Raw genomic sequence first — 144,179 nt, 5'->3', positions numbered from 1 at the left:
TTCTGGAGTTTTTTGAGGATATAACTATGAAAATGGACAAGGGAGAGCCAGTGGATGTAGTGTACCTGGACTTCCAGAAAGCTTTTGATAAAGTCCCACATAGGAGATTAGTGGGCAAAATTAGGGCACATGGTATTGGGAGCAGAGTATTGACATGGATTGAAAATTGGCTGGCTGACAGGAAACAAAGAGTAGCGATTAACGGGTACCTTTTGGAATGGCAGGCTGTGACCAGTGGGGTACTGCAAGGTTCGGTGCTGGGACTGCAGCTGTTTACAATATACATTAATGATTTAGATGAAGGGATTAAAAGTAACATTAGCAAATTTGCCGATGACACAAAGCTGGGTGGCAGTGTGAAGTGTCAGGAGGATGTTATGAGAATGCAGGGTGACTTGGACAGGTTGGGTGAGTGGGAAAATGTATGGCAGATGCAGTTTAATGTGGATAAATGTGAGGTTACCCACTTTGGTGGCAAGAACAAGAAGGCAGATTACTATCTAAATGGAGTCAAGTTAGGAAAAGGAGAAGCACAATGAGATCTAGGTGTCCTTGTACATCAGTCAATGAAAGCAAACATGTAGGTACAGCAGGCAGTGAAGAAAGCTAATGGCATGCTGGCCTTTATAACAAGAGGAATTGAGTATAGGAGTAAAGAGGTCCTTCTGCAGCTGTACAGGGCCCTGGTGAGACCCCACCTGGAGTATTGTATGCAGTTTTGGTCTCCAAATTTGAGGAAGGACATTCTTGCTATTGAGGGAGTGCAGCATAGGTTCACAAGGTTAATTCTCGGAATGACAGGACTGTCATATGTTGAAAGATTGGAGCGAATGGGTTTGTATACACTGGAATTCAGAAGGATGAGAGGGGATCTGATTGAAACATATAAGGTTATTAAGGGATTGGACATGCTGGAGGCAGGAAGCATGTTCCCGCTGATGGGTGAGTCCAGAACTAGAGGCCACAGTTTAAGAACAAGGGGTAGGCCATTTAGAACAGAGATGCTGAAAAACTTTTTCACCCGGAGAGTGGTGGATATGTGGAATGCTCTGCCCCAGAAGGCAGTGGAGGCCAAGTCTCTGGATGCATTCAAGAGAGAGTTAGATAGAGCTCTTATAGATAGCGGGGTCAAGAGATATGGGGAGAGAGCAGGAACGGGGTACTGATTGTGTATGATTAGCCATGATCACAGTGAATGGTGGTGCTGGCTAGAAGGGCCAAATGGCCTACTCCTGCACCTATTGTCTATAGACAATAGACAATAGATGCAGAAGTAGACCATTCGGCCCCTCGAGTCTGCACCGCCATTCTGAGATCATGGCTGATCATTAACTATCAATACCTAGTCCCTGCCTTGTCCCCATATCCCGTGATTCCCCTATCCATCAGATACCTATCTAGCTCCTTCTTGAAAGCATCCAGAGAATTGGCCTCCACCTCTATTGTCTCCAGTGACTGTGATACCATCGCCTGTGAATGAAGAAAGCAAGCTAATAACAAAAAGAAATTACATTTCCTTCTGAAAACAGCAGGGCATGGTTACAGCTCTATTCTGGTTTTGCACAAGACAAGGAGAAACATGCTCAGAGATTCTATTTCAGAATATAGTTTATTTTAATATCAGCTAGCAACCAAAATTTGCCTTTGATGTATTCTTGATGTCATCATGCACCCAGTGTGCTTTCTTCTTATTATAATGGGGAATAAAATAGGCTGATAGTGGCAATATGTGGATAATTTCGTAGTTTTCATCCTGCATTCTAGATTGAACGCTAACTCAAAGGCAAAAGTCAAAGTATATAAGCCATATCCTACCTCGTGATTCACTTACTTACAGACAGTGACAAGAAAGGAAAAAACTCAGAATATGTAACTTAGAGAACAATTTACATTCCTCTGAAAGCTAGTTATTAACTGCCTAAATTTAAAGCAAATGTAATGATTTCCCTTCACTTTATATTGGAATTGCAAGACAAGTGCAAATAAAAAAGTACTCAAAATGATTTTTTTATTAAGAGAGAAATTGATTTATAATTACCTTCAATTTAACTTTATTTTTCTTCTCCAAGAAGGGGAAAGGATTGCAAATACTTAAGTATTGGTCAATTATGCATTTGCTGTGATAGAATTTCATTGGAAAACTAATTACTAAATATGATTGAGGTTTTAACCTGTTAATCCAGAAATTCATGAGCGAGTTTATGTGTCCACTATTAACACAATGAATCAACACATGGCCGCACAACAACATGCAGCACACTTCTTCAGAATTCATTTGCACCTGCATGGCAAAAGGTGATTATGGGTACTTCAAGTTGAAATTGGCTGTCAACAATAAAAGGTCTGCTTAAACAAAATGGGAAGGGAGCCTGCAACATATAGAACCTAGCATTGGCAATCATCTGCAGGTTGGCATCTTGTAGGTGAAAAAACATTTCCCCTATAGAGGTTGTTCCTGCGAGCATTCTAAAACCCTCCCATCCTCCCAACCAGCACAAGTGCATCATTGCCACCCACAGTATCACAACTCAAATCCAAATAAGCTTTTAACCTGATCCATCTCTGTTCCTCCTTCACTTGGCCCCAGTACCAGAAGCATACACCCTTACCAATCCCAGCTTTTTCTTTACCATGCCACCACTGCCGACCACCATAAATAACCATCTTTCAACCACCCGGCTCCCCAATTCCTGACTTGCATTGTCAGACCTTTTGTTTGTTGAATTGAAGAACAAGCAGAAGAAAGGCCTTTGCATATATCAAGACCTTCTAGCATATTGTATGTACAAAACAAATTCATGGCATTCTGCAACACCAAACCTTGGCATAAAGCATGCGTTGGTTCACGATACCTCTCATATTTAATGCATATTTATTGGCACTAAACAATTGTTGGGCCCCAACAGTGTGTGATGAACATATAACTTATAATAAGTCATAACTGTCTTTACTTTTTATATTTCAATATCCTGAAATGTAAGATTTTGAAACTACTATTTTCTTGCATTTAAAATATTACTTTCTTTGATATGAAGTGAAGAGTACTTTATCATATTGCGATACCAACTTTAAGAGATAACTGGTATTAACAGGGTAGTTTACAGATTTCTTGTGTCCAGACACTCAACTTTTAAGATTCCATTGAGAAAGATGAGGGATGGACAATAAAATCTGGACACACAGGGAGCTGCAGATCATCTAATAACTCAAAGTATTTTATACTCAATAACACAACTGGGAAAAGGTAAGATTATATTAGATATTCTCCTTATAGAACTTTGGATGAAGAATTTAAATAAATGCATGATCAAAGTAGATTAAACTATAAAATCTAAATGAGACATACATTAAAATTATTCCAAATTAGTTCTATGTAACTTGAACATTAGCTCTTCTCTTTGTTATGTCTATTCTGTATTGTGATAGCTCCAAGAACATTCCATTAAAAAATTATGTCATTAAATGAGCAAAACAACAGTAGGCATTACATTTTAAAAATGCAAACAAGGAAAGTTACTACTTTAAATAATTTATTTTTTTCAAGCCAGTGAATTAAATGTATTTTATTCTAAAATGCTTTAATTTAGATGTTCATCACCTGCTATTGATACACATTTCAATGAAGTGATCCATCACAGAAACTGAATTAGAGTTACTTGGATACAATTCACTTGGCAAGGTTTTTCTGTTGATGAGAGCCGAGAAATTTTTCATCCCACTAAATTGACAGATTGAAACTGGGATCTCAAGTTTGAAAGAGCAATATTTCTGATTTCCGGGCACAGTAAAACTGGAGCAAGTCACACAAAATGCTGGAGGAACTCAGCAGGTCAGGCAACATCTGTGGAAATGAATAAACAGTTGATGTTTCGGGCCAAGACTCTTCATCTGGACTGGAAAGGAAGGGAGTATATGCCAGAATATATTTATTCATTTCCATAGATGCTTCCTGATCTGTTGAGTTCCACCAGCACTTTGCTCTGGGAGGTCCAGAATTTCATGTTCACAGTAAGACTGGAAATGGATTACCAAGCACAGTAAAATCAGAAATATATTGTATACCCCCAATGTTTGATGTTATTGGAATCAGTCCTGCGATTTTGTAGAAAATACATTTCATGGATCAAATGATGAAAATAGTGGGATTCGGATTCAATGGAGTGTAGAGTTCACTCTTCTCACCAAGCAAGTGGGGAAGCAAATAGTTAAATTTTGTTTTGGAAGCACTTGAGTATGATGTCTCACTGTATGTCTCACCACTTTCACATGCTTCATCAACAGCTTCCCTTTTTTTATTAGGTGAGAAGTGGAGATATTTGTAAACTGCTCAAAAAATGAAGCAACTTAAGAAAGCATGCAGTAAAAGATGGACAAAACACAGACTTGGGTAATGAGTATCACGTTATGTTCACGATTTACAAGTATGAGACAATAATCTCTACCAGCATGAAGAAGATAACCACTATCCTCTGAACAATGAATGGCTTTCATTAATAATGCATTTCAACACACTGTCAAACCTAGCATAATCATTTAAGGAAAACTGTAACACATTATACTTGACCTGGCATATATGTGTACAGATTTGACCAGATTTGTTTCACCATCATGCTTTGGGAATTTAAAATCCTCCAAGCACAGAGACTGAAGAACAACTAGATGCAAGCTTCACACAAGATAATTCCTAAGCTGATTAACAGCAGATCTCTGTGTATTGCTATTAAAATACTGAATTGAACAGAAAACATTTCTCATGACTCTGGAAAAAGTATTTATATTGCAATTGTAATTATATATTTAGGAAAATTACACTAATACTTGGGATCTAGGATCATCATCAAGCTGACTGAAAGATAGGTTTGCACATTTTAAGAAATATATTCTAAAGAACATCAAGAAATCTGATTAAGGTTAGTTTGTTGATAATTTTCTTCCAAAAATCCTGCATAATATTATGAATAATATTACTTAAAAGTGGACTGATTTGATAACCTATCCACTACCTGACACATTAGTATCATTGAGACAAGATCAGAAAAGCAAAGATGTCTAAACTGGCTTAAAAGATCATTAAGGACATTGAAAATGTATGTGCAGTTTTAAGAAGTAAGGTGACATTGAAATGGATTGACAGATTAGGATGAAAAAGAATCAATAGTTAATAACAAATTAAAAATTCATGTACTTCCATGTCTGAGAATATATGTTAAGCTACATTGTTCTGTGGGCTACAACATCTCAAATATGTTGTAAAATTGTGAATTACTACTGCACTTTTAAATTTCAAAAATGTTTCACTTTTACCCCACCAGTGTAATATTTCAAAATATGGTCTCACCAAATTAAAAGAGCCCAAATAAATGTAACCAGGTGACCATTGAATACCATTTTTTATTGTTAAAGTGCACTTATGTATTCACCTGGTATTGCTAGCTACCTGTGCCTTTAAGAGAAAGCGATGACATCATTATACACGTGTGGAGTAGATGAGTTATCATGTTCTAGAAAGAACTTTGAGTACTGATTGTATGGTGAGGAAAGATTTTCATCAGCAAGGTATTGGCGCTGGATAGCATGGTTGTGCAAAATTCCTTAACAGCCTTGTAACATGAGCAAAGAGAACTCATTTCAAGGTCTAGCCAATATGTGTTTGGAAGTTAAGAATGTTTGTGCCAAAAATTGCCTCTACCGTATTGGTTTTGTATATTTTGTTTTATTTATTTTCATATTGTATCCAATAGATGTACAGACTGTTTTCTAAACAGGGAGAAAATCCAAAAATCTGAGATGCAAAGGGTCTTGGGAGTCCTTATGCAGAAAACCCTAAGGTTAACTTGCAGGCAGAGTCAGTGGTGAGGAAGCCAAATGCAATGCTAGCATTCATTTCAAGATGTCTGGAATACAAGAGCATGGATGTGATGCTGAGGCTTTATAAGGCACTGGTGAGGCCTCACCTTGAGTACTGTGAACAGTTTTGAGATCCTCATTTAAGAAAAGATGTGCCGGCATTGGAGAAGGTTCAGAGGAGGTTTGTAAGAATGATTCAGAAAATGAAAGAGTTATCATATGAGGAACATTTGATAGCTCTGCGTCTGTACTCCCTTGAATTTAGAAGGATGAGGAGGGACCTCATTGAAATCTTTTGAACATTGAAAGGTCTAGTCAGAGTAGAAGTGAAAAGGCTGGTGGGGAAGTTTAGAACAAGAGGGCACAGCCCCAGGATAGAGGGGCATCCATTTAAACCAGGGATATGGAGAAATTTCTTTAGTTAGAGGGTGGTGAATTTGTGTTATTTATTACCACAGGCAGCTGTGGAAGCCAAGGTCACTTGGTGTATTTAAGGCAAGGCTTGATAGGCTCTTGATTGGACATGGCATCATAGGTTACAGGAGAGGACTGGGGAATGTTGCTGAGGAGGGGGTAAAGGATCAGGCATGATTGAATGGTGGAGCAGATGCAATGGGCTAAATGGCCTAATTCTGCTCCTAAGTCTTATGGTCTCATGGTCTACTGCATTCGTAACTAGTTGATACACAAGTATGTGGACCGAAAGTAAGCTGAGATTGTAACAGCAGGAACTGCATTTTTAAACATTCATTTTGTTGTTTTTATTTTGATACTCTCTTTCTGCCTTAAAACATCTAAAACACATAAAGGAATTAAAGACTCAAAAAAGTATTTGTTGTCTTGAGTGTGTACTTTTGCCAGGCTACATAAAGGTTCAGTAAAAAAGTGTTTCTGAACTGTCTCAGTCCACTAAGTTCAAATAACTTGTACAAATTCCGCCAAGTGAGGAAAGGTGTCTCCACTCAGACTGTGTACATTTATCATCAAATCACTATTCGCACAATCCATCCAATTGAGATGTCAATGAATCTAGAAGTATATGTATTAGCCTCATCAATTCACTTTTCAAGTGAGAATCATTGAGATAATTTAACCATATGCCACCATTTATTTGACTTGCGTTATTAATGGATTGTTCGTTTGTTCATGGAGTGTAGAAGTTAATAGAAGCAAGTAACTTGACCTATCCTTGCCTCTGCTATGGCAGTAAATCGGCCTTCCTTCTTAATGGAGTGATAAATTCAAAAATAAACCCACTGGAATTTCAGTAAAGGTGGATATTACTGCTGTAGATCAGCAGGCCCTGCCCTAGAAGGTGGCAAATTGATTCTAGTTCATGAAGACCGGATGAATAATTAACAGTAGGACCGGAACAAACAAATTGATCAGATATTCTGTCTGCTTTTAAGGAGAGCACTGTCCCTGAATGGGCCTTTGATAGATACAATGAGCTTCCAAGTGAAAGAAATCATTCTGAAGGTTGGCCCTGTGCTGTTTTTCCAATAAAGGGGTCAGAATTTAATAAGGTATCAGTTCCCTAATTTATTCATACTTACAAACTGAACAAGGTTAATCACATCAATACAGTTGCTATAAGAGACTGATGGACTCACCTCTAAATGCCCAAAGACTATAATTACAATACACAAGCCAGGAGGGTGATGGAATTGTTTCCTCTGCTGGGCTGAGCATATTCCCAGTAAAACTCAGGAAGCTCAAATGACAACCAATTGCTTTGTCAACTCATTTGCTACCATAAACAATAACTTCTTTATTGTGGCCATAAAATCCATCATCTATGAAATGCTTTTCAACTATTCACCAAGGTTTCTGCAAATCATCTCCCAAATCCACTTTTAGAAGGACAAAGAAAGTGGGGAATTGAAATAGTTCATCATTGCTTTAAATATAACATCTATATCACTCACTTCAGATTTTCACTCATTAGCCAATTCTATCAAGTGTACAGTATCACATCTATGGGACTGTTCCATGATCTTGTTCCCTTGCATGAAGCAAATAGAAACTTCCATCTTTTCCAGCAGCTACGTCCTTCAAGAACTTGCAATCCCATTTGAAAGCCTTATACTGTGGCTATTATATCCCTGGACTGTCTAAGGCAGGCATTCTGAAGCCGAATGGCTCTGAAATATATACAGTATAGAGCTATGCTCTCTTGCCTATTGCACTCACATCACTGTGCTTTGTGGCAGTTTTCACAGTTGGACTGCACCCAGTCAGTGAATGGGATTCATTAGAAAGGGCAAATAAAAATAGGCTGCAGCAAGAGGAGCTGAGTAGACCAGTACTAGCTCATTAGCCTTGGGCAAAGTAAATATCAGGAATAATCTCTTCTTCTTTACTCTTCATTCCTCGTCTGCTAGGGCAGAGTTAATACAACAAGAATGCCTCCAGGGGCTGTGCTTGGTTCTGTGTGTGAGAAGTAGGAATTCTGGGAGACCCCAAGCCTCTCGGATAACCACATCTGCACTAGCTGCACCGAGCTGCAGCTCCTCTGAGAATGTGTTAAGGAACTGGAGCTGCAGCTCGATGACATTTGGCTCATACGGGCGACTGAGAAAGTGATAGATAGGAGCTACAGGGAGGTTATTGCCCCTAGGGTACAGGAAGCAGACAACTGGATGACTGTCAGGAGAAGGAAGTGAGAAGGAAATGGGCAGCCAGTTCACAGTACCCCTGTGGCTGTACCCTTCAATATTAAGCATACCACTTTGGATTCTTTTGAGGGGGATGACGTACTGGGGTAGCCACAGTTGCTGGGTCTCTGGCATTGAGTCTGGTGCTGTAGCTCAGAAGCAAAATGAAGAGAAGAGGTGATAGGAGATTCCATAGTTAGAGGACTAGAGTCAAGATCCTGTGGATGCTACAGAGACACCTGGATGATATAATGCTTCCCAGATGCCAGGGTCAGGAATGTCTTGGATTGTGTCCACAGCATTCTAAAGCGAGAGTGTGAGTGTCCAGAAGTCTTGGTACGTATTGGCAGGAAAGCAATTCTGTGTTGGGAAATGGACTGCCACGCACTTTGGTAGAAGAAATAAAAGCATAGACTATTTTCTAAGTAGAGAGAAATTTTAAAAATTGGAGGTGCAAAGGGACTTGGGAGCCCTTGTGCAGGATTCTCTAAAGGTTAATGTGCAGGTTGATTCAGTGGTGAGGAAGGCAAATGTGATGTCAGCATTCCTTTCAAGAGGACTAGATTAAAACACCCTCACCAGGCTCATATAGAAACATGGCTCATTAACAGGCTTTGCTAACAGCCACTGGACTCAGCGATGAGAAGGCCATCTTTCTTAAACAATATATGTCTAGAGTGGTATGATTTGGGTCCAACCAAACAGGAAAGTTGTGATGTTTCAATAAACAGAAACCAATTTGAGTGAATACTGTGTAAATACTACCCATACACAATTACCTGTTGGCAAGAAATAACAGATCATACACCACATACAATTATAAACAAGTGTATTTACTAATTTCTGCTTTATCAACCAGTTATTAAGAGAAAAAGTAAAATAAAACAATAAAAGTATCTATTACAATTAAACCCGTCTCTATGTGCAGATTGTGGAGCTTCTACCTTCCAAAAGCTAGGTATGATCATTATTCTTATCACGAACCACCAGTAGAACTTTCCATTTTGGATTCCTTCAAATTGCAAAGCACTCCTTGCAATTGCGTCTTCTCGTCAGATCAAACCCTACAGCCAACTCTCCCAGTTTTCTCTTCTCTCTATCTCCCGCTAAAAAGGCCACGGACCCCACCAGTGTCCATCACAAATCTCTCTCCGCCCAGCTCTCTCTAGAACCTTCTCCCAATTCTACCATCCTGATTGGCTTACACAATATTCCTAACTTAAACATCACAGCCCCTTATCTTTAACCAAAACCGAAACACTATCAGCACTTTGCTTCTACAGAAAGCTGCTAAGTGAAATACCCTATAGTATGAACAGTAAAAATCTTAACCAGGGTATTACAAGAATACAAACCCAAGAAAGCAATGTTGATGCTTTATAAACCACTGGTGAGGCCTCACTTGGAGTATTGTGAGTAGATTTGGACCATTATTTAAGAAAGGATGTGTTGACGTTGGAGAGGGTTCAAAGGAAGCTCATGGAAATGATTCTGGGATTATCATATGAAGACCATTTGATGGCTCTGAGCATGTATTCAGTGGAATTCAAAAGAATGAAGTGAGGGATCTCATTAAAACCTATTGGATGTTGAAAGACCTCATTAGAGTGGAGGTGGAGAGGATGTTTTTCTGTGGTGGATGAGCCTAAGACCAGAGAACATAGCTTCAGAATACAGGAATGTTCATTTAGAATGGAGAAGAGGAGGAATTCCTTTAGCCAGAGAGTGGTGAATCTGTGAATTCTTTGCCACAGGTGGCTGGGGAGGCCAAGTCATTGGGTACATTTAAGGCAGAGGTTGATAGATTCTTGAGTAGTCAGGGCAAAAAAAGATACAGGGAGAAGGCAGGATATTGATACAGAGAGCGAAATGGATCAGACATAATGAAATGGTGGAACAGACAACAGGGTACACCATGTCCCCCACCCTATTTATTATCAGCAGCAGAAGATGTAATCTCTTGCCCGACACTGGATGCTGCCAGCCAGCTTGCCGAGGGTTCATGGACAATATCTCTATAACAACTGTGTCTCCATCCAAGCAAGATGGGTATTGGAAACCCTGGACATTGTAGCCACTTGGGCAAGGATGTCCTTTAAGGCAAGAAGTCCAGGCAAAGTAACTAGTAAGTTTAGCCTCCAAGTTCAGGAGGAGGTCATCCCTTCCATCGAAGATAACCCCATAAAATGCTTGGGGAAGTGGTTTAATGCGTCACTGACAGGTGGGGCCAATGTCACCAATGCTGTGAAGCAGACAGAGGAATGGCTGAAGAAGATCGAGAAATCTGGACTTCCCAGTAAATTCAGGACCTGGCTGTACCAATATGGCCTTCTTCCCAGGCTTCCCTGGCTCTGCACACTTTATGAGTTCCCCATGACTGCCGTAGAGGGCATCGAGAGGAAAACCAACAAGCACCTGTGGAAATGGTTAGGAGTTCCCCCAAGCTTCTCTTAGTGGGATTCTATATTCAATCCTGGCAACTGCAGCTTCCTCTGTCCTCTGTTGTGGAGGAATTCAAGGTGGCTAAATGCAGAGCCTTATTAAGCTTGAGAGATTCCAATGATGACCTGGTAAAGCAAGCGGGCGTTGCACCCAGATCTAGGTGCAAGTGGGCAGCCAACACAGCAGTAGAGCAGGCAGTGTGTTCTCTGAAGCTGTGAGGTATCATCAGCAACCACTGTGCCGGGCGGCAAGGCTCAGTTCACTTCCAGCAACGGGCAAACACAAGCATAAGGAACAGGCGTGACATGGTGCAGGCAGAAGTACGGATCCATGAGGAAGAGAAGCAGATGTCAAAGGCAGTGGAAGAAGTGTCCCAGGGCGACTGGACAAAATGGGATCTGCCCAAGCGCAAGATCTCATAGGCAGAGTTTCGGAGACTGGAGCCCTTCCGTATTTCCTTCCTCTTGTGATCCGTGTATGACATCCTCCCTTCGCCATTACATCTGTACACATGGGGGATGAGAGAGGACCCGAACTGTAAGCTCTGAGGGACACCAGCTCATACACTGTCTGGGTGTAAAACAGCTTTAATTCATGGGCAGTATAGGTGGCGCCATGATAAGGTGCTGCTGGCTCTTGCTGACACACTGGAGCGAGAGAGATGCAAGAAGAGGACGGCTGGCACAGATTTGAGGAAGGCCATCACCTTCATCAAAGAGGGAGCGAGGCCTATCGTAACCAAACAACCAAAGCCAAATCTGCTGCTAACGGCCAGGTCCTGGGAGATGAGGGTCAATGTGGGAAGGAGGCTGCAGTTTCTGGAGGTGGTGCCCAGACATTGTATGAACTGAAGATCAGAAAATAATTCTGGTTGAGCTGATGGTGCCGTGGGATGAGGGGTGGGAAGAGGCCCATGAGAGAAAGGCCTTGAAGTACCAGCCCTTAGTGCAGGAGCGCAAAGACAAGGGATAGCAGGCATGGTTGTTCCCTGTGGAGAGGTTTCCCAGCCAAATCAGCATGGCGGTTGTTGTCAGCTCTGGGCCTGGATGAAAGGAGCTAAAAAACAAGCAGCTCATAGGATGGTGGAAGAGGCTGAATGAGCCTCTTGTTGGATTTGGAGCAGGTGAGAGGAGGGAAGCTGGAAGCCAGAAGCAGATGGGAGTGATTTGGCCACTGGAGAGTGTCGTGGTTAAAGATCGAAACACTCTATTAAGGTTGGGAACCACCTGATGCCATCTGCTCCTGGCTGAGGTATATGGTTACCTCATAAGGTATCTGGAGAATGCACCCTAATGAGTTAATTCAGTTCCGGTATCATATGGGTTACTGGATTCCCGAGTATCTGTATAAACAAATCAGAAGATGGTGACCACTGTCATTACCAGTTCTGTGGGCTTATTCCAAAGGTGCATATTGGAATTATATCTTGAATGAAACAGTTTCACATTTTTAATTACAATCTCCACATATGCATATATTCTGCATTTGCCCTCAAACATTAAATATGGCACAACAAGTAGATTCACCTTAAATTCTTTAGTAGCTTTCTTACATACCACAATGCCAGAACTATAAAGATATGGAATCTTTTTACCAATGTCTTTAGTCCATTCAGGTACTCACCGCCTTTAAAGGGAGCAGTGGAATCAGAGTACTGTTGAGTTTACAGGAAGCGCAAGAAACAAAGTCTCAGTGAGTTTGAAGGGAGGGCTGGAAATGTGGCCATCAGGATGCCAAGCCATCAGGATTTCAGAACAATGACAGAGTCGATTTTCAGAATTTTGCTGTAGTAAATTTGTATTCCCATCTCAGCACAATATTATTTACTCCATTTATTTGAAGAGTTTTAAAATCTTTTTACAATTCCCTTTATGCTGCTTGCGATGTAACAGTAAATTGCAGGCATGCTTTTCTGAAGTCAGTTCTGCTAAATGTATTCTGAGAGTTACAGTTCCAAGGATTTTCATATGATTCGAATGTCATGTAAATCTGCAGAACTTCGTTCTACATATTTCTGCTTGTATCTGAAGAATCTACTTTTTTTGGATGAGAAATTGATTCTTTTAATCAAAAAAGGCTAGTTTGGAAACAAATCACCAAGCACAGCTGGAGAGCCCCGTGGGTATGTGACAAGCAAAAATGAGAAAAGCTGTAGGTAATCTAGCTTCCTGCTGTTCTGTGAATCAGCCTACACCTTAATCTTTGTTCTGTTCCAATAGAAAATGTGTAGCCAATGACATCTTCCCTCTTATGGAAGCCTTCCCACCTGGCTAGACTGTTCACCACCTGCTCGCCCAAACTGTCACAAGGGCGAAGTGGCCTTTACCACCAAATCTCATGCTGGACTGCAACCTAACCTTCTGGCACATTCTCCTCCTAAGTGGGATGCAGGGATACACAGAGTCTAGGGGACTTGCGCATACATTTTTGAAACTTGCAGGATAAGGGGAGTAATTAACAATAGAACAACAGGACTGAATAACTGGATGTGTAGAGAATATTCTGCAGCATACACACTTCAAAACATTCAGTGTAAAGTGGTAAGATGAAGAGCCAGATCCAGCTTCCATGATCAGAAAATGTCAGACTTACAGTGCAAATAACTCTGTAAATGCCTTGCTCAACCCATTCAGCAGCAAATACCCTAACTTTTCACTCACCTTTTACCTCTTCTCCACATCACATGTTCAGGGAATATTCATTTTACCCTTTGAGATTAGCACAGAGTATTTTAGATCTTACTGACCAGAGTATTGTACATGAATAAGCTATTATATAGTGTTTCCATTAGACTAGTCCTGGGGTACCGTACTTTGCTTTTTCATGAGATTGCTATTACACAAGGAATGGATGTGAAGTGTGGAGGAATATTTTCTCCTGGTTAAAAAATAAACAGGTTAACTTGTTAACAGTTATAAAACTGTTAGAGGATAATTATATCCACTGGCTGAACCAATAAACACCTTCTCAGGAAAGGCTGTTCGCTATTTATGACTGGGAAGAAAAAATCCTTCACTCAAAATTCCGGATTCTCTATCATTTTTCTAAATGGCAGTGTTTTTTTTACTTGTTTCATTTTTTAAAAATACCCTTACTAATGTATTTTAAAGTAAAAATGTTTTTGCTTTCTCTTTGTATCATCACATGATTATAAGACTTGAAGGACATTTTTTAAACTTCCAGCACTATAAAAAATTCATCTTGCAGAATACAGATTATTGTTTTTGATCTTTCTGTATGATAACAATAACACACCTTAATTTATTTCCATTCCTCAGTACCTTCAATTTGACAGTATGGTGACACTCTATTTCACAGTCTATTTAGGCATTCAAACAGCATCACTCAAATTTAAGCTGGAAGTTCAAGTGGATCATAACTACTAACTGATTCACTGAGGTTAAATTACATTGCAAAGTCTCTTGCAAAAATACCTACCTATTACACCAACTGTTATTTGCAGGTGTATGCAAGTTGCTATTTGTTTTTTCTCTGCCTTATTGTGAAAAATTAATAACTTACATTAAATTCTTCATAAAGAAGATACCAAAACAGACTCAACTTTCTATCAATGCTTATATCATGCCATCCTCATGTATTTTCTTCCTTTTATCATTAGATAAATATGATTTTTTAAAGATCTATTTTAGTCTTTTTGATTGAATAGCATCTTGAAACAGACTTGCTAATGCTTGTTGACTTCTATGAAACTTTATTAACTGCTTGAACCCTCATTAATGCACAGTTTTGACTAAAATGGCAAAGGTTATTAATTAATAATAGAGTCTGGATTTTCTAAAATTACTCCCATTTTGTTTTTAAAATTCTTCGGCTCAATGTTCTAACACTGAATAAAAGCAACACACACAAAATGCCGGGGGAACCCTGCAGGTCAGGCAGCATCTGTGGAAGTGAACAAACAGTTGACCCCTTGGGCCGAGACCCTTCTTCAGGACTGAGAGGGAAGGGGAAGATGCCAGAATTAAAAGGAGGGAAGAGGGGAAAGAAGTGAGCTGGAAGGTGAAAAGTGAAGTCAGGGGGGTGGGAAAATGTCGAGGGTGGGAAAAAAAAGGAACCTGATAGCAAAGGAGAGTGGACCATATGAGAAATGGAAGGAGGAGAGGACCCAGGGGGAAGTAATAGACAGGTGAGAAGAGGTAAAGGTCAAAGTGAGGAAAGAGGAAGGGGGGGGGTGGGAAATTAGTTTACCAGAAGGAGAAATTGATATTCATGCCATCAGCTTGGAGACTACCCAGATGGAGTGTAAGGTGTTGCTCCTTCAACCTGAGGGTCGCCTCATCTTGGCAGAGGATGCCAAGGACTGACACTGTATGTTGGAAAGGGAATGGGAATTGGAATTAAAATATTTGGCCACTAGAAAGTTCTGCTTGTGGCGGATAGAGCAGAGCTGCTTGATGAAGCAGTCCCTCAATTTACGATGGGGCTCACCAAAGTAGAGGAGGCTGCATCAGGAGCATCAGACATAATAGGTGACTTCAGCAGATTTGCAGGTGGAGGATTGACTCACCTGGATGTTCTGTTTGGGGCCCTGATTGGAGCTGAGGGAGGAGGTGTGCGGGCAGGTTTAGCACAGGCCGCTTTCAAAGGTAAGTGCCTGGAGGGAGATTAGTGGGGAAGGAGGAACGGGCAAAGAAATCGCAGAAAGTGGGAAGCAGGGAGGGGGTGTAGTTAAAGACATGCTGAGTGATGGGATCCCTTTGGAGATGGCGGGAGTTGATGAGGATAATGTGTTTGATGTAGAGGCTGACGGGGTGGTAGGCAAGGATATGAGGAATTCTGTCACAGTTATGGTGGCAGGGAGATGGGATGAATGCAGCTGCTCGGGAAACAAAGGAGATGCGGGTGAGGGCAGCGTCAATAGTGGAAGGAGGAAAACTCGTTCTTTGAAAAAAAGAGAACATCTGTGATCACCTGGAACTGAATAAAAGTACTGAGCAGTGGTAGTTCATCTGGAGTTATATTCACCATTGCATCGTAATCCTGTTCTTTTTTTACCCAATCGATTCCTTAAAGTTTAATAACAAAGTGATTTCCAGAAAATAAATGACTAAATGTAATCTCAAGTGCCAAACAGACTATAGTCTTAAAATGTCTACAAGAATGCTTCAAAGAACAAAGTAAACTCCCTTAAGCAACTCTGCCTTTGACCCTTTCTTTGTTTGTTGGTTTGACGTAAATTTAACAAAATAATATAAATCATTAATTCTGGAAAATAGCCCACTTGCCTTCTTCCTAGTCATGAGATTACACACTGATGCTACAATGACAGCTTTTATCATTTAGTATTGTGACTGACTTCACTCTGAGCAAGAATTATGCACATTGAACACACTTGTTTCCTTAACATTAATATGACATCACAAAGCAGGTGACCAACTCAGTCAAATAATCCAGCCAGTCTTTAATGTCTAGAAACTGAATGCAAAGACAAAGACATTTCTTTGAAAAGTACATAAGAATGTTCTTCCCAAGGTTTTATGAAACAAAACAAAATTATTGTTTTAATTTACAATCTTATATGGTAACACTTAACTAAGTTTTAAAACTGCTCAATCACTAACAGCTTACTCTGACCAGCAATTAATATATATCAGTCATAGAAAAGTACAGCACAGAAATGGGCTCTTCAGCCCAACTAGTCCATACAGAAACCATTTAAATTGCCTACTCTCAACAATCTGTACTGGGTCCATAACCCTCCATACACTACCATCCATGTATCTTTCCAAACTACTTAAATGTTGAAATCCCACTCGCATGCACTAAGTAGCTAAGTAGCTACCATGTCGGTAGCTTATTCCACACTCTCACAACCCTGAGTGAAGAAGTTTCTCCTCATGTTCCCTTAAATTTTTCACCTTTCCCCCTTAACTCATGACCTCTAGTTGTAGTCCCACCCCCCAGTGGAAAAAGCCTACTTGTATTTACCCTATATACCTCCATCAAAACTCCTCTCAGTTGTCTATGTTTCAAGGAATAAAGTCCAAACCTATTCAATCTTTTCTTATACCTCATGTCCTTCAGACCCAGCAACATCCTTGTAATTTTTTTCTGTACTCTTTCAACCTTATTTACATCTTTCCGTAGGTTGGTGACCAAAACTGCACACAGTACTCCAGATTAGCCTCACCAATGTCTTTTACAACTTCAACATGACATCCCATCTTCTGTATTCAGTACTTTGAGTTATTGAGACCAATGTGCCAAAAGCTTTCTTTACGACCCTATCTACATGTGATGCAGTATTTAATGAATTATGAATGTATCTGAGAATGTATTCTCAGATCCCTTTGTTCTACCACACTCTACAGCGCCCTACCATTCATTGTGTATGCAAGACCTTCACTGATGGGTCTTACTGAAGCGCAACACCTCACACTTGCCTGCATTAAATTCCATCTGCCCATTTTTCTAGCTAGTCTAGATCCCATCACTTGTCATGATAGTCTTCCTCAGTGCCCACTACACCCCAGGTCTAGGTGTCATCCACAAATTTTCTAATCCAGTTAACCACATGATCATCCAGAACATTGATATAGATGACAAACAACAATGGACCAAACACCGACCCTGCGGAACTCCACTAGTCACAGTCCTCCAGTCGGAGAGGCAACCGTTCACCACCTCTCTCGGGCTTCTCCCACAAAGTCAACGTCTAATCCAATTTACTACCTAAGCTTGAATGCTGAGCAACTGAATCTTCTTCACTAGCCTCCCATTCGGGACCTTGTGAAATGTCTTGCTAAAGTCCACGTAGACAACATCCACAGCCTTGCTTCATCCACTTTCTTGGTAACTTCCTCAAAAACTCAATGACCTACCATGCATGAAGCCATGCTGACTATCTTTTCAAGTATACCCAAATACTTTTTTATCCAGTCCCTTAGAAAACCTTCCAATAACTTTCCCACTACTGATATCAGACTCACCAGCTCATAATTTCCTGGTTTCTGTTTAGAGCCTTTCTTAAACAGCAGAACAATGCTGGCTATCCTCCAGTCCTCTTATTCCTCATCTGTCACTAAGAATGATTTAAATATCTCTGCTAGGGCCCCAGCAGTTTTTGCTCTTGTTTCCTGAAGTGTCTGAAGGAACACCCTGGGAATTTATCCATCTTAATTTGTCTCAGGACAGCAACACCTCCTCCTCTGTAATCTTTACAGGGTCCATGTCCATTACAATGTCACTTTGCCTCACTTCTATAGACCCTGTGTCCATCTCCTGAGTAAATAAGGATGCAAAGCAATTCATTTAAGATCTCCCACATCTTTGTTGACTCCACACATGGATTATCATTCTGAACTTCCAGTGGATCAGTTTTGTTCCTTTCAATCCTTTTGCTCTTAATGTAGATTTCCATCCTCTGCAGATTTTGTCTTGTTTATCTTGTACTCTGTCTTGTATTCTGACAGGCATATACAAGTTATGTACTCCTTCATCTTGTCTGTTAGGATAACTTCATCCCTTCTTTTATCCCTCCTGATTTCATTCTTAAGTGTTCAATTTCTTCCTTAAGTGATGTAATTCTGTAGATTTGCCTTCAGACTTTTTACAGTGAGAATGGAAACATGTTAAAACTGTATAAAAGACTGGAGTGGAGTGAGTGACAATTCCATGTAATAATATAATCAGAATGTATGAATGCATGCATTTTCTTTGGAATTATTTCATTACAATTATCTGAATGATAAAATTAACATATAGATATTGCTTTTTATCTGCAGTATGTAAAATTATACTGGCCATAGGTTGTCATAATTGAGAACATTTTTTATGAAGGTTTCAAGGTGAAAACTTCTTCTTTGCTATTTTAGAGTCATGCAGCATGGAAGCAGGCCTTTTTAACCTAACTGGGCCACACTAACAAAGGTTCCTATCTAAGCTAGTAACATTTGCCCACATTTGGCCCATATCCTTCTCAATATTTCCTATCCCTGTATCTGTACAAGTAGTCTTTAAATTTTGTTATGGTGTCTGTCTCAACCATTTCCTCGGGCATCTCATTTCATATATTTACCAATCTCTGGGTGAAAATGTTCTCCCTCGGATTCCTATTAATTCTCTTTCTTCCCACTTAAAATCTATGCTCTCTAGTTCTTGATTTCCCAACCCCGAGAAAAAGAAAACTTCTCCCACCTCTTTATTCTGGCATCTCCCACCCTTCCTTTCCAATCTTGAAGAAGGGGCTCAACCTGAAACATCAACAGTTTATTCATTGCCATAGATGCTGTCTGACCTGATGAGTTCCTCCAGCATTTTATGCATATCTGCCCTAATAAATTTATACACCTTAATCTGTTCATTCCCTCATTCTCCTGTGGTCCAATTTAAAAAAAAAGACTGGTTTAAAGGCATAGTTTCTACAAAAAGTGACCAAACATCAAAGTTCAAAGTTCAAAATGAATTTTATTATCAGTGTACATATACGCCATCACAAACAACCCTGAGATTCTTTTTCTGCAGGCCTACTTAGCAAATCTATGGAATGGTATATGTAAACTGTAAACATCAGGAACTGTTAACTGTAAACAAACTGTGCAAATGCAGATAAAAAGAAATAAACAGCAATAAATAGTGAGCATGAAATAACAATATAACAGAATCCTTAAATGAGTCCTTATATGAGTGTAGCTATCCACTTTTGTTCCAGAGCCTGATGGTTGAGGGGAAGTAACTGTTCTTGAACCTGGTGGTTTGAGTCCTGAGGTACATGTACCTTCTACTCAATGGCAGCAGTGAGAAAAGAGCATGGCCTGGGTGATGAGGATCTTTGATGACGGAGGCTACTTTTCTACAGCAATGTTCAATGTAGATGAGCTCAATGGTTGGGAGGGTTTTATCCATGATCTCCAGGGCTGAATCCACTACCTTTTGGAGGATTTTCCGCTCAAAAGCATTGGTGTTCCCATACCAGGCCGTAATGCAGCCAGTCAGCACACTTTCCACCACATATCTATAAAGGTTTGCCAAGGTTTTCATTGCTAGGCCAAACCTCCACAAACTCCTGAGGAGGAAAAGGCACTGCCGGGCATTCTTCACAATAATAGTTATATGACAGGATAGGTCCTCTGAGATAGTGACACCAGGAATTTAAAGTTACTGACCACCTCCACCACTGATCCTCCGATGAAAACTGGCTCATGGATCTCTGGTTTCCCTCTCCTGAAGTCTACAATCAGTTTCTTGGTCTTATTGGCATTGAGTGAGTGGTTGTTGTTATTGTATCACTTAGCCAAGTTTCCAATGTCCCTCCTATATACTAATTCATCACCCCCTTTGTTACAGTCAGCAATCTTGTGTATGGTGTCGGAGCTGTACTTAGCCACAAGGTAATTGGTGTAAAAGAAGTAGAGCAGAAGGCTATGTAAACTTTCCTGTGGTGCTCCTGTGCTGAAGATTGTTGAGGAGATGTTTTTCCAATCCAAACCAATTGGAGTCTCCATGCGAGGAATTCCAGGATCCAATTGCACAAGGGAGTATTGAGGCCCAGGTCTTGGAGTTTACTGATTAGTTTAGAGTTTAAGCATGAACACAATATTCCAAATGCAGACTCACCAATGTCCTGTATAACTACAACATCCCAACTTTTATATTCATAAATGCCTTGACCAATGAAGCTGAGCATGCCAAAAGCTTTCTTCACCACCTCATCTACCCGTGACACATCTGTTCTTAAGAGTTCCATATCTATTGACCCAAGGACTACTGATGACAACATTTCTCCATTCCAGTACCGATGATGGATCTTGGCCTGAAACATCAATTGCTTACTTTTTTCCATTCATGCCGCTTGGCCCACTGAGTTCCTCCAGCATTTTGTGTGTGCGTTGCTTTGGATTTCCAACATCTGCAGTTTTTCTCTTGTTTCTTCATTCTTCATCAGTGGTCAGTTATGCCCTGCCATTACAATGAGACTCAAGAACCCAGAATACTGTTTCACATTGCCTACATGATGTGCCACACTCCTACATCAAATGCATAGAAGATAGGTCCTCTAATTTACAATAAAGCAGCTGCTCTACCTCTGGTGAAGGAATAAAATTTCATTCTAAGTTCACACCCTACTGGAATAATGGAATACTGGAATAATAACAGTAACTATATTCTGTATGACAAATGACACCACTGCTATTTGTCCATCATGGTACATGTCCATCACAATACATGGATACAAGTGTCATAAAGAATGTGGTCACAATACAATTTACCAATGATTGTATTTTGCTTCGCACAAGTGGTGTGGCTAACTTCAGCAAATGGATTTCAGATAAAATCTTATTACTTAGTCCAACAGAAGACTTGAGCCATGCAATAGAATTTTTATGCAGCAGCTACCAAGAGAGTTAGCATTAGAGGAAAATAATACTATGTTGATCAAAAACACAAGAGATTCTACAGATGCCAGAAATCCGGAGAGCAAACACAAAATACTGGAGGAAATCAGCAGGTCAGGCAGCATTGAGAGAAAGGGAGAAAACAGTTGACGTTTTCACACTCTTCATCCAGAGTTTATCTCCCTTTCCACAAATGAAGCTCTTTAATATTAATGAAAAGAATGCTGAGAAAAAGGGAAGCCAAGTATATGTTTTTATAGCAAGGATAAACAATGTGGAGATGAATTGAAAAAATGTACTGTACGTCAAGGCATAATGCGTCCTGAAACAAGTCATTAAACCGAGGTGTGGACCCAAAAGCTAGAGTGTTGGATCGCAAGGTTAAGAAGGAAAAAGAGTGTAAACCATAAATTAATGATGAGATTATGCCATAGTCAGATTGTTTAAACTTTGAGATGGGATAGAGTTCAACATCACCTATTTCTTGTAGTTATGGCCCATAGTTCCTACTTGGCCTCAGTAACTTTGAGAAGTCCGAGGCCGGGGTGGAATGGAAGGTAAAAAGTGAAAGTGGATCTAACTGGCCCTCTGTGGCATTAAGTCAGGGCTGGAGATTTAGTTGTTTGCCTGATCTCAGGCCCTACACTAGCATTCTCCTGCGAGCTCTGAAAACTTCCTGCTTTATAACTGTTTGATTTTAATAACCTTCAAATCGCTATTTTCAAATAGCAACATGAAATAGAAGCAAAAGTTACTGTAACTCAGGGCAGCTGTAACAGCAAGTCAGTGCTCTGAAACTTCACCTCGGTTGTCCTGATGCTGTTTGACTTTTCTAGCACTGTATTTCTGATTTCTCAGATCCATAGTAGATCATGGCTGCAAAATGCTTTTTTGTGTATCTTGTTCAGATACATTGAATTCTTGAATAAGTGGCCTCTAGGGAAAATTAAAGGCTTTCAAGTGAAAAGGAACATCATAGGAACAATCAGTCAATCAACTAGCACAGAGAGATGACGTTAATGTTTTCTTACAAAGAAAAATGATCAGTTTGGCACACAGAAAATCCGAAATTAAGATTAAGTACCTTAAATCACTCAATTCATAAGCATGTGAATTTACACAACCAAATGCACGCCTCTTAAGTTTCTATGACCCTCCATGAACAGTCAAAGAATAAAAACGATAATACCAGGGAAAGGACTCTATGCTGGCCAGCTGTTCTTTGTGCTTTGATCTAATCTGCACATCTGTGAGGTTGGTCTCCAAACAGTTGTTGCAGCCTTGCATTCAAAGTTCTTTCCTTTTAGACACTTACCTGGTCAAATGTTGCATTTCCATCTCATTGGCTCGAAGTCATCTGATCAACCTGGCTCAACTTCTTAATGGCTGGTCCAGGGCTACAACCAGTGCTGTCTTATGGCCTTAGTGCCTTTTGCTCAAACCAGGTGACCCAGACACTGAGCCTAGGGAGATTACAGATTACTCCTCCTGCAAGGTTACCACTTTACATAATACATGGCTACTTGTCTGAGAATGGTCTTAGATTTAGCAGGTCATTGGCTGAACCTCCTCACATCCACATTCAATTTCGCTGATTAAGTTATCCTAGAGCAAGAATCAGTTCATCAAAGAGCTCACAAAATGGCGACTGCAAGGACAGACCCACAAAATGGCCGCATTCATTCCCAGTCACTAATTGTCCTTCTCTCTGGCCAGCAGTTACAAATGAAAGATCCTGGAATGAATGAGTGCTTGGGGAAGTGAGTTCAAGGAGTGAGCCTGGTGAAGTGCAAGCCGACCTATTATGAAGGAATGATTTTAGATGAAACTAAATATTTATGAACATAATTTTCACGGGAGGTCACTTGACGATAACTTGTAAAAGGCACTGCTAAACAATTCAAAGGCACAATCATTTCTTCATTAAAATGATCACCATTCACTTAGTTTCTACGAATGTTTGTATTTAAAGCATTGGTGTGCACGTGTGTTAAGATTGGTGTGATTGTTTTTACCTAGGTCAGATGGTTAACCATTGCAACATTGTATGTACCATGGTTCAGGAAGTTGAGTATTGCAATGAGCAAACATGTTTCCTCCATAGTTCTCATTGAAGTTAGATTGCAGCAGTCCACAGTACAAGAAGAACCCAATACACTACAGAAACCTAAACATTAGTTTTCAATTCTGCTTCAGGCACTTCTCTTTCCAAACCTAGGTCCTGTCTCTCGGTGACATGGAAATACAAACACCCATGGGTGTAATTGAAAGGGATATATATCATTACAATTACAACCTTCTCCAAGGAAGCAATAAAACAATGCTGAACTATTGAGTGGAAAGTACACAATTCAATTTACTGTTCCATTTGGTTTAAAAAAAAAATGAATTTCCTTAAGGGGGTAAAACTACAATTCTCTCTCAGTGATCTTAGAAACTGTAATTTCAACCATACAGAGCTGATTCCCTACAAATGAGACACATCGAGACCAGTACATTTCAGCCCAATTAGCTGAAGTTTCATCAAAATAGTTGAAAAGGCATTAAAAAAAACAACTCAGTAACAAATTAAGTTTTTACATGAAAAACAGAAGAAATTATGACACTACCCATAATTCCAGTGGTCCGTCATAACCAAAGACAGCAGGAAACCTGGGTAGGAGAGTTTTTAAAGTGGAAAAACATCACACTAGGGCTGTTGCACTCTCGACCTCAAAAGCATGGATCCAGTGGCACCAGTAGACGTCATAGCTGTGATCCTCCCCGGTTGCAGTTGGAGATCATAACAACTTCTGTGACTTGCTATGCCCTTCTTTCTCCATGTAGCATTGCAGAACCAACTGCTTTCCTAGCTGTTGGATCTCATTGTAGATCTCATCCACCCCATCCACTGGAGCTGGGTGCCTATCCCTATCTGATCAGGGAATGAGACCCGCTGGCTACCTCACCCCATTTAGCCCGCTTGTCAAAGCAGTGTGCCGGGATGTGGCTGCCGTCATGTGTGAACACCTACTTGGAGCCACAGGTGAGAGCTGAGTGCCCAGTAAGGATCAAAGGTAATATTCAAGTCGATTATTGATACCTTCAAATTATTTGTATTACCTAACTTGAAGTAATGAAATCATTTCATTTTCACTCCCTGCTGTTTCTGTCGTTTCCAAGTCTAAAAGCTTGAAACCAGAGTGAGCAAACAGTTCTAAATTGTCTTACTGCTTACTTCTTGCCAACTATCAGGGTCAAAGATCACTGATTTTTAAACAGAAACACAAGCAACTGATGCCATTTTAAGAACTATTTGCTCCAAGCACGGTGCAGTGGCTCGTGGCCATACATGTGCACATGACAGACGCTACTTCAAAATTGTTCAGCAACAGTTTCCTGTCCCAACTAACTGACATAGTGTCCCAAATAAATGAAAGGAGTCTCTGCTATTTTCTTAATTGTTTTTGTGCATTGAGCGTTGTCCCAAATAAACAGCTGTCCTGATTAACCGACGGTCCCGTTAACTGGAATTCACTGGAGTATAAGTCACAATCGCAAGAATTTTCACATATTCATCTACATGAATAAAATGTGCACAGTGTCAATATGAGACAGAAGATATGTCAACAGTATGTTTCATGGTACTATACTATTGTCATTGTGGGTTGTGGATGTAGACGTATTAAAACATTTTATTTTAAATTTCAGTAATATGTGAGGTAGTAAAAGTGCTGATGGTGGGGAGCCAGGAGATTCTAAAGATTTTCTGTGTGAATCACCAGTATGAGAACCTTTGAACTTCTGGGGCACCTCTGATATCACAGAGTACAGGGAGTTAATTAGCAATAATACATGCACACTCCTCAATTATTTCAAATCCTCCTCCCCCTTCTTAAAGTTTTCATTTAAAGACCAGTGAAGGAGAGACTTACAAAAGGAATTCCAGATCTTACATGAAATGCATCATACATAGAAAATACAATGGATATTTTTATATTTCTGAGAAGTTTGCTCCTATTCAGTACACTCCCCAATAATGCACCAATCCCAAATTTCATGAATGTAATTTTCTTTGGAAGAACAGTGAGGCTGCAGTGAATAATAAGAACCAGTTTATCTAGCAGTTACACACTCACCTGATGCCAAGGCCATTCAGGAGGAGACAGGTCATTTATGGCTGTAATGGCAGAAGGCTACTGAAGAGACTCACTGATCTGCCGGAGAGTCAGCCCATTTGGAAGGTGGTGCCTGGGTCATGCTGGAACAAACTCTATGCTGCCAAAGGCCAATAAACCTGCGTGGCACACTCTCATTTGAAATCCTGCCTCATTCCTTCTTTAAAAGGGCCTTTCCTGCCTGAAGTAACGCAAGTTGTTTGTCCATAGCTTCAATGAATTCCAAAGATCAGCTCTTTAATGATGTGGAGCCAAAATTAATGACTCAGTCAATCTTAATCCATCTGTTCCTGGTTGCTAAAGTTCCACCTACAAGGTTCCTAATCAAGCAATATAACATTTCTACAAGGGTTCCTGCAGATGCTGGAAATCCATAACATTCTGGAGGGACTCAGCAGGTCAGGTAGCATCTATGCAAAGAAATAAACAGTCTATGTTTCGGGCCAGGACGACCGCTGTTTATTCTTTCCATGGTTGCTGCCTGACCTGCTGAGATCCTCCAGCAGTTTTGAACATATTGCTTTGGATTTCCAGCATCTGTGTGCATGTATATATATCCATATTAATGTTCTGACAGAAGAAGTGATCATTGTAGATATAATTCTCAGTTTCCAGGCCATGTGTGTTATAATTTAATGGAGTGCAGTCTCTGTTTACACAACTACACCTGTGATTTCAGAACTGTTCACTAAAATATTCAATAGAAGTAGTTCAAAAGCTGATTTTTTGATTACATAATTTGTTCTATAACTATATGTTTCATAAACAAGGCTATTGGCTCCTAATTAAAAGTTCTTCAGTTTCCAGAAAGCCGGCATCTATGGAAAAAAAACTGAAGCTCGACTCTTATAATTAAATTTATTCTCCATAAATCTTAATCCATATGACTTGCATTACAAAAGTATGATGGGAATTGGATGGCGTAATACATCAGCAGCATAACATATATAAACTATGTCATAAATATTTGTTCTGCTTTATTAACTAACAAAGCCTGAGTGGTTAATTAACATGTTGATACTTTATCAGTTTTAGTCTTGGTTATTGAATTTCTTAGTTTGAGTAGAGAACAAGAATATGTATATCTTTTTCTAACTATTAAGACTTGTTTTTTTTACCATCATAAACCTTACAACCAGTTATCTGTTAATTAGGATGAAAAGACTCGTGTGATGACAGTGAGGGGAATACTTAGAAAGAAAAATATCGTAATTTCTTTGCTAACGAATTGATAAAAGTTTTAATTTGGATTTGATAGTTATGTGGGTGAATCCACAAGGAGCTGAATGATGTGATCAAGCACATACGAAAGAACGATAATTGCTCCAGTTTCCATCAAACAACAGAAAGGATTGAGTGAAGCAGATTTTTTCCGGCTTATCTCTTCGGGGAATGTAAGAGAAAATTGTAGAACTCTGTCGAGCAGTATTTAAAAAAGCTCAAGTTGCAGGATTTTAAAAGATTGAGGAATATTACTGATCTAATTTTTTCAATTTTTCATAATTTTTTATGTACATCCATTCAAATTTTAGAAGGTAAAACTTATTTCTGAGCAGAAAATACTGATCGTAAGTATAAAGTGCAAGCATTTGAAAACAAAGCATTGATAGTTTTGTGCTGATAATAAAATGCTCATCTCACTTCTGTTTAAATATTTTGAGCAACTTTACCATAAGATATGCAAGCAGAATTGGGCCATTCCATCATGACCAATTTATTATTCCTCTCAAACCCACTCCTCTGCCTTCTCTCCATAACGAAGCACCTCGTGAGATGGGCAAAATGGTAGGCATTGTAAAGTTAGTCCATTTAAAAAAAAGAAACAGCACCCGCAGATCACACACAGAAAAGAATGTTATTTTGTGTAGGGCTTAAAGTTATATTCAGTGTGGCGTCTGCTACAACACAGCTTCCTTTGTAAATTCAGGTCATGGTTTTCAAGAAAGAAAATTGAATATCATGATATGACTTGTTTTTGTCATGAAGACAGCCTGACACTAACTCAGTTAATTTACTTTTTTGTTGTTACTAGACACAATTTAAAGGAATAGATTGCATTTTTTGGTCATTGTTAGTGCTGGAGAATACAATTTGACATAATTAAGCTTGAACATTTGAACAAGTGGCTGCTTACATATTACTTAATTTTAAACAGCTGAAACATTAGAAATAAATCATGCTGAAAATGCTTTAATATTTTCCATATTGCAGATGCAAACTCCTCTGAAAATGTAACCTATTGCATATACTGTTACCATGGTAAACATATTTCAATACAAGGAAACACATTTGCTTTTGTAAGCACCAGTTTATGAGAGTGAATGACATTTGGTTACTTAAAATCAGAGAACTTGCACGTTAACATTTCCTTGGGAACTTTTAAGAAAGGAATGCAGAATAAATTCAAACACAATATTACTTCACTCATTGCATATAAAAAACATTTCACTCAGATTAGCTGCAGGGGACATCTGTTCTCCTGATTTACTGCCAACTCTACAGGATGTCCTTGATATTCGGAAAAAGGTTATGGGGCTTTTTTTTAATCATGAGTAAGGTGCATTTCTACTTTGAAGAGCTTCAGTGTTTAATTCGTCTTTTTTTCGCAGAACGGTCAGAAAGTGTTTTGAGTAAGAGTGGCAATATTCTGTTCCGGACTACATACTGGCTACACTGCAGCGGAGCTGTGAACATGGGGGCTACAAGCAATTCAGAATTAAATCGAACCTCATCATTCTATTATTAAATATGAAGAAAGTAAGATGAGAAATTGTTTACATGTGTTAAAAGACAATTAAATTTTCCATATATATTTGTATGGCATTTCAATAAACATTTGCAAATATTTCATTGATAATTTTGATGTGTAAACTCATTGCAGAACTATTCTTGCCTATTGTCACTGGACAGCACGGTAGTGCAGTGGTTAGCACAATGTTTTACAGTACAGGCAATCCAGGTTCAATGCCCGCCACTGCCTCTAAGGAGTTTAAAAGATCCCCCCCATGACCTCATGGGTTTCCTCTGGTAGATGTCCCAGTTAATAAGTTAATTGGTCATTGTCGATTGTCCAGTGATTAGGCTAGTGTGTAAACAGGTGGGTTTTGCTGGGTGGCAACATCATACCTCTAAATTAATAAATAATTTAAATAAAATATACTTCCACGTGTACAGTCAGATTCACTTTTGACCTTGTGCAAACTAGATAGCTCACATCAGCAACTCATGCATGACCAACATGCCATACCCACCACAACTCACTGTAAAACGTATGAATGTATTGCTATTCACATTTGAATCTACAACAGGATATCAACTGATTGAACGCTGGTCTCTCTATATCAAAAGTCAAGCCTAATTAAGACTCTAATGACCATCCACATTAGTTAGGTTTGGATTTGACAATTTAAAATTGTGACTTGCCATAAACAATGTTGCACTTATTAATATTAAAATAAATTACTTACTGAACTGTCCTATCCCTCTGAATTACAACTAGTTTTTTAAATAAATCAGTTAAAATTTTCCCCCAATCTTTGTTTTTTTTAGGTTAGTTTGTTTTAGTTTGTTTTTTTTCTTTTTCTATTTTTTTATAATTATAATTATCTTTGTCATGGTTAATTACTAAGAGATTGGGAGCTTAGACTCCATTTGTTACTTGGAAAATGTGTTTCTGCATGTTAACCACTATTAATGTATTCCTGATCTCTACGTATTAGTATTAATATTGTTTATTGGAATCTTAATAAAAAGATTGAAAAAGAAAGTAAAGTTTCCCCAACTTCCGAAGGCAAAACAATAATTAGTTATAAAAGACAAAATTGATTTCTTGAGAGTAATGCCTATTTTTACATTCTACTAGGTATTTTTAGACTAGAGACATACACAAAATTCTGATCCAGTTTATTTTTGGTTAACGTCCATCTCCTAATTATCATTTTAATGAACAATGATAACATGAATTACCATAATTTACATACACACATGAAAAGTAGTTCAGAGAGTAATGGTACTGCTAATCATATTGGTTTAAAACGTTTTACGCTACACTATGGGTTATGGCTTTGAATCCACTGAGAAATCTTCTCCTCAGTGTGATGCTCCTGCAAGAAAAGAAAAGCTTTGAAGAGCTAATCATATTCCTTGTGAGGTATGATCTCGCAGCACAAAAACAGTGCTTTATTGACAATTTATTCAAAGAGCAATGGTATAAAAACCTGATATCTTGGTCTAAAGCAAAGGGTTATTTTCCAATCATATCAGCTAGTTGCAACTCATTAACAAAGTTTGAAGCAGAATAATAGATCATCTCAATCAAGATACATTAATGCTAGAATTTTAAAAGCCTATGAGGAATAGAAGATTAAAAATTTATGAAGTTTCTTAGCTTTAAGTTCGTGAGAAAGAATGTAACCAGACAGAATATTTTATAAGTAAATTTCCACAGAGCCAATAAAAGTATGCAGGAAAATTATTATAGCTCAAAAGTTACAAGGAAGTTCAAAATGTTAATGTTGGTGGTAGAAAGAATGAAATTAAGCTATTCAATGTTGGGGCAGAGGGAGGGCTGGAAATGATTGTGTAGGTGTTAAAGCTAAAAAGGGAAGATTAGATCTATAAAATGAACTTGATCTCCAACTACTATACCTGTGTGGAATAAAGCTGGAAAAAATTACCTCAAATTCAAAATAGCTCCTTGAAAACTTAAGATAATCCTGAGCTTCCAGTCACCATCACAGTAATTCTCTTTCTGTCTCCTATTTTGACATCTTGGACTTTGGCCTCTTATACCAATCCAATGATGGCCACAGAAGCATGAGGAATAGCAACTGCTGGCAGAACTCAGCAGGCTAGGCAGCATCTATGGGAGAAGGAAGTGAAGAGGTTTCAGGCCGAAACCCACAACTCACTTGCAGGGAAGACACAATGCTAGCCTTAGGATTGGACATTGAATTCAATAAATAATGTTCTGATAAAACCATTTCAAGTTTGTGTCAGAACTGGATAACTCTGAGTAGAACTCACTAACCAGAAATGTTATTTGTTTCTCTCTCTGCAAATGCTGCATGAATTGCTGTCCAGGCTGATCAGCTGTGATTAACAAGCCTTCATGCTCTCTCAGCTGGCATTATTCCTGTCATTTAATCTTTCACGTTCTGCACTCTGGCACAAAAATCTCTTTTGTCTCTCTCATCACTCACCCTTCTCTGCAACTTAGAACATAATAGATTTCTAACTTCTAGTTCTAATGAAAAATTATTGCTGTTAAACACTAAGGCACTTCTCACTTCAGATGTTGTCTGACTAATTGAGCATTTCCAGCATTGTCTAAATTTGCAAGTATTCTCACATAATCCTATAAAAATGTTTCCTCAGTTTTGCTTTTACTTGGAACGACTTGCATATCTGAACTTACCCTAGCACTAGATTCAGATTCAGATTCAGTTTATTGTCATTTAGAAACCACAAATACAATGCAGTTAAAAAATGAGACAACGTTCTCCAGGATGATATCACAAAAAAAGCACATAATCAAACAGACCACACAAGAAAAACCACATAATGTTTGGTAATCCCCCAATCCAGAGTCCGAAGAGGCTGCTGCGTATCAATATCGCGCCACCATCTTAGCGCGTTCCCCGGAAAGGAGCTCCAAACCCAACAGACAAAACAAGACTACCCAGACACACCAAGTCAAGAGACCAGCACTACCACCCAACAAACCAAAAACCTACACAAAACCACATAGTTATAGTTAACATTTAGTTGCAACAGTGCAGACAATACCATAATTGATAAAAGACTAACTGACAAATACCACATAATTTAACATATAGTTCCAACAGTACAAAGCAATTCCATAATCTGATAAATAGCAGACCATAGCACAGTAAAAAAAAGTCTCAAAGATTAACTCAACTATTAATCTTGTTTAAAATTTTCAAATCCCACTATTGCTAGAAAGTAAATAGTAGCATCTCCATTTTACTTAATCTCTGTGATAATTTGATGCATTGCCATAATTATGTTACAGTAGGTGGTCCTACTCTTACAGACTTCTGCTACTTTGCTGCCACTGTTGACATTTCCTGCCCATTAGGACAATAAAGACCAAATTAGGTGGATTCCCATCCTTCTCATTAGTTGCTCTATCTTAGTCTTGATTACCCATGATTTTGCTGTGTAGTCTTTACTAATAACCTTAGCTTGGTTCTCGCTCCTCATAAATGCACCATATACACCAACTGCTTATCCTAACCACAAATTGAGCAATAATTAAGTAAAGATGTTTTCACTTTTCTTAGGGCAGCCTGTTGTTCCCACACTTGTGTTTGGTCTTTTGGCAGATACATTTTCTTTTGTTTGACTTGTAGCTTCTTTAGGTGCATTAGTGGTGATTTCATGTCTACCTTAAGCAGTATTGTTCTGTAGAATCATCAACCTAGATCTAAATGGTTTGATCAGGAAATAAAAATTTTAAAGCAGAAGTACAAAAACAGACATTGGTTGAAATTTTCAAGAGCTTTGGATTGTGTGGTTTTGTGTTTTATTGAATAATAGTTTCTAACTAATGAAAATACTAAGTTGATGCCTCAGAGTTATTGAGGAGAAAACTGTCCAAATTTGTTAATAACCCAAGATTACAAAATTGCACAAAGCATGGATACAGGATATATCGTATGACCAGAATTCCATAAAAGTCAAGCCAATTGGGTAAAATAATCTTATACTTCTTCATGAATATTGGGGGCACAGTGATGGTTTATAGACAATTAGGGCTACAAATGACAGAGCAGGCACAGTGGGCCAAACTCAATATTGGTGAGGAGTTTGCACTTGAAGTCAAAGAATGGTGACTGGAAGCAGAACAGATGAAGTACACTCTTAACAGCCCCAACCAAAACGTAAACTAAGTTAATTCAAGATAAATGGTAATAGAGAAAGCAGAAACCTGGGGAAGGTAACAAGATCTTGTCAAAGACACTGAACATGCCTCAGAGCTCAGTGCATTCCAGCATGAAAAAGTGGAAAAAGTATGAAGGCACAATCACACTGCATCGGACAGGCCGCCCGTCTAAACTGAATCGCTGAAGAATAATGGCATTTGTAAGAGGTTACTGTGGCACCAGCAGACACTCTAAGTGAGCTGCAGAAGTCAATGGCTGTAACTGGAGACTAAGTTCACTGCTCCACAATCTCCAGAACCTTGCAGAAAAAGGGTATTTTGGGCAGAATGGCAAGGGAGAAGCTCTGGCTTAAAAAAAAGGCATATCATTTTCTGTATTGCCAAGACTTGGGAAGCGTCACTTAGAAGATACCGTAAAGATGTGGAAGAAGGTCTTGTGGTTGGATGAGACATCGTTGCTGAAGTGGCCTACTACTGTTGTAACATCAACGAACATAATGATATGGGTTGAGCTGGATCTGGTAGTGCAGTCATTAGAGTAAAGTCAGCAGCATGTTTAGCAGCGGGCTGAGCACACAGCCTGGTTGGGGTGGGGGAACAGTGCTCAGCACAACAGAGCTTTGAGATGTTGCTGCCAATTTGGACTGACTGGGGTCTTTCTATCAAGAAGTCTAAGATCAAATTACAAAGAGGGGCGTGGATTCCCATCAAAGACAGTTTACCCACAGCCCGAGGGATGATCGTGTTAAACACCGTGTGAAGTTGCTGAACAACATTTTGATGTAGGAGGCATCATTTTCTAAGTAGGATAGGACGAAGTGGAGAGCTGAAGCTATGGCATCATCAGTGGACTGGTTTGAGTGATTCTCAGTAACTCCAGTTGAACTCTGTCCTTTTGTGTGTTTCCCCCCAGCTGTCAGTCTGTGGTTTTGTATTGCCATGTGTTCCTGTCCCCGCTCCTGCTCTACTCCGGCCCCTGTATTACTAAGTACTCCGTCTCTCACCTGTTTCTTCTTATTATTGCTGCCACCTGTGTCTCATTGTGCTCCACATATCATCTGCCTCTCTGTTTATTGCTCAGTGTATTTCAGTCCTGTGTTTTCACCTGTTTATTGCCAGATCGTGCCAGTGAATTTTCCTGAGCCTTTCCAGTATTTGTATCTGTACTCTGTCCATCTGAACATTGACTCTGCCTGTTTCCTGATTCTGTTTTTGGATTTCTCTGGATGTTTTGATCTCTGCCTGAACTTTGATGCCGACTTTGTTTGCACCTTGGGATTTGTTACTCCATTAATATCACAGGGTGCACAGTACTGGGTCTGCGATTGGATCCCTGCTCCAGTGTCCTGACAGTGATAGGCAACTTGGAAAGGGTCCAATCTAGCTGGAAGGTGGAATTTTTATGATCCATTACCATCCATTCAAAACAGTTCTGACTGGTGAAGTCAGAGCTACTGTGTGGTAATTATTTAGGTCAGCTCCCATCGCTCTCTTGGGCAACAGAATCATGGTGGCTGTCCTGAAACCTGCAGAGACAGTAGACTGTTACAAAGGGATAGTAAAGAAGTCCATTAAGATCACTGTTAGCTGGGCTGAACAATCCCTCAGCACCTGACCAGGTATGTTGTCTGGCCCCACTGTTTTGTGTGTGGGTTTACCCTGGCTAATATCCTCCTCAATTTGGCTGTGGCCAGACAGGATTACTGACACTTAGGGTGAACTTGTAATCTGTTAAGATTTATATACATTGATACATGTTCAGGTCCCTGGCATCACAAAGGTGTCTTTGAATTTTCTGTGAGTACTTGTGATTTGCTGGACGTGTATAGAACTGGACAAACTTCTCAGAAACCCTGAAATAGATCACAGATATTTGTGGATCACCTGAGGTGTCAATATTTATGAGGACAGGGAGGAGTGATAATCAGAAATAGCTTACAGTGCCTCCTAAAGCATTGAATCAGAGCCCTTATTGCCCATTATCTCCAGCAGGGTTAGAAGTAAAGCTTGTTTAATCCTGATGACATGAATAACATTAAAGCTATTGGTGCAAGGAAGACAGGACATGAAAATGTATGAGGGAAAGAAATATTAATTCCAAGTTAATTTTCAGGATTTAACCCTTCCAAAAACTTATTTCTGAATTTATCTCTGGAATCATAACTGCACTTATCTCCACATATTGGCTTTATACACATTTCTAGCAAGTCTGATTTTTAAAAAATTATGTGTAATAATTTTAGAAATAATGTACAATAAAAGTTATACTTTTTAAAGGATATCAAAATTAGATCAGGGTCCACACTGGACAGAGTCAATTCCAAGTGATGTCATCAATAATTGTTTAAAGCTTGGAAAGGAGCTCATAACATTGAGTGTTATTGGTACCAGAAGCAAATCTGTACACTGAACAATTCATTAGATAGAACAAAGCATTTGGGGAACAAGGTACTTCATCATATAAATCAGCCTTGTTCAATAGCTCATTTTATAAAAACCTGTTAACATTATACCCTCAATAAATATACACATTTAAAATATTAACAAATTGAATGATTCTAGTTAAACTGTGATAAAATACAAATCCAAACACTCAATGTGTTATTTGTAATTAAATACAAACAGTTCAATTTGTTGCTAGGAAGTTCATACAAATTTATGATTTTTTTTAAAAAAAGGATTATTGTGAAAATCTAAAACTATAATAGTTCAATACAAAGAGGTGGTTTGGTATTACAGCTCATATTGTCTCATTTACATGAGAGGATAGGAAAGGTAGTCTCTCCTAGGTCTGAGAAACAAATGACACATTAGCCATGTTCTCGCTCAAAATTCCAAAATCAAACTTTTCAAATTGCTAAACAGGAATAGCTGACTAAGATCTAGATCATTCCAAACACACTGCAGTTTTGTTTCTGTACAATTTATCATAAAGTTTACTTCCTACGTGAAACTGTCCTTAAGGCTTCTGGGAAGGAATTGTTTATAGCATTTGAAATGAATGAGTTAAAGGCCATTCATTTCTGAAGCTGCTCCTAATTGGATAGATTTACTACAGTCCTCAAAGGGATTCATTTTGTGTCCTAATATGTCCTGAGGACAACTTCAGACACGATTGATGGACCTTTGTATTTCTACTATTCCCACTGGGGGAGATGCAATCCAAGAATCAGGATTATTTGTTATAGGTCAAAGTTTGTTGATATTTTCCACACTTGATTGATCAGTAAACTCTGCAAAATTTGGCACCTCATTCCCTGAGATGTTAAGACCTTTCCAATCCCTTATGGCTTGGACCTGTTGCTCTTTGTCCAAATTGTCCATTTGGCGAACTTTCAGAAGGTAAGATACAGATAATGTGCCTTGCAAACTACGAATGAAATACCTGGTGATATAAACAAAGATACTGTAAGAAAACTATTTCTAATGTATACTATGTTAAAATAAAAGTAATCAAAAATGAGTTTTGTTCAATTTTATCAACCTTATGTAAACACATTGCAATGTCCAGTTTGCTCATGTAAAACCATACAATTCCATGGAGTGATGAGTGCTCCAGTAGTTCATGAGATATTTAAAAAGTAATGGTAACCCTCAAAAATGGATGGAAGATTAAAATACCAGAATTATGAAAACACACCCTAAACCACCTCAAACTCTCCCATTTACAATCCAATGGATGTAAGGTCATGGGCAATGACAAACCATCTACAGCAAGCTGATCATCAACTAAAACTTGTTAAGGAGTTTTTGAGCTCCGAATTTTATGAATCTCGCGCCCCAAGAAACTCAGCCGTTACTAGGGGATAAGAATAACACAGATCACCAGGTATGTATTTTTACAGTAGTTTATGGAAGAGTATTTCTACAAGGCTCTGACTGCTTTTGCCTCATGTCCCATTCCCTGCACATTCCCAGTCTCCCTTATTACTGGGTCCCTGACAGCACCAACTCTTCATCTTCCCCAATTCCCGCTAAATTACTTCAAAGTTCAAAATAAATTTACTATCAAAATATGTATATTTTACTATTTACAATCTTGAGATAAATTTTCCTGCAAGCAGTTACGGGAAAGGAATATAATAGAACTTTATGGAAAACTATACATTAACAGACAAAGACTGACAAATATTAATGACAAACAAAAAACCTATGTTATTCCCATTCCATCCCCATCTCATTTTAACCCACACCACTCTCAATCTTTTGAAGCTATTCTCAGTTATTCTGAAATGAAAATGATGGATTACCTTGGTAACACAGCCAGGATTGGTGTGGTAAGACAGATGAGGTAGAAGAGTGGATCAGTCATCTGACGCTGCATTATCCAATAAGGATTTGACGGACTGTTGCAGGTCACACAGAAGGTACTATAAACAAGTGTAATTGTAAAGAATAGTACAATGCTCCCAATCATGGAAGCCCAATGTAGGAAGGTCTGTTAAAAAGAAGAGTGAAATCATAAAGAATAAATTATTTAAGCCTATTATTTCAGGCAAATGCACACATATATGTTGCTGAATAGCAATCTTTTCTTCAGATGTAATGGTGAAGAAAATAGACAAACTGGTCTAATTCCCTGGCCCTCTGCCTCTTACAGCACACTACAATTTTTAAAGCTTTGATGATGTGGTTTGGGGGTTGGGTTGGTGGTAGAGCATAAACAGTAACAATGTCTTAAACTCAATCAAATGTGACTTGGTGATATCCTTCTGGACTCTTATCAAAATTATCTGAATAATATTCAATTTTAACACCTTTGTATGACATCAGGATGCAATTATGCCTACAGATTTCAAAGAGAAGGCAGTAGGTGCTGATCTTAGAGGCCTAGTGGAATATAGAACATTAAAACATTAGAAAGCTTTTGATAAAAGCAGATCATTCAGCCCAATAAAGCTTGCCAAATTCCTATTCACAAAGAGTGTTGAAATAATTATCAAGTTTTCTACTCTCAACTACACAACTTGGTAGTTTGCTCCGTGTTTCCACAAGTCACTGTTTAAAAAAATGTTTCCTGATGTTAGTTTGAAATCTCCCTTTAACCAGCCTCCACCTATGGCCCTGTGTCCTCACTGATGGATTAATTTTGAAGTGGCAGCTGGCATCCACCTTACTTAGATCCTTTATGATTTCGAACCCTTCTATCATGTCTCCTCCTATTCTATGTCTACTTAGGCTAAAAAGATTATTTCATCATAGTTCATACTCTGCAAACCTGAAATGAGTCTCATTGAACTTTCTCTGAACTTTCTCTAGTGCCTTGACATCCCATATAATAGCTGACATTCTCCAATCCAGACAACATGCTGGTGTACCACTTCTGTACCATCTCCAAAGCCTCTATGTCCTTCCTGAAAGGATAAACCAATTGCATCCACACCAAACCTTTACACAGTTGCAACATATCTTCTCAACTTTAAAATCAACACCTTAAACAACAAAGGCAAGTATGCCGTACCCCACCTTCAGCATCCTTTCTGCAAGTGGTACAACTTTCAGAGACCTATAGATTTGCTCAAGATCCCTGTTTACTCCTAACCCAGAAAAATTTGTTGCTTTTCAGGTACAATACCCACCAACTAATGTCTCTTTGCTGAATAGGTGCCTGACAATGATATTAGCTTCAGAGAAGCTATTGTATTCCTGGAGTGACCTGCAAATTTGCAAATTTAAAGTGCTCCAATTCCATACAGTGTATGATGGATAGGTTGTTTTCGGGGGGTGGGGGGGGGGGGGGGGTTGACAAGTGTTCTGTGAAACACAGTTAGTTTAGGAAATGGACCTCAGAGTACTTATTTAATTCTAGCCAGAGGACAGTGATCAGCAGAACACCTAAAAGAAGGTAGTTTGCATTAATTCTGAACAATTAATAAATGCCACGTTTGTTCACTTCAATATTTTTATGCATCTTTGAAATGGCATCACATTAAGCAAACAATTTAAAAATAAATAACCCTTTTGAGGCATGTGCACTTTTCTAATCTTATGAACTCAACTCTGAACTATATAGACTCGCTTTCAAGGACCCTACAACTAATGTTCTTGGTATTATTTATTTGTATCACCACTATTACTTGATTTTTTTTTGTATTTGCACAGCTTGACTTCTTTTGCATGTTGGTTGTTTGTCAGTTTTTGTGTGTTGTTTTTCATTGATTCTATTGTATTTCTTTGTTCTATTGTGAATGCCTGCAAGACAATGAATCAGGATAGTATACGGTGATATATACGTATTTAGTTAATAAAGTTATTTTGCATTTTTAACTATTATATGGAAATTTAGTTAATCTTCTTAATAGAAAACATATAACCCTATTTCCAGTGGGAAGGACTGACTTCATGTTTTACTTCTAATGGTCTGTATTTGTTCCGGGAAAATTCAGCTACGGCTAACTTGGTATTACCCCTGTTTACAAGCCTCTCTCTAGAAATTCGTGTACAAAAGTTAGGGTTGATATTGCAGGAAGTGCAGGACTACCAGAAGAAATATTAAATTGAGCTGACTACTTACAAACCCAGAGTCTGACTACTATTTCTCCCTTTCAATCAACATCCATACAAAACAGATTATATTATCATGGTCATATTCATTTTAGCATGAGGTCACTGTGTAGGCTGTGAATCACTATGTTACAACAAAAGCTCACTTTCAAAACTATTTCTCAACTACATGTAGTTTTTACTATTCAAGGCAAAGTGTTATACCATGACAATACTGCATAAATCATACTGCATGCACTTTTTTACTTAAAGTACTAACAGTGATCGATGTCATTTATCTTATTTATTTCTTACAAAGGCAAAATCCATTTATGGTTAATACTCAAAGTAGACTGGCTTTCATTTTCATTTATCTGAGTTAATGGGGCAGACAGAACTGTTTTGCCTCATTAAAGATAGGAATGCTAACAGATGGAAAATTACTGCTAAAAGCCCATATTATCACCATCATGGCGCAGGCGAGTCAACACTACAACATTTCAACATTCCATTCAGCTTTCTTACCTGAGCATACCTTGCCATATTACCATCTCTAACTGGTGTTGTTATACAAGATAATAGGATTCTTAGCAGAAAACTCAGCTTGTATTTTATTGCCGTCTGCTTGGCTCTATTTTTCTAAGATTCCAACTTACCCAGGTTTTGGTTTCAATTGCTAGATGTGCTAGAGTTGTGAAGAGGGACGCTGTGTTCATTGGCGTGCCAAATGTAAATACATCAATATTTGAATCTCGGTAAGTCTTGAAATAAAAACAAGAATAGTTTCTAGTAAATGGAAAGCATGAACTTGTTCAAGGATAACAGGACAGTATAGAATGGCACGAGTACTTACAAAGTATGGAATGAAAAAGCAGACAAGACTTTGATAAAATGCATCCAGCATAGTGATCCAGAAAGTGCAGCTATTGTAGGCCTGGAAAAGACGTCAGTAAGTTCTACTTGGGTTCTGTTTGGTGACCAAAGACCAAAAAAACAAATTTGTGAGATGCTGGCATTCTTCCCATTTCACTGACTCCATTATCACTCTTCCCAAGTCACCTTAGTTTTGTACATCAGTTTAGACATTAGCCATGAATGTGTGTATTATGTTCAAATACACTAAGTACTAAATTACCACTTTGAAAGAAACATCGAAGGAAGCTGACATGTGCAGAAGAGTGGTCAGAAGGAATCCTTCAATAGGTATTCTTTGTCAGTGAAAAATTAATACACTTCTTCATTTTACAGCACAGAGATGGCAGTATTTTTCATCATTTCAGGGCCTAATCAGTGCTTTTGTTCAAGTGAAATGAAAATTTAGGCTTTGGCCACAGTCTCAGGTTGTATGATGACCAATAGTTCTCTCAGAATCAGAATCACCAAAAGCCAATTCTATGCAATTATCCCATTCATGTTAAAAAGGCTTTACAGTGGATAATTTGATGGTTGCGATTTTGACATTACAACAGAAACTGCACAACAAAAGTGTATCACAGATGTTGAAGGGCTTTGGGGAATCCTTAGTTGGTGAAAAGTGTTTTAGTAAAGAATACATTCCTTGCTTCTCTTCCTGAATATTTTCCACTAAAAGAATAATTCCATAGAGATTAAATCACAAATGTATTAAGAAGCAAAACAAAACAGATTCAGTAACTGTTTGCATTATTAGAAGATAATATTGCTAATATATATTTACCCCTGACTGCTGACTGTATCTGTAAAGTTCAGGAAACTCTAAAAGCATTTCAGCAGAGATCTCCTTGTCCAGTATTCCGCATGTTAATGGAGGAAGGGAGGTGAATAGAAGGTTGAAGAAAATCATCAGCCAATAGTCAATCATTGAAGATCCACTAAAGCCGCAAAAGAACTGGTACCAGAACAGTAGATTCACATAGGCCTAAGAACAAGAATTAGAAAGCTGATTCAGAATTGAAATATTCTCAAGAGCCTCACTCAAAACTATTGGAGTTGCAAACTGGTCTTTAACTAAATATTAGGTAAATGAGAAACAGCTTGAAATTCATCCTATGTAAGTGGAAGCAACGTTCCCCATATAGCTTAATTTTGTGCACAATCATCTAACTGGATGCCACTAGTGACAAGCAGCTAGCTTGCAGCTATAACATGCCCCACTCATTGTTATCAACAGGCTTTGTCAGCTCAGCAGGCTGTGCTGCTGGCACTCTCCACAGCACTTGACCCATTGATGCATGAAAGCCACCAGTTACCAGCCAGGGAGCAAACACCGATGACATAAAGTTAGTCTTGTCAGTTGCTTTAGAGGAAAACCCTTGGTTGTATATCTAAGCTGTGTCCTTCTTTGGATTTTCCACATCTAAAGAGGGTTATGTTAAAAATACACAAAAATATAACATGGAGCCATCTATAACCACTTCAAAATGCACAATTATCTGTTCACTGATTTCAATAGAATGTATTCTCTTCCTTTCTTATTACTTCCTAAAGCTCTTCCTGCCAGACTGCCCCAGCCAACACTTGGACTCCCCTCCCATTCCAGGCCCACCCTTCTGGACTTTCTTCTCCCACATCTGAGAACCACACTGTTATTATCAAACTCTCAATCAGTCATATATCTGTTGCCATTCAGTAACCCGGCTGGCATGGGAAGCTGCCACACGAGGCTGGAACATTAAGATCCCAGCATGTGACAAGGACCTAACTTGATGGTAAGGGATGAGTCAGAATTTCAACAGTTACCAAGAGAATCTTGAATTTGGCAAATTACCAGCCAGAAACAAAGGGAAGTAAAGGCAGTTGCTCATAATACTATCAGTCCATTCATTGGATGATTCTACCTTTGCTGCAACAATTGGATATCAAGATGTTTTGTAAGATAGGTCCATAAATAATTTTGGTTGAAATAATTATGTTTCAATCCAACCTCAAAACACTTTAACTAACATTTCCCCATTTTTAAAGCAAACACGATCTTCTAATTTGTACAGTTGTTTCAAAACGTTGTTGCATAGCAGGTTGGTTCCGCTGTGGTTTTTCGATCACAGCTCACCACAGTAGAAATATTGCTTGTGCCAAATACAAAGCTGTCTTTCAGTTTAAGGCGACCTGGATGGAAAATGATTTTCATCACAGAAAACAAACTTGCACTAAGTACTTTTTGGGTAAATTTGGTAAATAAAAAGTGGGCTTTGAAGTACTCATGAGATTGTAGGATCTGTCCTAATAATTGACTGTGGTCTAAAAATAGTAGCTAAGATGTACTGAAATCATTTTGCGAAGTATTAGTGCAAAGCTTGATTTGCCATTTGGCTTCCATTTACTCCACCTTTAGAAGTCATTTGGAATATATTCGTAATCTGGTTTGTAAGTACACCTACATATTTTGGAATTTGAACCTACCAGGACAGCCTAGATGGAAAATGGAAAGAAGAAACCAAGAATTCAGCTTATTAAGTAAAGAGCTTAACAATATTAGGAAAAAATCATGGTGATATCAAAATGGCTACAATAAGCATGCCACCTGACTAGCCAAAAGCCAAATTTGTCCACTTACCACATTCTTGTAAAAGTAGTAAATGATCATATTTGCCAAGCGTGCGTAACACCAGTGACCATGTACCAACAGCAGTTTTTTAAGATATTTAAAATGAGATATTGCAAAATCACTGGCCATCACAGCCTGTAAACACAAAAAATATATGTAAGAGTATCTTTCTTCTTCAGTCCACCTAGATTTTTCATCTATCACCTCTCAGCCACTCACTTCATCTCCCCTCCCCTACCCATCTGGCTTCACCGATCACCTCCCAGCTTCTCATTTCATCTCCCCTCCCCTACCCATCTGGCTTCACCGATCACCTCCCAGCTTCTCATTTCATCTCCCCTCCCCTACCCACCTGGCTCTACCTATCACCTTCTCGCTTTGTACTCCTTCTCCCTTCTCTTCTTATCCCGGCTTCCTCCTCCTTTATTTCCAGGCCTGATGAAGGGTCTTGGCCTGAAAATTCAACTATTTATTCCTTTCCATAGATGCTGCCTAACCTGCCGAATTCCTCCAGCATTTTGTAAGTGTTCACTGCTTAGTTTATTTCCTTTTCTCCAACACTAAACACTCCTCAGGCCAGTTTTTTTTTTCATTTAAAATCTAAGAAAAAACTGGGCTGATCATCATTGTATGTTCTTCTTTTTGATTCAGTCAAGGGGTGTGGGCTTCACAGGTGGATCCACATTTATTGCCATCTCTAATTGTCCCTGAGAAGGTGGCATTGAGCACACTTTTTGAACCACTGAATATATTGACAATGCTATTAGGGAAGGAGTACCAGGATTTTGACCCAGTGGTGGTGAGGGAACAGCAATATTTTTCCAAGTCAGAATGGCCTGTGCTTGGAGGGATATATCCTAGAGGTGCCCTCACGTTTTTGCTGCCTTGTCCTTCTAACTGGTTGAGTTGGTGTTTAGGAAAAAGCTGTCTAAGTAGTCTTGGAGAGTTTATCCAATATATCATGGTACCAAACTGCTGCTACTGAGTGAGTGAATGGTTGAAGGTAGGATATCTATCAATGGCTTCTTGTGTCGTTGAGGTTGCATTCATCCCAGTATCCCATCATATTGCTTGAGGCTTGTAGATCATGGATTAACTTTGGGAAGTTAGGAGGTGAGTTACTTACCACAGGTTTCATAGCCTCTGACCTACACTTGTAGACATATTGTGTAGTTGACTACTCTAGTTCAGTTTCTTGTCAATGGTATCCCTTAGGATACTGATAGCTGGGGTTCAATGATGGATAGCTGAATATTCTCGTTGGCACTTGTGTGTTACAAATATTACTTGCTACTCTCAGCCGAGACCTGAACTAATGTCAGGTCTTGCTACATTTGGTTGAGGATTGCTTCATTATCTGAGCCATCACAAATGGCCCTAGACTTTCTGCAATCATAAGCTGAACACACATATTTCTGAGCTTATAATTAATGAAGCAACTGAAAATGGTTAGACATTGAGCACTATCCTAGGGAATTTCTGCAATGTTATTCTGTGCCGAGATGATTTTACTCTAACCTCCACTTCAATGTCTTCTATTGTGATCATCTATGATTTGAATCAATGTAAGATTTCCTCCTCATTCCCATATACTTCAGTTTAACCAGAGCTCCTTCATGTCATACACAATCATATGCTTCCCTAGTATTCAGGATAGTTACTATCAATTCACAGTGTCAACCTTAATAGAACTTCTCTTAACTTTAAAAGATCTATATTAGGTCTTGATTCAGGACAGAATGTAGTTATCCAATCTGTTTATCCACTCTGCACTGACATTATCACACATTTCTGGCATCTTTCTCTTAAGTCATTTTTGCACCCTCTTCGTGTGCCCCCACATCATTTTCGCAAGCTGGTAAACACAATTCAACCTTGTCAGTACTGTACAGGGTATTCAAATGTTATTAAAGGAAATCACAGCATTAATACGAATATATAGTACCATAATGAAAGAGGAGAATGAACATTCTGTCCATGATTTATCAAATATTTTGCCAGCATCAATTATTCTTTTCCTGCTAAATTTCAAAGAGCACTGTACCTGCATTCCTTCTTGACCAGTAATCCCAATGCCTACATTAGCAGCTTGGATCATACTGACATCATTGGCTCCATCGCCTAGACAATAAAGTACATCAGCTTAATGCATCCTTCAATGAATAGTATGGAATGATCATTAGCTTGCTCTTGCACTCCATCTTATTCAAATATAAATCAACTCCGTATGACAAATGACATTAGTATGAAAGTAAAAAAATGCTGAACAGAAGACATCACAGACTCATGAAAACATTCCAACGAACTGCAGAAAATTAAGCATCATGGTTCTAGTATCTCCCACCCATGGAGTGAGTCTCTTAGGAAGACCATAAAAAATGTCCCTCAGAAACTAGTCCAGAATGATTAGAAAATGTGGGGAAGCAATCTACAATTCCTAAAGACAATCGAGGCAAGTTATTGTACATTATGGTGTTCCAAAATGTATCTTTTGTACGACAAGATCTCATTTCACAGGTAGAAATCTATTCAGGAGCCATTTGAATCTTTACAGAGAATGTGTGCATACTTCACAAGGAAACAGTTTGATTTTAATGTTGACAAACCTGCAAAACAAAATCTACTGACATGTAACAGAATTCTAGCAGAGACACTCTCAGTGTCTCCACAACGGTGCAGATAATAACCAGCATGCGAAAGACAACAAACTGCGCAGGTACTGCATGCTGGTAGTCCCTACTATTGGTGCAGTCTGTTATTGATTCTGTTATGGTTGTTGGATTTGTTGAGTATGCCCCCAAGTAAATAAGTTTCAGGGTTGTATATGGTGACAGATATGCACTTTGATAATGCACTTACTTTGAAATTTGAGCCCTCTGTATAATGATGTTATCCTTCAGATTGCTCTTAAAATTCTCCCCTCTTATCTTGAATCTGTATCCTTCAGTTTTAACTTCTCAAATCTGGGGCAATAGAATTACTATCCAACTTATCTGTATGCTTCATGATTTTATAAACTTTTATGAGGTTCCCCTCTTTCTGCTGCATTCCAGGGTGTAAAAAATCTAGCATAGCCAGCCTCCCTCTATAGATCAAACCCTCTAGTCCAGGCAGCATCCTCGTAAATCTCTGCTGCACCCTCTCCAGCTTGACAACATCTTTCTCATAACTGGGTGACCAAAACTGTACGCAATAATCCAAGTAACATCATTGCACCTACTCATTATCCTGATGGATGAAAGCCAGTATGCAAAACATCTTCACCACCCTGTCTACATATGTAGCCATTTTCAGCAAAGTGTGAACTCATACTCTGAGGTCTCTCTGTTCCACAACACTTGTCTGTGACTTGCCCTTCATGGTACACATCTTACACTGGTTTGACTGTTCAAAACGATCACTTTAAACGTAACAAAGTTAAAATCCATTTGCCATTCCTCGGTCGAACTCCCTGATTGATCAAGATTTTTTTTGCAATTCACTGTAACCTACTTCCTATCAACAAGACACCCTAAATTTAGTTTCATCATCAAAATGACTAATCTTGCCATGTGTACTCATATCCAAATCATTTATATAATTACTGAATAAGAGAGGGACCAATATTGACTACCGAAGCATCCCTCTAGTCACAGGGCTCCATTTGGAGAATTGACCTCTAACCATCACTTTTGCTGCCCATCAATGAGGCACTTTGATTTCAGCTCGCTCGTTCACCCTGAATCCGATGCAAACTAATTTTCCAGGTTAGCCTGCCATGCAGGACCTTGTTAAAAGCATTTGAACTTTGAACTTACTAATGACACTATCAACATCCCTTAGTTACTTCATTGAAACACCCCTTATCCCTTAGTTACTTCGTTGAAAAGTTCTAAATGATTCATCAGACATTATGTCCTATGCACAAGACCATGCCAATTATTTCTGATCTGGACTTGACTTTCCAAGTGATGGTACATCTTGTCCCTCAGAATTCCTTCCAGTAACAGTTGTATAACTGAAGTCAAGTTCATTGGCCTATGGGACTCATACAACTTCAATGCTTACAAGGCTTGTCTGTGCTGTATAACTCTATCATTCTGTTCATATCACTAGGAGTAAGAAATAATTTTCCACTTACTTGAAAAATAAGAGAGAGACACATACCTATTGCTAAAGTCATGGCATTCAGATGATCTCGAACTAGCTCGACTACCATGCTTTTCTGCCGTGGTGTGGAACGACAGCATATCACAGATTGACAACACTTTGCCAGATCCAGAAACCTTTTCTGTAGGTTTCCTTGGAAGATCATATTCAAAGTCTTCCCATCAATTACCAAACCAAAGCTCGGTTTGGCTGTAGGTTTGCATGTTGAGGACATGGGTGCAAAGTTCACAGTTAATTTGGAAGTAGTACAATTTACTCCATTATACTTTTGCACTTCATCTAAGAAGCCATCCAAGCAAGATTCACAGGTCTCCTGTTAAATAATAGCAGATTAAAAATAATTACAATTTAGAAAATAGAATAATTATTTAATAAGTTATTGCCAAGAATCATTTATAGTGGTTCAAGTTATTTCAGAGCAGAACTGTCATTTCTCACTTTAAACCACACGAAGTGAATTTTAAGAGTGGTAAGAGCTTTGATAATATATCTGTGAAACACAGGACTCGTAATTCCAATAAAGGTGTAAAACAGCAGGTCCTAGACATGTAAAATTGTGAAATCCAAACTTCTATTAGAGATAGAAGGAATGAAAAATTCATGTTCAACAATTCCTCAATATTTGGGCAATGTTCACTTCCATTGGAATTCTTCTGATAATAAAAAGCAGTCAGAGCATTCATATAGCTAGACCTAGACAACATTTAGACCTAGGCCAATAAATGCCAAGTAAAACTTCACCACATTAACAATAGACAATAATCAGCTCCAGCGTGAGAGAAAAAAAAAATCTACCTCTGACATACCAGGTTATCCTTTTTAGATTACCCTGTCCAGCCCTTGGCCACACCACACTGATCCCATTTTTGGCTTAAAATTTAACTGGACAAGTCACATAAAATTCTGACTAGAAAAACATGAGCATGTCCAGGAGTGGATAGCAAGGACAAAGCAATTGACCCCAATTCTCCAGTGTCCTTCCAAGAGTTGTAATGTACAAGCCAGAAAATAAGATGGAATACTCCTCATTTACCATAAGCATTCAAGGAGCATGACACCACTCAGGGAAAATTATCCCAGATGATCACCACCCAATCCTACACACCAAGTATTCACTCCCTCTGCCATCATTCATCATGGCTGCAGTGCCTACAAAATGCGTTGCTGCAACTTGTCAAGATATCCTCATCATTCACCAGCAACCTCTACCAGCTAGGAAGACAAAGCCAGCAGGCACATGGTGAAGGTTTCATCTGCAAGTCCTTTTGAAACTCACATACTACCCTGACTTGGAAATATATTGCAATTCCTGTGTCACTACTGTGCTTAAATATTGAAAGTCAACCAAGTAGCACTGCACTGCAGTGATTTAAAAAGATGACACACCACCACCACCTACCAAGAAGCAGTTAAGTGTCGACAGCATAGAATCATAGGATAGTCACAGCAAGAATAAAAGCCTCATCTCATTGTGTCCAGCACTTTACCAAAGTAATTCACTAGTTCCGATCCCACTCCTTTCTCCTGCAGAAAATTCACAAAACTACTTCTTCTACTACTTCAAATATGACTGTATTACTCAGCTGTGTGTAATTTGATGCACCATCATTAACTCTGAGACGTGGGTTAAGGTAGGCTTTTATTGGCTGGAAGAAAGCACAAGCAGCAAATGACCACCACACAACATCCTGGAGACTGAGGAAGGGTCTGTGCCTCCAAATGCCTTTATACCGGGGTCTGTGGGAGGAGCCACTGGAGCATTCAGCGGGGGGGGGGGGGGGGCGTGTCCAGACAGGTATATGTAGTTCACCACATAATTGCAAACTGTGATTTTCCAGCTGTTTACTTCATCTCTCCCCCTCTAGGTTTCACCGATCACCTGGTGTTTATCTTTCCCATCCTCCCACCTTTTAAATCTACTCTTCAAAAATTTTTCACCAGTCCTGTTAGACGGTTTTGGCCCGAAACGTTGACGGTATTTTTTTCCATAGCTGCTGGGTTCCTCCAGCATTTAATGTGTGTTGTTTCCATTTCTCTGGTGTGTCTTGGGGCTGATTGAGTGATCTGGAATTTTGCTGTCTCTGAGGGAGTTTGATGAGGTTCGGAGTGGAGAGGCTGGCCTGGAGATGGGGAACAAGTCCATGATCGACTTCATTGTATTTATCCAATTGAGGTGTTAAGCAAAGTCAAAGTTGATGAGGATGAGACTGGAGGACGGGTGGGTATTCGGCCTGTGTTTGATTGGTCTTCCTCCCCCTCTTGCTAGCTGTTGACTGGGGAAAGTGCAGGTGTCTTAGAATCCACGTTGCAAGGATTGATCAGAGGCCATGGACTCATTTTAGGGGACTTTGAGATTCATGTTGCATGTACTGGTTACTCGGTTACTCTTTTTTTTGCTGTTTTTGATTGGTCTGATCGAGGTAATCGAAGTGGACTGGGGCACTTTGGCAAAGAATGGCAGTGGGCTGGTGGCGCAGCGCTGAACGGAACTATACTGAACACTACTGGATTCCTGGTTTGTTGCTTGATATTCTACGTGCTGTACTTCTGCTTTTAGCCATTTGTGCAATTTGTTCTTTTCCCATGTGCTGGGTTTTTAAATGCTTTCTTGAATAAGATCCATGGTGTTTCTTTCTTTCATTGCTGCCTGCAGGAGGACAAATCTCAGAGTTGAATTCTGTATAAATACTTTGATAATAAATGTACTTTGAAAATTCTTGCAAATTTTTTCTCATCATGTCCTTATCCAGCTGCGTTCTTGGCCACAATAGGGCTGACTCTGACACATCTACAGGCAGTTCATTCTGAATTCCAACAACACACTGGTATAAAGAATCCTCATGCCACTAATAATTCTCCTCCCTTTAATTTTGTCGATGTGATCTTCAGTCCTTGGCCCCTTAACTGATGCACAACCTCCTAAAATCCACTCTGTCCAGACCTTCCTTCATTTTATTATTCAATAATATCCCCTTATCCCTCTATTCTCCAAAGAAAAACAGTCTAATATTTCCTAATAATTGTAATCCTCAAATCAGGAACCATTCTATTTTCTGAACCTCTCCAGTGCTTATACCTCCTGCCTGAGGTGACCAGAATATTTAAGCTGAGGCCAGTTCTGTGTTTTATAAAGAAACAGCATGATTTCACTGCATTTATACTCTGTCTCTACTGAGGAAAGCCCAGAATTGTATACATTTATTAATTCAGCTGTCTCATCCAGTGCTATTAATTTAGAGATGCCACCTTTCCTTGTAAAGATGGTCAAAAAATATTTTCTAATACTTCTAAAGTGTCTCAGCAGCATCATTGAAAAGCTTCTATTTTCACTCCTCCGGATGATATGTTGTGTATGCAATATGATAGGTCATATGTGCACGTTAAACTCATTTACATCATTTTTATTTTTGCTGGCCCCAGTAAAATCTTTGGGAGATCCAATCTTCCCCATTTAATTTTACTTTTCTCCACCCCCTCCCTTCATATTTTATTTTTATAAATGGAATGGTATAACACTATTACAGCACAAGCAATCTTGGTTCAATTCCCACTGCTGTGTGTAAAGAGTTTTTATACATACTCCCATGACCATGCGGTTTTCCTCTGCGTGCTCTGGTGTCCTCCCACATTCTAAAGATGTACTGGTTAGCAGGTTAATCGGTGACAGGCACATGATTAGATGGCACGGGCTCGTTCGGTTGGAAGGGCCTGTTACCATGCAGTATCTCTGAATAGAGCAAGTAAATCTTTCCTGACTCTCTCTGTAATTACTGGTATAGTTTTTTGCTTGTAACCCCTGCCCCTCTTGATGCACTCTGGCTCTCATTGCCCTCTGCATTTGCCCTTTTCATCCTGAATACTCCCCTCATTGGAATCTCTACCTTCAGCTCGCAACTTAACCTTTCTCTCTTTCGATTCTACTGCTAGCCTGCCATCCTTGCTAAACTAGCTTAATCCCTCCTGTCAATATGCATCCCCTTTTTGTTCAGAGGTTCCATTTCCCTCAAAAATGGTCCCTTTTCTTCAGGAAGCTAGGGTCTTTCTGCCTTCCTCCTGCACCATTTCTCTAGCCTTGCATTCATCTGCTTGATCTTCCTATTCTGAAAGCTGGTAGTAAATAGATTTTACTACTTTTAAGGCCCTGCCTCTTTTCCAGCTCCCTGACATCAGTGTTACCTTGGCCAGATCTAGCCTCATTTCATAATTTTGTGTGCATGAAAACTCTGCTATTAAACTCCCTTCTTCACATTTCTCATCATATGTGGACTGATTGGGTGGAATCTGGGTCGGTTTGTTGCACCTTTATTTGAGAGGCATGGCCTATTTGGTTACTTTTCCTCATTATTAAGTAAATAATCATATTCTAGTTGCGCAGAAACATCCTTGCTAAAGGCATGACAAGTCTGGAGCACAAATCTTCAGAATTACACCTAGGATTTTGGCTCAATGACCTATCAGCACCTTCAAAAGGAAATTCAATAGACACTTGCAAGAAAACTAATTTTAGGGCTCTAAAGGAAGAATGAGAGAATTGGGCCGATGGGACTAATCTTGATGGCATAGACTGACAGTCGGAAAGAGCTTCTCTGCCACGACAATATTATAATTATGCTAGTATTTATAGCTGTAATTGGCTGTCTGTGAAACAATCTGCCTAATATTATGACAGACGCAGACACAAATACTCAGAAATTCTTTTGAAGAATGCCAAGTTTGCTCCTTGGTCTCATTGGCATAGTACAGTACAGCAAGCGGATTAAATATGAAGATGCAAGAAAGTACAAATACTAATACTGATTTCAAAAAACACTAACAACAAAAAGAACTTCCTTTATTTAAAAGCCTTCCCTCTTTTAAAGTTCATCATCATACAAGCACAAAATGTATTTCCATGGTCCAATTCATCTTCTAAAAGCAATGCATAAACAACTAACAATATTTAAAGTTTGAGCTGCAAAGTACATTTCCCCCTTTAGTTTGACATTTATAAAAAAAACAAGAGCCACAAATTATTCTGTGATAGAGAGTGGAAAGGAAAGGTTATAGAAATGCCAAGCACTCATTTGCAAATGTCAACAATTTGTAGGTTAGATGTGACTTTGTTTATATTAAAAAATATCTACTGATTGCCAATTCCATCTTTCTAGTTATCTGCCACAACATATTTGTTTTAAAGATGATTTTAATGGTCCAAAGATCTGGATGTTTTCATTTGATGCATCTTGCTAAGTAATATAACAGAATGCATTATTCCTGACAGGTGGAATTGGGATGAACGTTTGCCTTAGAAGGGGCCAAAATTCTTAGATTCATACAGGCAATGAATATGACATTAGACTGCTTTACCCTGATGTCCCAGGCTCAAGTTCCCAAGATTAGATTCAGAATGATTTATGCTTACTTCGACACTCCTTCAGTGCTGAATTATCAACCTTGCAGAAAGGCAATGCATTAAGCCTACCAAGGTAAGAACCTGAAAGCATCTTACTTCATTCTAAAAATGAAAGATTTCACATATTCTTATTGCCATTTACATAACTTTCTCTCTTTACACCCATGATTTTGTGGCTAGGCACAACTCAAATGCCGTTATAAATTTTCCAATGATATAAGAAGTGTTGGCAGAATTTCAGATGGTGACAAGGAGGGATTGCATGATCAGCCGGTTGAGTGGTGGCTGTAGCAACAACAACCTTGCACTCAGCATGAATCAGTAAGACCAAGGAATTGATTGTAGACTTCAGGAAGGTAGGTCAGAGTAACACACACCAGTCTTCATCGAGGGATCAGCAGTGGAAAGGATGAACAGTTTCAACTCTCTGGCTGTCAACATTTCTGAATATCTATCCTGTGTCCAAAATACTGATGCAATTACAAAGAAGGTATGACAGTGGCTATATCTTAATAGGAGTTTGGATCAAAATTTTGTAAAGGATATTCCAAAAAGGATTTAATAACATTCTGAAAAAATGTGATTTTTTCAACCCAATTCATGTTAAGACATGTCTGAACAATAGGTTATTCCAAATATTGCCTTGTTACTGAAATAATGAGAATTGTCTCATGCAATACATAAAGCTGCATAGTCTCATATGGGTATTTGTACAGTACATGTAATTGTTCAGTGAATTTTCCAGTAATCATGATAAGTTGCTTAGTAGTTTTATTTAGAAGCTCGTTAGTCTTCTGTAGCTACTGTTTATCATCATCACCAGGTGCCATGCCCAGTTTGAGCTTTGACTGCCATGGCCCACACACTCCTGTTCCGGGTGAAGTGGATCAATTCATTGGTATTCATTTCCAGTGTCTCCATCATCATTTGTCTTTGCCCTCCTTTTGCTTTCTTCCCTTCAATCTTTCCCATAATTACCATGCATTCTAAGTTCTCTTTCCTAATCACATGTTCAATGACGTTACATTGTCTTTTCATGATCTCATACATTATTTCTCTTTTTGTGCTTGCTCTGTTCATGACATCCTCGTTAGATATTTGTTTTGTCCATGATATTCTTTGCATCCTCCTCAAAAACCACATCTCTGCTGCTTCAATTCATTTCCTCATGTTACTAGATATTGTCCAACATTCTGAGCCATATGACATAACTGGATAAACGTAACATTTCAGTACTCTGAGGTGGGTTGTCATGCCTAGTTTAGTGTTGGTCAGTATACTCTTCATTCTCGTAAAGGTGTCTTTTGATGTCCATGTTGCATCTGCCATCTGATGTCACCCAGCTTCCTAAATAGCAAAAGTTCTGTACTTGTTTTGTCTTCCCCGTTTATTCTCAGTCTGCAGATAGGATTCTCCTTCTTTCTGGGTATCACCTTATATTCTGTCTTTTTGCAATTGATGGACAGACTCATTTTTGCACTTTCTTCAACAACTATATCAATTAAGTTTTTTAGTTCTTGGGGACTTGGAAAAGTCCAGGTGATAACACCAGAAATCAAATTGACTTTATCACTATAAACCAAAGATTTAGAAACTCAATGCAAGACATATCCAGGTAGCCACTGTACACCACTTGCATTTGGATATTGTGTAGGTTAATTGTTATCATGGGAATTTTTATTACCTCTGGCCTGAATGTAAGATGACCATGGCTGCTTTCTCCTTTGTCAAATCAATGTCATCTTACTTGCTTTGTCAAGGCCCATCAGGATTTTAGACTCTGTTTCTTAGAAATTATTATGTTATAGTTTCTCATGGATTTCTATATCACTGTAGAGCTATCATTAATGCAAATGTCCTCTGCTGTCTCTAAGGTCTAACATTCTTCCAGATCTCCTGGTCTAGTTGTATTAACTTTTTACCTCTTGTTTGAAAGAATCTGTTTCTGACTAAAATATTCAAAAACTCTTCTTTATTTCCTCTTTGAGGGCAAGAGTTTCAAAGACCCACAATGCTCAGAGTGAAAAAAAAAAACACTTCTTCTCTGCTTTAAATAGGTTTTCTTTTTTTTAATTAACATTAGACACTAATTTTAGTTGCCCTCTCAGGAAGCTGTATCCTCCAGTCAAAACACTTTAAGGTGTGCATTTCAGGTGTTCATGTTCTTTGAAATGCTTCCAATCACACTCACTATGCCCATCACATAAATATCCTCCTTTAAGTAAGGAGTTTGATTCTGTGTATGGTTGTCCATACGTGGACTCTGCAAATCACTATTTGACTGAAGCATGATCTCCAAATTTTGTATTCAATTATTAATTGTAAATACATTAATTATAATATAAAACCACTCTCACCTGGTTTTCACAATTTAGGGTGAAGATCAAATCATTTGGATTCATAAGCTTACAAGCATAGGCAATATATACTGCAGTTTCTTGTTTATCTCCTGTGAGTACCCAAGTCAATATGCCAGCTTTCTGAAGGGCTTCGATCGTATCTGGCACACCATCCTGAAGACGATCTTCAATTCCTGTTGCACCTTTTGTTACAAAAGTACATAGATCAACTATTAAAATTTTTTCTTGACTAATTCCTTATCTGGCAACTAAATGACTTTATTGCACATGACAAAAATTGGACATTAGAGATGGGTGGGGGAAGGGAGGCCGAAAGGACTGAGAACACAATCTGACTCATGGGAAAGACCAGAGATGAGGCACGAGGAGTGAAAAGCAGCGAGGAAGACTGAAGGAGTGAAGAGAATGCAGAGGCGGTCAGTGATGGCTCCCAGCAGAGATGATCAGCTGCCAGATTAGCGCCAGATTGACAGGGTTTGGATCCAGTTTGGTGATCACTCTTTACAGAAGGACAGAGTTCGTGCAGCTGCTCTGCTCTTATGCAGACAAAAATGTTTCAGGTTTTCTGAGACTTATGTGATTATTGGACTGTACATTAGTTTGGTTTCCTTCAGTTTTTTGATGTTTTCTTTCTTGTGGCTGATTAGCAGCTGGGTGATCTGTTAATTTCTTGTGTGTAAGGGGGGTTTGATGCTACTGTTGTTGTTCTTTTCTACGAGTGAGGGGGGTCGGGGACTGGTATTGTCACTGCTTTTCTTGTGAGTGATGAGGTCAGGACTGTTACTGCTGTTTTTCTGCAAGCGATGGGATGAGGGAATGTTATTGTTGCTGTTTTTTTGCAGCGGGGAGGGGGGATTTTGGGTTATGCAAGTTTTATTTTTTTCTTTCTTGTGCTGGGAGGTGGAGTTGATGTCTTTTCTTTCATGAACACACATAGTCTTTTTGTATTTAATAGCTATCTGGAGAAGACAATTATCAGAGTTGTATTGTACATGAACACTTTGACAATAAAATGAACCTTTGAACCTTTGATAGAAAGAAAATAAAAGTCATTACATGATGTCACCAAGTGCTTCAGAACTATAACGTACTCTTTTGGCTGTGCACTCATTGTTCTGTAACAATACTACAAAATGGAAAATGTGACAGATCACAAGCTTTGAAATGGAAAGGAGAAAAGGAAGAGAAATTGATTGTGCTATCATGGGAATCAGAAGCTAAGTCTTTTTTCACCTACGAGACATTTACTTTATTCTTTGGGGGAGTTTAAATTTCAGGTATAATATTGATAGTAAGACAATTTTGAAAATTATCGAGAAAGATAAAAGAAAATGCTTTCACTTATAGGGCAGCTTTGATAATACTGCAATGTCCCCCAAAACCTATATGAGGTAAATTTTAAACAAGTCACCATTGGGTCAATTTAAAAGCTGCAGCCAATTAGCTCAGTAAGGAATGACAAAGGGTAATAAAATAGGTAAGGAACTAGTTCACTTTTGGTGGCTGAAATTCTAAAAGAATTCTCCTGGTTTACTTCAAATTGTCATAGAATTATAGAACACCACAGCACAGAAACAGGCTCTTCTACCCATCTGGCCCATGCCAAACTATTAATCGGCCTAGCTTCATTGACCTGCACCATGGCCATAGCCCTCCATCCCCTTCCCATCCATGTGCCAATCTGAATTTCTCTTAAATTTTGAAATTGAGCCTATATCCACCACTTGCACTGGCAGCTCGATCCATGCTTGTGCCACCCTTTGAGTGAAGAAGCTCCCCCTCATGTTCCCGTTAAATATTTCACCTTTTACCCTTAAAGCATGACCTCTATTTCTAGTTTCACCCAACCTCAGTGGAAAACGCCTGCTTGAATTTACCCTGTCTATACCCCCTCATAATTTAATGCCAAAGAATCTTTTGAAACTCTCTGGAAGTTCAAGCAAGATCTGGTTTAAAGTCTTCAGTTTTAAGAAGGATCATTGATAATGTAACACTCTCAGAATGACACAAAGATGTCAGCCTAGATGCTCAAGTATCTGGATTAGGACCTGAACCTACATGAGCCAAGAAAATACAATGGATCTGTTATTGTCTGCTTTTCATGGTTAACTATGGATATAAACAATTTTTCCGTGTTAGATCTCACTACATTCATTTTCAGATAAAACTGTACTCTTGAGAAATTGGCCTGGACATCTTATGATTTCATGGCTTTTGATTTCCTGGCTGTTGGTCAAGCAGATACTGGTGTATTAAGTCACACAGCACATTCCTGCTCATTATTAACATAAATTGGAGCATCTGCATGCAATTTACAATCTTGAGCACTCTCAAAAAAAATTGACACCAATTATGGAAAGACCACAGTAAGATGTCAAAGCAATAGGACAGTGATTCTGTTGCTTGGCAGACAGCATTAGCCAGCTTCAGTTTGCAATACACTGGATAATGGACACTTCCCCAGTTGCTCCATCACTGATTGCAGACTCTTTATACAATTCACATCACAAATTCATGCCAAGTTCCTTGCTCATTCCGTATCTTTCAGTGGCATGGGCTCTGTCATGGTGCGAGATTCAATCTATTCAGCCCATTGTTTAAGAGTACATAAACACACAGGAGACTGCTGTTTTCCTCATATTTTCCAGTGCTTCCAAGGCAAATGTTTATGTAGCTTGTGTGTGCGATTCCTATGGCAAGAGTGTCTTCAGAATATAGCATTTATCTTCACAATAAAACAGCTTCCTGATGGGAACTTTACATGCCCTGTCTCAGTAATTAATTCAATGCAAATTACTATAACACTTTTTCAACAGGCTTAACATACGGTAAAAAGGATGAAAATATTTGTAGTGCATTTTTGTGTATACATGCTGTCATTCCTCTGGCTGGAGGAGATATGTGGCATGCCTGGCTTTACAAGAACATAATATTTTCACAGACAGTTTGAAACAGAGTCTGTCAAGTTAGAGTCTCAACTGTATGAGTACCAGCAAAGGGTCTTGGCCTGAAACATCAACTGTACTCTTTTCCATAGATACTGCCTGGCCTACTGAGTTCCTCCAGCATTTTGTGTGCGTTGCTTGGATTTTCAGCATCTGCAGATTTTCTCTTCTTTGTAAATGCGCATTATAACTTGCTCATGCTCCTAAATGTCTTTCTGAAGAAATGTTATAGAAAGACAAATGTGGTATACGTTTGTCACAAACAGTCCCAAAATTTCACTTCCTGTCATCTCTGGGAGAAACAGATGTTGAAGAGGTGCAGGTGACTTGTTGACCATGTTGGCATAGTGATGCTGTGGTAGCTGGAAGTGACTCATACTAACTTCAAAACTAGTTTATACTGTTGCATTTACTCTCATCCATTAGAACCAAATAATTGTGAAACATAGGCATTATGACTTAATATATGGACAGTCAAAGTTTAAATTTGGAATATCAGCTATTGTTTATCTCCCAAGGTCCCATTATTTAAAACTAAAGCATTTTCCCAGTATTGCAAATTATTTTTCATTGGATTTAAGTGGATGCATGTCTGAGTTGATTAGAAGTCAGTTTTGCTTGATTAAATACAATGAATAGTTGCCCTGATTTTTGTATATGAATGAACAATCAAAATGATTGCTACTGAAACTGCAGAATTATTGTCACGTTCCATGACTAGCATAAAAATGATTGCATCAAATGGAATCATGATTACAAAGAAAATGCTAACTCAGCTGAAACTAAATCAGGCAATGCTTTTAAATTGAACAGCCTCAAAAACTTTTCTGTCAGTTTACTATTTGATGTATTACTTGGGAATAAATCAAAACGGCTATTAATAAAGAAAAAGAGAATACTCATTATGGAAAATAAAGGGGAATCAGATTGAAGCCTCATCTCTTTGAGAAGGACTCTCTTTAACTTTATCAGTTAATGCTGATTATTTTTAGCACCAAAAGTGTTCTGCTGATACAAAGACATCTGAGATTGATCTGAGCCATCTGGTTTGCACAATGAATTATTTCAATTTGGCAGCTCATGGTGCCGATACGAGGTGTGAAAAGTAAAATAAAATCTCCATTTCTCTGAGCAAGTCCTTCACAATTCACCCAACATCTGTAAAGATGATACTATTTCAGACTTTCAGATAACAGCTCAGTCATCTTGCTACTACACAGTGACCTAATTGCAAATGAAGCTCAAGACAAATCTGGCTTTAGAATATCTCACACATGGAAGGTTAAAAAAAATGTCAGTTACAGAAAAATCCCAATAAGGTGGAATTTATAATTTAGAGTACTGAAAACCAACAGTAGAGGGGCAATTTTATCACGAACTACCATAAATCAAAATACTGCACAGCAGACAGATGCTAAGCTTTGATGGATGAATGTGCTATCATTTTGAGGAATGATTATTTATATTTCAGTTCATTTGTAGCTGGAAACTTGCCTTTAAAGGGTTAGGCAATAAGTGTATAAGAACATAAGAAAATAGAAGTGAGAGTAAGCCATTTGGCCCATCAACACCACTTCACCATTCTATATCATCATGATTGATCTGCTCTCAGCCTGACTTGTGTCGGAACCCCATTGCCCTCAATTCAAGAATATATCTACTTCCATTTTAATTACCTCCAATGATCTAGCCTTCAAAACCTTCCAATTCAAGATACTTTCTGCACAAACATCTTCACACCTTAGTTTTAAATGATGCCTCCTAATCTTGTAACTATGGCTATTGTTTAAAATTCTTCAACCTGTTGAACCTCCAAGAGGACCACAACCTTGTCACTGGGTTTGGAGGCTTGCGTGCCTCAATGACCTGGAGAGCTATGCTGGAGTCAGGGCCTTGTGCTCTGGCTCTTGCAGTCACAATGCCAAACAGGTCAAAGAGTAGAGGCCAGATTAAGAATGGTCTATCGATCCTCCAGGTTCTGGGGATCAGCTCAGGGCTAACAACACTGACCTGTCCAAAAACAGTTACTGAAACAACAATGAAAATTCCCTCCATATCTGTGTGCAATGGTATTCCTGAGTCTCCATCCAGGACTTGCATGGCTCGCAGTTATGAAAACCAAGAGGAAGCTACTGGCATGATGAAGGAAGCCCCGAACACTGCCTCGACAAAGACCAAAACTGCTTTTTTGGAATGTACAACCATGTACAACACTGGAAAGCCAGCACAAATAACTGCAGAAGGGCATCATTACAATCTACATATACATGGCATTAGTGAAAGCCCTGGCACATGACAGAGAGCAACTCTGTAGAGAGTTGCCTTTCTGCACCATGACCCTTCGGAAGATCCTCCACACTTTCTGACCAAGAAACATCACCAACCACACCCTACTCCTTCGGTGTTATCAAGAGGATATGAGCACAGTCATCATGATAAAACGTTGGAGATGAACTGGGCATGTGATGAGAGGCCAACTCGATCATCAAGATAGCACTTCACTGGACCCCTGAAGGGTAGAGGAAATACGGCAGACCATAGACATCTTGCACTAGTGTAGAGGCAGAAATGAGGACCCTGAACCAGACCTGGTGCACAATATAGAAGATAGCCAAAGACAGGCAGAGATGGAAGACCTTAATTGCTGCCCTAAATGCCAGCGACATAATGGGCATCAAATAAGTAAGCAGTACCAGTGGAACTGCCTCAACATCCATCCTGTTATATTCCTAAACATATTTTAATAACCTTTATTCATCTTAACTCCAAACAATATAGATTTTTCTTTAGCCATTTGTTATGGGCTTTGGTAAAATTGTTTCCACTATCAGTACAGAATACATTTACTCATTTGATATGGACCAATAGAAAGTCTTACTGAGGCATCTAATTCTGTAATGGTATCACAATGCTTTGACTGGCACACTGATATGGAAATAAAATCCTCAGAAAAGATTCTTGATTGGTCAGGACATGGAGGGATACAGGGAGGAGGCAGGGGATTGTAGCTGAGAGGAAAATTCGATCAGCCATGATGAAATGGTGGAGCAGATTCGATGGGTCAAATGGCCTAATTCTGCTCCTGTACCTTATAGTCTTATGAAACCTAGAGATCCCGATTATGCTGGTAAATACCATTTCAATGAAATCCAGGATGCTTCAAAAAGGTGGGAAGACCCCCTGCAAGTGGAAGTGGTAACTATTGGGGCAACAGTAAGTGAGATTCCAGCGGGTGAATTTAGGTAACTAGGATTTGTCTCAATATCATATTTATATCTACCACTAGGACAATAAGCTGTTTACTGTGATGCTTACCTGTGCTGTGCTTTACTACATGCATTTTGAATTATATTTTATTAACTTATTTACAGTATAATATTTTGGTTTATATGCTGTGCGTGATATATATTGTGTGGCTGCATTATGGTCTGGAGGAGTACTGTTTGATTTGGTTGTACACATCTACAGTCAGATGACAATAAACTTGAACTTGAACTTGTACTTGAGTTTCTCAGACACTGTAACAGTGGCTAAAACAAACAGAAAATATGTACCAAATTATTGATCATATTTATCTAAGCATACAGTATAATCATAGAGATTACCTAATAACTTTAAATTTGTTTCCATTTGTAGTGCAGTTTCCATAATCAATGGTTCCTTATGGTCAATACTGGTCTCTGCTTCATGCCTTAAATTAGCCCAATTTTCATATTCACCATCAGTCAAGACCTAATCAAAAATAATAAACAGAACAAAAAATTAGTACCAGAATATATATATATATATATATCAAAATGAACTTAAGTTTGAATTACTTTTCCTTTTGACCAAAAAGTTACCATAAGACCATGAGTCCATAAGATAAAGGAGCAGAATTAGGCCATTGAGTCTGCTCCTCCATTTCATTATGGTTGATCCACTTTTCCTCTCAGCCCCAAACTTCTGCTTTCTCCCTGTATCTCTTCATGCCCTGACCAGTCAAGAATTCTATCTTTAATATACATAAAGACTTGGCTTCCACAGCTGCCTGTGGCAAAAACTTGTACAGACGAAAGAATTTCCTCATCTCCATTCTAAAAGGACACCACTATATTCTGAGGTTTGTGTCCTCTGGTCTTAGACTCTCTCACCACAGGAAACATCCTTCCAAATTCACTCTATCAAGCCCTTTCACCATTTGAATTCACCCCTCATTCTTCTGAATTCTAGTGAATACAGGCCCAGAGCTATCAAACACTCTTCATATGATATACCATCCAGGAATTTTGTTCTCACCCACAGAATCTCCTGTCCGTTCCCCTAACTAACTCATCCCTTACTGCCACAGCTTGCCTCTTTCTCCCCCGCTTGCTTAAGTCTCTGAGGCATACGCAGTGCCAGAGATCCGACCACCGTGACTTTCCTCTGTTAAATCATCCCGCCCCTCCCCACACCTACAATATCCAAAGTGATATACCTTTCGTTGAGACAGATGGCCACCGGGGTACTCTGCACTGGTTCCTTAACCCCTTTCCCCTCCTGACTGTCACCCAGTTTCCTGTGTACTGCACCTTGGGTATTACTACCTCTTTATATGTCCTATCTATCACCCCTTCAGCCTCCCGAATGATCCGGAGTTCGTCCAATTCCAGCACCAACTCCTTAACACGGTTTGTTAGAAGGTGCAGCTCAATATACTTCTCACAGCTGTAGTCGTCGGGATGCAGCAGTGTTATATCACATGGCATGTGCATGTAGATATGAAATGTGTAGGGCAAATGGGCTGCTGATAGTCACATTCAGAAAAGCAGCTGTGATGGCACACTTACCCTCAGGGATGCAAGTGGTAGGGTACAAATTCAACTACTAAATGAGTAGCCATTGGAGATCTGAAAGCTTTTATCTCAATCCTCACACTTGGCACATGCTGTTCTATTGGAGCTGAACAAGATGCATTATACATCATACAATAATGATTTGGAGTGCTAAGTTCTTTGACATGGAGCTGGGGCAACTAAGGATGACTGGGCCATGGTCAGATAGATAGTTCTGATCTTCTGAACCCTGTAGAGTGTTACATAAAATAAATATTTTTCTGTACAGAATATTGTCTGTGGCTTATGTATTGGCACAAGAACTAGGATTTGAAATCCAGAATGAATTGTGTTTTGCTAATCAGTGCAATGCAAACATGATTAAGATCATATGGAAAATCAGCCCTGTGATGAAATGAGTAATGTTGACTATGCTAAGTGAAATTGTTGTTTTCAATTGATAGTTGGATTACAGGCACTGGAAACCAGAGATGGGAACAATTCAATCCACATCTCCTGTTCTTGATACGTCTTTAAGATTTTGCATTTAATAATATTCCCTAGCATATTTTAAAGTGTTAATATAGTAAAGTAGGATTTATGCTGAAAATGGTGCAATCACAGGCAATTAGCTTCCTAAATCACTATAAGACCATAAGAGATAGGAGCATAATTATGCCTTTTGGCCCTTCGAGTCTGTTCTGCCTTTCCATCATGGCTGGCTGATTATTCATTCTCCTGCCTTCTCCTGGTAACTTTTGATACTATTATTAATCAAGAACCTATGAATCTCCACTTTAAAATACCCATTGACTTGGCCTCCTCAGCTGTTCGTTGCATTTAATTCCACATATTCATCACCGTGATGAAATCCATTGGAAAAATACTTCAGAAATATACAAAAATATTTTCTATTCCATAGAATAAGGAGGTTACTTTCTTAGTAAAGTAAACATTCCAAACCATATCTATTAGATATTCTGGTGTCCAAAACGGCCACCTTAGGCTTTGGAACCTTCTTGAAGATCCATAAGCAACGTAATTAATAGAAGCAATCACCTTCTTGTAGGAAGTGTGCTCACATGTAACAATTGTGGCATTCAACCAAGACTGAAAATGTTTGAAAAACATTTATCATGTCAAAATTGACTTGGCAGTACAACTACTTTTGTGGGCCAGGCCTGCTTCTAGTTCTTAAAAGCAGGGTGTAAAATCTAGAAATTAACTTGAATTGAATGGAATTTGCACTTAAAGTGATTAAATTTTCTGCAGCAGTTACACCAAAAAAAAGTTGAATTGTATTTATAATAACAAAAGAATTGAGAAGAAACCATAGCCTCTACTTTCCAACAACATTGTCCCTTCATTCTTCTCTCATCTATCACAGCACCGCATTGACTCTCTCATGTCCATGGCTTTGTTGACTTGAACATCTCAACCAGGTAACCCCCATCTCTTGCCCATGCAACCCTGCACACATGTATTTAGTTTGGAAGACATTTTGCTCAATAACTTTAATTTTTTCACCTACGACACCATGATCTGATGTTTATTGAAGAAGATATGCATAAATTTAGCATGCTGATACAGGAAGCAATAAGGAAATGTAAATGAATGGTAGTCCTTAGTGCAAGAGGTATGAGGCCCAAAACAGAGCTTAATTTAAGCAACCTGGGGTGCTGTCTACAGGAATAGGATACACTTGCTTTGTGAACTTCTAGAATTATTTACTATAGAGAACCATGACTCAGCAATTGATTATAGACACAATTGTGATAAACAGACCACTAGATTATTTGTAAATTAAGGGGCATCAGGATCAAGGAAGAGAAAGGAGTTGGCTCTGGATCGGAATAGCTACAATCTTATTGAGAAATGGAGCAGGAGTGAGGAATTGCATGGCTTACCTTAGCTCCCAGTTCTTATCCTCTCATTATCATCCTCATGAGCTCAAATACCTCCCAATTTTTTTCTACACCACTGACAACCTCTTACACTAATCTTATATGTTTACCTTTTATATACTTTTATACTTTATTCCCACCACATTCTTCTCAAATTCCATCCACCTAACTGCCTACCACTCACCTACTATGTGCTCAGGGCAATGACAATTAACTTACCAATCCTCTGTCTTTGGGATAGGCAAGGAGAAAGGAGCACCCTGAGGAAACTCACACAGTCACAGAGAGAAATGGCAATCTCCAACCGACGGTATCTGAATCCAGATCTCTGTTCTTGTGAGGCAGTGGTCTTACAAGCTGCAGCACTGTCACACAAAATTTGTTTAAGCTCTCAACTATTCCATTTAAGTTTATAGAACAATTCTCCACGGCTACTGTTGCCTCTTGAGTGACTTGCTTTTTTGTGAATTATGCAATGATGAACATTTCTCTCTATTGAAATTGACCCAAGAGCCTGCAAAGGATTGTAGAGTCAGCCAGCTCTGCCTTTTGAACAACCCTCCCCACCATCAAGGACACCTGTAAGAGGCGAGTGCATCAAGGAGGCAGGATTCACCCTCTTATAGAGTGAAATGCCCTCTTCTCATTACCAGCATTGACAATTTAGGAACAGATTCTTCCCCTCTACCATCATATTCTGGTCAACAAACTCCTAAAATCAGCATGACAGTCCTTATTTTGCATTATTTACAGTATTTATTTTTGTAACATAGTAATTTTTATGTCTATTGCTGTTCCAAAGTACAAATTTCACATCATGGAAGTCAATGATAGTAAACCTGATTCTGATATTGAGATGGAGATTATGCCTGTTAAGGTATTTGCAATGAAACCAATAGGGACTGATTAAACAAACGATATATAGGCGGCCCTCCTTATCCGCGGGTTCCGCATGAGCAGATTCAACCAACTGCAGATCAGGAAAACCCGGAAGTTCTTTCTCCAGCATTCGTTGCTTGAGCATGTACAGATTATTTTTTCTTGTGATTATTCCCTAAACAATGCAGTATAACAAATATTTACATAGCATTTACATTGTATTAGGTACTATAAGTAATCTAGAAATGACTTAAAAGTACAGGTAGTCCCCGGGTTATGAATGAGTTCCATTCCTGAGTCCGTCTTTATGTCGGATTTGAAGTCAGAACAGGTATATCTGGCATTACTTAGCGTCAGTTAGTCAAAAGTTTTTCTTTATATATAGTACATATTTTACCTTTCTACACATATAAAACACAAGAAACATATGTATTTCAATAATTAAACCACTGCGTTGCTTAGTAATAATTGTAGCTTTCATCGGGGCAGGGCCTTTCACATGCTCCATTAAAATTGTTCCGATTGTTGAACGACTGTAGCTTAACGCTTTTCCAATGACCGATGGCGTTTCACCTCTTTCCGGTTGCTTTTTTACTTCCACCTTATTTTCAATCGTGATTGTGATTATTTTTGTGAACAGAAACACTGCGGATTCAGAGCTGTGCCGGGTCCTAAAGAAAACCGCACTGAGACAGGTTAAATAAGGGACTTGAGCATCCGCACTTTTTGGTATCCGTGGGGGTCTCAGAACCAATCCCTCACGGATAAGGCGGGCTGACTGTATATAAAACAGAGCATTTCCTAAATATGGTATTTATAGTGAAATAAGGTCCTTGAGAAATTATAGTTTACCTTCTTTGCAATACAAAGTGTCCTCAGACCATTACTTGCATACTGATCCAGATGCTTTTGTGTTTTTTCAATTATATTTCTTTGCTGCTTTTGCTCTTCAATGTTATCTGGTAAATGAGAAAAAAATCAACTCAACCATGTTTGGCAATGTTGACATTCACAACACAAATTGCAGCCTCAATAAGAAAAAAAAACGTAACTCATAGAGCTCCATGCTTTCATGCATTATATGATCCAATTTCGATGAAATTGAAAATGTGGATGATAAGTCAGAGACTACCCAGCCCTGTGATTTTCATGCTGGGTTTCTTCAGTACACATAATTGGTTTTGCATGAAAGGCCTGGACATGAGCAATAACTTTCAGCAATGTGCATTTCATACTGTATGTAGAAACCACTTCCGGGCTCTTAATTTAGAGAGCTCAATTCTATTTGTAATCCCAGGCTGGCATTGGGACCCAGACTCAGACAAGAGTCCCATTAAGATTCATTACTCAGCTTTCCTTTGTGCCGCTGAAAGTTCCTGGCCCATGCCTAAACAGACCATCATTTGTTCAGACTACCATCTATCCGGTCACAAGTATTGATTTCCATACCCACTACCTTCTCTAGCGGCCCACCAATCAATGGACACCCCACATCTTCATCATTACAGGCTTTCTCACTCTCACTCTGTTTGCCAACAGATAACCCTCACTCCGAGCCTTAATGTCTAATCCCTGATTCTACCTTCCCCTGGATTTCTCCATCCACACACCACAAACTTCTAGCCCCAGACTCTTCCCAAGAGTTGCACAACTTCCTTTGTGCTGTACTGGCTCAGGAGATTGTAAAGTTCAATCAAAACAGTTAATAGAATATATGCAAACCAATGTATATATACGGTACCAAGTCATGTTTTAGAATACAATGTTTTGATAGCTTTGAATGACAAGTAACTAAGCTAACTCTGACTTAATTAACTGAAGTTTATTTTTCCCCAGGAAGCCAAAGTTTTTCTTTTGAGCCCCCATATTCAATGTTTATGATCCTTGCCCACCAGACCATTTCCTACCATTTTTCTATTCTCCCTTCAGTATTCTTGCAGAGAGGGTTATGCTGTAGTGTTAGATCTGGCTTGCCCGTAAGGCAAAGCAGACCCGGCATTGAGATCAGTGGCAAGTGCAGCAGACAAAATAGTCAGCACAAAATCAACTGAGAACATACAATTCTGCTATCATTTCCTAGTCTCTCTAAACCGAGCCAGAATCCTCTTGGTAGCTCCTCTCCTGAACCCTTCACAACGTTTATATACGTATTTGTTTTACATCAACTTTCAATCTTCCCTCAACTCCTGAAAACTCACATCAATTCAACTCATGGGTCAGCCCATCCATCGCAAGAATCAGTTTCAAAAAGCTTGAATGTTCTCCCACTAAAGCAGGGGTGCCCTTTCTTGGACTGACGCTACATAACAGAACTCCAAATTAAGTGTCACCAAATGTCAGTCAGTTTGTGGCAACTCTTGTGTGAAGAAAATCCAACTGATTTCTTCCCCTCTAACTCAAGAGTTAATTGAGCTATATCTTGCACTATATCACCTCTCAAATTAAGCAAAACTCATAAAGATCCGTCATTAAAATAGCACAAATCAGCAGTATATGAAAAATTGAAAATCTCCATGTGAAATAAACATTAGAAGTCTTGATTCAGAAGTGCTACTTGCAGCATGAGTAAAGACAAATTTCAATTTTACTAAGACTCAACTAAGGAAACAGCTCTCATGAGCTCTTCTGAAGGACAATTCTGTTAGGCATGGCATGATGGTTTTTGATGAAGGCCAAGAAATGATCAGGTGGCTCCTTTCTTTATGTGATGACACAAAGCATGGAAAGGAAAGAAATGATGACCATTAGGATGGGCAACAGCTTCTTCCCCCAGTCTCTGAAACTTCTGATCATCCTGCTACCACCCAGTACACATTATTTATGACCGCATCTGTAGCAGTACACTGTTGTATATTTAACTACATGTCATATATGCATTTTATGTCAATTAGTTCATTTACAGGATACTTTTTTAACTGTTAATATTATTGTGTTAATATGATTTTAAGTGCCATATGTGATAGATGTACTATGTTCTGCTCCTTGGTCCCTGAGCAACATTGTTTCATTTAGCTATATGCATGCATATAGTTGAATGACAATGAAGTTGAAACTGAACATTCATTTACCTTTGTCCGGTTGCTCTAATAGCTCCATAATAACAGAATCTGCTCCCTTTGTGTACACAACAATTTCTTTGGTAATGGGATGCTTAACTATTACAGACATTCTCTTACGTGTTGAATCAAATTTCAGGGTATGTAATAGTTCAAATGTCAGAAGATTTCCTTGAGGAAGCTTTAGAGTCACTTGGTCGGGAGTCCGGGATAGTAACGTGAAATCATAGGCTCGAGCAGCATACACAAGGGCCGCCTCATCCGGGCTTTCAGCTTCATAGAAAATATTTTTATCAATTTCATCAATTATATTCACTTCTTCTCCTCCAATGTCACCATCTACCTCAGAATTTTCACTCAAATTATCAGTGCTATCCTCTCCAGAACCTATGTCATAGGTTGCACTCTCAGCACCATAGGAAGAAGTTGGACTAACTATGGAAGACAACAATGGTGTATTGCACAAACTCCCTGGCACATCAGGGCTGAGTTGACTGGCCGCGGAAATGGAAGTTTCATGTGATGTCTTAAGGCTTTGAAGTAGATGCTGCTGTTTTGTCGTGGACAGTGTTGAAGATTTTGATGATGAAGAAGTTAGAACCTAGAAACATGAAAACAACATCAGAAATCACCCTCTGCAAACATGACTTACTTTGATAATGATAAAACAGCCAGCCTCTATCATAGAAAACTGCATCAGCTAAAATAATTAGCATTTAATCTTTTATCCACAGGCCATGAAAATATAACAGCAGAATACACAGATCCACTTTCTCTTCTCTCACGCTGGAAAAATTACATGTTGGGAATTATAAATGTGTCTCAGTGGAATTGAATGTTACTCTTGATTGCTGGCATAAATCACACAATAAATTAGTAGTTGTACTTTTGAATTTTGGCTCAACAGAACACTATGTATCCATATATACATGCTTAAGCAGGACTCAAAATGTATACATATTTGATGCTTTTAGACTTTCTTGAAATCTTGATTCAGAGTACTTGTAATAATACTCTGAAAATGTCTGTTGATACAGGGCGATAACATAATGTTTAAGATTAGGAATAATTTGTTCTGAATATTTCAAGGAAATAAAACAAGAATCAAAAAATATACATCATAAAATTAATGCATGGAGTACCCCAAATGCTTTAAATTAAGCAACTGCTGAAGTCAACAGCAACAAGCTAACAAAATAGAGAATTTAATTAATCATTTAATACTCTTGCACAATGGAAATAACCTCTATTGTATTATAATTACTTTCCCCGAAACATGAGATACTCGAATTTGAGTTTGAATTTATTTAAATCTTGCATCCATCCCACAATGTGAAGGAGTAAAAATCTTTGCTTTATGACTCCGTTGCAATGCACAGACATGGGAATTTATAGGTCAAATGGCCTGTAGAAAGAAGCTGTCCCATATCCTGTTGTTCCTGGCTTTAATGCTGTGAGATCATTTGATGGACGGATGCAGTTGAAACAGTTATGGTTGGAGTGACTGGTGTCCTATATGATCTTCCAGACTTTTTTTTACACATCTACTGCTGTAAGTGTCCTCAGTGGAGGGAAGTTCAGATCCACAGATCTGCTGGGCTGTCTGTTCCACTCTCTCAAGTGCCCAGTGATCAAGGTTGGTGCAGCTCCCATACCAGGAGGTGTTACAGCTGGTTAGGATCCTCTAAATGGTGCCCACCCCCCATAGAAGGTGTTGAGGATTGGGGGCTCATGCCGAATTTCTTCAGTTGTTTGAGTTGAAAGAGATGTTGTTGTGCTTTTCTTGCCACACAGGTGTGTGTACAGTCCAACTGAGATAATCAGTGATGTGTATACTGAGGAACTTCAAACCACTCACCCTCTCAATTGCACTGATTGGGGCGAGCCTGTCTCTGTTCATCTTGTAATTCGCTATCAGCTCTTTTGTTTTTTGAACATTTAATTTCTGTTAATAGTTAGAGTTAAATTTGCCTTAACCCTTGACATTGATTGGTAGTTTATGCACTTTGAATCTTTTGACTTGTAATGGATAGATACAAAGGTGAAAAGAGTGAGTGTTTCAAAGGTAGAAAACACCAATATCATTTAAGGATCATAACTGTATTTTCTTATCATATTCAGTTCAATTTAGGTGGTAAACTTGAGAAGCTATAAAATAAGGAATTGCATTATTAGGTATTGTCATTTAAAGTAAAATTGGATAGGTATATGGACAGGACAGGAAAGGAATGGAGGGTTATGGGCTGAATGCAGGTTGGTGGGACTAGGTGAGAGTAAGCGTTCGGCACAGTGCAGAAGGGCCAAGATGGCCTGTTTCCATTCTGTAATTGTTATATGGTTATATGGTATTAGTAATAGGTGAACCACAGTTTAAATCGTCAGTATCCATTTGGAAGGAAGTTGTCTTCTCCCATATTTCCAGTTGGACTGGCTGTGGGAGAACATTATAACTGTGGAATCATCAGTGTTTCATGTGTGAGTTGGCCTCCATTTCCTCAAATAATCATTAAAATTTAAGAGGTAGACAACAGATCACTAGCCATGAATTATTAAGCATAGACATGCACAGATGCTGCTGATAATGTTGTTAGATCAGACAAAAATCATAACATTACCTAATTTTAAGCAAAAAATATTGCTGGTTACAAATCAGTCGCTAGTGATCATAAATTATATGATTGAATTTATACTGCGATTTGAGAGGGAGAAGCATTACTCACATGTATCAGTATGGCAAGAGAATAAAGAGAATTACAGAGGCATGAGAGAGGAGCTTGCCCAGGTGGATTGGAGAAGGATACCGGCAGGCATTGCTGAAGTTTCTGGGACTAGTTCACAAGGCACAGGATAGATATGTCTTACAGAGGAAGAAGCTCTCAAATGGCAGGGGTCGGCAACCGTGGCTGACAAAGGAAGCCAAGGACTGCATAAAAGCCAAGGAAAGGGCTTATTAATTCACATTGATACAATGGTATTTCTATGTTACATTTGCTGTCCTGTTGTACATACCATTTATTACAAACTACTATAAATTGCACATTACTTATTTAGACAGAGACGTAACAAAGATTTTTACTCATGTATGTGAAGGATGTACTTTGTAAGTAATAAAGTCAATTCAAATATAAGGTAGGAAAAGTGAGTGGGAAGTTGGTTGCTTGAGAAGCTTTTAAAATCCAACAAAAGACAACTAAAAAAAGCCATAAGAAGGGAAAAGATAAAATATGAGGGCAGATTAGCCGATATTATAAAGTAGGATACCAAAAGTGTTGTCAAGAGTAAAAGGGAGGTGAGAGTTGATATTAAGCCACTGGAAAATGATGCTGGTGAGATCATAGTTGCAAATGTCACTCCACTATTTAAGAAAGGGGGAAAGCGAAAGAAAGGAAATTATAGACCAGTTAGCCTAACCTCTGTGGTTGGGAAAGTGTTGGAGACTATTACCAATGATGAGGTTTCAAGGTTCTCAGAGACTAATGATAAAGTAAGTCAAAGTCAACATGATTTCTGTGAAGGGAAATCTTGCCTAACAAATCTGTTAGAGTTCTTCGAGGAAATAACAAGGAGGGTGGACAAAGGAGAGGTAGTGGATGTTATTTACTTAGATTTTCAGAAGGTATTTGATAAGGTGCTACACATGAGGCTTCTTACCAAGATAAAATCCTATGGCATTACAGGAAGGATACTGGCATGGATAAAGGAATGACTGACAGGCAGGAGGCAGCAAATGGGAATAAAAGGGGCCTGTTCTGGTAGGCTGCCAGCGACTAGTGGTGTTCCTCAGGGGTCAGTATTGGGACCGTAACTTTTCACATTGTTCATCAATGATATAGATAATGGAACTAATGGCTTTGTGATAAAGTTTGTGGATGGTACAAATATGGATGGAGGGGCAGGTAGTACTGAGGAAACAATGTGATTGCAACAGAACTTGGGTAAATTGGAAGAATGGGAAAAAAGTGGCAGATGGAATAAAGTGCTAGGAGATATATGATGGTGCATTTTGGTAAATGGAATATAAAAACAAGGAGATGATACTGAGCTTTTATAAGACATTAGTCACGCCATGCTTAGAGTTTTGCCAGCAGTTTTGTGCCCCAGATCTTAGAAAAGGTGTATTATCATTGGAGAAAGTCCAAAGGATGATTCCAGTAATGAAGGGATGAACACATGAGGAGCATTTGGCAGCTTTGGGCCTTTACTCACTGGAACTTAGAAGAATGTAGATGAATCTCATTGAAACCTACGAATGTTAAAAGGACTAGATAGGGTGGATGTGGAGAGCATGTTTCCTATGGTGAGGGTATCCTGACCTAGAGGGCACTGCATCAAAGTTGAGGGGTGACCCTTCAGAACAGAGTTAAGGAGGAATTATTTTAGCCAGAGGGTGTGAATCTGTGGAATGCTCTGTCAGAGCCTGTGGTGGAGGCCAAGTCCATGGGTATATTTAAGGTGGAAGTTGATTGTTTCCAGATCGGTCAGGGAATCAAAGGATGTGGTGAGAAGACAGTGGATGGGGTTGAGTGGGATCCGGGATTTGCCATGATGGAATGGCCTAATTCTGCTCCAATGTCTTATGGTCTAAATTGACTAATTACCCAAAACAATTTTAAAAATGCCAAATGAATTCATTGTTACCACAAGTCTCAGTACAAATGGAGAAGCAAGCCTAATACTGGATAAAGTGCTTTCTCTTTAGCAGAGCTTCAAGCTCAAAGCTGATTTGATTCTTCTGCTTTTCTGTAGTTGATGAGGCTGTTTGCAACCTCAATAAGTCGAGGACACTTCACAGGGTGGGAACATGAGATATAAAAGAGATGTTATGTTCCTTTGCAGCTTCTCTTAATCTTTCAAATGCTGCTGGCAAAGAAGCTCAAGTTTCTCACTATGTTCTCCACCTGGAGCATTTACTGGCCAGGGACTCTCACAGATCACCAGGTAAATGTAAATGATGTAACCAGCTCCCATGGGCAGACCACATATTCTTCATGAGGATTTGGAAAAAACCCTGAATTATCTTCTTTCTCTTCTGGGCAAATGCAAACACCCAAACCACGACTACTTTAGCAATACCTGTCAGTCACCTTATGTACAGCCACTGTTGTGTCTGGCATTACTTTGTGGACATACAATCTATATATATAAGCAATCTTACGTATTTAAATTTATTGTGTTTTTATTATTAATGTGTTCATTATCTTATTACCTTTTGATTTACACTGCTTCGGATTCAGAGTAACAATTATTTTGTTTTCCTTTACACTTGCATACTGAAAATGACACAAAAGCATCTCAAATTTCATGCTCATATAATGTTTCAGGTCACTATTTACAGGGTGTACAATAATGTGGCCTGCCCATGGAACTGGCTTGACATCAGTGCTGTGGGCATTGGTCTGGGAAAAGTCATTGACATTGGTTTATGTATATTGATGTTAAATTCATAAAACATTTATAAATTAGCATTGACACCACCTCTCCACCGCTTTGAGGTGTCTACTGCAAATAGTTTGTTTCTCTGAAACATATAGAACAAGAGGATCATTGCTGTCAAGTAGACCAGAACATTATAATACCTCCGATTTCTTGATCTTTATTCCTCAGATGGTTAAACGTTTCACTAAGATGCTAGGGGTAATGGTGAATTAATGCCTGCCTCTGCAGAGAATTGGTTCCAACAAACAGAAAGTGGCTCATATTTTCCAAAATCTCATTATGGATCAGTATTGCTTGATGGTATTACTCAGTCAGATTGGTAGCCATCCTCTGCCTTGAGGAAGTTAATGCATGGGCCATTCCTTTGTCAATGATATTGGGGGTTCGGCCTCTAAATGCTTGCAAGATTCTTCTGCATACTGGAGGTTGATGACCAAAGTTAGAATTATCTTCACTGTGGAGGGGATGTGATTTAGATTAAACTGTTCCAGTTCATAAGACCATAAGACAAAGGAGGAGAATTCAGCCATTCGGCCCATTGAGTCTGCTCTGCCATTTCATCATGAGCTGATCCAATCTCCCCTTTAGTCCCATTCCCCTGCCTTCTCGCCATAACCTTTGATGCCCTGACTACTCAGATACATACCAATCTCTGCCTTAAATACACCCAATGACTTGGTCTCCACTGCCACCCGTGGCAATAAATTCCATAGATTCACCACCCTCTGGCTAAAAAATGTTTCTCGCATCTCTGTTCTGAATGGGCGCCCTGCAATCATCAAGTCATGTTCTCTCGTACTAGACTCCCCCACCATGGGAAACAACTTTGCCACATCCACTCTGTCCATGCCTTTCAACATTCAAAATGTTTCTATGAGATCCCCCCTCATTCTTCTAAACTCCAAGGAGTACAGTCCAAGAGCGGTCAAACATTCTTCATATGTTAACCCTCTCATTCCCGGAATAATTCTAGTGAATCTTCTCTGAACTTATAAATTTGTGTCACTCCAGAGGGAAGCTTATTTTAGATGATGTACAAACCCTGTTGTGCCAAAGATTGAAAAGTAACTTGAATAATGATACAGCTTTGCTTGGTGCCAGTCTGCATTGGGATTGTGTTTGAGGTGGACCAGTTGGTTAGAATTCTCACTTACGTGCAATCCCTTAGTAGATTAAAATAGTGCCATGTTTCTCTTGGTCAAAAACTACTGCCAGGTCAAGAAAAGCCGCTTATAGTGATTAATTCCCTGTATTACAGTTTTCTTGGAGTTCTCGCATTGTATCATCATATCTATTAAGTCTGGGTGAATGAACATTATGCATCATGCATCTCCTTAGCGACTGGGAAACAGCAGTTAAAGACTGTTGAAAAGATATTCTTCTATCTGTCAGCAGGAAGAGCTCTCTACAATTAATGCATTTGGATTTGGCTCCCTTTTTGAAGATCTTGCTCATACTATCTCAAGGGCATCTGGATTCTCCTCTTCCCAGATGTAATAGGAACTGTAAGCTTGAGGTTCTCTCAAATGTTGCAACTTCAAAAGAAAAACTTTTCATTCTTTTTTTGAGGTTAACAGATGGTGTTTGCAATTTCTTGCGTCAGTAAAATTCCACTAGACAAACTGGAGATTATTTAAAAGTAAGAATCTCAGTTGAAGAGCTTTTTGAAGTGTTCCATACAGTGGGCGCTGATTCCCTCTCTGTGCCATACAAGTCATCATTGGAATGGCTCTTTGGATGGATTGGGCTGCAGATAGCCTTGTTGACGCAAAAGGAGGTTGCACATCTTGATGATCAATAAATTATTGGATCACTATCCACCATTGTAATTTAGGTTACCTATTTCCTAATGTGTCAGCATTGCTCTGCCATAAAACCATTTCTGGTCCGAGTAGTGTTTCTGGACAGAGAGAATGAGAGTGGGGCAGAGAGAATTAGACAGGGGGGAGAGAATGAGACAGTGCAGAAGAGAATGAGGGAGGGGGAGAGAATGGGGAAAGGGTAGGGAAGGGGAGAGAATGGGGAGGGGAGGGGAGGGGAAGGGGAGCGCTGTGTAAATACTACACGGGATACATCTGATCTTGTCCAATCTCAGAAACTATGCAGACAGATCATGAGAGACACAGGAGATTCTGCAGGTGCTGGAAATCTTGTTGGTGTTACTCTGATCATGGGAGATTGCAGTCAGTTTCACCTGGAGAGAAAATGGGCATCACCAGTTTGGTCTTGCCAAAATCGGCATTGACTGCAAGTTCATAGCAAAATTAAAAGTGCCCCAGTGATTGGATTTGTGGTCATGGGACTGACTTTGACATGGACTTTTGCAAACAGAGCATTTTACAATAGCCAGTAATGAGTGTGGGCTCCCACAACATAATATAATGATTCAAATCAAATTGCTATTTTACCATGTGATCTGAACTACAGTGACGTTAGGTTTGGTTTTATTGCCCACTTTGTAGGAACAACATTTTGTATGGGGACATCTAGCATTAAAATTGAATTGGCATTTGATCTTCAGGGAAATAGTTCAGCCACTGCATTGGAATACCCACAAAAATGAGTGATCCTGCTTTACATGTCTATAGAATAAATTTTAACAAATTATTCAAAATAGCATCAACCTACTGGTTGCCTTGGCCGTGTTGCTGTGGAAACCATAACCGTGTTACACAATGTCAAAGCTAGAAAGAAATCGACAATGCATGCACTCCGCAACTCAGTGCCAGCTTTTAGTTGAGTTAATGTCTCCATATGGACAACTGCATCTCGAATTCTCCTCAGCAAAGCTTCATCTGGTCTGATATCTTTCTCCTAAGAGAGAAGCACACATAAAAATGTAAACAGCACTTGGTTTTAAATATGAATTGTATCAGTGGGACCTGGGGCTAGATCTTGTGTTTACTTACTCAGTATAGAGCTTAATTACTTTACTTTGCTCAGTTATCTAGCTTAACTGAATTCTGAAGCCTTTTAATTTGTCGTGTTAACAACAGCTTGAGCATTAAAAATAAATAAGTCACAGCCCAGCTCATTTCTATAAATCCTTCATATGCACTCTGCTCACTTCACTTATGTAATTTTATTTCACTGCATCTCCACATGACACTGTTAACTTGGCTGGGTGCCATTTCCCCAGCAGGTGCTGACAAGCTTAACATCTAACCATCACTGTGAATACTGTGGCATACAAGCTACTAGCATTTGCTACTTCTGTGCTTATTGTTACAGCCTGGTGTTATATAAAGTAATTTAAAAATTCTCTGTCAGTAAGTTTGCCTCAGAGTTTGGATAGTTTACTCAAGGAGAAGTAGAACAGGCATGATGAAGAGTTAATTAGTGAGACTCAATCTATACTGGCAGAGATCAGAAGCAACCCTTTAATAGTTACAGACTATTTCACTAAAATTTTCACCATATTTTGACACTGTCATTTTTTCACTTTTAGTCACCTAGTTTTCAATTTTCACATTCTGTAATATAAATGAAACACTCCGTCTTATAAATTATTTATTTTAAAACAGCAATTCAAAACTGCAATAATCTATTTCATACGCAGAGCACTTGCAATGATTTTTTAATTTTTAACCAATAAAACATGATAAAATAAAGTAAACTATAGTTATAGTTAACAATATGTAACTAGGTAGTATGTTTATGCTGAAACAGTGCAGAGAACTATTCTAGCTTAGACATCCATGAAATACTTGTACCTCAATAAGTCTTTCAAGGATCCATCATGCAGTGCAATTACCTACAGAATTCAAATTATTTAATTTACTTTAATTCTGAAACTGAAACTCATTAACTGACTGAACAATGGAATTTGGCAATAAAAGATATGGATTTTGTTCTGGTCAAGCAGGTTCTAAGGCATTGCCCATTAAGTGCTGTATACATGAATTGTACACTTTGCTTCTGTAAGGGTAATGTTGTTTAATTTCTAAAACATAAAGTATAATAAGTTACTTTACTTCAGGACACGTATGGTAGGGTTGGTATTTTGTACTTGTTTTATGTGGACACTTTAATCTATCATAACTACACATGCAGTAAATATCTTTATGTTGAGGAATTTCAGCTCAGAAGTCAATGATTCAGGAATTATGACACATTAAAGAGAAGGAAAGTGGACGCTGGTCCAGAAAGCAATCATGACTCCTTGATGGAGTACTGAAGAATTGGTCAATTAAAAGTGACATGAAGTGTGACAACTTCATGTACGAGTGAGAAACTAAATGGTAGCTTTGAGAGAGACAGTATTGCACTTCATCAGTTGTGAGATTCTTGTCAACAAGATCAGAGACTGTAGAGATGATAAGCAAAATGGTAAGGAGATCAATTTAACCTGAGGGAATGAAATAGAATGTATTGGTGGTTGTGAACATCACCACTACAGGGTGGATAATATTACCTGCAGATGCAAGCCACATTACCACTCAAGTACCAGGATTAAAAATATCTCCTGAGATTTGTAGAGGAACTTGAAAGGAGGAGAAAGATCCACTTTTTGAGATTTGATTAGGAATCAATTATATCGATAGAACAAAGACAGAGACTTGGTTGAAAGTATGTAAGCAGATAAGTTCTAATTTTTTTTAAAATCCATGGAAGGGATAATCTCTGGATGATAACTTTAATCAAATGCAGATTGGCACACATCAATAAGATTAGGAAGCTAGATGTGTAGTTTAAAGATTGGTGTGAAGAAATAGGTTCTAATTCAAGGAGCACTATCATCAATACATGTGAAGAAGAAGCCATTCCCTTGGGAAGGGTTGAATTGAGCTGAGATGCAAGGACAAATGAACTAAATAACTAAGTGTACAATAATGGTTTTAAGCTAAGCAGTTGCTGGGAAGAGAGTGTTGCCTTGCTGAGGGAAGTCCGGCCATTAAAAGTAAAAGAAGGTGGTAAGCATAAAAGGTAGGAAGATGAGTGAACAAGCTATCTGTAAGGAAAGAACTGGGCATACAAACATAAGACTATATCTCCAATTAAAGTCAGAGCTTTAAAAAATATAGTGAAAGACAAAACTAAAGAATACCCAAAACCTAAATTGTAGAAATGGTGAATGCATACAGGCTTTTCTTTCTCTCAAGTTGGCTGAGACTAGAACTAGAGGTCCTAGGTTTAGGGTGAAAGGTGAAACATTTAAGGGAACTTGAGGGGAAACAGCTTCTCGCAGAGAGTGGTGCAAGTATGGAACAATTTGCTAGTGGAAGTAGAAGATCTGGGTTCAATTTTAAAAATGAAGAGAAGTTTGGCTGTGTATATGGATGAGAGGGATTTGGTGCGATATGGTCAGGGCCCAGGTAAATGAAACCATGCTAAAGATCAGTCAGCATAGATCAGAGGGACCAAAGAACTTGTTTCTGAGCAGTCGTTACTCTATGACCTACAGCATTTACTATAAAACATCTGAAATAACAGCACAAATAGAAATAAGTGGGTAAATTCTCATAACCATGACAGAGAATTGGTTCTAAGAAAACTGTATTTTCCTGGACACTTCTGCTCAGACAGGTAAAATGAAAAAAAAGGGATAACTCTGATATTAAAATGGGACAAAGGCAGTGAAAAAATATATATTTTAACTCAGCAAATCAACAGAATAAATTTTGTTGAGACTAAGAATGAGCAAGCATTGAAAGCAATGTGGTAATTGTCTACTGGTTCACACATTGTAGTGGTAATAATCTGATAAATTGATTTGTGATTGTCACATGTATTGGGGTACAGTGAAAATCTTGTCTGCATACTACTCATGCAGATGAATTCATTATAGTAGTGCTTTGAGTTAGTACCAAGTTAAACAGATTGCAGAATAACATGTCAATGTTACAGAAAAAGAGCAGTACGGTCAAACAATATAATGCAAGGTAATAACAAGGTAGATTGGGAGGTCAAGATTCCATGTTTTTGTATTAGAGAACCACTCAATGGTATTATAAGTGGAATAGAAGCTGACTCTGAGCCTAGTAGCATGCACTTTCAAACTTTTACATCTTCTGCTCATTAGGAGGGGGGAGGAGAGAGAATGTCTGGGGTTGGTGGGATCTTTGATTATACGTTGGCTAGATTACCAAGCACAGACAGAGTCCTTGGAGGGGATGCTTGTTTATCCAAAGTGTTGAACTGTGTCCATAACTTTCTGCAGATTGGTTTTGGTCACGGGCACAGCAGTTGCCAGACTAAGCTGTGGTGCATCCAGATTGGATGCTTTCTGTAGTGAATTTTAAAAAATAGTGAGTGTCAAAGGGAACAAGCCAAACTTCTTTAGCCTCCTGAGGAAGCAGAGGCACTGCTTAGCTTTCTTGGTCGTGACATCAACATGGTTGGACCAGGACAGGCTATTCGTGATTCCAAGGATCTTAAAAATCTTAACTCTCTCAACATCAGCACCTCTGATGTAAACAAGAGCAAGTGGCCCACCTCCTTTCTGAAGACAATAATCAGCTCTTTTGTTTTGCTTACAATAGGCTCTGTCTCCTTCCTATACCCGAACTCATCATTATTGATATATGGTACACTGTAGTCATATCATCTGCAAACTTGCAGACATAGCTGGAAAGGAATCTGGCCATACAGTCATGAGGGTAGAGAGAGTAGAGTAGGAAGCTGAGCGCACAGCTTTGTGGGTCACCTGGATGGAGAAATATTGTAGTAGAGGTGCTGCTGCCTATCCTTACTGACTGTGCTGTGTTACTCAGGAAGTCAGGGATCCAGTTGAAAAGGGGAGTGACGAATCCCAAGTCTAGGAGTCTGAGGTTAGTTTGCCTAGAATTGTAGTACTTAAGCATACAATATAGTATACATTAGAATATCTTAAGTATATTTAACAAGGGTAATAAGTAATCATGAAGGTTTTAAATCAACATACAAATTCAAACAAAATCAGCAGCAATAAGTACAATTACTTAAAGTGCACAAGACATGGTTCACTAAATCAGTGTATTAGTAAACCAAAGATGGGATAGACTATCTTAGCCCAAAAATCAGAGATCCATGGCAATGATGAGGATGGGAATTGATGTTCAGTCCAGGGTGTGGAGGGATGGTCCATCCACAGGTGGGCAAAGTTGAGGGAAGAAACAACACCCAGAAGTGCCCAATTAAATTTACTGCCAGGGTTACAGTTATTTTCCTTTACCAAGAGTAAATAATTTCCAGCCAATATTGAAGCAAAACAAAATAGAATTGTAGAACAAAAATTTTTAAACAGTATCTCTTCATTACATACATTCCTATTAGTTCATTTCACCTTCCTTCCATGCCACGGTCCATTATTATGGGACTTAATGCAGACAAGTGCAACGTGTTGCACTTCTGTAGGACCAACCAGGGATGGTGTTACACGGTGAACAGTCGGCCACTAAGGAGTGTGGTAGAACAAGGGGATCTGGCAATACAGGTCCACAATTCATTTTAAGTGGGATCACAGGTTAATAGGGTTGTAAAGAAAGCTTTTGGCACATTGGCCTTCATAAATCAAAGTACTGAGTACAGGAGATGGGATGTTATGTTGAAGATCCATAAATCATTGGTGAGGCCTAATTTAGAATATTGTGTGCTGTCTTGGTCTCCTACCTACAGGAAAGGTATAAATAACATTGAAAAAGTACAGAGAAAATTTACAAGGATAATGCTGGGTTTGGAGAACCTGAGTTATAAGGAAGAATTGAATGGGTTAGGACTTTATTCCTTTGAACATAGTAGATTGTGAGGAGATTTGATACAGATATACAAACTTATTAGGAGTATAGGTAAATGCAAGTAGGTTTTTTCCACTGAGGTTTGGTTGGACTACAACTACAGGTCATGGGTTAAGGGTGAAATGTGAAAAGTTTAAGAGGAATATGAGGGGAAACTTCTTCACTCAGAGGGTAAGAGTGTGAACAAGTTGCCAGTGCAAGTAGTGCATGCAAACTCGATTTCAGTTTAAGCGAAGTTAGGATAAGTACATGGATGATTAGGGTAGTGGGGGATATAATCCCATTGCAGGCCCATGGGAGTAGGCAGCTTAAATGACTCAGCATGATCTAGATGGACCGAAGAGCCTGATTATGTACTGTACCTTTATATGACACTATGACTCTAATCCTCACAATTCTCTACTTCATTCTCTTTTTTTTAATCTTTTACCATTTGCCTACAAATTCCACTCAAAATGTGCTCGACAGTCCTGCGAAGGGTTTCGGCCCAAAGCGTCAGCTGTACTCTTTTCCTAGATGATGCCTGGCCTGCTGAGTTCCTCCAGCATTTTGTGTTATTTTGTTTTGCAATCTGAGATGACGCTTCAAGATTCTTTCTAAATTTATTAGCATAATCTACAGTGTACCTCATCCCTATTGTTTTCATAGACAAGGAAATACATTTAGAAAAAAACATGTTCTCTGCTAGTATCAAAAATAGAGCAAAAACATGCAATGAGATCACTTTCTAAGTAAGTGAAATTGTCTAACATAAATCATCTTCCATATGATAACGTGAGAATGCAAATAATTGCGTAGATGTTTTTTTTTACCTTGGATCAAGCATAAAGGCATTATGATAGAGGTTGTGATTTTAGAGGAAATTGGCTTGTATGTTAAACACTGCCACAATGTTAATTTGGATGATTATACCCAGAAAATGTTCCTTCCTCCCCGGATTCATAAACTGCCTATGCTCAGTTCCTCTTCAAAACCTGACCAGGATAACCAATCCCAATTCCCTCAGTACACGAGCATAACATATGGGTAAAGAAACATTATTTTGCTAGGTGATTATCAGTTCTCCTACACTTTATTTGTTACATTCTTATTTTCACGAGAATGAAATTAAACATAGTACTTCAATATCCTATACATTTCATCACAATTTCCAAGTATTTTTGCTGCTTTCTTGTCTGTGCATCTACTTACCCTCATTGATTTTGTATACAGCAAAATGGTTTCAATGAAACAAAATCAACAAACATTTCAGTTCCTTTTTTGTATTACGTATTGCAGTCTGAAACCTTTGATTTAAAACTGTACTATTCATTTCTTCTTCTTTGTCTCATACCCTTCTATTTGTTTTTTTATTAAATGTTGTGCATCAATCATGACAATGATTTGCCAAAAAATATTTTGTTATTACTTGGTGTCATGTTTTTAACTGCCTGTGTATGGCCCAATAAAAAAAAAATGTCATTTACCTGAGTTTTCCCAGTTTCAGATCATTTTTACATGCATGCTCACCTCAGAATTTACTTTAGTGGCAACTTGCCAATGATGCCCTTGTTATGCCAGCACATATCTATTCTACCTACCATTTACTTCTTCCAGTTCAGCTAGACTCTAATCTCAAATTTGTTACACTTCCTTGTGCAGGAAGTATTGATCCATCAAAATATCAAAAGCGATCTTTTAAATTCAAAACTTGCAGAGCATCTCCAATGCTAAATCAGGTTTTCAATCTAGTAATTCTTTATTCATGATACCATCCCTATCCCATCATTCAGGATAGCACTTTACTTGCAGCAGACAGTAGGCATAGTGAAATGTCGTGCCCTGAGCCGTACTGACCACATTGTTTTTGATAATTCTTCAAAGACACCAAGAACATAATCAATTCAACAAGCTAACAGTCCTACACTTCTCACTCCTTTATGGAAGTGAGTATTTTTGGATAAAGCCAGCACTTTTGGCCATTCCTATTCAACCTTCAGCTGGTGTTGATAAGCCATTTTCTGAGATATTCCAATTCTTCTGCAGATGATTGTTCACAGTAGTGGTAGTATGGAGTTCTGGGATGGACAAAGAAATATTTCAAAGGCAGAATGGCATGTGAAAAATCAAGGAGGTTTCATTAATGTGCCTACCACCCTTGTCCATTTTAGTCTGTGTCCCCCATGCAAGTCCTGCAAACCAATGATGGCTCCTACCGATCCTAAGTGCAGCTCCCATTAGATCAAAGGGCCACAGAGTGGTCAGGAAATGGGCAGATGTGCAGTTGGAGGTACTGGGAACAGAACCAAATAAGTGGATGCAATACACTGAGGAAATAGGCCATGTGTATGACTAGAGTGTGGCCAAGAATGTGTGGATGGAGCATGGTGGTAATTGGGCCTATCTTTCAAATGGAGCTCTGAGATAAACAGAGGAAGATGTGCAGGCAGAACACTGAAGGAACAGGGAGAAATCCTGTCAGAATGAGATCAGGAATGGAGCAGAGGAAGGTCCTGAAAGGGAGGGAGCACAGGGGCAGAGAGAATTAGGGAATCAAGAGAAAATACAAGGAACAAAATACAGAAGAAGGTGAGCAAAGAAGTTATTGAGGGTAGAATCGTGTAAGGCATAGAATGCAAAAACTAAGGGAAAGGAAGGAGGAAATCAGCTTCAGAAAGATAGCATGAGATATAGTGAGAAAAGAGTGAATGATTAATAGAGAGAGAGGGTGAGAAAGTGTTCATAGAGCAACAGGGACAGTAAGGCTGGTGGGCAAAATAGATCTGATCTATGAAGTTTATAGGATTTTGAAAGGCATAGATAGAGTAGACAAACTACGTCTTCTTCCCGGGGTTGAAATGTCTAATCGCAGAGGGAATGCATTTAAGATTTAAGGTGAAAGGGGGTGAGTTCAAAGGAGATAAGAAGGTAATTAAGGCATCAACAGTGCTTCTCCTACAGATGCTGCCTGGCCTGCTGCATTCCACCAGCGTTTTGTGTGTGTTGCTTGAATTTCCAGCATCTGCAGATTTCTTTGGGTTCATTTTTTCTCTCTCTCTCTCTCTCTCTCTCTCTCTCTCACACACACACAGTGCTGGGTACTTGGAGCACGAATGTGAAGTAAATGCAAGGATATGGATAATGTTTAGGCAGGAAGACTTAGTGTGGTTGTCCATTTGATTACTAATTTAATTGGTTCAGTAAAACATAGTAGTTGAAAGGCCTGTTGCTGTGCTGAACTGTTCTATATTCTAAGAGAAAAAGAACCAGAGAGGAAAACCGATATTGAGAAAGGAAACAGATTTAGAATGAGATCATGGGGAGACTACATTGAAGGGAGACAAAGTGAGATAAAAACACAAAAGGGTCAGAAAAATCAACAGACACAGAATATTAGAAGAGATGTAGAGAGAAAGAATTCACCATGTTTGACATTTTTCATATGACACAAAGGCTGTCATTTGCCCCATAGGTCTATTCCTAGAACAATCCCGTCAATATTGGTCATGTTATCTCACAAGAATAGTTTATGTATTTGCTCCTCTAGGTCATGAGATTTCATTCCTTCCAGGGGTCTTTTCAAAATCTAGCATTTTCTTTACACTAGCTTATTTGGAAGTATGCTTGGAAAAATCCAAAACTTTGATACTCATTCGTTTTTTTGTGTTTTCTGTTTCAGCTTTCCTCTTATTCTTTTAACTTGTTTATATCTGCACCACAGTTGCTTGTCCTTTCTGGACTTTTATTCTTTTTACATTTTTCCCTAATTTCCATATCCACTTTTTGTTTTCTTATTAATTCATGCATTCACTGTGAACTGTATACTTAACTGTTTTAAACAAGTTACCAGTTTTCACATTATTAACACCTTCCTCAACTCTCCACCAATCTAATTGTCCCGATTTCATTATTTCAACCCTTAAGTTTTCCTAAATACTTCTATTGCATTTGTTTGTCTCAGAGGCTTCAACAATCTGTCTGACCATACTGATGATAACTTGGTCCAAATCTTACATATGCAGTACTTCCTTCAAGACTTAACCATACTTCTCAATGTTTGGGTTGGTTCCAAATTCAATGGCATCACTTCATAGCATGTTCTATTTTCATAATTTTAATGGGTTCTTTAACTCACCAAAGTGCCAACTTATCCTGCTGACTCCTCAGCAGCCAATATTTGCTAACCATCAGTCAATGTCCCCAGTTATCATCTTATCTCCAGAGAGCCATAGATTTCTAGTATCAACTGTACTTTGCTTTTATCATTTACTTCTTTGAATGTTTGTAATGTGTGTTTTTCTTCAGTAGGGAGATAATCTAATTTTCCATCCATTTAAAACTGGCAACAGGAAATCAGGCAGGCCCTCATATAAGAACAATGAGATACATAGATAGGCCTCTTCAAATGAGCAACACACACAAAACGCCAGAGGAACTCAGCAGGTCAGGCATCATTATGGAACAGAATAAACTGTCGATGTTTAGGGCTGAGCCCTTTCGTCAGGACTGAGAAGGAAGGGGGAAGATACCAGAAAATTTGGGTGAGGGAAAGAGGCTCGTTGGAAGGTGGGTGGGAAAGGTCTTTCTGGAGAAGAAAGAATGTGATAGAACAGGAGCGTGAACCGTAGAAGAAAAGGAAGGAGGAGGGGACTTGGGGATGTAATAGCCACGTGAGAAAAAGTAAAAAAGTCAGAATGGGGAATAGAGAAGGAGGGGTGAGGAATTTGTTTGCTCATGAGGTTGGGTGAGATTAGAGCTGGTGGTTATTGGTTAAGGGTGAAAGGTGAAATGTTCAAGGGGAACATGAGTGTGGAACTGGTGGATGCCGGTTTGATTTAACCATTAAAGAGAAATTTGGATAGGCATGTGAATAAGGGGGGTATGCTTTGGATGCAGGTCAATGGGATTAGGCAGAGTAAAGGCTCAGCACAGACCAGTTAAGGTGGAAGAGATGTTACTTTGCTGTACTATTCAATGACTATGACTGTAGTACAATCCTAGTTTCCTTTGATTCATTGGCCTAAGATTAACCAATGCACATGAACATGAAAATTGACTCCACCCTATTATGCATCCAAAATCATACAAGTCCATTAAACTGTGAATATCATCACATAGGTTTTCTCTGACAATAACTCTATACACGTATCTGTTTATATCTACAACTCCAAATTACTATTGTGGGTTGCATGAACAAGTGTTTTCTGTAATAATGCAATCCTATCTTTCCTAGTTCCATCAAGTAATCAATCAGCTTATGTCTGCCCTGCTCATCATTATTGAAGCATGTCTCTTACAACCACAATACCATAGCATTCTTTTGGCGAGTAGGTGTCTTTTTAACTTGACATTTGGATGAAGATGCATTAGTTTAATCATCAAGATTTGAAATAGATTTCCTTTGTTAACTTACATGCTTGTCAATAAACCTTTTGCCCTACCTTTCACAAAGTAACTTCATTGAGTAGCAGTCCTGAAGTGCATCGTTTTTTTCCTGTGGTTCATTTCATGCCAAGGGATAAAATGCAGAACAGCGTTACATTGCTGGACTGAAGCCTAAATTTCTGTTCTGCACATCAAGATTGCTTGCCTTCATCTCCCTGTTATCTTACACTGAAATCATAACTGATTCAATAGTTTCCCTATCTTGGAGGTCTGTGCTTTCTCTGGGCTGTCATCACAGCCCTCCCTCCTTTTAACTTTCTTGATTAGCAACATTTCAAACTGCTTGCTATTTTTGTTATTACCTCACAACTATTAAGTTACATTTGTTCCCTTTATCTATATTGTCACTTCCCTCAATTCCTTCAGAGTTTCTTCTGCTGCAACTCCACAAATGTAAGTACCTCAGTTTCAATGTATAAATTATACTCTAGTCTTTTTGATGGAGAAAGGCACAAAAACTAATCGATTCCTGGAATTCAAAAGGCAGCATCTGATCACCAGATGACTGAAGTTTCTTCTGAGAACAAAGAGCTTCTAATTAATTTGAGCATGGGACAATAGTTGTCTTTTGTAGCCTTAAAAGGGAAACATTGGGAAATAATTCCCGAGCTGCATAATAAAGATATTTTGCATTGTTGAATATTATACACTTGACTTTCTAAATGACCTCTTGCAACAACCTATCAGCAAGATTATCTCTATTAATATATCTGTATAAACACATTATGTAAATATTATTCTGGTGAAGGCAGAATCTTGTTTTCAAAAATAGCCAATAATTGAAATCATATCTAAACAATTAAGCATTCTATTTTAACTGTTCTCTGCAAGTTAGTGGGGAAATTAAGAAAATCATTTTATAAAAAGTTATCAAAATCATTCTTTGTCATCCAAAAAAAGGCACATTTGGAGATTTGGAGGCAGATGCAATAAAAAACTCGAGGGCAAGTAAAATGGCTATTGGCTTTTTGATTTTCATGTGCTACTAAGAACAGGTATAATATAAAATAGAAAGACAAGTGAACAGCCAAGCGTACATAATAATATGATTGTGGGGGGGGGGGGGTTCAATAACTTATACACCAAACCCCATGATCCATTTATCTTTTAGTCTATTTGTCTCCAGATCTTCAAACAGTCTGTTCCTTCTCTGACACAGATGATTATTGTTCCAAAATCATACATGCAATTATTCTTCTCTTTATTACTCTACAAAGTACATATTAACTTTGTTTTAGTTGTTCTATTATGGCTCTAGATCCTTCATCTATTGTGAAGATTTTATATTTCAGCATTGGATAAGGGTTCTAAACCTGAATATGACAAATGCAACAAAGAAAATATACTAAAGAAGATATGATCCACTACTGTTTATTGCATTAATAAATAATCAAATTAATAATCAAAAGCATATACTTTGAGATCATTCGTTTGGAACAATCATTTGTTTACAACCTCCATTATATTATATATTTTAATTAGTTTCAGTAAAGTTTGAGTAGTTAATGCATGTTTTGCTAAGTGTTATGACACCTTCTCCAAATTACTGACAATCAAGTATAGCCGATGGAATTTAATTGCAGGCAAAAAGTACTAAGAGTTACACAGGGGTAGGACCAAGCAAGATAGGTCTTACACAGTGAACAGTAGAGCACAGAACAGTGCGGTAGAACAAAGGGTCTGGGGATACAGGACCATAATTCATTGTTAGTGGTGGCACAGATAGAGTCATAAAGAAAGCTTATGGCACCTTGGCCTTCTCAAATCAAAATATTGAGTACAAGAGCTGGGATGTTACTTTCAAGTTGCATAAGATGCTGGTGCAACCTAATTTGTATTGTGAAGTAGTTTTGGTCACCTACCTATAGGAAAGATGTAAATAAGGTTGAAAGAGTACAGAGAAAATAGACAAGGATGTTGCTGGGACTGGAGGACATGAATCATAAGGAAAGATTGATTAGGTTAAGACTGTATTCTTTAAAACATTGAGGAGATTTGATAGAGGTATTCAGTGAGGGGTATAGATAAGGTAAACGCAAGCAGGCTTTTTCCACTGAGGTTTGGAAGGACTACAACCAGAGGCATGAGTTAAGGACGAAAGCTGCAAAGTTTAAGCGGGACATGAAGGGAAACTTTAATGAAATGATAGCATTCAGGGTCATCAACTAAAACTAATTGCGAAAGTTGTATGAAAGGCCGGAACTTAAATGTCAGAAAACTGTTATTATTCTGTTCTTAAACAGTCCCCATCAATATGTTGCACATTCTTGAATTCATCAGTACGTGATGCAGGAGGTGCACCTTCACCATCTTTTTCTTTTTGTTTTGTAATTTTTTTTTTATTGAAGTTCGTCATCAAACAAACATTAAAGCATCATTTCCATTTCATGCTGTTCTTTCCGGTAAGGGATGCTGCTCTGGTGGGAATATTTCCCTGTAGATCAGGCTCCTGAACCAGTCTGGATAACTTCAATCACCATCGAGGTGAACTGATTCTACGATCTGCAGACTCAACTTCAAGTACTCTTTACAACTCATGATCTTAGTTTTTTTATTTGCACAATTTGCCTTCGTCTTCACATTGGGTGTTAGTAGTCTTTGTTTGTTTATGTATAGCTTTTCCTAATTTCTATTGTTTTTCTCTTTCTACTTGTAAATGCCTGCAAGAAAATGAATGTCAAGACAGTGTTTGGTAACATACTGCATATGTACTTAATTATAAATTTAATTTAAACTTGAGTAGGCATGCTTACTATATGTGAGACTACAGTTTTTCTTGGGCTACAGTCAGACGTTCCTGGCAGGAGGTCTCTGGGGGTACACGACTACCATCGCTGAATGCCTGCACTATTAGGAGGCCTACGATAACTATGGTCACTCTTCCTAATCCTATTAAAGCAACACTTCCAATTAAAGGGGACTGGGAGGGGGAAACAGAGGGCTACTTCATGTCCGTACATGACATCACAAAACATAAATTGGTAAATTGCTTAATATTGTCACATGCCACATCAGTACATTGAAGCGGTACAAAGGAAAACAATAACAGAATGCAGAATAAACTGTTACTTTAACAAAGAGAGACAGTAAGGTACAAGGGCCATTCTGAATTAGGTTAGAGACCATCTCATCATACAAGGGGACTATTCAATAATCTCGAAACAGTGAGATAAAAGCTATTCTTGAGCCTGGTGATACGTGCTTTCAGACTCCTGTATCGTCTGCCCAGTGGGAGGCTGACTAGCATATGATAGAGATCAGCACCAGCTGTCCAAAAGACCCGAAATCAGGGAACCCAACTGTGACAGCAACCTTGACCTCCATAACCAAAGTAGTTAAGTCACATGCTCAACCACAACAACTATAAATTCCTCAACAACTATAAATTCTCTGGCCTGGATTGCCTCATTTTCACCATGGATGCCCAGTCCCTGTATACTTCTACATCCTCTCAAGAAGGCCTTAAAGCTCTCTGCTTCTTCCTTGACAAAAGACCCAACCAGTTTCTCTCTACCTCCACACCCCTCCGTCTGGTGGAACTAGTCCTCACATTCGACAAATTCTCTTACGATTTCTCTGACTTCGCCAAACACAAGGTGTAGCCATTGGCACCCACAGTTGGGCCCCAGCTATGCCTGCCTTTTCGTAGGCTGCATGGAACAGTCCACATTCCAAGCCTTCCCTGGTAATGCTCCCCAACACTTAATGCACAACATTGATGATTGGATTGGTGCTGCTTCATGCATCCATGATGCACTCGTCAATTTCATCAACTTTATTTCCAATTTCTTCCCTGCTCTTAAATTAAAATGGGTGCCATGATGGTATAGCAGTTAGCACATTATTACAATGCATGGGCTTCCCCGTGTGCTCCGGTTTCCTCCCACAGTCCAAAGACATACCGAGTAGGTTAATATGTCATTGTAAAAAATAGTCCTGTGATTAGATTAGAATTAATCAGGGATGTGGGGTTTTTGAGGTGGCATGGCCCAAAGGGCAGAAGGGCCTAACTCCCCACTAAAATAAAAATAAGTTCACTTGGTCCATTTCTGACACCTCTCTCCCCTTTCTCAAGCTCTATCTCCATCTCTGGAGACAAACTGCCTACTGATTTATTTTATAAACATGCTGATTTCCACAGCTATCATGACTATACCTTTACTCACCCTGCCTCCTGTAAAAATGTCATTCCCTTTTCTCAGTTCCTTCATCTTCTCTGCATTTGTTTTGAGGATGAGGCATTCCTTACCAGGGTATCAGAAATGTCCTCCTTCATCAAAGACCAAAGTTTCCCATCTTTCGCCATTGATGCTGCCCTGATCTGCATCTCCTCCATTTCCTGAACAACTGCCCTCACCCCATCTTCCCACTGCCTTAACAGGGATAGAGTTCCTTTTGTCCTCGTCTACAGCTGTAAGAGCCACCACCTCCAGCACATTATCCTCCACAATTTCTGCCATCTTCAGCAGGACCCCACCACCAAACACATCTTTGTTTCGCTCTCCATTTTCCACTGAGATTGTTCCCTCCATGATTCTCTTGCTCATTCATTCATCCCCACTACTCTCCCCCCTGCACTTACCCTTGCAAGTGGAAGAAGTTCTGCACCTGCCCAGTTACTTCCTCCTTCACCTCCATTCAGGGCCCCAAACAATCCTGTTTTGCCGTCTACTATATCCAGAGCTTCCGATATATCCTGTCCGACATTGGTGACACTGACATAAATTGGGCATCTCACTCCACTTGCAAAAAACCAGGATTTCCCTGTGGCCGACCATTTTAATTCCAATCCCTATTCCCATTCAGACATGTCTGCCATCATGAGGCCACTTTCAGGGTGAAACAGCTCATATTCTGTCTGGGTGGCCTCCAACCTGACAGCATGAACATCAATTTCTCCAACTTCCAGTAATTTTACCTCCCTCCCCCTCACTCAATTCCTCTCTCTGACTCATCTCTTACCCCATTCCTTCAACTGCCTATCACCACCCATAATGCTCCTCCTACTTTCCTTTCTCTCATGCTTCCTTTTTCCTTTCCTATTTGATTCCTTCCTCTCTAGACCTTTACCTTTTCTACCTGTCACCTCCCAGCTTCTTACTTCATCCTTACTCCACCATCTTCACCTATCACCTTCGAGGTTTTACTCCTTCCTCTCAACCCTCCAGGGGGGCCGCCTTCTTATTCTTTCCCCCTTCCTTTTCATTTCTATAGATGCTGATCTGCTGAGTTCCTCCAGTACTTTTTTCTGTGTTGCTATAGTTAGATCACACAAAGTTATAATTAAGGTCAGAGATCTCAGATGGCTCTTTAAGTAATGCAATTTCAAGACAAATAGGGTTAATAAAATTTTTCTGTTATGCAAGACTAGCTTTTCAGAGTTGGGAGTTTGAAAATTTCATTGCAAACAAATGTTGCATGTTATACTAATGTTTATGTTATTTTTGGAGGAAAGTGGGTGGAGAAGGTTTCATGCTAAATAGGCAGAGGGAATGAAGATTCAACAAAATGTCAAGATTCCCAATGGGTACCAAAGCCCCAGAAATGTACACAAAATTATTCTTTCTGCTTAGCTTAAATTTTCAGAGCAGGTGCATGGTGTTCTTTAGTTGTCTTGATGAATTTCCAGGCCAAGATGTGAACGAATAGTCCATGTGCATTCATCCCAAAGTACAAATGTAATAACAAAACTGGGCATTAAACTTAAAAATGATTTTAAAAATTATGTTGCCTGGCCTGCTGACTTACTCCAGCATTTTGCGTGTTGCATAACATACGAAACATAGAACAGTACAATACTGGACAGGACATACAGCCAATTATGTTGTGTTAATGTTGATGTAGATTTATATTAAATGTCTTCCTCTTGTGAATCAGGCACATCCTTCTATTCTTTCAATATTCATATGTCTATCTAAAAGCCTCCCAAAACCCCACTAAACAGTCTGATTCCATTACCACAAGCAGTAGCCTATTCCAGGCACATAACACATCACATTTATATTCCACTCTTCCAACCTTAAAAGCATGTCTTCTGGTTTTGACATTTCTACCCTGGGAAAGGTTTCTGATTGTCTACCTTATTTTTGGTTCTTATAATTTTTAAAACCCTCTATCAGGTCTCCCTTTTAGCCTCTAATAAACCAAGGAGAACAACCTTAATGTGTCTAATCTTTTCTTATAGCTATAATACAGGCAATATGCTATTAAATCTCCTCTGCACTATCTCAATATCCATCCTATAAATGGCACAACTAGAAATGCACACAGAGCACTGCACTCTGAGTGGAGTCAGACTAAAGTTTTATATAACTTGCAGCATGACTTTCTTAATCTTGTACTTAACACTCATACCAATGAAAGAAAGTATGTTATTTGCCTTTTTTAGTACCTTAGCCTCGTGCATAGGCACTTCCAGTGGTCTATGACCTGGACCCTAAGATCTCTCTATATCTCAAAGCTAATAAAGAGTCTATCATTAAATACATATTTTCTCCTTTCATTTGACCTGCCAAAATGCAACACCTCTATTTGCCACTTCTCTGCCCATCCTGTTGTATTCTTTGAAAGTCCTTTAGACATCTCCCCCAATCTGGGGGACATCAAAATCCAGCTAATTCATCTATTTACATTTTTGTTCAAATCACTGATACACTATCACAAATAACAGAGGTCCAAGCACCAAACCTTGCAGTCACAGACCTAGTCACATCATTAGTCACAGAGCTTCAACCAGAATAAAGATTTCCACCCTTACTCTGTGATGCACCATCAATAACTCTCGGAGACTGGAAGTGAACGAAAGGCTTTTATTAACAGCAAAAGGGAGCACGACATCTCGGAGACTGAGGGAGGAGCAGTGCCCCAATCACCTTTATACAGGGGTCTGTGGGAGGAGTCAGCAGAGGGGCATGTCCAGACAGGTATACATAGTTTACCACACTCTGTTTTCTATGGAAAGCTAGTTCTGAATCCAAACTTGCAATTCACCTTGGATGCTATGAATCTTTCTCTTCTGAACCACTGAACCATGAGGGAGAGGGACCTTATCAAATTCCTTACTAATGTCTAGGTAGATAATGTCCACTGTCTTACGCTCATTAAGCTCCTTTATCACCTCCTCAAAAAACTCAATCAAATTTGTAAGGCATGATCTGCCCTTGCACAAAGTCATGTAGACTTCCACAAATACGCTATGCCTTTAAAACGTGCATATATTCTGTCCCTCAGTGTGCTTTTCAAGTTAACCTTCAGAAAATCCAAGCAAACAACATCAATTGACTGTGCTTATCCTGGTGGTTACTTCCTCAAAGAGTTCCAACAGAATTGTCAGGCACTCTTGCCTGTCCTTTACTCTTTGCATACCTGGAAAAATCTTTTGATAGAGAAGTGCAGAATTCCCCAAGATTTAAAGTCTAGCAAGATATTGGGTTATGAAGAAAGAATTACTTCAAATGAGCTAAAAGGATATGTTAGATCATATATACCTTTCCTTTCCTCTGCTGTAAGCCCCTATCGTTCAATGACAAATTCGGGCTCATTTGCTGTTTTCAGGCTGTCCAGTAGTTACTGTCTATGGCAGGGGTCAGCAAGCTTTACCACTGAAAGAGCCACTTGGACCCGTTTCCCACAGAAAAGAAAACACTGGGAGCCGCAAAACCCGTTTGACATTTAAAATGAAATAACACTGCATACAACGTTTTTTTTGCCTTTATGCTATGTATAAACAAACTATAATGTGTTGCATTTATGAAATTGATGAACTCCTGCAGAGAAAACGAAATTACATTTCTGCATGCAACAAAAACATTTTGAACTCCGAAAAAAAGACGTTGGGTTGAAAGTTACTTTTAAGTAAAATACTCAATGTCTATTTGAGTCCTTCTTGTATTTATGAAAAACGCCGAACTTAAATTTTCCGCCAGCAGCAAACCAAAAATAACGTCAGCCAGCTGTCAGCCTGAAAAATAAAAGGACTATTTCACTGAACAATGAAAAAATATGAATATACATAAAATAATAGGCAATTAAAATATTTATCATACTTGGTTAATGGGATTTCTGCTCCTGGACCTCAGCGCACAGTGTCTGCACATCAGGGCTGTATGACGTCACCTTCATCTTTACACAGGATCGCAAGCTGTCATCTGTGAGGCGTGCGCGATGTTTGTTTTTAATAAAGTTCATGTTGGAGAACACCTGCTCACTTACATATGTGGATCCAAAGATCGACAGGACTCAAAGCGCATACTTTTTAATGTTTACATAAATGTCGGGCATAGCATTCCATGTTTCGAACACAAGTTTGTCCGGTTTTGGAAGGTTTTCAATATCACTCCATTTGTGTTTCTGAGCAAGAACGGCCTTCTGACGGGCAACATCTTCAAGGTCTGCTGTCAAGCGTCTAAACTTGGACACCCATATGTCTTTGTCGGCTATGTCGGCCAGTTCCATCTCAAGATCAGGTTGACTCACACCTGCCAATGCAGTCGTATTCAGTAGGGAAGGATCGATGCTTAAGGGAGTGACCGGGAAGGATAATGTGTTTTTTTTCCTCTCTGAACTCACAGAAGCGTTTCCCAAACGATGTTTGCATTGCGATGATTGCAGAATGTAAATACTCCGAAATTATCATGTCGTGACCTTGTTTGAACTCTCTCAAATTGGGGAAGTGAGACAAAGTGCCTTTCTGTAAATCTCTGGCAAGCACTGTCAACTTGCGCTCGAATGCCAAAACATCCTCCAACATGTGCAGGGCTGTACGTCCTTACCCCTGAAGAGCTGTGTTCAGCGTGTTCAGGTGCGCTGTCATGTCTACCATGAAGTGTAGCTTTTCCAGCCACTCTGGCTGTTCCAGCTCAGGAAAGATGAGCCCTTTGCTGCCCAGGAAAGTTTTCACTTCTTCCAGACACGCGACAAAGCGTTTCAGCACCTTCCGTCTGGACAGCCAGCGATAAAAACACGTTGTAGCGGTGTCAGTAAACTGCAGTCAAAGATAGCTTTATTCGAACTAAACAGCCTTGCTTTTAAGCCTCCCTCAACCCAGCCCCATGGACGCAGATGCTGCAAAAGACGCGTACTCACAAACCCCCGTAGGCTATCTCCATTAGCCGGAATGCTGGCTAATTGTGAGCCGTTTCGGATGTGGCAGGAAATGTGTCGCCACACTTAGATCACCATAATCTTCAAATTTAGAATTACATTTCAAAAGCTAACAAACTAACATAAAATACATTTTAATTAAATACTGACCAATTATTTCCCAAAGCCACAGGGAGCCGCAGCACAGAGGTGAAAGAGCCACAAATGGCTCGGGAGCCGCAGGTTGCCGACCCCCGGTCTATGGTGTCAGCTTTTACAAAGTGAGCTGAAGTTAGAAGTCTTTAAAAATCTTGTTTGCATAATTTAATGACTTTTTTCGCAGCATTTGGCATAAGACTAGCATATGCTGTAATTTTCCATAATGAAAACAGGGAATGGGCTTAATGCATAATACTTAGGACTTTAAAAAGAATGGATTCCAATAGCCCCACATGGTTACAAAAAGAAAGTTGTAACTCAATTGCTTTCAGTTCATTACAAATTTTGATGTTCACTGCAGCATGATGATAACAGGAAAAAATATAAAGATAAATAAAAACCTAATATTTTGTTTTTGCTGTTTTCTGGATTATTCAGTATCAAATCACCACTCACATTATATTTCATTATTTAGTGGGTAAAATCTTTAAAAACTCCAAGCAGTAACCACACAACCTAAATGGTATGAATAAGCATACCATTTAGATGATTGATATATTTTTCACTTGGTATCTTGTTCTAGATTTTGTGTCAATCTGAACATCAGGAAGGACTTTTTAAACTCAATTTTACCTCCCTGTTAACATTACCCAACATTACCTATTCAGTGTCATTTCCAGAACAGAACTGGCTTTCCTGCATACCAATTAAATTAGTCAGAAACATAATATGTTGGATTTCTTTCCTATGCCCTTCAGATTTTTCCAAACATTTTCCAGTAATTGCTACATTTTGACATTTCCTGAAACAATTCATGCAAGGATAGAGAAGACAAGATTATCTCTGAAAAAGGCTAGGCTAACTCTTTATCTCTTGCACCATAGGAGAATGTTTAAAATGATCTGAGGCATAGATAAGGTGAATGGTAATAATCTGTTCCCCATATTAGCCAAGTCCAAAACCAGGTGGCACAAGTTTAGGATGAGAGGGTAAATATTTAAGCAAGACCTGAGGGGCAACTCTCCTTCAGTATATGGAAGGCAGTGAGTATATGAAACAACTTGTTAGAGGAGGTGGTTGAGGCAGAAACAATAGTATCACTTAAGAAGCACTTGTATAGGTACATGGAGACACAGGGCTTGAAGAGATATGCATCAAACTAGATACACTGGTCAGGCTGAAGGATCTGAATCATTGCTACATTGCTCTGTGACTCTTTATACTGGTCTCAACTAAATCAATTTATATAAATTACATTTTAATAATGAAAGAAGAAGAGAAAGTCCTGAAATACCCGATGCTTCTGCTCTATTCAATTTGGCAAGTTTCACCTGAACTTTACTCTTGCAGTCAATGTGAACCAAGTTTTTGGTGTGCAAAACTCGAGCTCAATTTTGAATAGAGTCTGGAAATACCAATACTCATTACCTTTTATATGAGGAAATTGCTCGTCTCTGAACTAAATATTTGAATTTTTAAAATAATAAATCAAATGTTCTGTCATTTTTTATCACATCATCAAAACTAAGGAACATCGGAATTTGTGGAAAAGTACATATTTCTTCCTTTATCTGTTGATGGCATTATAGTACAAATCCATTGATCTGAGAAAGAATATGAAAATGCAATTATCTCAAATCTTATGAACCAGATCTGATTGCACACAGAGTGGGGCTCGTAAAGTTCTTCTGCTAAACCATTGATTACAGCCCATCTGAAAATAGACATTTCTGCAATGCTCTCAGATCTGTGGAATGATTCTTATTGCTGGATGTTAATAAGACAGACATGGGAGTCAGAAATCAAATTAAACTGGAGATAGGTAACACACGTAAAATGCTGAAAGGTCTCAGCATGAAATGTTGACTGTACTATTCTCCATAGACGCTGCCTGACTCAAATATAGCATTTTGTGTGTTGCTTGTTTGCAATTAAATTGAAGGTGCTGAGATGTGAAACTAATGCAGAAAATACTGAAGGAACTCAACCAGACAAGCAGGATCTGTGGAAAGAGAAAATGTTGAATATACAGGGAGCTGTGGCAGCAATGTCGTTGAATGGGATCTTGATGTTACTGCTAAAAAAAGACCTAAAAATTAAATAAAGCTCTTTTCCCACGTGATGCATTGAACAAGATTAATCAAGACACAGCAGCAGGTGAACTTTAGGAATGCAGAGAAACAATTCAGTAGGATTTAATCTTCTTTAAATTTATTAAAAATACTTGGTAACCCATATCAAAAAGCTTAATTTTTAATAATTGATTCAATGCGTCTCCAAAGAGTTACTAAATGGTAATCAAATTTCCAAGATGATGAGACCATAAAAACAAAAAGCTGTTGCTAAGAATCAACATTTTAACTGACAAACTGTTTTATTATGTACTTACAGAGCAGCAAGCAACAGTGGAATAGCAATTTTATAAGCCACTGCCAAGCTAATTTTATTAATTAGACACACCTGCTGCTGCAGCCTTGGTAGTCATTGCAACCTTGGGATTTGAAGCACGATGGTAGATTTATCAAGCAGTTTCAGCCAGAAGTGTTTAGGCTTGTAAATTGATTTTACCCTCCACTGTAATTGAAATCCATGTGTACGTGATGTGAATTACATATTTTCAATATAAGTTGTTACAAATGAGGTTTCAGTATCACAATGGAAGATGACATCCTGACTTGATTATTCTTTCACAAAATATGCAGCAAAAAGAGACCAAGAATATGAAATAACAAACAAATTCTTTCAACTGTCTTGGTTATGAAATGCTAAACTTCTGTGCATATGATGAGGCTTCAGTGTTTTATAGGATTTTACTCTTACTGCCTGAGGTACAATGACACACAGTTGGTATGGGCTTACTAGAAACATGCAAGAAGATCTGCCAGCTATGAAATGTCCATCAAATAAATGTTATAGACTAGTCGCTTATTAAGTTAACTGGCATACAATAAGCTGGATTCTTAAATACAAAGATAAATACTAATTATTAGGTTCTAGGATTCTATTTTCAAAGATCCAATGTTTTTAACATCACATATCTCAAGCAAGATGTTTTGGCAATACATATATATTAACTCTGCCATTCCCTGGATATTGTTAGCCATGTAGGAATCAATAATTTTAGAAAGAATCTTATAATCATTAAACCTTCAGTGGAATGCAATCAGGTATCAGAATAAAAGGGAGGTGAAAGTTGATATTGGACCACTGCAGAATGATGTTGTTAAGGTAGTAACGGGGGACAAAGAAATGGCAGATGAACTTAGTAAGTACTTAACTTCATGCTTTACTGTGGAAGACACAAGCTGTACCAGAGGTTCATGAGTGTCAGGGAGCAGGAGTAAGTGCCATTGCTATTAAAAAAGGGAAAAGTGTTGGGCAAACTCAAAGGTCTTAAGGCAGATAAGTCATCTGGATCAGATGGACCACATCCCAGAGCCCTAAAAGAAGTTGCTGAGGAGTTAATGGATGTATTGCTCATGATCTTTTGAGAATCACTTGATTCTGGCATTGTCCATTTGAATGGAAGATTGCAAATGTCACACCACTCTTTAAGAAGGGAGGAAAGCAAAAGGAAGGAAATTATGGGCCAATCAGCCTAACCTCAGTGGTTGGGAAAGTGTTGGAGTCTATGATTAAAGATGAGGTTTCAGGGTATTTGGAGACTAATGATAAAGTAAGTCAAAGTCAGTATGGTTTCTGTGAAGGGAAATCTTGTCTGACAAATCTTGGAGGAAATAACAAGCAGAGTTGACAAAGGAGAGGCAGTAGATCTCATTTACTCAGAAGGTATTTGATAAGGTAACGCTCCTAAGCTTCTTAACAAGATAAAATCCTTTCACATTACAGGAAAGATAATGGCATGGGTAGTGGAATGGCTGACAGGCAGGAGACAGCAAGTGGGAATAAAAGGGGCCATATTTGGTTGGCTGCCAGTGACTAGTGGTGTTCCTCAGGAGTCATTCAGGGGCTACTTTTCACATTGTTCGTCAGTGATCTGGATAATGAAATTGATGTCTTTGTGGCAAAGTCTGCAGATGATACAAAGATGGGTGGAGGAGTAGGTATTGCTGAGGAACTTAGACAAATTGGAAGAATGGGTAAAAACCGCGGCAGATGGAATACAGTATTGGGAAATGTATGATAATGTGTTTTGGTAAAAGGAACAACAGTGCAGACCATTATCTAAATGGGAAGAAAATTCAAACATCAGAGGTGCAAAGGGACTTGGGGGTTCTCGTTCAAGACTCCCAGATGGTGAATCCACAGGTTGAGTTGACGCTAAAGAAGGCAAATGCAATGTTGGCATTTATTTCAAAGAGAATAGAATAAAAAAAACACAAGGAGATAATGCTGAAACTTTCAAAGAGACTAGTTCAGACACAGTTGGTGTATTGTCAACAGTTTTGGGCCCGTTATCTCAGAAAGGATGTATTGTCATTGAAGAGAGCCCGGAGGTGGTTAACAAGGATAATTCCAAGAATGAAGGGGTTAATATATGAGGAGAGTTTGGCAGCATTGGGTCTGTACTTGCTGGAATTTCGAAGAATGCATGGGATCTCATTGAAACTACTGAATGTTGAATAGACTAGAAAAGGTGGATGTGGAGAGGATGTTTCCTCTGGTGGGGGCATCCAGAACTAGAAGGCACAGCCTCAGAATTGGGGGTCAAACTTTTAGCACAGAGGTAAGGAAGATACTTGTTTTAGCCATAGAGTGATGAATCTGTGGAATGCTCTGCCACAGACTGCAGTGGAGGGCAAATCCATTGGAATATTTAAAACAGAAGTTGATAGATCAAACACGAGGAAATCTGCGGATGCTGGAAATTGAAACAACAATGCATACAAAATGCAGGTGGAACACCGCAGACCAGGCAGCATCTATAGGAGAAGCACTATCAAAACCCTTCGCGTGAGAAGTTGATAGATTCCTGATTGGTCAGGGCATCTAGGGATTATGGTGTGAGAGCAGGTGTATGAGTATGAATGGGATCCAGGATCAGCCATGATGAAATGGTGGAGTGAACTCAATGGGCTGAATGGCCTAATTCTGTTCCTTTATATTATGGTCTTATTAGCATCATGCAATGGAGTGGGAACTACTATTTGCTTAAAAAAGTCTCTGAATTTGTTCTCACCAGGAGAGAAAAGGAATACATATGTGGGTATGGCAAAAGAATGGAGAAGTAGAATTATTTTGTAAACTGCACCAAAGGGCTGTACTGGGCTCAAGCGAATTCAAGCTTATTTTGATGTGCACAAGTACAGTAAGGCACTGGTACAAAGAAAAACTGGTTTGCAGTTGCATCACATGCTCGTAGATTCAGACAAGATACAAGCTACATATAAATTAATATAAGACAATGAAGAAAAACAGACTGTGCAAAACAAGAAATTAGTGCAAGAAAAGAGGCAAGTTCATGGTGGTGCAAGAGGTGGCCTGTTGTGAGCCATTGCTGAGGTAGGCTTAATGGGACAAATGGTTTCCGCTTGAGCAACATTAGTGAATTTACTATGATGATGCCATTCACTTATTTCCTTTTAAATCAGTGGGTGAGCAACCCTTTGATTTACCAGCCAAAGTGTGGAGATGTTTACCCATGGAATGTACATAATTCCCAACTTAGTTTTGGATGAAATTTGATCACTTGAGATTTTTGACAGTAAACTATTAGTGAATAACAGGTTTGTTACTGCATAAAGAATTCATATAAATATATGAACATGAAAGTGAAAGATAAAAGGAGTGCTTCAAATGACAAGATAAATTTATTTATGCGCTAATATGTCTTAATCCCGTTTCAACCCTCATTAACATATGTCCATCATTATCATACCCAAGTTAACAGAATAATTCTCAAAAAATACCTCATCATATTTCATGCCTTGCCTCCACCATAAAGAGGTGTGGACGAATTCCATTGTCATTGTTAAACAGAATATGAATCCAATTATTGCGGCCAAAACACATCAGATGAGTGAGCAACTGAATATGTAAAATCGACGTGAGTCAACAAATCCGGGCGAGAAGCCATTTTGTAGATTGTGGCGGTGTGGCCGATTTGCTGGCGGAGTTGTTTCCTCTCAGCTCATGTGGCATAGATTCAGTTCTGATTTAATTGCTTTCTGTAAGGAGTTTGCAGGAGTTCCCTCTCACTCTATGGAATGCTGTAGTTTCTATCCACAGTGCAAATGCTCATTGATATTGACTGGCCACTGTAAGTTGTCTCTAGTGTGTTTATGCAGGTTTCAGAATCTGAGGATACTGTGGGGAAAATAATCTAGGACTAGCACGAATTGGGTTTTATGGTCATTGAGAACTCAGTGAGCTAAATGGGGATGCCAAGTTACCATGATATATCACTCTATGTTTCTACCCATAAATTTTTAAAAAATGCATTAATTTTTTCTTACACATGTAAAGGGGGTTTCTTTTTTTTTCTTTGTTACTGTTGGGAAAGGGTTTCCTTTTGTTAACTAGCAGGAATGCTAATTTACTGATAACGAGAATGGTATTCCTTTGTAAACCAAATGGGGATTAATGTTCTTCTGAGTCTGTAAACTTTTGTTGACGGGCTTTTGGGCAGATCGGCGTGAGGGGGTCGAGAGAGAGGACGCAATGCTCTAAGCTGGGCGAGGATCGGACCCCAAAGGGGGGTCCGAGGCCGGGAGATTCTCCGAGGGGGGGGGGATGAAGCTAGATGTGCTTGGTTGATCACTCGGAGGGTCCTGAGCTGTTTGGAGAGTCGAGGAGTTCGGAGGGTCCTGAGCTGCGAGTCGAGGAGTTCAGAGGGGATCGAATGGTGGCCAGAAGACTTCAGTAATTGAGCTCCAATGGTTGTGCATGAAGTGGTTTGGACTTTGATAAGTTTGGCGCCTTTTCTTTAATTTTCTCTTCATATATACTGTATCGTTATTAATCACTTAGTTATAGTAACCTTTATAAGTTGTACTCATTTAATCCCATATGGTGTACTGTCTGGTTTTGGGCGAGGCGGGACATCACACAGCATCCACACCAGCTGATTACCCAGTTTGGCGGGGCCGAAGGCTGCTCCCCCTAGACATGAACGAGCTGAGCCAGCCTGAGGCGACCCAGGGAGTTACACACATATTTACATTCAAATAAGAAAGCTAACAGTTTGGCAGGGGAACTCGTCAATATGAAAATAGCAGATAGTTTGAACTGACCTTTAATACTATACATTGAACTTAACCATATACAAATTCCCATGAAATCATTTCACATAGGAACAGAATTATGCCATTCAATACATTGTGTCTGCTCCCTCATTTGATCATGGCTAATTTATTATTCTCTCTCAACCCCATTCACTTGCCTTCTCCTCCAACCCCACCCCATGACCTTTTACACACCCTTACAAATCAAGAACTATCAACCTCTGCTTTAAATATAGCCTAAGTCTAGGCTTCCATAGCTGTCTGTGGCAATGACTTCCACAGCTTTAACTTCCTCTGGCTAAAGAAATTTCTCCTCATCTCTCCTTTTTTTAAAAACAATTCTGGTCTTTTTCAGCCTTTTTCAAGATTCCAAGGAGTCTTTTGATGGTTATAGCCAGTGGTCGGCTGAATATCTAACACAGTCTGCAATTTAGATTTGTTTTTTTTTCTGCATGCCAAGATGCTGAGAGTGTAAGCCAGATAACACAGCATTGAGGGAATGGGAATTGTGGAACCCCAGTGAACAAAATAAAACAAATCTGCATCTCCGTTACCAATTATCTTGGAATGTTATGAAATAAATAATGCAAAAAGTGAAAAAGAAGAATTTAATGATAAAGGAAATATCAACTACTAACGATAGATATTTGAGAAAGTGGGAAAGAGATCAAGGAACAAAACATGAAATATTAAAAAATAAGCTTTCTCTATATTTAAATGATAACTTTTTCAAGAAGTGAAACATTGCATACGTGGAAGTTAATTGTATTGCCTGGGAGTTGTTTAGTTGTAATCATCAAATGTCACATTGTTTAAATTACATCAACTTTATCATGTGTTCAGTTTGAATCCAATATTCAAACAACAATCTCATCCTACTCTATGCATTTCAAGTAGGAGATGGACAGCACAATGCCATTTTTCTGAAGCTGCTGGCAAACTCAGACAATATATTCACATAAGTAATAAATATATTGTGTGATTTACAGGTATCACATCATTACAACATTATATTCCAGTACTGAACTAAATCTAGAGGAATGAATGTAAATCGGTATGAGGCATATTTCATGGCTTTAACATTGCAAAGATTAATTTCAGTGTTATGTAAAACTGTTGAAGATATTTGGAGAATATAGACAGTCTATTTAAATATCACAACATTGATTAAAATATTTAGATTGTGTGCACAGTGCCATTATACTCTTCCCTGAGTGGGATATGAACATTAAATTGGGCAGCATTTACAAAGAAACCATATTATATGGCTGGGTGTGAAATATGGTCTCAATTTCAGTGCTAATGCGCCAAATGCCAACCAGGAATTCAGCTGACTTGTTTGTGTTGAAGAGCAGTCCAGTAATGATTAATACTGCAATTTACTCCAACTCCCTCTTTCCCTGCTCTGAACTGCCCAATGTAGACTTGAAGTTTTCTTAGCCACGTAGCAGGGAATAAACAACCCAACATTTGAATAATCCAAATATTACAAAACTCTTGTGATACTGTCCTGTAAAGCAATGTAACGACTTCCAGAGTATTTATTTTGAAAATTGATTGTACCCTCCTCTCTGAATGTCTCAAGCTGCCTGCATAGTGTGGCCCAATTTACTCCAGTTGCAAAAGAATTAAATAATTATTGTGGGATGGAAGAAGAATGTACTCACACTTTCTAGTTAATGCTCTTTCCCTGTTCATTCCCCATAGTCCTACAAATGATGAAGCTTCAAGTAACTGCTGTATTGCCTTTTTAGAAGCACCAGTTGGTGCTGTTTCCAACATTCTTTCAGTTAATTCAGATATCCCCATTATACACACAATACCTCTGTCTTTCAATCATGACTCTAAATTTGAGCCTCTGGTTCTTGTACCAATCACTGCTCCACTTTATTATTCCAAATCTATTATTACCTTATATGCCCCCATGAACTATTTTTTTGCTATGCTCATGAAAATAATTGCCAGGTGGCCAATTCACTTCCAGAATGGCAGAGGAAGGTCAAATTCCATTCCCATTCTGCACAGTGGTGTCAAGAAAACAACCTCTCCCTCAATGTCACAAAAACAAAGGAGCGGGTTGTGGGCTATAGGAGGAATGGAGACAGGCTAACCCCTATTGACATCAGTGGATCTGGATTTGAGAGGTTGAACAGCTTTATGTTCCTCGGCCTACACATCACTGAGGGTCTCATGTTGCCTGTACATACCAGTTATGTAGTGAAAAAGGCACAACAGCACCTCTTTCACCTCAGGTGGTTGAAGAAATTTGGTAGGGGCCCCCAAATCCTAAGAACTTTCTTTCGGAGCACAATTTAGATCATCCTGACTGGCCACATCCCCGCCTGGTATGGAAACTTTACTTCTCTCAATTGCAGGACTCTGCAGAGAGTGATGTGGACAGCCCAGCGCATCTATAGATGTGAACTTCCCATTATTCAGGAATTTACAAAGACAGGTATGTAAAAAGGGCCTGAAGGATCATGGGGGACTTGAGACATCCCAACCAAAAACTGTCCCAGTGCTACCATCTGGGAAACAGTACTACAGCATAAAAGCCAGAACCAACAGGCTCCAGAACAGCTTCTTCCACCAGGCCATCACTGATTAATTCATGCTGATACAACTGTATTTCCATGTTATATTGACTGCCCTGTTGTACATATTATTTATTATAAATTACTAAAAATTGCACTTTGCTCATTTAGATGGAGATATAACCTAAAGATTTTTACTCCATATGAAGGATGTAAGTAATAAAGTCAATTCAATTCATTTCAACTAATACACATGTAGTTTTTCCACAAATTGCTGCTTACCAATCGAGTGCGGAAATTCCTGACAACCACCTCCTTAAGGAAGTTGCATTATGATAATTTGTAGCCTTCTTGTTCTAGCCCTCGCTCAGCACAACTACTTATGGAACAAGTTAATTTATCATTTTAATCTGATGTGTTATTTCTTACAGGGATTAGATTGTAAAATATGTCCAGGCTCAGGGAACAAGTGATTTTCTCAAACCAGAATTTCTGAAAATATACAATATTTTATTTTACTTACAATTGAGCTTTTTAACTTTACTTTCTGGGTAGGGATGTTGCCACCAGGCATCATCGACTCCTTATGACTTTCAACAGTGGGACACTGCTGCTGGGAGCAGATATTGTGTGATTGCTTCACAAGTCTTGTACTCTTCGGCCTCAAGTCTGACACACTGTTCTGGTGGCTGGTGATGGGGCCTAAGGTCTCCAACTGTGGTCCTTCCTTATCCAGGACATCCGGCTGTGTGCGCGTAGATAAATGTTTGGCTAAATGAAAAACCATTCAAGAAATCTATCAGAGAATTCACAGGATTATTAAATTGCAAGTTATTAACATACATTATACACTTCATTGTCAGAGTTAGACACATGGATGTTGGAAATGAATGGAGTGGGAAATACTGACTGCAAAAGCATCTTAATTTGATGTCTCTGAAAAGAGGAAATTATCTCGAAAATTTATCTCTGAACTATTCAAACCAATGGACACCAAGCATCTGTCCATCTTATAGCCTTAACTTCAAGTTGATTCTGCATGTCATATACATTCTGCCTTATTGAACATTTGTAGCTCATTTAAATTATCTCAGCAACAGAAATTAAATCAAAACACTATGGGTGTTCCTTTAATTTCTATATGAATTGATTAAATATATTAATACTCATAAGGTTGTAATGCTTACTACCTTCATTATGTTGAAACTCTGTACCCATAATGCTACAGTGACGAAAAGCCATTTTGTTTTCAGTAAGTGTTCCAGTCTTATCAGAGAAAATATATTGTATCTGACCAAGATCCTCAGTGATATTCAAAGCTCGGCACTCCAGGTGTGTATTTGTCCTTTCATCGTACAGATCAGCATCATGGCATATGAAGAATATTTGACCCAACTTTACTAGCTCAATGGAAACGTACAAAGAGATGGGAATTAAGACCTGTCAATAAAAGCAAAAGTAATTAAGCAGTCAATTTCACAGAAAGCTATATGAATATTCTTGAACAATCTTTTTTATGAAATTAATACATACATATGCTGTGCCCTCCCATTTGAATGTGTAATTTTCTGGAGCTTGGCAATCTGTTTCAACAGAGCTCAAATGTTGATCTGAAATTTCTTCAGAGCTCTGACAGTTTGAATTTACATGATGCAGTGAAATAAAAGCCCGCAGATAATGGTTTCTGCCATGACTACTGTATATCCTCCCAAAAATACTTATAACCTCTCCCATAGGACATAGCTGCTAGTTTATCTAACTGATTCTAAATGCACATTGCAAAACATGCTGTAAATAGTTATATTCATCACAAAGATTTTTGCACAGGTTTGTACTGCCAACACGCATTGATCTGATCATATGGTCTTATGAAAGTCTGATCAATGGAAATATATAGAGAGTCTTTGTACAGATTTAGAACGGTATCATTGAAGCGAAGAACAAGCTGACTGAAGGAGTTGGAAGGTTCTGCAATGTGGTAACTTTCAACATGATCAAACTAGTTAGCTGGTACCAATTGTTAGCGTTTTAAAACAGCTCCTTAAGTAATACTGAAGTTTCAGTGAATTGAAAAAAGATGTGCCTTAACTAAGTATAAAATCTGTAGTTGAGTGCACGTACGAGCAGACATTCAATTCGCTCAGTGACCACTATATCAGGTACCTAATAAGCTCATTCACTTCAAGATTTGACATGTTTTGCATTTAGAGATGCTCTTCTACACACCACTGTTCCAATGTGTGTTTATTTGAGTTACTGATAACTTCCTGTCATCTTGAACAAGTCTGGCCATTCTCCTCTAATCTTCCATTAAGCAAGATGTTTTTTGCCCACAGAACTGCCATTCACTAGATTTCTTTTTGTTTTTCTTTGTTTCCACCGTTCATTGTGGTGCATGAAAATCCCAAGAGATGAGCAGTTTCTGAGGTACTCAAACTATCCCATCTGGCAATAGCAATCAATCCATGGCCAAAGTCACTTAGATCACATTTCTTCCCCACTCTGGGGTTTGGTCTGAACAACAAGTGAACCTCTTGACCACGTCTGCATGCTTTTAAGCATTGAGGTGTTGCCACTTGACTAGCTGATTAGATGTTTGTATTAATGTATGGTTGTACAGGTGTACTTAAAAGTCCACTGACCTTCAAGTCTCGTTTCAATAGGCTGAAACGTATTCACATTTTGCCAGTGACTTGGAAGAGATCTGCCAGCAAAATGCTCCAAGCAGGTCAGCATGTTCCTGCACAATGATACAGGAGTACAAAACGTGCTGTAAATTGGATGCCACTTTCCACTCATAGAATTAGTCTGTCCAGGGTGACACACAAATACTTCCAAGCTGAGAGGTCAAGTAAAACTCATATCTGGCCCATCAGTTTTATGCAAGCAAGGAACCAAAGGTAAATAGCTTTTTACCCTCTCTTATTTCAATTATGGAACTCAATTACATCAGTTACATTTGTTTTATAAGTATATTTTCTTTTAAAACTACTGAATTGCATTTTAACTGTTGTGTCTTTTTTCTCGATTCAACTATAAACATTTGCAGGCTACTTGGAGCATAGAGTATCACAAGGTCTAGTGCAGGAGTGCAACCCTACGACATGCACAAGCATTTTGTTGTCTGCCTCTCATCGATTCTTTAAACCCCTCCCAAAATAAAAAGATCTATATCGATCATCTTTACTGTAAAATGAAGCAAAGAATGACTTTTTACAGCCCAAGAGCAGTGAGATGTTTCCACAGGAATTATCTCATGCTGTCCTGGCACCAGCTAGATGATTGTGAGAACATGTGATATTGGATAATATGTTTTGAAATCCTCACAGACCTGGTGTACTCATCAGTATTGGCGTAGTAAAAGGTTACAATAACATTACTATTTAGAAACTATGTTAAAAGATTAATATTAATAATTCTTGAACAAGTTTACTAAAATACTTCATTTATTTCAATCTCTCTTATAATTTTTTTAAATAATAAAACAATGAATACACATAAATAAGCAACAGGACTCATTCATTCTCCTTAAGAAAAGTCCATCATTATTGTTAGTAATTTATTAATCAATGATAATCTCTATTCAAAATTACCATGACATGCAAGAGAATATTTTTTAAAGAATATTATCACCAATTTGGGAAAAATGCTCTCAAAAAGATTCACTACCCCTGGTCTGGAATGTTACAGGACTGGGCCTCATGTTCTGCCACTTAAGGTCTGGTCACATATGCAGATTATTCCATTTCACGAGATGGCTGCAGCAGGAAGGCCTCAAACATAGATATATCCACGAGCCTACAAAGGATAGTGTGGTCACAGGATTCCTAAGGAATCTGCAGGCTAGAACAAGGATGATACAGCAAACTAACCATTATTTGAACTTGGAACTTGAATTAAAATCAAGCTTATATGTACATTCATGTACTTTTTTCCCCAAAAACAAAAGTAAACATCAGTATGTTTTCAATCTTAAAGTAACTGCTTGGTCAACAGGCCTCATGATTTAAGTATTCCAAATATGCAAGTCATTCATATATAAACATATATAGACAAAATAACAGTCTAAATTTTATGTGATTTACCTGCAATAGTATCATCATTGTCAGAAATGCATGGAAAAAAGATATAACAGATGAAATGAAGCTGCCATTCTGGTCCAGGAGTTCAAATGGAGACATTGAAGGGAAAGTTCCAACCCAAATTCTCTGACCTAACATGAAAATGTATGGTTAAAGGAAACATATCTCTTAGGAAAGTGCATGTTGTCAAGCTATAGTATCAATTTTTCAGTGAATTGAAAAGAAAATAAGCTAAAGTTGTGTTAGAGAACTGAAATGAATAAATGAATGAATGAAATTAATTTATTTCGGTCAGTAGAAACATAACAAAGAGCATCACTTACAACAATGATTTCACACCGATGATTTCATAAAATCACACTTTAGTTTAAATATTAGGAATACAAATGCCAATTAAAACAGGTCAGAAGTTGAGTATCCTGAGGTAAGTTTGACTTTTCAAAGCTTATTACTATGCAGAAAGCAGGACTGAGTTGGAATACTATGTACAATATCTGTCTGGATGAAGACAGTATGCTTGTGCACTGGAGATGCCATTAAACAACATGACTCTTGAATGAAGGGAGCTCCAACAGGTAAGAACTCATGACAATACTGTTTGAAAATAACTCTCGTCATTTGCACTCTGTCAACTACCATAAATGTTCACTGCTCCACTATTGACTTACAGTGGCCACATGATGTACCATAGACAACATACACACTAATTACTATTGCCATGAACAGAGATCTCATAACCTTCAGCATGAAGGAGAATAAGGGAAGCAACTCAAGTCAAGTTAAGTCACTCTTATTGTTACTTCGACCATAACTGCTGGTACAGAGCATAGTAAAAATGAGACAATGTTTTTCAGGACCATGGTGTTACATGACACAGTACAAAAACTAGACTGAACTACGTAAAAAAAAACAACACAGAGAAAGCTACACTAGACTACAGACCTACACAGGACTGCATAAAGTGCACAAAAAAGTGCAGGCATTTACAATAAATAATAAACAGAACAATAGGGCAAGGTGTCAGTCCAGGCTTTGGGTATTGAGGATAGCTTGGGGGAAGAAACTGTTACATTGTCTGGCCGTGAGAGCCCGAATGCTTCGGAGCCTTTTCCTAGAGGGCAGGAGGGAGAGGAGATTGTATGAGGGGTGCATGGGGTCCTTCATAATGGTGTTTGCTTTGTGGATGCGGCGTGTAGTGTAAATGTCCGTGATGGTGGGAAGAGAGACCCCGATGATCTTCTCAGCTGACCTCACTATCTGCTGCACGGTCTTGCGATCCGAGATGGTGCAATTTCCAAACCAGGCAGTGATGCAGCTGCTCAGGATGCTCTCAATACAACCCCTGTAGAATGTGATGAGGATGGGCGGTGGGAGATGGACTTTGTTCAACCTTTGCAGAAAGTAGAGACGCTGCTGGGCTTTCTTTGCTATGGAGCTGGTGTTGAGGGACCAAGTAAGATCCTCCGTCAGGTGAACACCAAGAAATTTAGTGCTCTTTACGATCTCTACCGAGGAGCCGTCGATGTTCAGTGGGGAGTGGTCGCTCTGTGCCCTCCTGAAGTCAACAACCATCTCTTTTGTTTTGTTCACATTAGGAGACAGGTTGTTGGCTCTGCACCAGTCCATTAGCCGCTGTACCTCCTCTCTGTAAGCTGACGCGTCGTTCTTGCTGATGAGACCCACCACCAAATGCAAGGGAACACCATCGCCAGCAGATTCCCCCCAAAATCACACAATAAACTGGTATGGAAATATATTGCCCTTCTTTCTTTGTCATGGGATCTAAATCCTGGAACTGCCACTGCCCCCCACCCCCCAATATCACACGATAAACTGGCATGGAAATATATTGCCCTCTTTTCTTTGTCACAGAATCTACATCCTGGAACTGCCACCACACCGCACCCCCCCCCCCACCGCCCCAATGACATTGTGTGAATGCATTCAAAAAGTTATGAAGTGGCTTCCTACTACCTCCTCAATTAATAGTAACCTTACCTATCACACATGCATTCCACAAATACATGGACACACAAGCAATTTGCCATAGTGTCGGTCATTGCTGTCTATTTAGCTGGTCTGAGTGTCAAAACATTACCAATATGCATCAAAGCAATATGAATGAGGTATTGTTCCATCTTCTCTGAAGATTTCTTTGTCCCTTCAAATCAAATCTTTTCGGTTGCAGTATTAGGACATGGAATGATGTGTACTCATTCGCAGATCAGTCCTCATTGACAGACTAAGGAGGCTGAATTACTCTGGCACTGGAAGCATTCTGACACACTGAATTTCTTTAAAATGAGATTTATTCTGCACATTTGAGCAAATGTAATGGAATATAATCAACAAGGTAGATAACCAAGCAAGTATACTTATTTCAGTAGGCTTTAAATTGTTCTTGATAAATATTGAACGTCTGCAATCTGCCTCAATATAAAAATGCTAATTTTTTTCACATTTTGCAATCTATTTTGCTGAACTTCCTTATTTAAACTCATCATTATCAATAGTGTAGTTCTTGACAATTACAAGAAAAATAAAATTAAATAAATATTTTAAGAAGATGAACTGTTAAAGATCCAGGCAAATGAGCATGTAATTTCCTTGCTCCATTGACACAAGTTATTTAATGCGTTAACTCAGACTTCTATCTATAATTATAGTAAAGAACAATCCAACTTGTCACTCTGCATAGTCACATTCCTACTGGAAATTGATCACTCAGCATAGTAACTAGGTTTAATTTATTCCAATAACTTTAACCTTATTAAACCAGTCCATTTGCAGCTACGAAGGTGAAGGGTGGTACATTGGAACATCTTACCTATCGCTCCTATGCCACACATAATCAGCAGTAGAATCAAACAATATATGACATCCGTGTTCATTTTTCTCTCCAACTTACTATGCTTGCAGCGAGCTCCATTATTATTAAGCATTGCTTTGGTCTCATGGCCTGAAACATGCATATTAAAAAATGGTTGAATACCCTCGTCCATTTCACCACCTTAGACAATAATTCATCTGTAGACTGTACAATAGAAATTACCTTAAAGCTTCTGATCAGTTAAAATCTTACCATCCCAGTTATTTATGTTAAATATTAATTCAATGGGAGATTGCATAGGAATACAAGATGCTGACTTTTTCAATTCATACGTTTATTGTAAGTACACAACAATACAACTGTTGTCACTTCCATTGTCTTTTCAAAGTAGTTTTCATGCTCTCCTGAGCTACAGAATCTTTGCTTTGCCTAAAGGGGTACCCTGACCTCTGCAAAGCATGTCAGATAGTATAGCAGATAATGTGCTGAAACAAAACTTCATTCTTTATTCAAATTTCTGTCACTAAGGGAGAACATGCTGAAGGCTGTACTAGTCCATGCAACTCTTGAAAAAATAAGCCTAGGTGATAGTGTCATCAAAAATCAGGATGTCGATGGACCAGAAACATCAACCCGCACTTCTTGACTGATCTGCTGGACACTTCAGTATTTGCTGGATTCTGGCAGTGTATACAATAGCACTGTGACCAATTATATTAAAAGCCAGATGATGTTTCTTCAAGGACTGTGGCAACATTTCTTGTATTAAAGCCAAAGTCTAGTTCTGAGAATTTATAGTTTGCCTCTTTGAAAAAATGTGTCTCGTAAAAAAAAGTGGCATTGCAGGGTCAGATGAAATCAATTGCTCATATATACAAGTTCTGTTTCAGGATGTGAGCTGTTCTTGGCAGAACTGGCATTTTTTGCCTAAATCCATTTGACCTGCAGTTCATCCATTTAAGGTAGAAGATAATTGTCAGTTGTGTTGGTGTGAGATTGACGTCACTTATTGCCACCCTGAGTGTTGATAGTGGGCTTCCTTCCCTGGAATTGGGGTCTTATGAGTGGTACCCTTATGTTCTAGGTGCTGGGGTGGAGTTGCCTCTCTGCCAAAGGAGGTGTAAGGCAGTCCTTCCCTCTGCTAGCCTGCAGGACACCTCTGAGCAAGGTGGATGGATAGTCATTTGAGTAGCTATTGCATATCACATGTCCTGGTTGTGTGACCACTGATGCCAAGCTGAAGAGTATTGATAAGTGGCTGGATCACCGGTCTTGTAAAGACACTGCCAAGAAGAAGGCAATGGCAAGCCACTTCTGTAGAAAAATCTGCCAAGAACAACCATGGTCATGGAAACAGCATGATATCCCACATCACATGGCACAGCTCTTAATGATGCCAACCCTTATGTTCAGCCCTTTCATACACATATTTCGTTGTCTGATGTCTCCAAGCCTTTCATTTCCAACTGCTGCTAAAATTCTTACTTTTATATTCAAACTTCCATTGAACTCACTTTCTCTGGACTATTATTTTGCACACCATGAGTACTAAAATGAACCTGAAATTAAGGGAAGATTTTGTCTTCTTTGGTTCCATCTTCTGAAATAAAAAACTAGTCTTTTTTTTCAAAGACAGGCAGAGGCCCTTTGCTGCTAATCAAACTAAGCTACAGTTTTCTTTTTAATGCTGCCTTTTGATTAATGATTATCCCACTTCATCCAAATAAAGTCAAGAGACCAAATTCATGGGAATAATAAATAACCCACACTGCATACCTGCATATACCACTATTCCCACAGTAACAGATGTACTTCGGATGGTGCAGCCTCGAAGCAAGAGATTGTCTTTATCAATACCAATCTTTTCATTAGATGTATCTCTGCAAACAAACCAATCAATGGCTAAAATTATACTTTAAAAATCAATGTTATTCTTTTATGAAAATTACACTTATTGACACAAACATTCAAATGTGCGGATTTAGAAACAAATCTATGTTTACAAATGCATGCTTTTAAATGCAAGGCTTAAAAAGTTTAAATCCATCTTTTTTTAGATTGTGTAATGCTGCTTTGTAGCAAATAGTTTGTGGAAGTCAAAATATGTCAGCTAAGCTATCAATGAGAATCACCACACATTGGCTCTTCTTAAATATCCTCTTCCTTTTCAGCGAGTGTGACATAATTGGCTAATAGCTCAAGCCCAACAGATGTGTAAAGAGTGACTAGAAGTTTTACAACTATTTTTAACCCAATATGCACTTGACTTCTGTTTGGTATGCTACTTGTCCACAATAAGTTCTCAATAAGCTGTGAGCTGAATGTGTGCACTCTAAAGAGTCTATCAACAAAACTCTGAAGCCATGTTGTTGGAATTCAATCCTCCCTCTTTGAGGAACAAATACCCATCTCCCTTGAACTTACAGTAATACTTGAGCAATCAGCAGCTTTTTGCCTGATAAATTCCAGAGATGTGTGTTCTATTATTCTTTCTGTTTTTGCAAAGGGATGAATTGCATATCTCTTTCTGGTGATCAGATAAAGTCGCTATTGAGGAAAAAGTGTCTCACTAGGTCCAGAATTTGATATGGGTTCTTTCCAGAGCAATAAATGACATCAACAGATTTGTGAGATCTATGACATCTCAGTAAATTCTAAAAATTCTAAATGTTGTGAAGATGAAAATACAAATGCAGAAGATCTTTCATACTTACATAAAGCCTTTAAATTTATTGATATCATTGTTGGGATTTTCACAGATTATATTGTTGCTGAATTTCAATGGCTCAAAGCCAGAACCCTAAAAAAAACTTAACATTATGAGAATTAGCTAAAGTGAATAGCAGCTTAAACATTACATTTTCTAATGGTCAAATAACAGATCTATTACCAGTTTAATTTTAAAATAATGCATAAATAATGTCATTCCAATATAAATCATGCACCAACACCATTGGTAAATACTAAATGTTTTATAAACATAGAAAACCTACAGCACAATACAAGCCCTTCAGCCCATAAATCTGTGCCTAATATGTCCTTTACTGAGAAATTACCTAGGGTTACGGGTTACTCATAGCCCTCTATTTTTCTGAGCTCCATATACCTGTCCATGAGTCTCTTAAATGACCTTATCTTATCCGACTCCATCACCATCGTCTGCAGTCCATTTGATATAGTCACCACTCTGTGTGAAAAAAACATACCCCTGATATCTCCTCTGTACCTACTTCCAAGCACCTGAAACTGTGCCCTCTCGTGCTTGCAATTTCAGCCCTGGGAAAAAGCCTCTGACTATCCACACGATCATTACCTCTCATTATCTTATACACCTCTATCAGGTCACCTCTCATCTTCCTTTGCTCCAAGGAGAAAAGGCCGAGTTCACTCAACCTATTCACATAAGACATGCTCCCCAATCCAGGAAACATCCTTGTAAATCTCCTCTACACCCTTTCTCTGGCTTCCACATCCTTCCTGTAGTGAGGTGACCAGAATTGAGCACAATACTCCAAGTGGGATCTGACCAGGGTCCTACATAGCTGCAACATTACCTCTCGGCTCCTAAACTCAATCCCATAATTGGAGACGGCCAATGCACCATACGCTTTCTTAACCACAGTGTCAACCTGTGCAGCAGCTTTGAGTGTCCTATGGACTCAGACCCCAAGATCCCTCTGATCCTCCACACTGCCAAGAGTCTTACCAATAATAATATATTCTGCCACCATATTTGACCTACCAAAATGAACTGCCTCACTCTTAACTGGATTGAACTCCATCTGCCACATCTCAGCCCATCTTTGCATCCTATCAACTCCCCATTGTAACATCTGACAGCCCTCCACACTATCCACAACACCTCCAACCTTTGTGTTATCAGCAAATTTACTAACCCATCCCTCCACTTCTTCATCCAGGTCATTTACAAAAATCATGAAGAGTAGAGGTCCCAGAACAGATCCCTGAGGCACACCACTGGTCACCGATCTCCATGCAGAATGTGACCTGAATACAACCACATTTCTGGATCCACAAAGCAATGTCCCCTTGGATCCCGTGCCTCTTTACTTTCTTAATAAGCCTTACATGGGGTACCTTGTCAAATGCCTTGCTGAAATCCATATACACTACATCTACTGCTCTACCATCATCAATGTGTTTAGTCACATCCTCAAAAAATTCAGTCAGACTTGTAAGGCATGACCTACCTTTCACAAAGCTATGCTGACTATTCCTAATCATATCATGTCTCTCCAAATGTTTATAAATCCCTCCTCTCCTGATCTTTTCCATCAATTTACCAAACACTGAAGTAAGACTCATTGGTCTATAATTTCCCATGCTATCTCTACTCCCTTTATTGAGTAATAGAACAATATCCTCAACCCTCCAATCCTCCAGAATCTCTCCTGTCCCCACTGATGATGCAAAGATTATTGCCAGAGGCTCAGATGTACCCCACAGTAGCCTAAGGTACATCTCATCCAGTCCCAGTGACGTATCCAACTTGATGCTTTCCAAAAGCTCCTGCACATCCTCTTTCTTAATATTTACATGCACAAGTTTTTCAGCCTACTGTACGTCATCCCTACAATCACCAAAATCCTTTTCTGTAGTGAATACTGAAGCAAAATACTTATTAAGTACCTCTGCTATCTCCTTTGGTTCCATACGCACTTTTCCACCGTAACACTTGATTGGTCCTATTCTCTCATGCTTTAATCTTTTGCTCCTTCTGGCTCTCCTAATTTCTTTTTTGAGCTCCTTCCTGCTTGCCTTATAATCTTTGAGCTCTCTATCATTACCTAGATTTTTGAACCTCTCGTAAGCTCTTCTTTTCTTCTTGACCAGATTTAAAACAGCCTTTGTACACCACGTCTCATTGGAAAGTACCTGCACAGAACTCCACGCAAATATCCCCTGAACATTTGCCACATTTCTTCTGTACATTTTCTTGAGAACATGTGTTTCCAATTTATGCTTCCAAGTTCCTACCTGGTAGCCTCATATTTTTCCTTACTCCAATTAAACTCTTTCCCAACTTATCTGTTCCTATCCCTCTCCAATGCTAAGGTAAAGGAGATAGTGATCACTATCTCCAAAATGCTCTCCCACTGAGAGATCTGACACCTTACCAGGTTCATTTCCCAATACCAGATCAAGTACAGCCTCTCTTCTTGTAGGCTTATCTACATACTGTATCAAGAAACTTTCTTGAACACACTTAACAAACTTCATCCCATCTAAACCCTTGCTCTCCGGAGATGCTAATCAACATTTGGGAAATTAAAATCTCCCACCACAACAACCCTGTTATTATTACACCTTTCCCAAATCTGTCTCCCTATCTGCTCCTCGATGTCCCTGTTACTATTGGGTGGTCTATAAAAAAACATCTAGTACAGTTATTGGCCCCTTCCTGTTCCTATCTTCCACCCCTAGAGATTCCAAAGTCAATCTCTTCATCTCTTTCTTCTTTTCTGCAGCCGTGATACTATCTCTGATCAACAGTGCTATGCTCCCACCTCTTCTGCCTTCCTCCCTGTCTTTTCTGAAACATCTAATGCCTGGAATTCAAAGTAACCATTCCTGCCCTTGAGCCATCCAAGTCTCTGTAATGGCCACAACATCATAGCTCCAAGTATTGATCTATGCCCTAAGGTCATCTGCTTTGTTCATAGTACTCCTGGCATTAAAATAGACACATCTCAGACCATCGGTCTGAGCGCATTCCTTCTCTATCACCTGCCTATCTTCCCTCTCGCACTGTCTCCTAGCTTTCTTTATTTGTGAGCTAACTGTCTCTTCTTCCGTCTCTTCAGTTTGGTTCCCACCACCCACCATTCCTAGTTTAAACTCTCCCCAAGTACCTTAGCAAACCTCCCCGCCAGGATATTGGTCCCCTTAGGATTCAAGTACAACCTGTCCTTTTTGTACAGGTCATTCCTGCCCCAAAAGAGGTCCAAATGATCCAGGAATCTGAATCCCTGCTCCCTGCTCCAATCCCTCAGCCATGTAATTATCTTCCACCTCACTCTATTCCTATACTCACTTTCACGCGTCACAAGCAGTAATCCCAAGATGACTACCTTTGTGGTCCTGCTTCTCAACTTCCTTCCTAACTCCCTGTATGTGGTGGTATCATGTGACAGATGCCAGAACATGATTAGACAGAGTTTGGAGCATGCACAGAAATGACAGAATGATCGAGAAGCTTGTATGTTAAAATATGGTTGCTGTTTGCTGTTAACTAAAAGTTCTAGTTATGTTCTTCCAGAATATGTGTCTTTATGAGTAACCCACGGTACGTGTAAAGAACACAACATGGTGTCTGCAGTCGGTCTGGAAGAATAATTTGTTTTGCTAACATGGGAGAAGCAAAGATAATTGAGAAAAAAAGAGCGCAAACTTTTTCATTGTTTGCTAACAGCTTTAAGAATGGAAGTTTTGCAAACCCCCATCAATGCTTCAGCTCACTGGAAATGTAGATGAAAACTGGAAAAGATTTAAACAGCATTTTGAAATTTATTTATCGGCGATCAGAGCTTTAAACTGAAAGCTGCAATTCTATTCCACATGATTGGGGACGACACAGTTGGGGTATATAACCATCTTACTTTTGAGAATGGAGATAATTTGAATCTTAAAGTGATAATCAACAACTTTGAAGCATTTTGTGTACCAAAGCGCAATGTGACATATGAATGGTACAAATTCTTCACATGCAAGCAGAAGGCTGGTCAAACAATTGATCAATTTGTTACAGAATTGAGAAATCACAGTAAAACATGTGAGTTAGCAGAGCTTACAGACTCTCTCATTAAAGACAGAATTCTGGATAATGGTCTGAGAGAAAGACTGCTAGAACAAGATTTGGATTTGGAAAAAGCTGTGGCTCTCTGCAAAGCTTTAGAGACTGTGATGTCACAGGCTAAAGAGCTTTTTAATCGAGAATGGCAGCGTAGACGCTGTAAAGCGCGAACATATTAGAAAAAATAATGAAGCGACAACGAAACTGATGGAGAGCAAGATGTCATCTGAAAGAAAAAAACGTTGTGATTGCTGTGGGTGGCAGCACTGACCCAAAATGTGTCCAGCATATCAGAAAGTGTGCAACAACTGTGGTAAGAGTAATAATTTCTTACGCTGTTGCAGAAGTAGAAAGGAAATAAAACGTGTAAATGCAGTGCTTGAAAATGAATGTGAGGAGATTTACATAAATGTGCTTTGTGTAAACAAAGTAAGAATGACTGGACTATTCCATTGCAAGTGAATCAAAGTAATATTCTGTTTAAACTGGATGCTAGAGCACAAGTTCTTGCAGAATCTGAATTTAATGCATTCAAGCCAAGACCAAAGTTGCATAAGACAAATAAAAAGTGACTGGGTATTCAGGTGCAGACATTCCAGTTAAAGGAACATGCTTGGCAAAAGTATCACACAAAAATATGGTGCACACTCTTTCATTTGTGGTCGTGCCTAAGAATGTACAGTCAATACTGGGTTTATCTGCCTGTGAGAGACTGAATTTGGTGAAAAGATTCTTCGTCCTGGACAGTGACACAGAGTCAGAATAGAGTGACTTGAAGAAAAAGTATGAGGACTTGTTCAAAGGGCTTGGTTGTCTTCCAAGAGAACACATGATTAAAACTGACAACACAGTGCCACCCATAGTACATCCATGTAGAAGAGTGCCTTTTGCATTATGTCATCAACTGAAAACAGAGCTTAACAGAATGGAATGGTTAGGAGTCATACAAAAAATTGATGAACCGACTGAATGGGTCAATTCACTTGTCACTGTTGATAAGAAAAATGGAAAACTGAATATTTGCTTAGATCCAAGAGACTTGAATCGAGCCATTGAAAGAGAGCATTTCAAATTGCCGACTCGTGAAGAAATTATGTCACAGTTTGCTAATGCAAAGTACTTCAGTAAATTAGATGCATCCTTTCGATTCTGGCAATTTAAACAAGATGAACTGAGTTCAAAGTTGTGTACCTTTAACACTCCTTTTGCCAGATACCATTTTCTTAGGCTTCCATTTGGAATTGCATCAGCTCCTGAAGTTTACCATAAAATCATTCACATGGTATATGAGCACATTGAGGACATAGATACATCCATGGACGATATTGTTTGGGGATAATCTAAACAAGAGCATGATGCCAGACTTAGAGGCAAAGGCAAACCTGAAGTTGAATAAAGACAAATGTCAGCTAGGAGTGGCTGAACATACATATGTGGTTGATATCATCTGCAAAGAGGGTGTGCATCCTGATCCATTGAAGGTTTCTGTTATTGAGAACGTGCCAGGACCGCAATGTAAAAAGGATGTTCAAAGGTTCATGGGAATGGTCAACTACATGGGAAAATTCATTCCCAATCTTTGGGAACAGCTTGCTCCATTGAGGCAGCTAATATAAAAGAAAAACAAATGGAACTGGAATCATGAACAGGAGAAGGCATGGCAAAATTTCAAGAAAGTGCTCACTAAAGAACGTGCGTTGAAATTCTATGATGCTGAGAGACCCAACAAAATCTCATGTGATGCATCTCAAGCAGACTGAGGAACAGTATTACTCCAGAAACATGATCAGGAATGGCTGTCAGTGGCATATGCATCTCGTGCATTTTCCAATCCAGAAACAAGGTATGCCCAAATTGAAAAAGAATTGCTCTGTATTCTGCTTGCTTGCAAGAGATTTCATCAGTGTGTATCAGGGCAATCTATTGATGTTGAAACCGATTATAAGCCTTTGATTGCATTGTTGCACAAACCTTTAAGCGACTGTCCTTTGCAGATTCAGCGAATGATGATCAAATTGCGAAGACATGCATTGAAGGTTTCATACACACCTGAAAAATTCATGTACACGGCTGACACACTTTCCAGAGCTGTGGATCCAACAACAAAAGACAGTCACAGGGATGCTGTTGATGTTCTGGCATTTGTTGAAATGATCATAGAGACTGTACCTGTTGCTGCAGAAAAGTTGGAACTGCTGCATCTTGAGACAGAGAAGGACAAAATTCTCAGTCAGGTAATACAAGTGGTGATGGATGGATGGCCAGATAATAGGCATGACTGTAACTCAGAAGTACAAGAATATTGGAACCACAGATCAGAACTTTCTGTTGTGGATGGGATATTGTACAAAGGCAGCAGAATTGTAATTCCTAAAAGTCTCCAAAAAGAAATGCTGAGGAAAATTCATGAAGGCCACCTAGGTATTGAAAAGTGTAAGAGAAGGGCGCAGGAAGTGATGTTTTGGTGCAGGATGAGTCAAGGAATTGCAGAGTTGGTGTCCTCTTGTCAAATATTCTTTAAATACTAACCTAGCAACCCTAAAGAGCCACTGCATCCACATCCTCGTCTTCAGAGACCTAATCAGAAGGTAGACGTTGATTTGTTTGCAACTGCCAACAAAGATTATCTATAACTACTCCTTTTATCCTGAAGTGTGTGGTCTGAGCAGAACAACAGCAGAGAATGTAATTACATGCATGAAATCAGATTTTTCCAGACATGGTGTACCTGATGAAGTTCTCACAGACAATGGTCCACAATTCAATGGCGAATGCATGAGACATTTTGCTCAGGAATGGAGTTTTGTTCATACAACATCTAGTCCATTTTCCCCTCAGTCCAATGGATTAGTTGAGAAGTCAGTAGGAATTATCAAGAAACTGATGCACAAAGCAAAAGATAGTGGAGGTGATTTTTATAAAGCTTTGTTAGCTATCATAGTAATCTACTTGAGTGTGGATTTTCACCTGCTCAGCTCTTGATGGGACGCCGTTTGAGATCCAATCTGCCATTAGCTGAGAGCCTCCTGAGAACAGAGGGGGTTGAACAAGTGAAAAGATGGAAAGATGAACACAAAGCAAAGCAGAAAGCATACTTAGACAGATGTTCTCGTCCATTCCCTGAACTGCACCAAGGAGATGAATGAGGATACAAAACAAAATGAAAACATGGACACAGAAAGATACGGTACTTAAAGAAATACAACCCAGTTCATACATGGTCCAAACAGAAGGAGAAATGTTAAGAAGAAATCGCAAAGACCTCAAGAAGGAGCCAACTTCAGTGTTTCCATTAACTGATTCAAACGAGACAAAACATCAAAATAACAACGAAACACAAGAACTGTGTGAACCACTTAGAAGGTCTACTCATGTTTGTAAACCCCCAGAGAGACTAATAGAGACATGTTAGATTATGCATTTGTTTTGATTAATGTTGCTAATTGTTTTTCTTTTTAAGGAAAGGAAGATGTGGTGATATCACATGTCATGTGTCAGAACGTGATTAGACAGAGTTCGGAGCATGCGCAGAAATGACAGAATGATTGAGAAGTTTGAATGTTAAAACATGGTTGCTGTTTGCTGTTAAACAAAGGTCCTAGTTATGTTCTTCCCAAATATGTTTCTTTATGAGTACGTGTAAAGAACACACACTGCAGTCTGCTTTCAGGACCTCCTCCCTTTTCTTGCCTATGTCATTGGTATTAATATGTACCATGACCTCTGGTTGTTCTCCTTCACGCTTCAGGATATCTTGGACGTGATCAGGAACAAAGTTTTCTAAGAAACTTCATTAGAAAATGCTCCAAATGACATTTCCTAAAAAACAACATTCAAATAAAACATGAAGTGAAGCAGTGTCTTACGGGATTTGAAAATCCTTTGGCCACAAATCTTTGCTTGAGATTTGTTTCTCCATCAAGGTTAGAAGTCTCAATGTAGCAGATTCCATTTTGTTCTGATGAATGCAATAGGACCATGTCAGCTGGAATAATTTCACTGCATGATAATTGCACAAAGTCACCTACATGAACATCTTTCCAGTATTTATCAATATACTGGTGCTGTTTCCTGTGGAAGAAAACATGTAGACAGCTAATGAAAAGCTTTAACACAAAATAACTTCTCTCCTATACCCAAGCTTAAAGCTTCTGTTTTCCCTTTGGAAGCTTGGTAATTGCACAGTGAAACAATGTCTGAGGAAGTTAATAATTTTTTAAAAAGTGTAGATAAATACTTCTGAATAACACTGAATGGCATTTACAGAAGTACCAAAAGCAAAATACCGCAGTTATTCAGAAATCTACAAAAAAATTTCCCAAAAGCAGAAAAAATAATGGAAGCTTTCAGCTGGTCAGAAAGCATACAGAAAGAGAAAAATACTTATTCTTTTATATTAATGAAAACTTGCTTTTATTTATTTCTATACTCCTGCTCTCAGACTATCAGAATGCTTCTAGCATGCTCTATTCTTAGAAGGTGGGCAGCTCTGCCCCTTGATTTCCTAGTCCTACACAGTACTGTTAGATGGGTGCTTAAAAAGAGATGACAATGACCTGGATTCTAGTCCTTCTTTGCAGTCAGACCATTCAACATTCTAGTCAATCGTCTGGTTGCAAAGTTAAACTAGATACATATATTCTCGGGTCACTTTTAATCTTAGCCAGTCAACAGAATAGCCATTAAATTGGATGGGCTCTCCCACTTGCATTTTCTTTAATTCCAATCTGATAACAGCTTCTGGACCTCAGCGCACAGCGTCTGCACATCAGGGCTATATGACGTCACCTTCATCTTTACGCAGGATCGCAAGCTGTCATCTGTGAGGCGTGCGCGATGTTTGTTTTTAATAAAGTTCATGTTGGAGAACACCTGATCAGATACATATGTGGATCCAAAGATCGACAGGACTCCAAGCGCATACTTTTTAATATTTACATAAATGTCAGGGATAGCATTCCATGTTTCAAACACAAGTTTGTCCGGTTAGGGGAGGTTTTCAATATCACTCCATTTGTGATTCTGAGCAAGAACGGCCTTCTGACGGGCAACATCTTCAAGGTCTGCTGTCAAGCGTCTAAACTTGGACACCCATATGTCTTTGTTGGCTATGTCGGCCAGTTCCATTTCAAGATCAGGTCGACTCACACCTGCCAATGCAGTCGTATTCAGTAGGGATGGATCGATGCTTAGGGGAGTGACCGGGAAGGATAATGTGTTTTTTTTTCTCTCTGAACTCATAGAAGCGTTTCCCAAATGATGTTTGCATTGCGATGATTGCAGACTGTAAATACTCCAAATTTATCATGTCGTGAGCTTGTTTGAACTCTCTCAAATTGGGGAAGTGAGACAATGTGCCTTTCTGTAAATCTCTGGCAAGCACTGTCAACTTGCGCTCGAATGCCAAAACATCCTCCAACATGTGCAGGGCTGTGCGTCCTTTCCCCTGAAGAGCTGTGTTCAGCGTGTTCAGGTGCACTGTCATGTCTACCATGAAGTGTAGCTTTTCCAGCCACTCTGGCTGTTCCAGCTCAGGAAAGTTGAGCCCTTTGCTGCCCAAGAAAGTTTTCACTTCTTCGAGACACGCGACAAAGCGTTTCAGCACCTCCCCTCTGGACAGCCACCGGACTTTGTTGTGCAGCAGGAGATCAGAATATGCACTTTCCAGCTCGTCCAGTAACAAACGGAATTGACGGTGATTTAAACTTTTTGCCATTATTTTATTGACAATCTGAATGACAACATCCATTACTTCTGTGCATTCCGGAGGAAATGTTTGAGTGCACAGTGCCTCTTGGTGCAAGATGCAATGAAAAGTCAGCAGCTTTCTGTCCAGCGACTTCTGCAGTAAAGCCACAAATCCCTTGTGCGCTCCTGTCATACTTCGTGCCCCATCAGTAGCTACTGACACCAGGTGGGTGGTCTTTATTCCTTTGGCTCTTAAACAATTCAAGACAGCTTCACAAATGTCCTCCCCCCGTGTTTGGCCTTTTAGAGGTATCAACTCAATCATTTCTTCCTGTGGCCTGGCAGAGTTTACATACCGACAGAACAGCGCTATTTGTTCAATATCACCTTTGTCTGTAGACTCGTCACAGGCAATCAAGTAGGCCACAGCTGAATTGATGTCTTTAATTTGCTGTCTTGTGATGTCTTCTGCCATTTTTCTGGTTCTGTCTTTGCAGAGAGGGGCATATCCCTGATTTTCTGCACAATTTCACTCTTGTTTTTAAAGTCCGTGAATAGTTGTTCCGAAATCTTAATGAAAGATTCTTTTATATATTCACCATCTGTAAACTGCTTCCCGTGCCTGACTATTTCCTGAGCGGCAACAAAACTAGCATATGTAGTTGATTTTCCAGACTTCATCCACTTCTTGAAATGATTTTTGCTCAGATCAACCTTCCACATCAGTTCCGAAACGACTTTTTTTTTCTCTCATCTCCATCCGGATATTTTTGAGCAAAGGCTGCGTGTTTATTCTGGAAATGTCTTGCGACATTTGACTTTTTGTTGTTTGCTAGTTTCTCATTGCATATTAAGCATACCGGTAAACCAGTCTCGTCAGCAGTGAAAGCAAATGAATCTGCCCACGTATCATGAAGCATTCTGTTTTCTTCAGTCACTTTTCTTTTTTTAGAATTCTCCATAGTTAGCCTACCTTGAATCGAAAAATTAAAGAAATCGCGCACTGGCGGGTGTCAGGTATTGGCAGTGGTGACGTATAGTAATAACGACAAAAAACACGTTTTATTTAGATTGTACAAGATCACCATAATCTTCAAATTTAGAATTACATTTCAGAAACTAACAAACTAACATAAAATACATTTTAATTAAATACTCATAATTTACTTTCCAAAGCCACAGGGAGCCGCAGCACAGAGATGAAAGAGGCGCATGCGGCTCTGGAGCCGCGGGTTGCCGACCCCTGATCTAGGCTAATGCTTTCAACATTTTACTAGTTTACAGCTGCTCAAAGAGTATTCTCATTTTAAAGACTGTCATGAAATAGAAGCCAGTGAGTTCAGCTGATAGTTTTGATAAAATTACAGTGTTAAAGGTGTCATCTATCAGGTAAATTAATAAGACAGTTTTGATAAGAATTTTCCCGCAGGCATTTACAGGAAGATAAAGAAATACAACATAATTTATGAAAAACTATGCATAATAAAGACCGATAAACAACCAATGTGCAAAAGAAGACAAATGGTGAAAATAAAAATATGCAATATTATATATAGTGTAACATGAGTTGTAGAGGACTTGAAAGTGAGTCTGTATTTTGCTGAGGTGAGTGAAATTATCCATGCCAGTTCAGAAGCCTAATGTCTGAGATGTAATAACTGTTCCTGAACCTGTTCTTATGGGACCTAAGGCTTCTCCATCTCTTGCCCAGTGATCATAGTGGGAGGAGGGCAAGAAAGTCAAAATGGTTGGTGGGGATGGATCCTGCTTTCCAGTGGCAGTGCTCCATGTAAATGTATTCAGTGGTCATTAGGGCTTTGCCTGTGATGGACTAGGCTGTGTTTACCAGTTTTTCTGCAATTTTCTATTCCAAGGCATTGGTGTTTCAAACCAGGTCATGATGCAACTATTTAGGATGCTCTCCACTGAGCATCCATAGGAGTTGTACAGACTTTTTGCAACTCATGTTCTCAGCATTATTTTTTATTTATACAGTTTCTCTTTTTTACCAGTCTTTGCTCGAGTTTCTGTAAATGTTTTTGAGCTAAGAAGTACTGAAAAACTACTGGGCTAAAATGTGATATATCTTGCTCCAGAAAAACGAGTTCTTGAGAAGGGCTTTTAATAGTCACAATTGATAATCAGATAGCTTCATTAATTTCTGTTTTAGATACTGTTAATCAACTAAACTTGTTTTAAAGCCGGCTTCATTTATTTATTACTGTCTACTTCCTGGGGAGTTTATGCAGATTTGTCATGACATCTGAAACTTTGAGAAACTTCTAGTGGTGGAGAGCATGTTGACTGGCGTATGGCAGCCTGGTATGGAAATACCAATGCCTTGAATAGAAAATCCTCCAAAGAGTAGTGCATATGGCCCAGTCCATCACAGGTGAAACCCTCCTCACCATTGAGCATATTTACACAGAATGCTGTCGCAGGAACACAGCATCCATCATCAGGGAACACCAGCACCTGGGACATGCTCTCTTTTCACTGCTGCCATCAAGGTGGTTGTACAGGAGCCTCATGACTCATACCACCAGGTTCAGGAATAGTTATTACTCTTCAATCCTTTTTTTTGTACTTGCACAGTTTGTGTCTTTTGCACATTGGTTGAACACCCATATTGGTGCAATCTTCCATTGATTCTATGATGGTTATTATTTCATTATTGATTTATTGAGTATGCCCATGAGAAAATAACTCTCAGCGATGTATATGGTGCAATATATATACTTAGATAATTAATTTACTTTGAACTTTGAACTAGTAAGTGAATTTAAAACAACTTTCAACACACAAATTGGATTTAACTAAATTAAAATGCTGCTCCTAATTCCATTTGTGACCTCATACTCTCGTTCATTTAGCCACTTACTCCATCAACTATTCCTTTTCAACTCAAATACGGATTCGACAACTTCTCAGAATGAAGGTTAGACAGAGCCAAATGCCATTTTAGTTGCTGAATTTGGATTTGTTCTGAGACTGAAATGACATTTTGACACTTAAGTAATCTCACAGTATGTTAGCTGCAGCAAAACCAGATGTAGTTCAGAGGGATGAAAGATGTACCTATCTGTTAATTTCTCAAACAAGGCAAAAAAAGAAATGATTTACATTTATATAGTTACTTTTATGACCTCTAAATATCCTGAAGCTATTTATTTTGATGGATATATACTAAGAATTGTAATTATCTGAATAGGGCAGGGTTCATTCAGTCACCAGAAAATTTGCTATAATGTCATCACCAGTGAAGTGTATATTGCTTGATCTGCCACCTTGTCAATCTTTTTGATGCCATTTTTATATTTGAATGAAATACTACATCTCTACCTCAATTCCAAATAAAGGTCAAGACTCACAACAATACATTATCTTGGCAATGCTATTTTATAGGTACAGATTCAAATACCATAAAACAAATATAATTTTGACATCCTTCAGACTAGTTCTGTTATATGGAATGGTATGTATATATATATATATATATATATATATATATATATATACAGATGCTAAATCTCCAAGTATCAGTGATGTACAAAGTAAATTTTGGTGCTAATCGAGGGTCAGAGACAAAGACCCTTGTGAGTCTTCTAGCACTGTACAATGGATGGTGTCTTGAATGAAGACAAAATGAAAACCCAGAAAGAACAATTTAATCTGCTGCTGTCATAGATTTTCAAAACATAGAAGGTTGCACTGTGCATTCAAGGACTCAACAAAGACTGGCAAATGCATTGTAAGCTTTAGAGTGGGGAATGGTGAATGAGAGAATTCAGGCAGAACAGTTTGATGTACTGAATGTAACATTGCAGGAGCGGGAGCATTCAGAACAGCCATCAGCATGGAAAAGCCACTTAAAGATGTGAGGTAATTGTGTTCAAGAAAAAAAATCCAAGATGTAAGTGAGGTACCAACCCACTAAATGGCAATGGCAGTGTATCATCTTCATTCTCACCACGTCATGTAGATGCTACAAGTGAGTTCAATGGGAAACTGTGGATCATATGAATAAAAAAAACTGGGAAAGTTGTATACTATGTAGGTATAAAAAGCACGCCATGGGAGCCACCCAGCCCCGTTAGATCATAGTGATGACAGAATTCCTTGTATTCATTCACAAATGACTTACCAATCAAATACTTGTGTCTTAGCTTGGTTTATCTTTTTATCAAATCGGTACCGCTTGAAATCCTCAAATCCATCTTTAATTGCAGTGACGGACATCACAATTACTATTGGCAACATGGTTATTTCTTTATGGAATACTTCAATCGATGGGATCCAGTTCAGAAAGGCTAGCAACAGGAAATAAATATTGGCAAATCTGGAATATAAGAAAAAGGGAGAGGAAACAACTTTATATTTCTTAATGTTGTCCTTTGCAAATCACATTTGAGAAAACTTAACAAATTATTTGCATGGTCTCTGTCATTGGGACAAGAATAAATGTCCTTCCCTAGGCTGATTCAGGCTACAAGTTCCTTTCATATTCACCTCAACATCTTCCTCCCTTATTAAATATGAAACATTCATCCAATAAATCAAATTAATATGGGGAAATATTTTTAAATTCAGCACAAAATGAGTTGATACCACTTCTAAAGGTTTTACATAGAGGGCAAGGGCTTGGGAGGTTTTGGGCTAAGCACAGGCAACTGAGATTAGCAGGGATGATGCTATTATTCATCATGGTCCAGCTGGGCCATAGAGCCTGAATTCCTGCTCTATTACCTTATGACTTTGAATATTTCACAATGCTCCCACCATCTATTATCTGAAGGCTACCCAACTCTTTCCACAAGTTCTGGCAGAGAAATAAAGCCTTCTGTTGTGTTGGCATTTTCAGCACAAGGCACCTGGAGCTCATCACAAAACTAAATCATTACTTAAGGGCATTAACCAAAAGTAGAGGCACATATCCCTGAAACTTGGCCATTTCCCCACAACAGTATGGAGGCACCTGCTGCTTTATTGTGCTGAAGAATTCCTTGCACTAAGATTTTACCCCTTTTTTGCTCTTAGTGTGTTATTTGTGAATTTATTTGGAGAGCATATCATTTCAAATTGTGATCTGCCAGCAGACATCCTTATTCAAATGATAAAGCAATTTGAGGCATTGGTTTGCTGAAAAGTGAAATGAATTGAATGGATCTCAAGCCACCAGAGTTCAATATTATGATGAGATGCACCTTCTGGAGTCAAATTCATTTTCATTCCAGTAAACCTATTGCTATTAGGATGATGGATAAAAGAGATCCTCATTTATTTCATAGATTTCCACAACAGCAACCAGCATTGATATTAGTAAATTGGTTATACTGTGAGAAACATGCCAAGAGTTTACAAGAAAAAGATAAATTGAGAGAGAGGCAAGGAAAACAGTTGTCAGGCTTAAACTGGCAGAACAGAGAAGGGGTCACATTGGGCAAGGAACAAAGTAAGCCATTAAAGATACATTTAAATATTCATAAATGCATGAACATTACATTCATTCTGGCAGATTGGAATGTTAACCGCAATATAAATTAGCAACTTAAGTGCATCTTCACTGAGGAAAACTGATATAACAGATATAGGTCATTGTGTTTACCTGTTACACTGTTCAATAAAGTTCTTTGGAAGAAAGTTGAAGATGGTGTATTTTGTAGTTTTTATTTTGTTGCTCAAGTAGTTTCTCATTATCCTTTCTGAGTCCTTGGGGAGCATTTTATTATTTGGAAAGATGATTCTTTGCTTATTGAAAGTGGACCATTGACCCAACTCTGGAGAATTCGGTGATGTAGATGATAACAATGGTGTTGTTTCAGACAGGCTGTTTCTTCTCCATGCCTGAAAACGGAATCGAATCGATTCTATACTGTGTGCCATTATTTGCTCCAAGTTCTCTCTTCAGTTGTCTCATCAGATATTGAACTTGAAACATAAATCACCTTCTGTTAAAATAAAATGGAACCAAAGTCATTATCACGCCCAATGTAATAACAAAGGGACTTGCAAAATGTAACTGAGAATATCAAATTTTGAAAGATAACCTGATCATTAGGATTGCCTTTGAAAATGTGGTTGATATATACAGGTGGAATATTGTATGTTTATTATATGTGCAGTTGGATATTCCCTAGCATTGTGTAGCCTCCTGCTCGGCAGAGAGTCGACCCCAGACACCTGCACGGTTAGTACAGTGCAACTTCTGAAATGCATCTCCGAGCATGTGACAGAAAGTGAGAGAGAAGAGGGAGGGAAAACAGTTTATTAATAAAATATATTCTTCAAAACAAACTTCCAGTAGCAGATTTGACAACCTATGAGCCAAGAAGGTGAGTCAGTGGGTCAGCGCCTATGTAAATAGCAAAGTCATAACCAGAGTACAGAAGCACAGAACCACTTTGCAAACATTGTATCATCCTCATCAAGCCAATGCATGTGGAACTATACAACCCCTGGAAGAATCGGTGTGGATCAGGGCCAGGCATTCAGGGATTTTAAAGCTTGAGAAGATAAGTCCCAGCTTTTACAACAATGAAAGCATCCTTTACTCACCTAATCCTCAATATGCCATAGAGGGCTCTGAGAAGTCCTTTAGTATTCTTAAAATGCACACACAGAGATGCTTAATCACTTTCCCCTTCAAGGTGGCGGACTTGCGGTGTGTGGCAAATGACTATGGCAGTACAAGTGAGATCATGAATTCAAATAATGCTGGCACAGGATGCTGGGGTTGCATTGGTGCTTAGTGAAGCCCACTGAACCACAATTGGTTATTGATTTAGGTTCAACATAATGTCTGAAGAACAAGCTACAGCCATTAGAAAAGAGGATGTTCTCATCACTGAGATAATTAAAAATCTTGGTAGGGAGCAGTAGGCACCATAACTTTGTAAATAAAAACAAAATCTGAGGCGTCAAAATGAGGTCTTTCATTTTTGTTCATTTGTTCCTCATGGTACAGATTGTTCATATTTCTTTGTAAGAGAGACTTTGTTTTTCACAAAGCATATTAGTTAATCATTAAGAGAATCCCAAGAGATCAATCTTTATCTTAATGCACCAAGTATTTTGATAGTGGGTGGTATCAGGAACACACACACACACACACCAAAAATAAGTCAAATTTTAATGTATTAACAGCTATACAATTACCACTAGTCAGCTTGCATCCACGGAGAGTGCACTTTGGTGCAAAATGAAATGTATTTGTTCACTTAAGCTTTCAGTTAAGTTCTCTTAACTGTATAGTTTTAAACTCCTGTGACAGAAGGTGACGAACTAGCCAACTGTGGACAGTCAGGTAATTGGCCAGAAACCAGACTGAGCATCCTCATGACACAAGTACTGTTGCCTCTTTCCAAAGGAATCTACGATCTCACTACCAAATCCGACTGACAGGAATTTTGAATAGACTGCATTACAGCCAAGAAAACAAAGGAGAGCAGATGATATCTTTGCAGACATTCCAAAATTTAGTGGAAGGAACATCTGCCACAAATTCACTACTCCTTGCATGCCTGGAAAAAGGATGACATGGCAAGGAACCACAGAGATATAATCATGACCGGCTTCAAGGAAGTTAAATCTGTCTGTGATTTTTACAGACTGTGATGTCTCCCTGCTGGCTGCCACAGGGAAAATACACTGCAGTGAGCAACCACTGCCGTGGATCCCGTCAGCCTTCAGAGACAATGCACATGACTGTTGCTACATAACAATTCCAAGAGTAATATACTGTAGGAAACAACAACAAGCACTATCCATGTTGTTGCCAGTTATCAGTTGCCTTTAAATAAATGGCCACTCCACTTTGGAACCAAGGTTACTCCAACTCTCATCACGGAGTTAAAGTATGCAATCGGTATGTGCACATGCACTGTATATGATTGGAGAAGAAATTCCTTTCTTTTCAAATCTTTTTATTATTATTATTATTATCCAAAATAACAAGAGTACATCAAAGTAAGTAACACAATGTCTCAAAAGAGAAAAAATATTAATATTAAGGACTGAAAAATATGGTGACACAAAAAAAGAGAAAAGAATAAAAAACCCAACTAAAGCAAGGAAAAAGTGAGAAAAAAAGAACCCATTAGGTATTCAACCCCAGAGCCATGCATTATACAAAAAGCTTCTAAAGATAAACATCAAACCACCAGCAAAAAAGATTATACCTGTGGTGAACTACATATACCTGTCTGGACACACCCCCTGCTGACTGCTCCTGTGGCTCCTCCCACGGACCCCGGTATAAAGGCGATTGGGGACACTGCTCCTCCTCAGTCTCCAGGATGTTGTGTGATGGTCACTTGCTGCTAATCGTGGTCTCTTGCAGCTAATAAAAGCCTATCGTTTGCCTCCCGGCTCCAAGAGTTATTGATGGTGCATCAATACCAAAATTTACAATTAGATTGTGGAGGAAATCTATCAATTAACTCAAATGGTAGTAACGAGCAAATGAACCCTATCTTTTCTCAAAATCAAACGTAAGTTGAAAGGTTCGAAATTCTAAGTCGATGTTGACTTGTTTAAGGAATCTCAGAGGAAGAGCCTTTTCAAAAAATCAGATCCTCTAACACAATGCCCTTAATGTATAGTGCCACCCTCCAGTGATAAATATTAGTTCTGCTGCATTGCAGGTCCAACAATGGGTGTTTGGTCCTGATTGAGCATGGCAGAGAAAGGTGGTCCACTGTAGCTCTAAAATGACGGAAACATTTGGGGTCCATTGGCATCAGATTGTCAGCTCAAGGACACTAAATCAGAGCTGATGTGTTGATTTAACGATTCAAGCACCATGGAGCCTTGAAAAGTAATATTACCTGGATACATTGTATGAAGTGGAAATCACTCCTCTTTGATTACATATGAAGGGTGGCATGGATGCAGCAACTAGTGTCTCCACTGCTTCTCTCAAGAAGGTTCAATCCTGATCTTGGGAGCAGTCATGGGGTTTGAGTACACTCTCTGCCATCCAATATCATAATGGCAGATCTATCCCAGGTCTGCTTTTGCTGCAAAGATCCACAAGATTAATGCCTGAGATGGCTGGTCTGTTGAATGTGAAATGTTTCAGCAGAGTGACCACATGCTCTTCTGGGTTTATAAGGAATATAGGTGATCTATTGAAGTGTACAGAATTCTTAAGGGGCCTGACATGGCTGATATGGGCTCTCCTTCGATGACGGGTAAGGAACCAAGGGTCTCAGGTTCAAAATATAGAGTTGGCTGTTCAGGATAGCGAGAAGAATAAATTATATCATCTATATAGTGTTGAACTTCTGAGATCTCAGCAAAACAGGCCTGTAAATGTCAGTCTTTGAGTATAACCAAGAGAAAGATCAATTACTTATTTTAGATATTAAGGAAATTAGTAAATATAGGGTTAGTGTATGAAGGTGGCACTGAGGCAAAAGGAAAAATAGACTAAGATCTTACTGAATGCCACAACAGGAATGAGGAGAGAAATTATCTTTCCTTGCTTCAATTTCTTATATTCTTAATCAGTGGTACTGATTTGCACCTTTAGTAAAACAAACTATAGTAGTTGATTTTAAGCCTAAGACCAACACACAGTGATTCTGAGAATGGGAGCAGGGCAGCACAGTATAAATAAGCTAGTTCTAAAATCTGCAGACAAATCATCAAAAATTCCATCTTGTCAACACTGTCTGCATCAGAAACCAGAAAAGGAAATATGATTGTGTATGATTGTGAAGAGGTAGAGGGTGACAACCTTTAGTGCACAGTCTAAATTTGCAAACTCATAAGGAATTCGAGGTGCTACATGCTTTATTCACAATTGCAATTACATGCTGGGCCAAGGTCAAGTTTTCCAAAATAATAACACTGAGGAACTTACAGTTGTTGATCTCTGATCCACCAATGAAGTCTGTCTAATGGACCTCTAGTTTCCTCCTCATGGTCAATAATCAACTCCTTGGTTTTGCTGACACTGAGTAAGAGGTTGTTGCTGTGGCACCACCCAGTCACATTTTCAATCTCCCTCCTTTATGCTGATTCATCCCCATCTTTGATTCTGCCAATGACAGTGGTGTCATCAGCAAACTTGAATATGGCATTGGAGCTGTGCTTAGCCACACAATCATAAGTGTAAATTGAGTAGAACAGAGGGCTAAGCACACAGCTTTGTGGTGTACCTGTGCTGATGGAGATCACTGTGGCCAACCCGAACTGACTGAGGTCTGAAAACAATGAAACCAAGTTTCCAACTGCACAAGAAGGTATTGAGGCGAAGGTCTTGAAGCTTATTGATTAGTTTTGAAGTGATGATAGTGTTGAATGCTGAGCTGTAGCCAATAAAGAGCATACTGATGTATGCATCTTCACCGTCTAGATGTTCCAAGGTTAAGTGAAGAGCCAATGAAATGGCATCTGCTATAGAACTGTTACTGGGGTTGGGAAATTGGCGTGCTTCCAAGTAATTTCTCAGGCAGCAGTTGATATGTTTTATCACCAGCCTCTCAAAACACTTCATCAGTATAGATGTAAGTGCTACTGGACGATAGTCATTGAGGGAGTTTACCATGATCTTCTTCGGCACCAGTATAATTGAAACCTACCTGAAGCAGGTGGGTACCTCAGACTGTCAAAGAGAGCGGTTGAAGATCTCAGTGAACCCTCAAGCCAGTTCCTCACACAGGTCTTTAGTACTGAGCCAGGTACCCTATCTGGCTGCATGCTTCTCATAGGTTTGCCCTCCTGAAGGCTGCTCACACATCAGCCTCAGAGACAGAAATTACGGGATTATTGGGGGCTGTAGGAATTTATGATGGTTCATCCATGTTTTGATGGTCCAAGCGAGCATAGAGGGCATTGAGCTTACCTGGAAGCAAAGCCCTGTTGTTGCTTATGTTGCTTGATCTAACTTCATAAGAGGTGATAGTATCCAGATTTGTCTGCAGTGTCCCTTTAAATAACTGGCAAATTGTAAATGTATAGCGTTATAAAAGAAATTCAATTTATGGAAATGTATCAGACAAATGCCTGCCGAATGGAACAAAGAGCAGCTCAAATTAAAATAAAGAAAATTTAATTTTCAAGCTTGAATTGGATCCTTTGAATCCAGTAACTGTTAAGTAATGTTTTCTGACTAACAGTGTGAAGATAATTTCAATTTACAGGCATGAATACCTCAAGGTCTTTTCAATAAGATTATAGTAATTGGCTGTTCTGAGAACCTAATCAAGTCTACAACTAATCTGAAAATCAGCAACTACAGAATGAAAAATGCATCATTCTCTGAAGACCTATCAATAAGTCAGGTGCAAAATTATTTTGAAGGATTTAGATAGTCAGATATGAGCCTCTTGAAATGTAATGTTTTCAGATCTTGTATAAAGAATCTGTGGATATTAAAAATATATTTTAAAATTGATTTCTTTTGTTTTTTAAGGATAGGTCAAGTGTTGAGGAATTGAATATTTTCCTCTTTGTGTAAATAGCATCAACTACATTATCAGACATTGTGTAAAGCTCAGTCTTCCTCAGATTCTACAGTAATGCCAGGATTCTGTTGTTTAATAATTTAATACTAAGTTTACGGACAAATGTGAGTTTGGACATACAGCTATCAAAAGTAATGTCATTACCAATACTTGCAGAAGAGATTTTCACTTTGGCTGTCTTAACCTGATTCAGGTCTGCCAAGAGAATTCATTGCTCAGATATTTGAAGGGATTCACTTAAATTCATTATTTAATATTGTAAATTCAATTTTAAAAAATCAACAATAAACAGAAAGGCACAAATAGAGGAATTAAATTTTAAAAAAAGAGAAAATCTGCAGGTGTTGGAAATCAAAGTAATACACACAAAATGCTGGAGGAACTCAAAAGGCCTGGCAGTATCTTCAGAAAAGAGTAAATAGTTGATGTTTCAGGCCAAGACCCTTCATCAGGACTGACCTGATGAAAGGTTTCAGCCTGAAATATCAACTGTTTACTCTTGCCCATAGATGCTGACTGCCTTCCCGAGTTCCTCCAGCATTTTGTGTGTATAACTAAATTTAAATCTGCAGAGCTTTGCAGTTGGCTATATGGTATAGGCATTGATAGAGAAATAGCAAGAAAATTTTCTCCAATACAGAGGTGTCTATAACCAGAGGCCATGGGTTTAAGGTAAGAAGTGGGAGATTTAGATGGGATTCAAAGATCTGGAATATGTTTCCTGAGGGGTGTCATGGAAATGGTTACTCTCACAACATTTACTATTTACAGTACATGTTCACTGAAACACCATAGCATGGAAGAGTGCTGAAAAATGGGATTAGGATAGATTGGTATTTGATGGCCTGAGTTGACATAGTAGAACAGAGAATCTGTATCCATGCTGTCTGACATTGTGACTAAGAATACATTGGATTTAAACACATACATGTTAAAAATAGAACACCTGGATTTTATTTTTGTTTACCGCTGGGAATTCACAGAGATTCTGCTTTCAGGAGATTAAAAGTGGACTTTTAAAAATTATTTTCTAAACTATTAGTGGTGGGACAGCAGATGGGAGCAACCTCACTTTGTCAAAACTTGGGACCTGACTGAATTACACAAGAGACATAAAGATGCACTATTTCTACTACACTCAACGTAGAGCCAACATGTTTTAAAAAGGCTTTGGCTTCACCAACAGGCATCAATCCTGTCTATCAAAACAATGAAGATGCTAGAAGCCTTCACTAAAGCACACCATGCTGCACTGGAATTAGCAGCTCACCAGCATCTGTGGATAAATAAAGAATTACTGATTCAGGCTGATGACCTTTCTACTGGAACATTAACTCTTGTTTCTTACTTCACTGATGCAGTGGAGTACTCTTTATCAAACACCAAGCCTATAAACGTAGAAACAAAGAAAAACTACAGCACAATATGGGTCCTTTAGCCCACAAAGCTGTGCCAAACATGTGCTTGCCTTAAAAATTACCTAGAGTTACCCACAGCCCTCTATTTTTCTAAGCTCCATGTACCTATCCAGGAGTCTCTTAAAAGACCCTATCGTATCCGCCTTCACCACCGTTGCCAGCAGCCCATTCCATGTACTTACTACTCTCTATGTAAAAAACATACCCCTGACATCTCCTCAGTACCTACTTCCAAGCACCTTAAAACAGTGCCCTCTCATGCTAGCCATTTCAGCCCTGGGAAAAAGCCTCTGACTGTCCACACGATCAATGCCTCTCATCACTCAATGATCAATGACCTCTACCAGGTCACCTCTCATCCTCCATTGCTCCAAGGAGAAAAGGCTCAGTTCACTCAACCTATTCTCATAAGGCATGCTCCACAATCTAAGCAACATCCTTGTAAATCTCCTCTGCACCCTTTCTATGACTTCTACATCCTTCTTGTAGTGAGGCGACCAGAACTGAGCACAGTACTCCAAGAGGGGTCTGACCAGGGTCCTATATAGCTGCAACATTACCTCTCGGCTCCTAAATTCAATCCCACGATTGATGAAGGCCAATGCAGCATATGCCTTCTTAACCACAGATTCAACCTGCGCAGCAGCTTTGAGTGTCCTGTGGACTCGGACCCCACAATCCCTCTGATCCTCCACACTGCCAACAGTCTTACCATTAATACTATATTCTGCAATATTTGACCTACCAAAATGAACCACCTCACACTTATCTGGGTTAAACTTCATCTGCCGCTTCTCAGCCCAGTTTTGCATCCTATTGATGTCCCACTTTAACCTCTGACAGCCCTCCACACTATTCATAGCACCCCACAACTTTTGTATCATCAGCAAAATTACAAACCCATCCCTCCACTTACTCATAAAAAAAAGTTAAATGACACATCAGACTGTCAAACTGTTTTTTTCAGAAGAAGGAACAAGACCACCCATCTAAAATGAGCGGGGTACAAAAGTATGCAGACTGACCAATAATCCGACTGTTCTTGTTACCAGTGACTGCATAAGTGTAGGCCAGAAGTTGCCAAAAGAGATGGTATCCCTTAAACTATACATGTACATATATAAGTCTTCATCTGATTATACCACAGAATCACAGTATCCTCATCACAATATGCTCTCCCATCTACTTTCTTAACATTGACAAATTTGGAAATCTTACATACAGTTCCTCCACATTAATAATTTAAATATTGAACAATTACAGGTCAAGAACTGATCCATGGGGTACTCTACTAATTATCCCCTTCCAGTCTGAACATTTCACCCTATCTCACTGTCTTCTCTGAGACAGCCAGTTTCCAACACATGCAAATGCACTTCCTCTGATAGCAAGCCTCCAAACCTTTGATTTATGCCCCAGACTCCTAGGAGGTACATTGTCAAAAACCCTTCTTGCTACGTCCTCAAAGGAAGCTTAGACTTGTCAGACTTCATTTACCTTTTAGGGCTCATCATCTCTGGTTGGCAGCACATCTCGGAGAAGGAAAATTCTGATATTAAACCTGCTGCCTTGCAGCCATACCCACTCATGGGGTAGGCTTCGGCAGTAAACCTAGAGGAAAATTCTGATGCTGAAATCCCCAAGGCAGCACTACACCGAGTTCAACATTGACTGCAACTTTTGAGACTCTGCTGGTGACAAACTGTATTGGTCTCTCTGCTCCACTGGCTTCATCGGGTGCATGGAGAGGGGGAGCCTGCTGCATGGGTAATAGCTTACTCTCCATATCGTACTGCCCTGGCTTGTGTACAGCATGTAGACAGAGGGGACCAGCATCTTTGGTTGACCCCAGCCTAGGGTCTCAGTGAGATGCTTTTCACCATGTTGACTAGATTTAATTACATTCAGATGCCCTAAACAGTTAGCTATTTCCTCTTTGATTTTTGTCTCCTGCATCTTGTGTTAAGGTGTTAAATTAAGTGTTCTGGAATTCTCTTCTTCTGTCTTTCTCCTTTCTTGAATGCTGGCTGATTTCCAATCTTTTGCTAACTTCCTGGTATTTAGTGAGTTATAAACACTTTCAACCATCTCAACAATCTGTGCAGCCACTAGCATGTAGTCCATCAGGAACTAGGAACTTGTCCACCTTAGGTTCCCAAGTTTCTCCAGCATGTTATCTTTTGCAATTGTTGATATTAGCCTGTCAGAGATCTTAGGAATGTTTGTAATGTACTCTATGGTAAAAATTGATGCAAAATGTATTCAAAATACCTGCCCTTTTTTGTTTGATGTTATTAATTCACCAGCTTCATTCTCTCAAACCAAAAGATATTTATTTTACAGATGCATTTCCTATTTATATATCCATTGAATTTTTATAATCCATGCAAGTCTTCTCTCTGAATTCATTTTCTCCCTTCCTTTGCACTTTCAAGTTTTCCCAGTCTTCTAATATACCACTAACTCCAGCCACTTTGTATACGCACTTTTCAATGTAATATTATTATTTACCTCCAGTGTGCTTCTATCTTATGGAATCTTCCTTTATGATTAGATTAAACTACTGATGAGCATGATAAGCTGTTTGAATACATGCATCTTAGCTTGTTTATCCAGTCCACCCTTGCAACTCGTCCCTCTAGCCATTATAATTGCCTTTACTTAAATTGAAGATACTGTTTATGGAACTATGCTGTTCAGCTTCAAATTGCACTTCATCATACTGTGATCATGACCCCCTAGGAGATCTTCAACCGAGAGACCAATCCTTCATTGGACCAAAACTAAACATAAAAGCACATTCACAGGTAGCCTCCATAATGTACTGCTTTAAAACGTGATCCCTGATGCATTGGACAGATTCTTAGTCTATGATATAGCTGTGACAGCTTTGTTCTCCCAATCAATATATAGACTAAAATCTCCCATGATAATTGCAGTGATATTCAACAGTAAAAAAGCACTGGCTCTTGTTCTGAATTTCCTGTTGCCTCCTTGAGATTATGATTAACAATGCTTTATTAACACTACACGTCTAACTCAGGACCGCTGCCAAACATGCTATAATTAACAATGAGGATAATTGTTTTTGTTTTAAAAAGAAGAAACAAAGGTCATGTTCAAAGCTCTGACCATGTCAATAAGTGCTCTTGCCATTGTCACTGGACTCCGAAAACTCACACTCATTTCTCAATTATACTTTAACTTACTTCTGCACACTGAGAAGAGCATGGGCCCTGTCGCCACATTGTTCTGAATTCTGAACAGAAAAATGTCATGTTCATACAGAACTGATTAGCAGTTACAGATATTAACCATTTGGAATGGTTACACACAACTGAGGGACAATTGCTTTACTAACTTCAAAGTATCATCAGTTGTTAGCTTGTGGTTTCTATTGACTTTTAACACCTGTATTGAGAATGGGGATTGATCTTGCAAGTAAGGAATTCAAACACAGTTAACCAAATGGTTAATTTGCTCCATTATTCCGGAAAGAAATTATCAGCACCATATGAGAGCCAATGGCCCTATATCCTGTCAGCAAGGTGAGGATAGTCATTCATTCCAAAGCAGTTTCTTTGCAGAGGAAAACTGACAGATATGTATAAAATATTTCAATGATATTTGAGTAATATTGTAAATATACTGCTTGATTAAGCATTTTTGGGAGATCAGTATTCCGACTCCTGTGTTTTTCTTTTGATTAGTTTCTAGAGTTACAAAACGTAACAATATATGCATCAGAAAAAGGGATGCACATATCGGCAAGCAAATGCAAAACCAGAACTATCAAACAATGCGGCCAATACACTTAGGAGAGGTACTTAAGGTAAAAGACAAATAAAATGCTTTGCTTGTTATGGTGGACCACAATCTACATTGCCAACAATACAGCCGTCAACACAAAGCAATCAACACAGAGGCAAGAGTTGTCCAAGATGATCAAAGATCAATTGGACAAATATTTCAATATTCAAGAAGGTGCATTATCAAGGCAACTATCCACATAAAAATTCTGATGTCAATAGCAAGAATATTACCAAAATAAAAGCTCGATAAACCTGGCTAGACCACACTTAGAATACTGTGCTCAGTTCTGATCACCTCATTATACCAAGGGTGTGGAAGTTTTAGAGAGGGTGCAGTGGAGATTTACCAGGATGCTGCCTGGACTAGAGGATATGACTTATGAGGATGGGTTGAGTGAGCTAGGGCTTTTCTCTGTGGAGTAAAGAATGATGAGAAGAGACTTGCTAAAACTGTAAAGAGGCATAGGGATAGTGGATAGCCCAAGACTTTTCCCCAAGGTGGAAATGACAATAAAAGGGGACACAATGTCACTGTGATTGATGGAAAGTATAGGGAGAGGTAAGTTCTTTACATAGAGTAGTGGGTGCATGGAACATTCCTGTCTGAGTTAATAGTAAAGGCATGTATAAGAAGAAACTCTTAGATAAGCACATGGATGATAGAAAAATGGAGGGTCATGTAGAAGGGAAGAGTTAGATTGATTTTATCGTGGCTGGTAAGGCACCATGGACTGTTGATGCACAGAACACAAACTGGGTTCCAGTTCATAGCTCCTCAAAAGTGGAAGCACAGGTAGATATGGTGGTTAAGGAGGAATATTGTGTGTCTATAGACCTTTGAATATATGTACAAATTGGGAGGTTATGTTCAGTTTTACGAAACACTGTTCAGAATGCACTTGGAGAACTGTTTGTAGTTATGGCCACCATACTATGGAAAGGATACGGTTACACTGAAGAGTGCATGGAGGAGATCCACCAGGATTTTCCCTGGATTGGATTTTAATTAGAGGGAATATATGTAATAAGCTGGGCTTGTTGTCCTTCAGTGAAGGAGGTTGAGGAGGGGTGACCTGATAAAGGTACATAAACTTAAGGGGAGCTTAGATATGGTAGATAGAACCTTTTTTCATGTGGTAGGGTTATTGAAAGGGTATAGATTAGAGTAAAAATGGTGCTTTAATGGGGATCTGAGGAGAATGCTGCCTTTCTTAAAAAAAAACAGAGGATAATCTATCTCTGGAATGTACTGCCAGAAAAATCAGACTCAATCGCTACATTTAAAAGACATTCAGACAGATACTAGGATTATAAGGCATATCAAGACACAGATCTAATTTAGGCAAATAGGATTAGTGTAGAAGGGCAATAAAGGTTGGCATAGACATGGAGAAGCTAGAAAGTAAATTTCTATGATGTATGATATGATCAATGAGACAACCTGTTGAATTAGAAATGCAAGAAAAACAATAAAGATGTTTCCTACAAGACCAGACATGGAGATATTTCCTACAAGACCATTTCCTAAAGTCCACATCAAGTTTAAGACCATAAGATCCAGGAGTAGAATTAGGCCATTTGGCCCATTGAGCCTCTTCAGCATTCCATCGTAACTGATTTATTATTCTTCACATCCTCATTCTCTTGCCTCTGCCCCATAATCTCTGACATGCTTACTGACCAAAAATCTATCAACCTCTGCTTTAAATATATCTACCTGTGCAATGAATTCCACAGATTTACCACCGTCTGACTAAACTTCTCCTCACCTCTGTTCTAAGTGGACCTCCTTCAATTCTGAAGCTGTGTCCTCTGGTCCCAGACTCGCCAACTATAGGAAACATCCTCTCCACATCCACTCTATCTAGGTCTTTCGATATTCAATAGGTTTCAATGGGATTCACCCCCCATTTTCCTCAACTCCAGCAAGTACATGCCTAGAGCCATCAAGTAGTCCTCATACATTAACCATTTCATTCCTGGGTCCATTGTCATAAACCTTCTCTGGACAGTCTCCAACTCCAGCGCATCTTTTCTTAGATGAGGGGCCCAAAACTGCTCACAACATCTTGACTTGTCTCAAAAAAGTGTACAGACATTCCTGTGCCTTGCATTAGTTTATGGACATACAACCAATGCATATAAGCTACTTCACATATTTATTTATTTATTGTGCTTCTTAAAATTATTGTGTTGTGTTTTATGTTGCATCGGATCTGAAGTAACAATTATTTCATTCTCCTTTACACTTGTGCATTGGAACTGACATTAACAAATTTGAACCTTGACAACTTCATATTCTTTATTAACATTAATTCTAAATGGACCATGATTATATATGTAGAATTATACACTGTTGCTGCCTGCACACTTACAGAATTGAGATTGATTTCTATAACAATTGCTATGGTTGAGGAATTGGTGTTCGTTATCTGACTCAATTCATATTATAACTAATTAAATGCCTCAGGAAGTGCAACCGCACTAAACATTCATTTTTCCACTGCACCATCTTGTTTCGCACAATGCACCTGTACATTTGTTAAAAAAGCCTTGAAGAGTCAGATTTTCCAAGTTTACCCATGAATCTATGTTTATTAACTTCCTGTTGAAATTTTGTACAGCACCATATTCTTCCACAGGAATATGATGTGTACTCACTTTGAAGATGCTTGAGTT

General features: G+C 38.9%; 1 protein-coding gene across 1 annotated transcript; it reads right to left on the bottom strand.

Moving 5' to 3' along the window:
- Nucleotides 1-34,884: 34,884 nt before the first annotated feature.
- Nucleotides 34,885-130,682, bottom strand: atp10b (ATPase phospholipid transporting 10B). The gene is made up of 22 exons (XM_059990577.1): nt 130,405-130,682; nt 128,944-129,138; nt 122,978-123,182; nt 115,012-115,097; nt 114,074-114,177; nt 112,295-112,426; nt 109,471-109,598; nt 106,576-106,825; nt 105,909-106,156; nt 75,917-76,102; nt 67,865-68,453; nt 65,649-65,755; nt 60,823-60,949; nt 54,270-54,454; nt 46,518-46,833; nt 44,416-44,492; nt 42,381-42,506; nt 40,545-40,745; nt 39,702-39,782; nt 39,505-39,609; nt 36,616-36,803; nt 34,885-35,750 (listed from the first exon to the last, which is right to left on the bottom strand). Exons 1-22 carry the CDS (start codon nt 130,680-130,682, stop codon nt 35,555-35,557), a joined length of 4,110 nt encoding a protein of 1,369 aa, XP_059846560.1. The 3' UTR covers nt 34,885-35,554.
- Nucleotides 130,683-144,179: the final 13,497 nt, after the last annotated feature.

This window comes from Hypanus sabinus, chromosome 15 (genome assembly GCF_030144855.1).
Source record: "Hypanus sabinus isolate sHypSab1 chromosome 15, sHypSab1.hap1, whole genome shotgun sequence".
NCBI classification, from domain to species: domain Eukaryota; kingdom Metazoa; phylum Chordata; class Chondrichthyes; order Myliobatiformes; family Dasyatidae; genus Hypanus; species Hypanus sabinus.
The sequence above is the reverse complement of the archived record's forward strand: the minus strand, read 5'-3'. Positions and strand labels throughout refer to the sequence as shown.

Excerpts from the sequence above, each read along its gene's own strand:
- atp10b (XM_059990577.1), bottom strand. The coding sequence starts at position 130,682 with ATGGCACACAGTATAGAATCGATTCGATTCCGTTTTCAGGCATGGAGA. Across the intron at positions 123,183-128,943 it reads AAGACACAAGTATTTGATTG|GAAACAGCACCAGTATATTG; the intron begins GTAAGTCATTTG and ends TTTCTTCCACAG. Across the intron at positions 39,610-39,701 it reads GCTTTTTCATTCCATACTTT|ACTTACCGAGATTCAAATAT; the intron begins GTAAGTACTCGT and ends TTTTATTTCAAG.